The sequence below is a fragment of the Manacus candei genome, unplaced genomic scaffold (genome assembly GCF_025592945.1).
Source record: "Manacus candei isolate 608988 ecotype Guabito, Panama unplaced genomic scaffold, ASM2559294v1 h1tg000018l, whole genome shotgun sequence".
Classification (NCBI taxonomy): Eukaryota; Metazoa; Chordata; class Aves; order Passeriformes; family Pipridae; genus Manacus; species Manacus candei.
The window spans coordinates 5,835,853-5,977,144 of record NW_026138066.1 but is presented as its reverse complement, the minus strand read 5'-3'; the positions used below and the strand labels follow the sequence as shown (position 1 = coordinate 5,977,144).

The following is a 141,292-nucleotide window of genomic DNA, read 5'->3' as shown; positions in this document are numbered from 1 at the left end:
GAGCCTACAGCCACAGCCCCAACTGCTTTTTTATTCCTGTGTGGGGAAAGGCTCTGCAGGAGATTGGGCACAGTCAGTATGTAACGTGATTTTTCCAAGCACCTACTTACCTGCAGACCACGATGGCTGCATGTTATTTTATCTGCAAGCTATCAAACAGCTTAAGGTTCATGAGAAAGGAAGAGCAACAATTAGTCACCATCCCATTAAATGCTACAACCTGCTCCTCTCTCAGAACCTCATCTGTTCCTTTTAGCCTGTTTGGAGGCTCCAGTAGTCTCCTGAGGTTTTAGTAATGGATTACAAAGCCAGAGGTACTATATGGGGTATAATGTGACCATCATCTGGAAAACATACACAGAGGCAGGAGGTTTGGGTTTCTGCAGAAACCAAGCACACTGTGGTCCAAAAATCTATGGGATATATTGCTTCATCTACCCCTCTGACTCTGTTATTTGAATTTGGCCTTCCTATGCCAAGCACACTGAATCAGCTGGAGATGCTACAGAGCCTTGTAGAGAGCCTTGGTGGGAGGTTGTTTGCCTACTTTGTGAACTTTGAGAGAAAGTTTTGTGGCAACACGGAATAACCGTAGATTCGGCTTTGCCCCAACAGTAATTTGTGAATGCTGTCTGTGGATTTGTGCATCCAAGAGCAAAGAGTGCTAGAAATCCTAACTTAGCCAATTCAAATGGTTTTACTAGCATCAGCAATTGGAGGGCAGCCAGCCAGCCCTACAGTTCTTTAAAAAGTAATAAAATACAGCTGATTTTTGCTCCTTGGATGGCAACCACTGGCTGGCAACTCGTCTTATATACCAGGTAATTCCTGCTTGATGCTGCTTAGGGCACTATTGAAACCATGCCTTAAGCAGGCAGCATTGAGAGGGTAAAGCACAGAAAGGCAACAGAAAACTCAAGGTTTATAAGCATTAGAAAGGGGCCACGTCCCTTTTTTTCTCCTCTTTTCTCCTGGAAGTCTTGGAAGGCCCATTCTTACTCTCATGACTGTACAGTAAAGGAAAGTTGTTGCTCTGAAGCATGTTTGAAAGTGCTGCAGTTCTCTCTTTCAGAGCAGTTTCTCTCCTAAGTGACACAAGTGCCCCAGAGAGATCCTGTAGTATTGAAGGATGAGTCGTGGTGGCTGGGAAGTAGAATGCAAACAGCTCAGGCAGAGCGGACAGGAAAGCAAATCCACCTTTTCTCTCTGCATTTTCCTTCTGACACAGTTCTAGAGGATCCTCCTGCCACCATGTGGATCTCTCTCTTCTGGAGGGACAAGTTTTGCCAGTATGACCACCACCACGCCTTGCTGCAGAGAGCCAGGGCTGCAAGCACCTGTTCCATGGCAGTCCAGTCAGGCACATGCATTCAAAGGGTGCACACATGGAGGAGGGAAGCATTTGAGGGATAAATCCCACATGGGAAAATGTTGGCTGCAGAAAAATAAACAACAAACCACCAACAGAATGAATGTGAAGGAGAAGGGCAATGAGCAAAATGCAAGACAGTTTTTGAAAGGTGGCTGCACTGAGACACCAGGTTCTTGGTACCTTGTCTTTTGCAACAGTCTTTGACAAGTGGGAGAGAGTTTGTCTCATTTTAATTGGGACTAACCATATTCACAGGGGTTGTCACATGTCATCTAGTCTGTCTGTCTCCCTGCCTTTTCAGCTTGGCAGTCTCCTCTTTTTCCCCTGCATGTCCCAGAGATTTGAAAAATGATCCATTCTTCAAAGCATCGCTGGTAATTTGGACAACAGTGTTATATTTCTTTCGAGACTGATGCTTTTCAAAGCTTCAGCCTTTCTTCCTGCAGCAGCTGCTGACACCCCTCTATAATATATAGCCTTAAGAGGGGGAAAACAGGTCTGAGGGTCTGACTTTTCCTAGGAGGAGAGAGATTAGAGGTGGCACTAAAATCAAGAGAAAACAGATTTCATGTACAGCAGAAAAGGTAACTTAGACCTTTTTATGAAGTGGAGGACTATACCATCACTAATTTGCCTTTGCAAGGCACACTTGAGATGTCTTTGTGCACTCCCCATTGTTGGTATTATGTATCTGCATACATGAATCAGCAAATATTAAATAAACATGTAGGTATATGTTCTGCTCTGCACCATGTTTGTTACCTTTTTTTTTTTTCCCTGAAAACACCACCACCGTTTTAGGAAGACTTAACTCGAGGTCTGAGTTGCTACATTGTTTTTGCTGCCAGATACAGAAAAATAAATCCAGGCCATATGATTGTTGACTGCATGGCTGTTATCCACCAGCAACCACCTCCCCGTGGCGACATCAGCTGAGGTGGGGAGACTATAATTTTATATTGCAGCAGTCACTTAAAGTGAAAATGAATGTTAGCATTTCTCTGGTATACATATGCCCCAGTCTACATGTTTGTTCAATGTCCTGGATTCCTACTGAGAAATGTCCTACTGGGGACATTACCATACACATTTAGGGGTAGAACTGATATTTCTATTAATAAGAAATCTTGCAAATTTTGCTTTGAAAAGAGCTATTTTTTTGAAGGTAGAAAATAATTTTTCTCAAGCACCCACTTCCTATTTTCAAAATATTCCTTTGCAATAGTCCTGAACACAGAGCAACAGGACAGAAACCTGAATTCTGTGCAGCTTCATGTTATTGTGAGCAACACGAGCCACCCCGTAACCGAGCAGCATCCAGGGAAAGGGGGGGTTCAGTGAAATGGAAGCTTCCTGTGTAGATAACTAGAGGTGTTAAAGGGTGTGTAAATGAGGGAGGGCATTTTTCTTCTTCAAACTTACCTTTATTGTGTAGGTAACTTTCACGCTCAGCCTGACCCTGCAAATATTTAGGTATGGACTTAAGGCACAAGTGTTACATGTCTTTCAAATATGAGCCCCGATCCAAATATGAAAATTATTCCAACGCATCCAATGGCAGCATCATCTCGTTCTAACCCCAGGTCCTTCTTTAGGTTAAGGTTTATTTGGAGACTGCAAGACACCCATCCCAGCAAGCACTGGATCTCAGGTAAAAGCTGTATGCATACAGCAAGACAGATAGGATGGAGCCAGACCAGGATGGTGCTGTTTGGCCCAAGTGCTTACGACAGGTACAGTACAGATATGGCTTGTCTGTATATGTGCAAGAGAATGCTCTTTTTGTGCTTCTACAACCTCCTGCTTCCCGCATTCATGGAGTGACACAGTGTACAAATGGATTTGAAGGCGTTGACTCTCCAGAGACATCGCACATCCACAGGGACCTGCAAAGCTGGGTGACACTTCAGGACCTGCATTGTCCTTCTGGGGAGTGTATTCCCCTCAGTTTCTGTATGTTGTGGACTACTACCCCTGACCTTCTCAGGAACGTACTTGGAGCTGTACTGACGGAGGAAGCTCCCAGTACCAGCTCCCGGGCCCGTGTTCTCCATCTTTGCAACAGAACAGGCAGGGCTTGGGCAGCTCTGGCAGCACCAGTGAACCTGTGTTAATTGTAACTATTGTTAGCCCAAAATCGCACGCCGTAAGTGCAGCCTGGACGCTGCGCGTTCTGTCTCCGGTAATTCCATGTTCCGTTTAAAAAAACCTCTGGAGTGCAGGAGAACAAAAGGACCACAGCAGGAACCCCGCCGGACCCACCTCGTCCCGCACTCGCCAGGGGTCGATTAGGGCGGGCGAAGACAAGCCATAAGTTTACTAAGGGCCGAAGGAGGAGGGCAGGGAAGCAAATCCCAAGGGATTTCACAGAGCTGCCGTACGAATCCTCAGACACCCACAGGCACTGCAATGATGACGTAACTGCGCGCGGCCCCGCCCTGACCGCCGCTTGACGAGGCGCTCACGTGACTGCACCCACGTGACCGCGCTCCCGGCCCCGCACCTGCCGGCGAGGGGGCGTGACGGGCGGGGGCGGGGCCTCCGGGGCCGCCCCTCCCACCCCACCCGTTCTTCCGCACCCCCAGCCCCGCCCTGCTGCGCACGCGTGAGCCGACTCACGCACCCAAAATGGCGGCCGCGATGGATGTGGACACCCCCAGCGGCACCAACAGCGGCGCCGGCAAGAAGCGCTTCGAAGTGAAGAAAGTGAGGCCCCGCCGGCGCGCTGCTCCGGCTGCTCCCGGAGGGACGGGGAGGGGCCGGGGTCGGCCTCGTGGCGGCGAGCGGGACGGAGGAGGGGGCGGCTACCCGCTCCCATCACGGAGCCGGGCGCCCGGTTCCGCACCGGCGCGGCGGGAGGGGGGGCGGGGCCCGCGGGGAGCCCTGGCGTGCGTCCGGGCCAATGGCTGAGGCGGGCCGGCGCACGTGCAGCGGGCGCTGGCCAATCAGCGGGCGCGGCCGGCGGGAGCGGGGGGCGCTGAGGGGGCCGCGCCGGTCGGGGGCTGCCCCCGTCGGGGGCTCCGCCGCTCGCTCCTTTCGGGCGCAGCCGCCCCGACGGGCCTCGGCTGCTCCATGCCCGGACCCTCTGGGCATTTCGGGACGGGCAGCAGGGGTGGAGTACTGCCGCCTCCCCGTCAGCCCCGGCCGCTGTGGCCCAGCCACCTGAGTTGTCCCATGTGCTGTGTAAAATGTAAATGGCTGTTGCTAACTTTTTTCTCCTCCATCGTCTCTAAATCGAGCCGTAACAACGCGTGTGTAGTCAGAAAATGCTCTCCTGTCACCCTGGCTTTGCCTGCTCGCTGAGAGCAACCATAATACTGCTCTTTGTCCAGTGCCACCAGTTTGTCAGCTGGATCGTGGTAATAGTCCGAGCCTGCTCACGAAGGCATAGAGAAGTAGGGGGAGGCTGTGTGGGCTTGTGTTAAGGTATGATTTGAGGAAAAGTGACCCCTGAATTGGATATCAGTAAACGTTTCCAGGGGTTCCCACTTGTAGATGAGTTTGTTTGCAATGCAGCTGCCATCAGTGATGATGGAAGCCCCAGATCTGTGCATGGCTGCAGATCTGTGCAGGAAGAGGTGTTTGCCCTTTGGAAATAAGGACAGATATAATAGCACATGTGAGGAGCAGGAAGTGGCACCGTGTATGTGTCAGTGGCATTCCTCCTCCCCAGCAAGGTACCAAGGCCTTTGTTACATATGTGGCTCAGTACAGGTCTGTGGGTCATCAGAGCAGATCACAATGGGACAAGAGATTAAATACCTGAGTGTGTGCGAGAAATAAGGGTGCAGAGAACTTTTATCTCAGCTGCCTTTAGGTGTGGATGAAGTCCAATAGACGTGAATACCTCAGCCAGAAGGCCAGCTAGACTTGAAGTTGGAAGATGGGGTGAAAAAATGAGATGACTAGTGATGCATGCCCTAAACGATCTAGTACTAGTGTGAATACTTTTTACATTGGCACTAATGAAAATTTGAAGTGCTTATCGAAGTCGGTATTGCTTATCAGTACTTGGCAATCTGCATTCCTCCTTCAGAGTCCCAAACTGAGGGAAAGCAATGAAAACATTGAGATGGAAATGGAACACAGTAGAGAAGATTTACTATAGTACATATACTAAAAAAAATTATAGAGGAAAAAAATCTAGACTATTTAAGTAGTAAATGACGATTATCCTGATTACCAGTACGATTATCTTGGATTGCTTTGAATATTGAAGGCAAGTCCATTTATTTAAAGAATTTACAAAAGGCCTGATTATGGATTTTGTGGGGAGGAATAAAAAGGCACTATGTTTTTCTACATAGTGTGTCTTAAAGTCCTCAAACTCTTCCCGTGAAGTAGCATGGGACAGTGATACTACTTTTCATATATATATATATATATATAAACAAAGTCTTTGAAAGGTTAATTTGGTAGTACTTTTAAATTTTTATATCCAGCCTTGCTGATAGATCATTGCTTATTAACCTTTTGTAGGGAAGATTGTTCAGCAGTCTGCAAAGAGTAGTGTTAGAGATTTAGTTCGTGACCCCAACTGCTCTGGGGAATGATTACTAGAAGAACTGCTGCAAATAGTGGGAATTCCTCTTAATAAAATGGCATCTGAATTGGCCTTTCTCCAAGGGACTGTCCCTTCCATCAGAATCGTGGATTTGGCACGAGCTACATCCTTGCCTTTGGATCTTGAGTAGAAATCCAGACATTTGCATTTGTTTCAAAAAAAAATAAAAAAAATAAAAAAGGAGAAACTGTGAGAGTTATCTCATTTCTGAAGTGGGAAGGAGACATTGGGTCTGGGAGGTTTGTCAGAGGAATGTAACCTGAACTCATGATGAAGAGTTACTCTGGACTTCTGCATTTATTTTTTTCTTAATATCCTACTTTTCTATTTAAAAACATACATGGGCTCTTGAAGAATAACAAGGATTTCTGTGTACTGTAAATTGAATCAAAACTGTTTTTCTTTTTTTCCCCCTCTCTCTAGTGGAACGCCGTAGCTCTGTGGGCATGGGACATTGTGGTTGATAACTGTGCCATTTGCAGAAACCACATTATGGATCTATGTAAGTAAATGGTTGGGAACACAGCTGACAGTTTGAACTTGTGTTCAACAGCTGAAATTTCCCCAGTCGAGGATATAATTCCGCAAATAGAGCTTTCAGTTAGGAACTAAGTCTTCTACTAAGCTCTATTTTATGTAACACTGAAGTCCTATAATCTACATTTGTGACTTCTGTCTCCATACTGCTTTTCCCCTCACGTTTTTTTTGTAAAGAGTAGAATCACTTGATGCCACATCAACAGACAAGATGATGTTGCTGAGTGTATTTTGGATGCAAAAAAGAGAAAAAGAAGTACTAGTAAAGAGCCATGAGGAATTGAAATTATTCAGGGTCAACAGACATTGCTCACAAAGAGAGGTATTATATTTTGGAGTTGGGGATGTTGCTATGAGTATCAACTTTTTGATGCTACTCATGAAGCCTTGTAACACTCTCTGTGTCTGGCCAGGAAAGGCATGGACCAGCAAATCAATCTGACTCATCATTCTACAAAACTTACCTTGTCTAAGTCAGTGTGTGTTATAGTAGGGGGAATTTTGTAGCCACCTAAAGAATTAATTGTTCATTTACAAAGGAGAGTAATCAAATCCCAAAATAAAAAACAATGCATTGCTACTATTGGTTTGATTTTATTTTTTTTTCTTCCCCCCCAATAATCTGGATGGTTCATTTCTATCACGAAATAGGTGTGAATGCACGAAGTCACTGATTTCAGTACTTTTAAGTATTGGTTATGAGAATAAACCCTTTTTTTCCGTCAAAACTGACAAGATACTGTTGGCACCATCTTGTTTCAGTCATGAGGGACAGAAGACCTTTTAATAAACCCCAGACAGAAATTTTCTTATATTACTAAGATATGGGGATAGTGGAACCCCCCAAAACAAGCCCAGGTACAACTGCAGTGCCTGGGGATGGCCTGTCACGATCCCATCGCAGTATTTTGTTGCACTTTGTTTTTATGTTGTTGGCCTTGGAACTACATCCAATGGTAACTTACTGTCAATAAACCTGTGTGAAAATGAAATATATCACAAAAATGAGACTTCAAGTTTATAGTAACAGCTGGTGGGAGATGCACAATGTATTTAAATACATCGTATTTAAATAATAATTACAAAACTACTTTCTGAAATTTTGTTGGGTTTTTTTGGGGTTTGGGGGTTTTTTTATAAAGAGAAAACACTGGTCTGAAAATGGGTTAAGCAAGTTCAGTTCTCTTCTTTGGGACAGATATGTTTATATTTTGAGCCAGCTACTGCCTATCCATGCCTCAGTTTATTCTTAGTTAAAGGGAATGATAACATTAAAAGGAACAGGGATTATGAAATATACTGAGATCCTTTGATATAAAGATTTCCTCTTCAAGTGCCTTTAACCAGTATCATCTTGGAAATTAGTTTCAAAAGGAGGTGGACACTGGGCTACTACTTAATCTCTCAGGTTTATAATATATTAGAGAGGAAAGCATGTTGCTGGCAGGCAAATGGAATTTCAAAGATTTGTTAGAATGTAAGTTACATTTATAGAAGTTACAAATATATAGAATAAGTATATAGAATCCTTTAAATCAAGGTAATTACTCACCATAAATGGGATGCATTGTAAGGTAGTAGATGCTGCTGTTTCATTCTATAAATCTACCTCAAAATTGATAGTGCTTTCCATGACAGACCAAATACAGTCTCATGTGTTTGCTAATTTTTTTATAAATAGCAAATAGGACATATGGGGATGAAGGAGAGGTGTGGAGGAGCTGAAAGAAGAATGGACAGATGCTATTTACCAGTGATGAATTTTGTTTGTTGGTTCTTAAAAACAAAACAATTCAAAAAGTCCTACCAAAATGTGGGTGGGGATTGAGAGTATATAGGTAGGTTAGGAAAAACAGTAAAGGAAAAGGGCATAGGTATTTTTTTTTCTTTTCTGAGTTGCTCAAGCATTACTTGTTATTAATTTGTGTATGAGCAGAGTTATGAAAAGCCTGGACTGCAAATGACAGACCAAAATTGACAGTATACAGAGTAGAAGGGATATCTAAATTGGTATTCCGAGATCAGTGTTGGCTCTGGATTTACTTACTTCCTTGTTACAGATCATTAATGTTGTTAAACAACCCTTTAATTAGATTTTCAAACATAAGATGTGAAGTGATGGCAAATTGAGGAAAAATTAATAGAATGTGAAGGGAAGAACAACACAAGATTTGATTTGAGAAAATGCAGGATACAAATGTCTCCCACTCCTAGCGACGAAGGGGAACCTTGAGTGGGAAAACATTAAAAGAGTGATAAGTAATGCCAGCCATGGTAATGGAAGTTTGTTAACATTATTAAGTCAGGCATCAGTGTTAAGGTATCCTGCAGTTCTCCTTGTGCATGTGCCTTATGACTGGGTAATAGTGTGGCTGAAGAATTCCCTCTACCCTCTGTTTTGTATTCAATGTACAGAAGGAATGAGTAGATTTTCAGTGTTTTGGTTTCATTCTTCTCTGGAAAGACCCAGGTCCTGTTTAGACCTTACTTTAGCCTTTGTTCAAAGGCTTGCTCTCTGGTGCTGTTATTGCAGCATGGTAAATTGAGGAGTGTTGCCTAAACATTGCATTTAGTATATTGGATTATCTTCAGGTCTTAAAATATGGAATGTAATATTGTAAGGTGATTGGCATAGTTTTGAACTGCAGAAAATGTGCCATCAAAATACTGTGCCCTTGCTTTGACAGTGAGATGCAAAGTACCATGTTTGATATTCCAGCCTCACAAAATAGTTACTTTGCATAGAATCCAAAGAATCTCGGAATGCTTAATAGATTGAATATTTTTGGATTTATGAGAAGAGTAAAAGAATGGAACTAAGTATTTGTAGTTGCTATGTCATAAGTAGGAGTGGAAGATGATAGCTGTGTACATGTATTTTGGGAGTGTGATACTAATAGCAAATACTGAGAGTCATATTGTAAGTAGAAGGAATCAGATGATGATGTGATATAGGGGAGCTTACAATAAGTATTTAGTAAAATCTGCAGATCATTTCTAAGTAACTGCAGGGAACTGCAAGGGGGAAATTCTTAAGTTTGAAAAAGTAAATTGAAGAGCTCATTCAGCATTCTGGGGTACTAGACTAGGCCAGAATAGGCTATGTCAGTTGGAAGGACCTACAGCAATCATCTCTTCCAACTTCCTGGCTGCTTCAGGGCTGACCAAAAGTTAAAGTGTGTTAATAAGGGCCTCTTAAAGACTGACAGGCTTGGGGCATTGACCACCTGTCTAGGAAGCCTCTTCCAGTGTTGGCCTGCCTTCTATTGCTTTGTAATATCCAGACTAAACCTCCCCCAGTACAGCTTTGCACCATTCCCATGCGTCTTATCGCTGGATACCAGGACAGCTGCTCCTCGTAGGACGAGTAATAAGTGTAGTTAAGTTTATTAGCCTGGTTATTTGGTTTTTCTGTCTATTTTCTGAGTGTTGTGTTAGCCAAACTGTGTGTATTTATTTATTTCTCTTCTTCCCAATAACTTGATCCCTTCTTGACAGTTTTAGGAGGCAACATGAATAAAAAAAGGGAAAGCATACAGTGGTTACCCTTGCTTAAGCAGAAACAGATTTGAAGAGCTCTTATCAAATTTACCAGTGCAGTGGGCTGGTTTTGTAGCTGCAAACAAAAGCAATGTACTTTACTTCTGTTACCTCCTGTTATGGCTACTTAAATCCTGAGATACAGAAGATTTCTGCAATAGAAAATGTATAGAAAGTGGGACAGTTATGATGCCAGGATTCAGAAGCTGCCGTTATATAAGATGTATTTCCGTAACTCCCTGAGTTGAAATGCCTCCCTTGCATCTTTCACAATTATTTACAGGTATTTCAGGTTTTGGCTGTATCTTTCTACCCTCACCTCCAGACACTCTGTCAAAAGCAAGGCAACAGAAGAGTTGTTCAGTATTCCTCCATTACCTGTTACTGTCTGACTCTTACTGCTTCTCTTGGATCAGCAGATGGTAAATAGCTTCTCTTTCAGAATCATCAGCTTTCATTCTCTGACAGATACTGTTCATGTGTTTTATTTCTTTGTTGATATATTGTCCTTTTCTGAAATGAAGCAGGTAGGAGACCAAAAAGTGGTTCAGCTTTCAGAAAGCCCTTTTTTGGCAGCCAAAGGTAGCAGTGCCAGCAGTGGTCTCCAGCCTGTTTGATGAGGGAGTTAAATCTGGGTGTCTTGTTGGAAAGGACCTTACATCAGCACTGGAGGACTTCTCCTCAGCTATTTCCATGGAAGCTCATCTGTCCTCTTAAGCTTTTAGTACTGTAATGCTTTAGACTGTACTTGCTTGTCAGAGAATGTTTGAGTAAGACTAAAATGAATTTCAGTGATGCTTTTCTTCCTTTCCTAAATCACCTTTCTTCCCTCTCACTCCCAGTCAAAATGCAGAGTCCTTTAAAACCAGAAACAAAAATTTATAATTGTATTCCAAAGCATCCAGCTCCCAGGTTAGGGCCACATAGAGAGGGGAAAAAAAAAAGACAAAATGGCATAAAAATGGACTTCATATCTAATATGCCCAATGTTTTGTTTTCAGCAGGAAAAGAAAAGAAACAAAATAAGTGTTTCTTGTGTGCTGGAGCATTTTCCTTGCTTTCAGCAGAGACTTCCTGAGCTAAACTTTGCTTATCCGTTGACTTTTCTCCTTCAGATGAATGCTCTCACTTTTTTCTACTACTCCTCACCATTTTCTACTATTCCTCACTATTCAGTTACTTTACAGACTCATGCCAGGTGTTCAAAACTTAATATAATACACCCCATGATCATGAGTCTATACTGCAGTAACAGTAAAATTGTTGCATCAATCTCAGGTGTAAAATCTTGTGCAAATATCCAAGGTAATTGAAGTTCTTCAAGGGTCTTGAGCATCTTCCATTTTCTTAATCAGTTTTAGTTTTATTGCTCTTTGTATTGAGAGCTTCAGGAATTAAGACATCAAACATTTCAGATGTACTGGATTTTGTTCTCCTCTATAGGCAAGTAAGGGATTGAGCTTTGGATTTCTGCTGTGGTATATCACATTGATGTAAACCACAATAAATACACTTTCTTTCAAATCTTGCAGAATAGCTGCTGTTACTGAGTTTCCTTAGATGTCAGTTTTTGTTTTGAGTAGTTCCTCACGACTAAGGTTAACTGACCTCTCTCATATCTCAGAAAAAATGGGTCTTTCTTTTATTTTGTTCCTCCCCACACCTGAAAAAGCATGAAAAAACAAATAAAGGGATGAATAGGACAGAGCAAATAGAGATCACATTTTCTGAGCCAAACCTGTGGGGTTTGAAAGTTTTTGAATCTGAGCATATTCAAGCTCACAGTGAACATAGAATTAGAGCTCATTCAGACATTGTCTTTGCCAGGGGAAAAAAATGATCTGCAAAACAAGAAAGCAGCAAGCCTGTGTGTTGAGTTCTAAGCTGATTGTTTATCAGCATGTCTTTTTAAATCATTAGGGCTTGACTCTTAAAGAAAGCGTCCTTTAGCAGGAAGTAAAATGTTGGTCTCATAAGTTTGTGCTGCTGACGGTGGAGGAGTTGGAAATATCCTTTTTTCTTCCGAAGTTTCTTCTTGAGGTGGAGCAAAGTGAATTGTTCAGGCTCTAGAATGGAGAACCACATTGCAGGATTTATTTTCTCACTGCTGTTCTTCCTTCTTGCCTTACTCTCTCTTGTCTCCTTCATCCACACCACCTGACACAGAAGCCCAAAACATAACCCAAACCCATAAATAGTTGGGGGTTTTTGTGAGGGTGATCCTGGGTACTTAGCTCCAAGGTATAAAAAGTATAAACCATAAATTTTTAAACTATTGTGTGCTTTTGGGGTGTACTTACCTATCACAAGACTGCAGAATAAAGACAGGCAAGCTCCAGATTACACGAGCAAAGTAAATTATAAATAGAGTACATAATGTCTGACAAGACAGTGAATTTATATAGAGAGAAACCTGGGTAAGAAATTTATGTAGCTTCAACTGATCATGAAAAGATATCTCTTAAAATACAGGAGGAAAAAATTAAAAATATTTATCCCTGAAATTTGGGAAGGAGCCATGTTGCCAGCAGATGAACTATGTACTCTTGCCCTCTGGAACTTCGGAATACTAAAAAAGTAGAGGAAGAAGGAAATCACAACTAAATATATTTTGGTCTGGTACTTTTGGAAAAACAGTACACATTAAACCACAGCTCTTGGCCCTTTCTGATGTAATAAATCTCCCCCTGCCCTTACTTGCTAATAGGAAGAAATCTATCAGTTGGTGTTGCATGCACATCTTCTACTCCCGTGTACATCTGTTTAATCTTTGTTTTCACAGGCATAGAATGTCAAGCAAACCAAGCATCGGCTACCTCTGAAGAGTGCACAGTTGCATGGGGCGTCTGCAATGTAAGGAAAACTGTTTTATTACTGAGCTCATGTGTGGTGATGCTATCCCCCTTTTCTGAAGACTCAGGACAGAATGAGTTCTATGAAAGGTCTCACATAATCCACCACAAATAAGAACTTCAAACTCCATATGTTTAGTAGAATTTAGAAAGGAGAGAGAGAAGAAAATAAAATGAAAGTTGGAGAGATGTAATAAGGAAGACACAGAAATGAAGGGAGGAAGATAGACCTTTACTTTTTTTTTTTTTTAAGAATAATAGATCTTTCATTCTGAGCATAATTTTTCTGATCAAGGTTTGCCAAGGAGCTATGCCTTTTTTTTTTTTTTCCCCCTGGTAAAAGGATTAATTGGATGTCAGCATGCTTGATTGGTCTTCATGCAGGCTGATTCAAGGAGTCAGTGTGAGGTAACTACATGATTTGCTTCCAGTTTTGGAGGAAAATCTAGTTGATACTAATGGTTTGTCTCCAGCTCTTCCAGTGTGTTGCCATATATGCTCCTTTGTACATGGTCCCACCAGCACGTGAACTCCAAACTTGAATATCTCTTAGCTAGCCTTGGCCTGAGTTGGAAGATAACATTTTCCATAATGAAATAACTTCCTCTGTTCAATCCTCACTAAGCTGTGGGATCGAGTTACAGCGTGATAATGCTGGAACAAGATTATAAATGTTGCAATTCTGGTTGCGGAGGACAAGAGCAAAATTTTTAACCATGTCAGAATATTCTAGTGTCCAAATTATATTGTTGTGTGCAAGAGTTACCACAAGTGGAACCTTGGTTTTAAGTAACTGTATGGAGTATTGAAAAGGGTGTCCTTATTAAACACAGAGTTGGTTTTCTTCTTTCTAATTTTTCAAATTCCTTTTTATTCAGGCTCTGGTTTCTCCTGAAAACTGACAGAAAGCTTCCTTCAGCATGTATACATTCATATCATCCCTGCTACTCACTCTGAAATCCTCTCTTTTCTTTCTGATTATGCTTCTTACCAGCATCTGCTCTCCCAATTTTAGCAGCTGCTAAACTCTGTGCTCTCTCCTTCATCAGAAGTCAGTCAGTTGCCACTGCGTGCACTGTGGAACAGGCTCCCTGCTGCCATTTTACGAATATTTCTCCCCTCTCTGAAAATGTGGATCAGTTCCTTGGTGTTTACCAGCGAATTGGCTGATCAGTCCTTCCCACTTTTGCCTGCAAACACTTGCTACTCTCTATTTACCGTGGTAACTTTCACACTGAGATATCTTCGTGTGTTCTGAAATGATGTGATCTGAACTTTGTCTTCCAGCACGCTTTCCACTTCCACTGCATCTCTCGCTGGCTCAAAACTCGCCAAGTATGTCCGCTGGACAACAGGGAATGGGAGTTCCAAAAGTAGGTATCCTGCACAGATGTCAAGATGAAAAATCCAATTGTCCTTCTGTTAATATAAATGATCAGTGTAAGATTTGTGGGGCTGAGGGCATAGTTGCTGTCAGGAGAGGCTTTTTCCTCTATCTTGCTGTATAGGGACCTTTCCTTAGCCTCCTGGTGCTAAATGAGCTCTGAAGGAAGTCCAAACAGCTGTGGGGTAAGTGGGAGCTGTTAAAAAATAGTGATTTCTATTGACATTCCCTCTAAAGGATGGAGAGCAGAAGAGAAATGGAATTCACTAAAAGTGGAGCCTCAGGGGAATGCTATACTGCCGTTTGAGCAATTTAGGTTTAGAGAATTACCTGAATTCAGCTGCTTGGGTTCCAAAGTGTTTCTGCTGAGGTGCCAGACATCTTACTGGGCCCCTCTGTTATCTTGGTGATTTCGTTTATAACTCAGAGCCTCAGAGATTGATATAGCTGATTTCCTAGCATCTGGAAATCAAGTGTCCATGTAACCATTGCTGCAGCTCAGGCCCATTTAGTCATAATTTCTGTATTGTTTTTGTTTTGTATTTTTCAAAGGTCTGTTGTTAGAATAGTAACAGGAGATCAATTGATAGATTTTTGAGGGGTAACTGTATTTTGAGAGGTATTGAGGATAGTTAGGAAGTTTGCCTGACACTCGCTTTGTTCTGCACAATTTATCCATTAATCTTTTCTTGACTGTGAATTGTCCCTCTCCCCACCTCCTTTATTAAAAAATTACATTAATTCTAATCAGAGTCCAGATGGAAACAAAGCAAAAAAGATAAAAGTATTGAGGATTGTCTTTGGGATCTGGTTCACAGTCAGTTGCTCAAATCATCATTAACATGACAACTCAAGTACCATAGTTCTGATACTAAGATGTTTTAGTGAACACACAATGAAAATTAAGTCCACGGTGCCTGGCTAGTGACTTAATATTGCATGGGCAGCGTGATGAGAAATGGAGACATGAATTAATATCTTCTGATGCCTGCTCAGTGTTACTTCCAGGGCTATGACAAGCTTTGACCTTGTTTTCATGCAGGACATATTTGAACTGGGATTCAGGGCAAAAGATGATGATACTGAGGATCTCTTGCACATGGTATTGTGGATTGCTCAGGCTCTCTTCTAAGTGATGTCTGGATAGACTTTTAGGGGAAGTGAAATGTAGAGAACTTCCTAAGATTTCCCAACATAGCATTTCACCTTCATCCCATTTACATGTTAATTACATTGTGGCAGAATGAAAATAAATCCACCCAAATCAGCACTACCATGAATTGTAATTTTTAAAAAGTCATTAATATATTATCTATTTGCAGGTATGGGCACTAGAGAGATGGTCACCACGCTTCTCATTATGTCATCAGACTCAGTTGTTCTTGTCACTGTGGGTTTGTTTTAGCAACGTGGAAAGTCAGTAATGTATACGATTCTTCTTTCAATCCTAATTTCTTTGTTGTACACCACTGAATAAAATCTTGCTGGAGCTTCCTGTCAAAGTTTTTTGTCTTGTGTTCAGGAGTGGGCAGTTGGAGCATGAGGGAGGGGAATTATCTGCAGACCAGGGACTTAAGCTAGGCTTAATTCTTTATTTAGCTGGGCAGTGCTTCTTGTTGCTACGCCAGGCTTTTGACTGAGTTTGATCCTACTCCCACACAACCGAGAAGCACACCTGTGGCTCACCGAGGTCAGCGTTGAACTCCACCGTGTAGTGCGATGGGTGCAGGACTTGGCCTGGCTAAGAGTAATTTGTGCAACAGCATTTCATGTGGACATGCTTTCTTACAGCTGAGTTGAAATGATGATCTATACAATTAGGGGTTGTGTCATCATTAGAAAGTACTCTCTTGCTTCTGCCCTTGCAGAAGCTCCCCTGCAGAGGAAATTTTCTCCAACTTCCCAGTTCCAGCGGTTTAACCTTGGGGAACACTGACTGTTACTTTCTGTCAGTGTTCATAAAGCACTTTCATGTGTCAGGTGAAAATAAATAGAAACTTCATGTGCTAGATGGGCTGGAAAGCTAAAAGTATGCAGTGTATGTACAAACTAATTTGTGGTTGGCTTTCTACTGGTATTTTTCCTAGTTCAAGACAAACTGGCCCAAAATTGTTCCTCTGAAAACTATATGATGTTCTGTTTGGTGTGTCTTCTACCAAATGGCCTGGTATCCTGCTCACAGCATCAAATTTTGGCCTTTATGTCAGAAGCCTCAGCAGAGCTGGGATCTCAAACAAGGTCCAAGAAATTCTTCCAGCTACAACAGGCTGTGTCCCTTTGTGCCAGCAGTAGTAGACATGGTAGATTTCTTTCCTTGGCTGTTCATGATGCCACCTTTGGATCAACACTTTTGCTAGTTATTGAGGATGGAAAATTTGATAGCTGACACTAAACATTAGTGTACTGTAGTGATAGGGGATAGAGATGGTCATTGACAGAGCCAAAACTCACAGGTTTTTCAGTAATTTCTGGGGCTTGCTTTAATCTGCAACAAGTAAATGCCAGGATTATTTTGTCAGCTGGTGTCAGTGCTCTGAAATGAGATGGTTCACTGTTTGCCACCCTGAAGAAGAAAAGAGGAGCAAGTTTATAGACAGTTTATTTACAAGAATTCTTGGTAGAAAGTCCATTCCAAGTTTACCAGTTAGTTTTGGTGATGGAGGCAGGAATGGAACAGAAGAGAAGGAATGGAACAGATGATCTCAACAGTAGTCAAAGTATTCATCCAGGCAGCAGGGTATCCAGGTTAAATGCCATTCCCTGAAATTTGAACTCCTATTTAATGTCCTGTCCAGATGAGTGAAATGACAGATGTGTCTGGTTTTGATTGTCCATTTTGTTTGCAGTGTTTGGTTTTTCAGGACCTGGAACCCAGATGCTCACTGATTGGGGAATTTATATCCTTGAGAACTTTGTTTTGGGTCCAGCTATGTCATTCTGATTTGTCCCTCTTAAGTCTCTGCATAGTGCCCTGAGCATATTTTTTTGGCTGGGGACAGACACATCAGGCATTTCAGACACATCAGGCATTTCCCTCTTCTTAGTGGCTTCATGTGCATTTGCTTGAGGCTGTGCCTGCAAAAAGACAGGGGGGTTGGTATTTTTTATTGCCTTTTTTTTTTTTAATGGATCCCTCCAAGTGGCTGGCTACAGGCACTCTCCCCACACACCCTTCGAACCTCTGCTCTGCTGCAGTGTGTAAAGCCCTGACTGGTAAACTTGATTTCAGATTGCTTTTGTAGTGTCTTTCCCAAACCTGATTTTCCCAAATAGAAAAATATGGAGTGTAAAGCACCAATTGCTTACAGACCCAGGAAAGAAAATCCTTTTTCAGCTGCTGCCCATTGCAGTGGCCCTGCTGCCACTTCCCCTGTCACCATCCACAGCTGCTCCAACATTGGGCTGCCGGCAGCCCCGTCTTCCGTAGCGCATTAAGGGTTGTGTTTGGAGGGAGGAGGAAAAGCTTCAGTAACCTTAGAGAGCAGCACTACAGCACAGGCAGTGCCAGGTGAAGGTATGAGGGATCTCTTGTATCCGAGGGATCTGTTTTATCCAAAGGCACAAAGTGCCCCATTTCCCCAGGGCATGATTGCTCACCCAGGCTGGCATTGCTCTGTCCTGACTTTTACTGTTTGGCCTCCATCTCTGCTAGGCATGGTGGTGGTGGAAGGAAGAAAGGCCATGCATTCCCACTGCCTTTTTTCCTAAAGCAACGGTAATTTTTAACTGCAGCTGCCCCTTTTTGCAATATATGGAGAGCTTTTTGGGGAGGAAGGAGGAAGAAGGCACATTTCTAAGTATCCTGGGGGGGAAGTAGGTGTGCAGGAGAGAAAAGACTGTGTCGGTGCTGTTTGCCCATCCTAAAAATGGAGAATGCATCTGAACTATGGACCCAAAAATAAAATCAGGAGAAAATGACAGTTGAAACTGCAGAGAGCAGCATATCCTGCAGCTGCCCGGCTTAGAGAAAAACAAATCACTGGTAGACCCACTGTGGAGCAGAACGCAATTTTGACATTTCTGATTCTTTCTGCAAGTTTGTCAACCGAGGTGAGCTGCATCCTGAGCAGGCCCTGGCAGAGAGCAGCCAGAACAGAGCAGACCAGGCAGTGCCTTCTTTCTCTGCCTTTTGCAAAGAAAACAATGAGCTCCAGGTGCTGTGTGGCATCGGCTGTGCCTCATGCACCAAATCCCTCCATGGTCTTGCATTAAAATGCCAGAATGGGGATGATGTGACACCGAGATGGCGCAGCACGTTGGGCTGCATGGAAGTAGGAAGGGACAAACGGGACTTTCCCTGTCAAAATTGCATCACAGACCATGCATTAAAAAATGTCAGGCTGTCGGGAGTCTGCTGGTTGAAAAGTGTCTGATGGCTGAGAGAAATGGCTGAAGCCTCAACCAGTTTTCCAGGCTTGTAGCGACACACCACGGAGTGAACTTCATGATCACGTCTCCTGCTTCAGACAGATAGGGAGGGAGTTTCAGATGTGGAGATGCAGATGTTTAGGCTTGAATGAGGAAGCTTTGCAATTGTTTTGGGTGGCCCTGTGCAAATACCCCTTGCAGGGGAGCCCCAGGAGCTGCTCCCACTACTGTGTGGTCAGGTGTGATGGTGAAACCCAACCCACACATAAGAAAACACACTTTCAAGGGAGGAGCTGTCTGTGTGCAGGCAAGCAAAGGGGCCAGCAGCCATCAGCCTAATGAAGAAGTTAATGGCATCCCCAAGTAGTCTGGGGCCACAAAATGCTCGGCAGAGCTGATGTGAAAATGAGCCAAGCAGCACTGGCAGTGTGAGGTGCAGAAAAGCTCTCTCAGGCAGAGGGCTGAGCATCCAGGAGGGGAGTAAGCACCTGAGAAGATCTACCCTGTTACTGGAAAACTACCTTCTCCAAAGGCATCAGGGCAGAGGATGGCAACAACACCACTTCCCTGACTGACTCTGCCTTGAGTTTCATTCCTCAAGCTAAAAAGGAACAGCCAAGAATGAGTAGGAAGATAAAGAAGAGATGGGCAGAGGCAGAGACCAAGACAAAGAAGAGATGGGCAGAGGCAGAGACCAAGACTAAGTCACTGATCGTGCTTGCTCCCATCATCAGACAGGCAAGGAGATGTTCTGGAATGTGGGGACCACTCTTTGTGAAGAGCACAAGCTCTTCCCCTTATCAGCATGGGAGTGATCCCACATTGTACTTGCACAGCAGGAACATGGTGCCATCATGGGACATCAGAGAGGCACTTGCAAGGTGCAGAGCTGATGCCTGTGAGGTGTTGCTTGGCCAGCACGCTGATGATCCTTTCCCTGGCCCACCATGAACTCCCATGCTTCTGCCCTATGGCAGCTGCTTTGCCACCCAGTGATGGGATGAACCCCTCAGGAGGCTTCGGGTGGGCTCAGTGGGCATTGGCACCCCAGATGGCTCAGCCCAGTCTGGGCGAAAGCCATCACTGCCTGGAGATCCCCAGGCCACAGCTGCAGAGAAAGAGGTGACACTGCTGAGGGTATTTTCCTAATGAAGATTCCCCTGAGGGCCGGAGGGGAGGAGGAGGATGGGTGTGGAGAAGCATCCTTTGTCTCCCTGCTTTGCTTACCCTGTTCTCCCCACAAAACCTGTGGGAAGAGTGAGCTCTTCTTGCCTGCTTTTACTTTTCCTCACAAGCTCACTCTGCCAATATCACTGCCAGCTCTAATCTGCTGTGAGGAAACGCGCCGTTCCCCCCACCAGACACTCCATACATTGCTCTGTTCCCTTCCCCAGCGCAGCAGGCTTTGCAGTAAGCCTGTTATTGCTCACTGTGGGGCACCTCGGTGCACGCCACTCACCACACCACCACCCTCTCCCCATTCCCTGCGGCTCACTCTGGCCTGTTCTCTGCTCTCCTCTTTCTTTTCCGCTCTCTCTGATATGGTTCCCATGGAGATCCTGAGGTACCAATGGTACCTGTCCTCCACAGCCTGAGGGAGGGGGTTGGTGGGATGATTTTGGGCTCACCTGGGTTGATGTTGCATCCCATCCCACAAGTCAAGCTACAAGTTGCTGAAATTTCTGTTTTGTCTCTCTGCACTTGACTTCTTCACAACAACAGGACACTGGCCTGTCCTTTCCCTTTTTTAGCTGCTTTCCAGCCTCTCCCCATTGGACACAGAAGAGTCAGCTCACCAGGTTTTCGCATCCTGCCATAAACAGCAATGCTCCTGGCTGCAATAAGGAGGGAGGGGGGAACCATTTGAGGTTGTGATTTAAAGATCTGTGAGAAATTAGCACCAGCTGATTCTAGAGAGACCAAGGCCAAGTATGGGGATATGCCACTGCCTACTGCCTTGCTGAATTTACCTGCTTCACTACAGCAGCCTGGAGTTTGCCTGTTTGCTGCCTTTTCTTTCCATATTGCTGTGAATATGGCTCAGTCACTCGATTTCTTGGTCCTTGCATGAAAGGTGAGTCCTGGCCTCACTGCTCCAACACACAAACCAGGAAGAGGGCAGAGCAGTTTCCTCTGGAAGGGTACCAGACGTAGTAGCACGATAGGTATCAAAACTCAAGATAGGACTGCAAAGCAGTATGACCCTGGGGCATCAGGATTTTCCATCCATGGGGCATCAGGTAGGTGTTTTGAGTTGATCTGCTGTCACAGGCAGATGATTCTGGATGCCAGCATGCTGGCAGTGCCTTTGAGAACATCCTCTTCTTCTGGTTGTGTTGTTCTTCCTCTCATCTCCTCTTTATCTTCCTGTACTGGATCTCAAGTGGATGCTTATGAGCTGGGGAAGGGTATTAAAGGAGGTTTTCTTCTCTTGAGATGTAGCCTGCTTAGTATCCTTTTTATTCCCCTTCCTCTCCCATGTCCTAGAAGACATCATTTTCAACGCAGATCAAAAAGGGCATTCATCTCCTGCCCGCTCGCTGAGAGAAGTGGTGTGCTGTTGGAGCAGTGTTTTCATTGCAGTTGTATTGGATGCATTGAAAGGATTCATTTTGATTTTTAGACATGAAACGTTATGATTTTTTAATGAAAAACATGGGCTTGAATGTTTTGTATACTCCCCCCTCGCACCTCTTGCCAAATGTCAGTATTGCGGATTTTTTGAAGGGTTTGTGTGTGCCAAAATTCATCCCAGAGCTGCAGCCTTTTCTGTAAAACATGAGTTTGGTTTTGCATGGTTTCAGAGTGTAAGTCATTATGCTTGTCAAAAAACCCTTTCACTCACGTTCAGTTTTGGGAGTGAGAGATTGCTGCAGGTGCCAAGGCTCTCGCATGGCCACGCAGAGTGAGTGGCTATCCATCTCCCCGCTTAGCTAAGCAGAGACCAAAAATTTAAACTCATAAATCACTGATCTGCATAACGTTCAGAGATGAAAGTCTACAAAGAAAGACAATAGTTGTGTGAGGATCACCCCTGAGCCTCTGGTTTCCCCAGAAACCTTCCAACAAGATAAACTGTTCCCTAAAGGGACCTGTGTGAGGAGCAACACAAACTTGTGCTCCCCAGCAGATATTTGGGGGTCTCTTTTTGCCACTGTGTACCTTTCCAGGGGGGTAGTAAGATGGCAAAAAGGTGTTGCTCCCAGGTAGGAGGCAGAATGGGATACTCCACCCTTTTTTAGTAATTTTAGAACAGATTTCATTTTATTCATGTGGGTTCTTCTTGAAAGGGTTGAGGTAAGCGCGAATCCCAATGGGTCTATTGGACACAACTTCCAGGTGGATAAAATTCAGAAAGACCCATGCTAGATTTGCTTCAGAAGATTTTTACCTATGTCTCAGACCTTGTTCCTGTGCCTCTTGGTGTCACCCATGAGCATCGGCCTCTTTTCACAGTCACCAGCTGTTTATAAAACCAAACAACAGCCTCCTTTTTTTGGTTCAGCTGAGACCTACCTTTAAAACCTGAGACTGGCACCCAGGGATACTGCTGCTGATGGAGAAACAGAGCCCATCCTTATTCTGTTCCCATATTACATATGACATCTGTCTCAAAAGTTGATTTTATTGTTTCTGCAACCACTGTGCTCATGCAACATTTCTGTCCCGGGTTGTGACCACCTCCACCACCTCACCAATATGGCTCATCCTGCTTACAGCTGGAGACCTCTGACAGGCAGGGTGGCATTCATGGGAAAGGGACACATCAAATCCTCAAAATCACAAGCAGCTGCAGCATTTGGGCCAAAAAACACTGTTATAGCCCCAGCCATTGCTTGCTTTGTGGCTGTTTCCTCACTTGATGCTGTAGGTTGCTTCGGCAGAATGGAGCTATGGAGCTATGGGTGAAGACAGAGGCCCTGGAGTTGAGGCCACCGTTGATCAACCATCTCCTGAAGCACCGAAAGCGGCTTCTGTAAGATGAGGTAGCCTCATTTACTTTCTCCTTTCCCACTTGTCTCTTCTGGGATCAGTATATGGTTTTAGGCTTTTTCCCAAACAAAGAGTTTGTCAAGCTCTTTGAGTTGTCTACAAAGGTAGTATCTTCATTAGTGTTCAGTAATCTCTGGTCATCTCCGAGCAGCAGCCCATGAAGATGTTGTGCTTCTGACAGGAGGCACCTGTGGACAGTTGCATCTATCGGGGTAGCACACCCTCATCAGAGCTTTGCACAGAGAGCGGATGTTCCTGGAGTGAGGATGATGAGCTCAACCCAGCTCCTTTGTGCTGCCCATAAATCACACTAGGGTATATCAAAGCCTTGAACTGTCAGTGCTACCTAGATGTAAATAACATAATTATCCTAACTAAAATTAAGAGTTTATCAGACTTCCTGTGTTGAATCTTTTTATTACAGCCTTTTTTTTTCATCACAGATTTGATTTGCCATAGAGTTTATGTGACTTTGGATTATAAATCTCTGGCTTTCAAACACTACCTGACATCATAAGCTGTTGCAGCAGCTAATTGGCAGCTGTTCAGAGGCTTATTTTGCTGAGGAGAAGGCTTTTTTCCTGACTGCCCTGAAACGTGCTGGTCCCTTTCAAAACAGGTTTTTCCATGCAATGAGTGATGCCGGATCCATACCAAGGTCCTATGGGATCACAGCATGAATGCAACCCTGCTCAGCTAAAGCAATGAGCTTGTGCCAAGGAGCACATGGGGTGGCGGGTGTGGGGAGAGGAAAGGGCTTGAACCTTCCTTATCCCTGCAAAGTAGAAGGTGGCAGCATCATGCAGAGAATGCAAGGATGGTCTCTTCAGCCCACCATCCCCGCCAGTGACTGCCATCATGGATGCCTCCACGATAGGCAAGGCTGCTTACAGCAGCTGCCAAGGTAGGAGCTTCAGAGGGGCACCTGCACAAAGCTGTGCTAGCATCACAAGTTATTTATAACATGGTCAAATATTTCTAATGATTGTATCAGGCTGCGGAGTTCAAGTTGTATGAAATAACCTTTTTTTCCCCCTGTCAGAACAGCCACTGAGCAAAATTACTCCCGCAACAGCAAAGCACTTGACAAAGCCCAGTGATGTGTTTTTCACTGCCCACCTCCCTGCAGCAGAAGCCAGAGGACAGTCTGCACAGACATTTCAGCCTGAGTTACAAGTGGTAAAAAAAAAAGGGGGCTGTACTTCAAACACACAAAAAAATGAGCCTTTCCTCACACACACCTTTGCGCAGCATTAGGAGACATGGAACGTTATTGCTTTTGTCCCAGCGGAGCCTGGCATGACAGGTTTGTCTCAGATGTTTTTCCTGCCTGTTCAGTGCCTTTCCACCAGGTCCACGCCTCCTGAAGGTGATTCAGAAAATGAAACATGACAAAACAAAACTCATTTTAATAGCTTGTCTTGGCCAAGGCCAACTAGGAATATAGCTGTGTTATTATCATGAGCTGGAACGCAGAGCTATTTACTTCATTAGCAGGAACAACAACAAAATAGCAGCCCATGGTGTTGGCAAGGGTAGAGCCATAGCTAAAATATTGCATACAAAATAGAAAAAGACCTGGAATAAACTCCTTATTATGGATCTAAAATATTTTTTCTTGGGCAAAATAGGCTTAGAAAGCTCCAACATCTTGTGAGAAGTTCCTTGAAAAGTGGGGTTTTATCCAACATCTGACTGTGCAAACCACTGACACCCTGAGGAGATGCCTCCAGACGAAAGCCAGGGGCTGAACACTGGCACTTCACTGATGAGTGAATGCTTAAAGGCTGGAGACTGAAGAAGAAGAGAGCTAAAGCAATTTATAAAGTGATTTTATATTTTGGACAGAATACAGTTCTGGAACCAGGGCAAGCATTGAATGTGTGTTTCCATTCCCAGACATTGAAAAAAGAGAGCTGCAGGTAGATTAAAGTAAGAGTAGGCTGAATTCCTCGTCACAAGACTAACATAACCAGATTGGGGTTTGGTTTGGTTTGCTTTTTTTTTTTTTTTTTTTTTTTAGTTAAAAGACTCTCCATATGATTTTGACAAGTCTTTTCACTGACTGTGGACAACTTCTTTCAAGAAGGAGATTTCATTCCCCAGCTGGACCTGGAGCAGCTCCCCACAGCAATGTGGACATGGAGGGGTTGCATTCTCTGGAGAGAACACTTCATCTGAAGTACAAAACACGAGGATAAAACATAGAAAGATCTGCAGTAAAATCTGCTTATCTTTGAAAGAGGAACAGACTGTTTATCTGGTTGTAACAACAAAATGTCCTTCTGTTTTGTTCCAAATTTTCAGTCTATCTTAGATTATCTTTTGCATTTTAAGTAGATCAAGCTGTCCCTAAATGCCCCATGAACATACCTGAAAACAACATGTGCTGTACCTCAAGCATGTACAATATTGTCTTCTTCCTCCTCAGTCCACTGGAGAAATCTTTTAAAACAGCCCTTCAATCAGCCTTCCAAGCGAAGGAAGGGTTCCCTCTGTGGGATTCCAGTTTTCTCTCTCTTCTGGACACTCGGTCCATCCACCCTGCTCTGCACCTCCCCATCTCTCCAGCCGTGCCTGTTTCCAGTACACTTGCAGGCACTGCCAGAGGAGACCTTTCATCACCTGTTCTGGTGAGCCAGAAGGTGGCTGTGGGAGGCACCAAAAGATCTCCAACAGCTCCAGAGACCAGCATGAAGAGGATTCCAGTGGGCATTGGGGTGTGCCAGGCTGCGCCACCAATCCTCTGACACAGCACACCAGGGAAAATGGCTTGTTCCTGGGGTCATAGGTCCTCCTACTCCCAGTCCAAACCGCTGTGAGCAAGAGATATGACTACATGTGCTTCCTCCAAGCCACGTATATTCATGTCAACTTTTGGAGGAGATATAAAAGCTGCCAGAGCCGCTCTGGCTTCTTTCTTTCCTTGAATTTCCACCACTGTTTTCCCCCACACTGGTGCTTTGGGTTCAGCTGCAGCATAAGCTGTATGGAGGCTTGAAGAAGGCAAGGTAATGTATGTGTCCTGGAAAGGATGAGCTTCGAGGTATTTAGTCCATGGGCACGTTTGAGTGCAGAACAGTGTTCAAAGGGACAGCAGGAAGAGAAATGCAGACGAGTCCCGGCTCTGCTTTGTGGAAAGGCTGTGTGCAGCAGGGAGAGATGTAAAGCTCTGCCACACCCACGCGCTCTCGATCTCACTCTGCGGCTTTTCCAGGACGTCAGGCTCACCCTCCACCTTGGCTTTCTTGTCGGCAGGCTTGGGAAAGCAACACAAACATTGTAGCACGGGGTTAGAAGTGATTACTCAGAGTCTACAGCACTCCGGATCAGAAAAGTGCAGGGAAGGCACTTTTATTATTTAGGTGCTAAACATGTATGGTAATTACTCAGTCCTCATGTGTTTGGGTGGCTTTCTAAGTTTGTTTAAAAAAAAAAAAAACCAAACTACCACGAATCAGTCACCAGTAAAGATGTCTCGCAAAGATGAGCTAAGGTAGGGAAGTTTCTCTAGTGAGTCACAGCAAGATCACAAGTAATTTGTCAGTGACTTCCTGTCCTTGGCTGCTCAAGCCATTTCCCATCCCTCTGGGTGGCCTCCAGGCAGCTGCCTGCTGCTGGTGGCAGCATCCAACATCCCTGTGCACAGCCCGGATCCTCACCTGTTTTCTGCGAGTCACAGTGCACGGGTCCCTCTGCAAGCCTCTGTGCATCTATCTTTTTTCCTCCCCTAAATGTACTCTTTCATGGATTATCCAGAATGTAAAAGAGATTTATGTTGAGGCTGAAATGTAACCTCTTCCTTTAACAAGACATACTGTTTCGATACAAGGAAAACCAAAAATCAATGTGCTTACCCTCCTTCTGCATACACACTGTTAGAAACACGGACTAAATTAATTGCAGGAACATCAGGCCCCAGAGGGGTAGAGAAAAAAATCCAAAGCCTTGTAGTACAACTGTAACACCATTTCATACTCTCTGGGGTTTTCACTCACAGTGACTCTGAATCAAGGTTTTAGTCAGACAGAATTTAATGCCAATTTTTATTCCACTCATCCCATGCCAGGGACATGTGCTTGACCTCTGCAAAAATACACTTCAAGGCCTCAATGTATCAGTGCTTTTTGAGTCTCAGGTATGAGCAAGCCCCCAAAATGATTTGTTTCTTTGGTCCACTGTGAAACAATGAGCTTCTCCTTCCTTTCTTCTCTCTGGCACTGGTTTAACAGATAGGCATTATCCATCTGTGCCAAGGTCCCAGCTCTTGGGCGAGGTGATGAAATTGAAATCTCAGCTCCAGGAGCCGAGATTATTTCTTTAAATAAATTGAAATTCCAGTCTTTCATCATACTGAGAGGAAATCTGAAAACAGCACCTAAAAGACTTTGGCTGAAGTCTGTGGAGATGTTGGAGCTGTAGCTCAAAGAAGATCGTGCTGCACTGTGCATCTCAACTGGGAGTTAACTACAAGGGTTATTTCTACAAGACCTCTTCCCTGGTTTATGGTTGGGACAAATCTTATTGGTGACATGGGAGTTTTGGCAGAGGTCTCTCTTACTGTCAGAGGTGTGGGAGCCTCACAGACCAGTGTGGGGTTTGAGATTGTACCGAGGATGGGGACTCCCCACCACTGAACTGCCAATGGGAGTATTTTCAATCACCTTTAGAGATGATGATGATGATTTGGAGGCTACAGCAAATTGCAGTGTGTCTGGCTGCTGGCACGGGGCAGTGAGCCCTGCAGATGTGCAAGGAGGGATCATGCTGCAGCTTCTTTTGGAAGGCTCTATAGGAAGACCTCACCCTCCCACCAGGAGTGCTGCAATCACCGCAACCTCTACGTGTTCCTTTCTGAGGGTGAATTTTTCGGGTTCAGTGACTGAGATGGTGGTGCAGGGAGCAAAGCACTCTGGTAAAGCTCTCCAGGTGCCTGTGAGCAAAATGCCTGGCTTGGAAAACAAATCCACCAACCTTTTGTTGCAACCAAACATCTTAAAACACATGCTGCTCAGTGTTCTCTGTGGACCTTCTCTATAGAATTATCTTCCTCTCAGAGCATGTTGGAGCCTGGACATGTCAGTCCTCCAGCCTGTGGAAGTTTGCTGGGGAGAGCCATCCTCAGGGAAATTATTCTCTGAGTGAGGAGCCTTGTCAGACAAAACCACAGCAAGCAGTTAGCAAAATTCTGATAGCTTGTTTTGCCACCAATGCATGTGCCTTCTTGCACAGAAAGATTTCTCAGCCATCACTGAGGCAATTGCAACCCCCATACCATGCCAGTAGATTGTTCTGGCTTTTCTGTATAAAGGAACTCACTTTGAATCCTGCTTCTTTAAAGTATTCACTTCCTCTATCTTTTTGTTGTTGTTGTTGGTTGTTTTTTTTTTCCCTTGAGCAAGTGAAAGTAATTTGCCTGTTCTTACAAAATCTGTTTTGCTCGCTCCTTCCTCAGGATTGACATATCACTGCTGGGGACCAGGAGGTGACTAAGGGCTTTGCTGCAGCATAAACACCGAGCAGAGCCCTTTGCAAAGTTGCATATTGTGTAGCGGGAAATGTTAAATATGACAAAACAATTTCAGCGCTCAGCACTTCAGCAGGCAATTATCCCAGTCCAGGATGAATCACCCCAGAGCTGCTGCAACCTCGGGCAGGTGCTGCCACCAGAGCCCTCCCACCACCTTCCCCATGGCCTTTTCCATCTCCTGCCAATGCTTTGTCCAGCAGAAGCAGCATGGGTAGTGCAAAGCCACAAGCACTCTGCTCTCCCAAAACAGCTCCAGTGTGATGGCCGAGCCTGTCTGGCATGGTGGGACATCGCCATGGACCTACTAGATGGCATCAGCAAAACAGGAGAGAAAATCTCTAGCTGGAAAGTTTTAGGGGGTGAGGAGTCTCTCAACCAGCACTGGGGTGACCAGAAGATGGTTGGTTTTATAGTTGGAGACAGGCTGTTTAGAAGAAGAAAGAAAAAAATACCCCTTAGTGATGTGATAATTCATGTTTTGTCCTGAATTCAGTTGTTGTTCCTCCAACTTCCTAAGAGGAAAATACAGTAAAATAGGGATTTTTCAGCCTCCTTTTCTTTACAATAAAAGATAAGATCAATACTGGGCCCATATACTGAGCTTTACCATGAAATCCTGAGTAGAAGGGTAATTCCTTTATGGGACCCTGGACTGCAATGAGTTCAACACTTTTCACATTTACAGCCCTTCAGATATCCCAAATCTCTGGGAGCTCAAAAAATGTTTCATCCACTTATAACCTTTCTCATAAGTGTATATATATATATACGTATATATATATGTATGGAAATTATGCTCTGAGCTCACTGATGGGGAGCAAGGGCTGGCTTTGGGGTAACATCTAAGCCTGTGTGCAGGTATTTTTCATGTGAAATGCTGCATTTAAGCTTATGCTTTTTCCTGTTGTTTGTCCCTAAACAGCCTTCAGGCCCTTTGCTTAGGAGCAGGACAACACTGAGAGGAGGCCAGCCATGCAGCCACAGCCCAAGAGGGGTTTTTTCCTCTCTTTTTTTCTTTTCTTTTCTGGATGCTGAATGAAGCAGCTCTTTTGTGAACAGCAGTTGTTTACATCCTTCCTAACAAAAGTTGGGATTTCCTCTGATGCTAATAATCTTGTCATTAATGTGTACAGCCAGCCAGAGTGCTTGGAATACCTTTTCAATAATGTCTGGGCCAAATTGAGAGTGCTGGACGCTGGGAGGAACAGCCTCCCTAAAGTCAACAGAGAGGCAACTTTTCATCACTGCCTTCTTCAGTAAGTGCAAATTCCATGCCTTGCTCCCCATAAACCTCAGGCCAAACACTGGACTGCATTTGGAGGTTTTCAAAGCACCCACCATCACCCTTTGACTTGCTGATACACACTGGGGTCCCTGATGTACAGGAGGTGATCAGCCAAAGCGTGTCAGACAATTCCCAGTTATCCTGGGCATTCAGACAGGTTTTCCACAGTTGTATTTGTGCTGTCTAGTAAGTTAAGGCAGTGTTTTCTCTGTGTTTGAGCATTTCTGTGCCAACTTAGTTTTTAACTTCTTTTCTCTCTGAGGGACAGCGCTTGGCCTTGGTCTCAAATGTGTGGTGAGGTGAGAAGACTGACGGTCTTCTGCATTCCCATTTGCAGGTGGTGATTATCCTAAGGAGGAGCACAGACATCAGGGACAGCTTCTGCTGGGTATTTGCTGCTGTAAATAGGGAAGAGTCTTCCTTTCAGGAGCCGGTCTTGGCAGGCACCAGCCTGCTGTTGAGTATCACCCCATGGGGTCACAATTCACACTGGAGGATGAGGTGGGCTTGGAGCAGGCTGTGATCACCAGCAAGCTCAGCAGCATGGAGCAAAGCAGCTGCAAGGGGTTGGCTGTGACCAAAAATGGGGAACAAAACAGACCCCTTTTTTTTTGTCCCCAGCGTATCCTTCAGAAAAACTGCTTGGTTGCATGAGCTGCTGTGCCCCTGTGCTCCCATCATGCCTTTTCCTCATACCCAGGGAGGACAGGAGCATCCCAGTGAGCTCCCAGCTCCTGGGCTGCTGATGGCCCTCTATCCCTTGTCCCAGACCTCTTCCTATTGCCACACCAAGGCCTAGATGAAAAAGAAAGGTCCTTTCCAGAGGAGCTCAAGCAAACAGATACCCAGTGTTTTGGTTCTGCCCATAAAACTGAAAGGGTTTATCAAAGTCTGCTGTTCAAGTACCCTTTTGCCATTTAAGCAGATTTGTTTAAGAATGCTACTTTTAAGAATGTTCTATGTTTTAGAATACTGAATCCAAGAGCTAAACTAAAAATATTAGGATATCTAAAAAGAAAGTAATTTACTTTGACTATTCAGAATAAATGAACACCAGCAATCAAACTACATGAAAATACAGCTAAAACCATAACCTTTGTTTTCTATATTTGAAAGCATTCTAAGGAGAGCTCAGTTTTTCTCCCCAATAATCTCTTGATTTCATGTCTGTACATTTTTGTTATTAGTCTCCTAGTATCTTTTGTTAGATTACATGTTGAGAAATAAGATTTCTTCAGTAATAATCTCAAACTTACAGAGCAAACCATGAGTTTCCAACCAAACAGCTCTTCCCAAGTCAGTACAAGATGCAAAAGTCTGAAATGCAACAAAGGTAGAGAGAGGTATTTCAATGCCTTTGAAAGCAAATGTCTCCTCGAAATATTACTATCAAATGCAGAAGTACTACCATTTGTCAAAGTTCAACACAACTTCACCTCATACAACTGCTGTGGCAGAGGGGTCAGAGCAGCTGGAGGAATATGCAGAAGGCAAGGAATAAAAACTCTGTCTGAAAAAGAAAGGCAGGAACCCTGGACAGAGATGGGCCAAGAAGGAATGTGGGTTCAAGTTGTGATCTTTCCTTAAAGTAGTCATCAAATCAGAAGTGCTATGATCTGACAGGTAAAAGCTTTAACTCCTGGGCTGGCAGGAGTGACCACCAGGGTTTGAAATGTCCCTTGGTGATGAACAAGCAGGTGAGCAAAGGTGGGTGCAGTTACCATGTGCACACTCTGAGGCTTCACCATCATTGCTTCTCCTTTCCATTCATCCCCTAGTTAGGAGCACCAAGAAGGAGATTGCCCCTGGGCTACCCACAGGTTTGCTCCAGGGCAAAATTTCCTTTAGGCCCTAAAGGGTTCCTGGTCCATCCTCTTGCTGGTCCCCCAAGAATCGGGGCAGGGGAGCACATGGGCAGCCTTGCAGCTCCTCTCACTGCCACAGCCAGCCTGGCTGGGTCATGAGGAGCAATTTGGTGGGGTTTGCATCCAAATCAGAGCAGGGGGTCAAGTAAGGATTTTTCTCTTTCTCTCTGATGTTCTCAGAGCAGTGTCACAATGACACAAAATGGATACAAAATTGACAAAAAGTCTTTTTTAATCATTTAAAAAATAAAAGAGAGAAACAGTGGACCACAAAGGTTTCTGAAAGTTTTTCCTCACAGTGCCTTGTTTCCCTCTTGAATTCAAAACCACCCACTAGTGATTTAAATTAAAATCACTGAAAATATAAAAGCTCCTGAAGTGTTTCTGATTGAAAGAGGTGGACAACAAACAGATCGTAAAACTGCACACAGTCACCATAGCAACGGGGCTTCCAAAAGGCCGCAGGGGAGCCTCAGCCTCCAGGAGCATCTCCAGCATCCACTGCACCAGGAGAAACAGGAGCATCCCAAAAGAGGGATTGAGGGTTGTCCTACACAGGGAGCCATTCAAGGGGACAGGTGGGAGGCTGCACAGACAGGGTCCTCCCTGCCAACCCCCTTGCCGAAAGAATCACTTTGCAGACGTGGGGATTTTGGGATCTTGGGAAGAGACCTTCAGAAGCATGGCCTTAGGACAGCTATTGAGTTGTCTGCGCTTACCATGGGCCATGGGGACGAGAGGTGACCTCAGCGTCTTTGCCAGCCCAAATTTCTACTTGAGACTGAGCTCTGAAGAACTTTTAAAAAAATAAATAAATGAAAAACCAACGCAGGCCAGAAACAAACCAGCTTGACTCCATACAATCTTCCCTGTCATGCACTGATTAAAAAAGAAGCACTGGATGCTCCTGACTCCACCATGAGGCACAGTTCACAGAAGACATCTCACATCATAATCAGAAGATGAGTAAGGAAAAGGGTCGTTCTGCTGCCCAATAAATAGCCACTGCTATTGATAAATACTGTCAATAAAGTCAAAGTTCTTAATACTTTTTTTAGTATTGGTCATCAGTGAATATATTGCTGTCAAACAGGCAGCCAAGAAAGGGAATGAGATACAAGCCTGGAGGAAAGAAGTGGTTAGAGAACACCTGGATGATGTAAATGTTTTCAACCTCATTGTGCAGGAGGAATTTCACCCAGCACTAAATAATGAGAGTAGTTAATTTGGGTAATTTGTGATGGATATGTCAGGGTCTCCCAAGTTTAAAAAAGGGTAAAGGAGTTCCTGTCAACAGAAAGGGGAAGACAAGAGGAGCCAAGAGAATCACAGACCAGTCAGCTTAACTTAACTCTCTGGAACGAATAATTAATTTATTTGTAAACATCCAGGAGATGGCAATGAGATGAGAAGCAGCCAACTTGGATTAGTAAAGAGCAAGCTATACCAAACCAACCCCCTTTCCTCCCAAAGCAGACAAGCAGCAGAATGTCTGGAGGTGCTGCAGCTCAGCTCCAGCCAGGCTTTGGCCCAGACTCATACAATGTTCCCTTGAACCAAGCAGAGATACACACTGGATGAAATCAGCAGAGGGCCAGTGGCAAAGCCCTGTGCTATTCTGATCTTTAGCAATGATTTATTTTCCAAATGAAAACCGTACTGGGCAAGGGTGAACCGGGATCTGGTCCGGGCACAGGCCTGTACATGGTTTTCACATAAATTATTTGCCTGAAAGAAGAAAGATTAGGTTGGTTAAACCTGCAGATGACCCAAAGCTGTGTCAGGCTGCAAGTAACACAGATAACTCTCCCTAAAAATAATACAAAAGAGGCTTTATAAAATAAAATAAGACATTCAGATTTCAGGTATGCTTACTAATAGCATCTCAGAAGACTGAATATACATATAGATGAGATCAGTCAAAATCCTTAGCTACATATCACCTTAAATCAGGAAATTGCTTTCTACCAGAGCACTGTGCAGAGCTCACCTCCTGATTTGTGCTGTCTCTGCAAAAGGGGAACAAGAGCATCTTTTATTTTACATTTTCATTTTTTATTTTTAAGGCCCTCATATTGCTTCAGGCATGCTATAATTCACATTGGTGACAAAGAAATGTGAAAAGGCTTCACCGCATTACAAGCAAGCCTGGAGCCTCCATGAACTGGGAATTCAAATACATTTTGACCCTTGCTTGGACTGGACATTGTGGAATGAGAACAGACCCAAAGTAGAATCAATACTGAGGAAACCTGCCAAATACTGGTTAATGTAACAGTGTTTTGTAGGTTTAGGTCAGAAGCCATGAGAGTAAGGAAAAAATTTACCCCAAGTTAGCAACCCAATTGTTTTCCATTAAAAAGTTCACAATATTTTAACTGTAGGAGGAACTGGCACAAGGAAAATGTACCAAGGAGAAAGTTTGCTGAGCAAGATACCAGGTATTTTTCTGAAAGCTGTCAGATTTCCACTGACAGCATGTTATACTCTCTTCACCTCTGCTACAAAACTGACATCTGCCTTACTGGCAAGGCTTCCTCCCATACATATCTCTATATTATATTACAGATGAAGGTCTGATCTGGAAAAATTAAAGGTCACTTGCCGGTATGACTTCTCACCACAGCTTGTGAGGGACCTGGATGACAGACACCATCCAAAACACTAGGGTTCACAACTGGCCAACAGCCCTACAGTGTGAACCCGAGGCCGATTTAAGTAGAAGTTACACCAGTACAAATGATAACAATGTGGGAAACGTGGTACTTTTGTATCATTCATTCTCCAAAACAAAACCACCAACACTACCTCTCTGCCTTGCGCTGGACAACACATAGAGGAAGATAAACTGGACTCAAGTGAAGGCTCTCACCAGGCTGGGCAGGCTGCAGCCTGCTCTGGGGCCACGTCAGGCTCCAGGCTCTGTGGCCAGGGGAAGCCTTCAGTGCTGTGCTTGGCATAACGAAGAAATATGGACATGAATTAAACTCCTCAAGGAATGATGTAGGTGAAATGACATTGTTTATTTTTACCCTTGTTTCAACGAATCAATTCCATCTCTTCTTGTTTTTCTGTTGGTATGAGCAGGGGAACGGGTGTGTTGCTGGGAAAAATACCCTTGGAGGACTACTAAAATTAAGTTGCAAATTAATTAGGGTGGCAGTCTTTGGAGCTGAAAACAAGATTATGCAGAAATATCTGGGTTTACCTAAGCATCCTTCTGCTTTGGTAGTGGAGGAAAACTGGGCCACTTGTGAAATAGGGCATATACAGACAATAAATGTTAATACATTTAAAAGTAGGCTTAAGGAAGATACGTTAAAAGAAAATTACCATGGAGATGTCTGTTATGTTACTTTCCCAGAGCTAAAACAAGATTACCATATGATCCAGGTCATACAGGTTGGCAAAAAAACCCAAAGAAGACTGGACATCCTTCTTCGAAGTGGAAGAGATATTTTCTTCAAAGGAAGGATATATATCCTTATATCTTTTGAAGACCTATGTTCTTTACCCAGGGGGTCACCGCATGTGCCAGAAAGCTGGCTGGCCTTTTAGCCTGAAAAGACTCTGCCTCCCCCTTGAAATCTCCCTAGACAAATTTAAATCTAAGTAATTCCTTCAGTGGCAACTTCACCAATTACTTTGACAGATATATAATCTGATGACCAATCATTTGAATCTACTGATTTATTGATTTGATCTTAATCATGATCTCAGTGTGATCACTTAACTGGTCTGCCTTTAATTAGCTTAGTAAAAATAATGAATTAGTCTAGCGATATCCTTGCTCAGGTGTGCCTTCATCTGTTCATCCATTTTAATCACTTCTGCAGGGAATATGCAAGGTAGTTTTACCCTATCAAATAGTCACTGAAGTCACAAACCTGAGGGGAGCAGTAAATTTGGGTAGGGCATATGCCAGCAGCTCAGCTCTGCATCTCTCCTGCCAAGACCTCACATACACGGTGAATAAGATTATTTCCAGGCATGTTTGGTCTCCAGCATCTCCCAAAGATCCCGCTGCATTGCTGAAAGAGTGGTGAGGAGGGTTTCATCTCAGATTTTAAAGGATGTCTTTCTCCACGGTGCACAGCCAAAGAGGAGAGGACAGGGCATCCTGGGCCTTACATCGGATGATTTTTCCTGCCTTAGCCCTCACTCGCAAGGACACAGAGCTCTCTCTGACTCTTTTAAAGTCCTTAGGAAAAAAGCTGCAACTGAAGTAAACTGAAAGAGAAAGTGAGATTTTGAACTGTAAGATTTTGAATAACGCATTGCTGGGGTGATAAGCATCCCATCCTGGTTTTTATTTTTTGCATTATCATAGTTCTTGGATACCAGGAGAGATCACACACCTGTGGGACAGGTACCACACAAAGAGCAAGTGGACTTTTATGTGAGATGGATGTGTGGTGGAAGGAAAGGAGTAGCTGAAATCCCACTGAAAGGCTCTTCATTTGGTATTTGCACCTAGATAGTTAGAAATTTTGAGCAGAAGGGGTGACACCACGTTTGCTGCAGTATGTGAGTGAAGAGAAAGAGAAGGAACTGAGCTAGTGCCCATGGAGTAACCCACCATCAGAGCACATGTTCCCACTGCTCCCAATGCCCAGGTGACTCTTCTTTCAGGATTGATGCTTTCAGATTCAGGTCAAATGCATAACCACAATAGAATCAGCAGCAAAAAAAAAAAAAAAAAAAGCAGCACATATTACACAAGCCATCACACTGCAAGTGGGTAAGAGATGCAGCTTTCCTGACCACTCAGTTAACTAAATCTTGTTCTTTATGGATATTGCTATCTGTAAGCTTTGTGAGGACATCAGAAGACATCATCTGAAATGGCCTAAAAATTACAAACAAGCTCTTATTTTATTATTTTTTTTTAACTGGAGAAGCTGTTAGAGGCCTGGTTTGAAGCCAGTTTAAGTGAATGGAAGGATTTATTCGGGCTTTGTTTCCAGGCATGGTGGCTGTGTCTTTTAAAGTCATTCTTCTGCTTATAACAGGACTTGTCCCTGTCAGATTTTAATCACTTCTTCCTAGGTTAGACACTGGGATGGGTGGATGATGGTCCCTGCTGCAGTCACATACCACTTGTGTGTTCCTGGCGCTCAAGGCCAGGCTGCTTCACTGTTTCCACTGCCGACTGTTTGCAAACGCAGGAGAGGAGCTGGGAATGAGCAGAGCAATGCAGAGTCGGGGAGGGAGGGGTTTGGTGGCTGGGCTGGAGTTAGTCACCGCAGACTTCCATTTCCAGATTGTGAGGAAGGACTCAAGCCATTTTAGGCATTTTCTTGGACTTCCTTCTCAGCTTTTAATTGAAATACCCAGAAGGGATGGAGGAATCCACAAGCCCATTTTGCACTGGTGTGGGATACTTCTGTGCAAGTACAGACGCGCTTGCCCTCCGTATCATAATGTCAGACCACTGTAGTTAATTCTTGGCTTGGTTCCTTTGTATGGGAACAGGGAATCTTCCACGTGTCTCACCTTCTGGAAGCTGATGCACTCCTCTGTGAAAGGTGCTAACCGTGGTGAAAATAATTTTTAAAGATTTTTCTTGCAGGGGCTAAATATGCTCAGATGGCTCAAAAACTCAAAACAAAACACATTTAATTTCTATTCCCCTGAGGTATACAAATATACATACATATTTGCATATATATGTCTATGAGTGCCACAGATAGGAAGACATATGAACTGGCAAACTGCAAAATCACAAGAGGCCTGAGACACCCTTGTTTCTTTTCAGCAGGAACTCAGATGCCTACATCTAGCAGAGCAAACAAGAAAAAATTCTGCGTAGCTGCCAAGACAACCGGTACATCCAGCTGCCAGACTTTTTGCTATGCTTCTCACTCCGGTGCTCTAAGTTTTGCATTTCCCCTTGCCCAGCAGCACTGTACTTTTTGCTGGAGCAGCTGTTTGGGACATCACTACCAGCATGTCCTGGGACAGACAGGTGGCAGGCACACAATAGCACATCCAGCGTGGCCAAGGCAGAGTCCCTTCTGTCCATTCCCAAACATGGGGGCCAACACTCACCGTGCAGGGCAGCAGCAGCAGAAGCCAGGATTTTTTGCAGGGTCGATGTTACAATCCATTTTTCTCCTGCTGAGACAAATGATTTTTTTTCTGTCCAGGGGATCCCAGTGCCCTGGTCACACAGAGAAACCTCTCCTGTGCTTGGTGCTTGGCGTTTCAGCACCATGCAGGATGCCTGCGGCCAAGCCCCTTCACATGGGGCCCACACACCTGCACAAAATATTTATTCATCACATATATGATGGTGAAAGAACCGAAGTTTCTGTCATTTTGTGATGCTGATCCTGCGTCTCACTCTTTTGTGTTTTGCTTTCTGGAAGCTTGTTCTTAATTAGCAACAAAGTTGCAGTCACATAAACACCGAGGAAAGAGGAGTAACATCAACCTTGAAATAGTTACTTTTCTGATCACTAGAAAAGCTCTCTACCTTCCCCCAAAAGTTAACTAGATGTTTCTTCAGTTCTAACAGAGGATAAACAAGTCCTTTCTGAGAAAATATCGTGCCAACCATGCTTTTTGCTTCCCATTGGGGCCTGCTGGTGTATGAAAGTTTTTTAATGACCAGTCCTGGCATCTCAAAAGGCTTTAGTTTTACTTCTAGATGGCTGAACCTTTATCGGGGTGCCTGAGCTGGACCGGGTGACTGGCCTTTCCCTGACATCCCACTGACATCCCTGACATCCCAGGCCGTTTGTGACCATCTCCATGTACTTCATCTGGGATGCACCATGGCACCCCTCTCCCATGTCTGTCCTGAGATCAAAGGGAAGGCATCTGAGATGGCAAAAGAGGTTGGAATAAATATCACAAGTCAGCTCATAAATCAGCCCTACTCTGCAGAAATGATCTTTCCGGGGCTTCAGGCAATGTAGGAGCATGAGGAGGAAAAGCATGCTGCCTGGGGCTGCCACAGCTTCTGCCTTCTTACTGCTCTCTTGGTGCCTTTATAAGCTCAGCACCATCAGGGCTGATTCTCCCTTCTCTGAGGTTCCCAGGCCACATGCACAGGGTGGACATAGCATGAGAACAGAACGTCGAGGGTTTCCTGATGTCAGCATCCCTTGCTAGAGGAGACCAAAAGGAAAAAAACCTCACAGGCGCTGAAACGTGAGGGTTTGCAAGGGAACTTCTGGGAAAAGAAGTGATAAGCCCATATAAATTAGGATGGTAGGGAACTGAGGATTAACCCTATTGTTTCACACAGAGTAGTCGAATTAGAATCAATTGTCTTTTGGTGCTTGTAGTTACTTATTGACTTGTATCTGCGCGTGGAAGGAAAGCGCTCAGGCCAAAAAGCCAAGAAAGTACAAGGAGAAAAGCAGAAAAAGAAAAAAGAAAAAAAAAAAACAACCAGACCTATATTTCCTGTGGAAATTTTTTCTTCCATGGCAACTGTAAAACCAGCTCAGATTGTGTTGAATAACTAAGTGTATTATCCCATGAACAACAGGGTCCCATTAGCTCCGTCAGAAGGCCAATACCCTCTGTACTGAGAACCTCTTGATTCAGTATATTTCTCTGCCACAGAGTGAATTCCTGCTTGACCCCATTGGAGGAATCACTTTATATCTTGAAGCGTGAAAACAATTAAAGCAGAAAAAATGTTACTTTCCCCCTCTTTGCATTTTGATTGCAGACATCAAACAACACATTGCAGTCCAGCCCATAGAAGAACGTTGCAGCAAGTAAAATAAATAAATTAAGAAATACTGAGTGAAAAAAAAAAAAAGGCAAAGGAAGTGATTGTATGAAGCAATAAATGTATTCTGTTCTTTATAAGCACATGTGTGGACAGTGGGTTTGTATCTATGGGACAATTCAGGAAACAAATTAATAGATAAGTTTGGGGTTTAAGCTCAGCAGATTTCAGAGCTCATTGTTTATACCTTCTGGAGTGCAATAAAGCTTATCAAGAACTTTTCCACTGGATACAAGAGTCAAAAGAAATAAGAGGAATGTGAACAGCATGCTTCCTCTGGGTTGTTACAATATCTGTAATTCTTTCAGCACAGATTTCTCATGTTAGTTCAAGCTCAGTCTCACAAAGATCATTTTTAGCAGATAATTGTAAATATTTTGCTGAGCTGACAGAGTTGCTCAGAAATTTACCATAATTTCACTCTCCACAAGCTCAAAGCACATGGCAAGTTCAAGGGCCCTTAATTAAAAATATTACACTTTCACTATAGAAGCTCTTGCTTGCATGCTGGTAATACTCTGGGATAAAACAACTGCTGATGTAAATGCATTAATTTCAGTGTAACTTCAATGAGAAGCTACAAGAGTCCTACATTTTCATTTAATGATTCGGATATGGTTTCTGTAAGGAGGAAGTAGGATCACCTCCCTGTTACAGAGGGGAAAGCTGAGCCTGAGAAGTGAGAGGCAGCAATTTGGCCAGCCCTCGGTTAAGCCGGGAGAGCACGCAAGCCTCTCACTCCTATTCCACATTTGTGCTTCCAACACGAACCAGATTATGGAAATGATGTATGAAAATATACACATTTCAGAGCATGAGATTCGGCTCTAGATCGCCAGACCTCAAAGCTGCAATATTTCCTAGGCAGAGTGCACTTCTGCACCTCTCTTATACTGAGAGGTCAATTTTTGTCTTCTTTTTCTATTTTGTTCATGTAAGGGGGGGACTGCATGGCATGTTTCTTAGGACTATAATGTTGCATTTGCTAATGAAATAAAGTGGGTTTTTTGGGAGAACTTCTTTTAAGCAAAACCATGTGTTCCAGGGAGGAAACATTCTTCTGGTAAACAGCTGAGCCCTTAACATTTAGCAACATAACTCTGTGTTTGCAGCTATTGAAAACTGTGTGACCGAGGAAGCCTGTGTTTCTGGGGCTGAGGACTGAAAGCATTTTGCTTGCTGTCAGAACGCCAGCCCTTTCTTTTATGTATACACTAGATGCAAGAAAGAACCAGTTATTGGATGGTTGCTTCTTATGGTTTTAATAAAATTTGTCTCATATCAAAACGCTGCTGGGTTTTAATGTTGACGCCGCGCTGAGCGATGTTCTCTGCTCCGGCACAGCTGGCTCTTGCTTTCCAGAAATATAGCTGCACCCTGGCATTACTTGCAAAAATTGCACCCGTAAATCATTTCCTCATCCCTCTGACCTGTGCCAGGAAGGACTCTCCACACGCAGATCTCCTTGCTGTTAAGGAGAAGGGGATCATTCCTCCTTTGCGCCCCAGGTGTTGTGTGAGCAGGGAGCTGTAGTGGCAGGAGGCAGCTGGGGAACAGGAGAAGTTACCTGCCAGACATGAGCAGCAGCCCTGGAAAGCTCAGGAAAAAAAGATGATACAGCTGGAAACTGCAGGCAGAAACAGGACTGAGAGGATGGGAGTGCCCCATCCCCAGCTCCTGCTTCCTATTCCATGAGCCCACCTCTTTCAGAGACATCTGAAGGGCTGTAGGGCTGCAGGGTAAATCCTGCTGATGGGAAGCGGGGAAGTTTTATTTAGTATAAGTGATTTCCCGAGCAGCATTAGGGACGGGAGGAGGGTGGTTGGATGACTTAGATCTTACACCGCTTCTCCGTCCAGAAGCTGGAAGGGCAAGGCCACAGCCCCGGCTCCCTCTGGACAGAGGGAGATGATTATTCCTGTGCCCGCTCATCTTGCTGGAGCTGGGCTGCTGAGCTCTGGGCATCATGTTGACCTTTGCAGTACAAAGGGATCTTATCTTGTTCTTTGTAGCCCTCAAAGCAGCTTGGCATGGTTACAAATTTCAGTAACTACCAGCTAAGGCCAAACAAGATCCCATGATAAAAGTTCAAGGCTCCACATTCCTCTTCTTATTACTTTCCTGAGCAGATTCTCATTTTAATCAGACTTATGGTACTTTCATCCAGTTATCTCAAAGTACATAATGGCTACTTTAATTACTGGCAATAATGAGCTAATCAATTCTTCTAGGTATTATTTTCGAGGGATAAATATTACTATCCTTACTGTAAGAATGGGGAAATTGAGGCAAAGAGGAGCAGTTGTTGCTAAATAGGTTTGTTTTACTTTTAATAGTATAATAATGTCCTGGTTTTATTTGTATAGGTTTATGTATTTTCTCCTTAGTATGCTTTGTGTTCTATTATTGCTTTCCAGTAATGCTATCTGTCATTGTATTGGTAGATAGCACTTAGCAACAGTTGGTTGTGTGCATGTACTGAGGTTCACTTAGGAAAACTGCAGTGATTTCAGGAAATTAACAGATGCTGAAGGGTTTTTTATCATTTTACATATATACATATATTTGATTTGTCATAACCCTATTTTCCTGGCTTTTCCTTTTTCTTCCTCCTTCTCTTGTTTTTGCTGCCCTCTTTTGCAGAAAAAAACACAAGTAACATTCTTTTTTATTTATTTTCTGTATACTTCAGCTTGCATGTAAATCTCTAATATGGAAAGCTAACTGAATATGACTTTTTAATGTCTAAAGAACTAAGATAATCTACTGGTTATAAAGCTTGCAAGGAAGAACTATGGCTTCATTAATATATCAGTTAATAACTTCTATCTATAATTAATATTAAGAAGATATATCTTGGTTTGGTAGCATTTACCTAAGAGTTTAAAAGTACCACAGTTCAGGTATGCTTCCCTGAACTCCTTTGAACAGTAAGCAGACAAACAGACAAGTAGCCAGATCAGAAGGGGCTGCTGTACCAAAAAAAAAAAAAAAAAAAGAAAAGAAAAAGAGGAGTTTATTTTGTTTGGCAGCTCGATTTTGGTGGAAATACGTGCTATATAAAACTAAGCACATATGTAGCTATTCACAGGATCGAGACTTTAGATAGGAACAAGTGTCATGAAACTCTTATTTGAAACATCCGCTTTGCTCCAAACTTGTTGTTTAGTAAGGGCCTGACTTCTAAAAGCATTTAGGTGTTTATATGCATCTGGGTGTCTTTATAAAGCCAGCACTAATTCCTTATTGAACTGTGGACTGAGGGCCTCCAGAGAGTCTGAGAACCTTATATAGACTTACTTCAGTCAACTTTTAATTCTAAGGAGACTAAAAAAAAAAGTTATAATTAGTCTCAGATGTGTTAAAAAAGTGCTTCACAAACAAGGGAAACAGTCAATCTGAAAAAAAATTTTTTTTGAGGTAACATAAGACTTCTGTAATTGGAATATTTGGGAAATTTAGTTACAATAAGAGGCAAAAAACCTGTGAGAACCACAACATTGTTTCCAAGGTGTCACTGTTAAATTTAGCACTGTTAGTTCTGACAGCTTTAGTTCTGAGACTTTCTGCTCTACAGATTATTTTCCTGTGGCTTATTTGTTTTTGCAAGGGTCCCTCTACCTCTCGTGTAAAAGACACGGATTTGTTTGTTCACTGCCTATGGCTCCAAGACTTTTCTGGAAGGGTAGTGCAGTCTTTAAGCACTTTTGGAGTGGTTTGTGTTTTCCCTCTTGTGCCGGGGGAGACAACAACAATCTTTCTTGAAATAAAGCCCAAACAAGGGAAGCTGAAGAGTGGGAGTATGTGAGGGAGCTGGAAGATAACTGTTACAGGGCTGTGAATCTCCACTCGTGCCTGGTAGGCTCCTCTTGTAGCCTGTAGTATTTATTCTGTCTATTTAGTCTAGGCTCTTCCCAAATACCTGCTTCGGTTCTTATGCAGATTGCGGAGGGTTCTGCTCTGAGGCCGAGCGGCAAGGGAAGTGCTCCCCGCAAATGTCCGGTTTGGACCAAAACCCCCTGCTTTTTCCATTAAAAACACACGCGTGCCTGCATTTCCCTTCCACTCCTATCCTGTAATGGTGTGCGGCCCGACGGCGTCTGAACGCAAGAGAGGGAAATGCCGGGACGGGGCATTTCCTCACGGATGAGCCCTCTGAGATTTGAGGAGAACTCTTGGCGGGTCCGTAGCCCCTGGGGCGGCTGAGGAGGGACCGCGCCGGTGTCACCTGTCCCTGCCCACAGCCCCTGGCAGGGGCGGGAGCGCTGCCAGGGCGCTGCGGCGCCTGGTACCGCGCCCTGCGCCCTCGTCGGCACTCCCGGGGGTCTGTCAGAGCGCGGGGCTTGTGGGTTTAATTACCCTCTGGCGTGAAGCGTGGGGTTTGGGGGTTTTTTGTTTATTTTTCGTTACGCCGATCTGAGCCTGCGGGAGCTCCGGGCTCCCCCGGGCCGGGCAGTACAGAGCGCCCCCAGATTAAGAGGAATTTCTTCACAGAAAGGGTAGTTAGACATTGGAACGGGCTGCCCAGGGAGGTGGCGGAGTCACCGTCCCTGGAGGTGTTTAAGGAAAGACTGGACGTGGCACTCAGTGTCTAGATGACATGGTGGTGTTCGGTCGCGGGTTGTACTGGATGATCTCAGAGGTCTTTTCCAACCCGACCGGAATCGATTCTGTGATTCCGTGGTCTCGCACGGAATCTCGGGGGCCCTCGGGGTGCGGGCGCCCCTCCCCAGCCGCGCTCCTCCCAGGCCGGGGGGTGCCGGCCCGGGCTGCCATGTCTGTGGCGCAGCACGGCCCGGGACCGGCGGGAGGAGCGCCCCGCCCGCCGGCGCCGCGGGGAACCGGCCGGGCGCCGACAGCCGCGAGGGAGGGAGGGAGGGAAGAAGGGAGGGCGGCGGGAGAGCCCCACTCCGCCTGCCCGGCGCCACAGCCCACCGGGCCGGGCACGAGCACTGCCGGGAACCTCCCCGCCGCCCCAGGCCGCAGGGTACGGCCGCGCTCCCCCCAGCCGCCGCCGCGCAGTTTTGGGCCGACAGAAAAGGGCGTGCGGGGCGGGGCAGGAAGAGGGAGCCTTTTTCTTTTTTTTTTTTAAGGAAACCCCCCCTTCGCCTTTAAGGGGCGGGGCCAGCGGAGTTTGCGGAAGAGCCCGGCGAGAGGCGGGCGCTGATTGGCTGAGCGCGGTCTCGTGGCGGCGGCCGGGGCCGTCCCACCCCCCGCCCCGCCGGCCCCCCGCCTTCCATTGTGTGCGCGAGCGCGGCAGGGCCCCGCCCCCCACCGATCACGCCCCTCCAGCCGCCGGCCCCGCCCCCGTGGCGGCCCCGCCCCCGCGGTCTCTTGGCTCATTTCCGGCCGCCGCCGCCGCCGCTTCCCTCCGAGGGCTCGGGAGAGCGAAGGAACAACAGCCGCCATTTTGTTTGTGTGTGAGCGACGGAGGGAGGAGGAGGGAGCGAGAGGCCGAGCCGGACGGGGCGGCCAGGGGGAGGGCAGCGCACAGAGACCCAGGGGCTCGGATAGGGGACGGGGAGAGAAGCGAGGAGTCCAGACGCCCCCCCCCCATCCCCACCCCAGCCTGCCCGTCCCCTCGCTATTCCCCTCTCTCTCTGTTTCCTTTTCTCTCTTCTCCTTTTCCCGGAATTCTCTCTCGCCGCGCTGCCCCGCGCCCCCGCTTTGCCCGCTCCGCACACACGCCCCCAGAGCGCCAGGCAGGGGCAGTAGGGAGCCTGCGCTCGGCCCCCGCGCTGCCGCCGTCCCGCCCCGGCCCCCCCCGCGGGCAGCGCTGGGACCCCCCTCCCCCGCCTGGCCATTCCGGGGCGAGTCCTCCGGCCTCCCCTGACGTGATTTTCCTCCTGTTTTATTATTTTAATTTTACCCCCCGCTCCTCTTCTCGGAGGGGTTGCTGATCGGCCTCCCCTCCCACCCCGACTACCAACCTCTTCGCTCCTTTCCCCACCCTCGCAGAGGCGAAGGGGGAGTCCCCGCCGCGCCCGAGCAGCGGCCGAGGGTTTCCTCCCTCGCTCATCGCGCCCCGCACCGCCCGTGGGTCTGCGGGAGCGGAGACGGGCAGCCCCCTCCCTGCCACCATCCTCGGCCGCCCGAGAGGGGGGAAGGTAGGCAGAGAGGGCGGGAGGGGCCGGCTTCCTCCTCCTCCTCCTGCCGCTGCTGTAGGATCGGCCCCTCTGCCTGCGCCGGAGGGGGGGGCAACCTGCTACTGCGAGCGAGAGAAAGAGGAAGGGGAAAGAAGAGAAGAAGAGGGGGGGCAGAGAGGGTGTTGAAACCCGCCCCCCACCTTCCCATCCCGCGATCGGTGCTGCCTCCATAGCACAACAACCCCTCCTCCTTCCCTGCACAACAAGATGTGAAGCGGAGACTCCTGGGACTTATCCTCACCCTCCTCATCCTTACAGCTCCCCTTTCTGCAGCCATTAGCGACGGGCAAGGAAGAAGCGAGTGGAACTGGGGACCCCGCGCACGCCGTGCCACTTCCCCCGCCGCCTCCCCCCCAGCCCTGTCGCTGGCGGTGGGTATTTTTTCGCAGGGTGGTGTTGGAGGGGGAAGGAGCCGCTGCTAGAGGACGGTGATCTTTTTTTCTTTTTTCCTCCTCCTCTCCCCTCCTTCGCTCGCCTCCTTGTGGCGATGAGGAGGAGGAGGACGGCTCCGAGGAGGAAGAGGCTGATGGCGGCGGTGAGGAGAGAGCAGGAGGAGGAGACCCCCCGAAGGATGAAGATGATGATGGTGGCGGCGGCGAGGAAGCACCAGCAGCACAACAGCCGGGATTAATTTTACTAAAAAAAACCGAAACCAACCATCAGCCGTCTTTTTTTTTTTTCTTTTTTAATTTTTTTTTTTGCGGGGGCTTTACCTGCTCTTCCCATCTTCACTCAGCCCTTTCGCCTGGGGGAAGAGGCCTCAACCCCCGCCCCGGCTCCCACCTCTCCCTGCTTCTCCGCTGCCGCCCTCCCAGAGCCCGAGGAGCAGAAAAAAGGGGAACTTGGCCCCCCTCCTCCGCCAGATCCTCCTTGATCGCTCTCGGCGTTATTGTTGTTCTTCAGCTGACTCGGGGCCCCAGAAGAACGTGAAGGTTTCGGGGTTCACCCCCCACAGTCTCTCTGCTCTGAGTGATTGTCTAAAAAATTAAAAATGGCCGAGAATGTGGTGGAGCCGGGCCCGCCTTCAGCCAAGCGGCCTAAACTCTCCTCACCGGCGCTCTCCGTGTCCGCCAGCGACGGCACAGGTCAGTCTCGGGGGCCCGGGCCCTCCCCAGCTCTCGGTGCCGCAATTACTGTCCTTTTCTCCCCTCTTCTGCCTAAATCTCCTCCTCCCTTTTGCTACTGTTCACTCGAGCCTGCCTTCCTCCTTCCCGTCTGTCTCCTGTTTTCACTCCGTTTGAACCTATTGGCGTTAATGGCATAGGGAGGGTGTTCGGATGTTTCTGCCCTTCTGGTTTTTTGGAAGTGATTGAAAGCAAAGCTGTTCAGTTTATTGTGCTTTTGATCAGCTGCAGATAAGACTTACCAGTTCGTCATTTTCGTGTCTTTCACAATAGTAGTTATTACCGAGCTCCTTGCTAAGCATAATGCCAGTTTATTTAATGTCAGTTGCAGAAATACGAAATGGTGCTAAAGACGATGCTTCTGTACACTTTTTTGTTGAACTACATGTGTACAGGCAAATGTGTCTTGTTTCTTATTTTATTTTGTATTTACAGGGGATTTTTTACATCTTGTTTAGAAATGAGATTTATTTGTCTGCTGTTTTTCTTTTTTCTTCTTATGTGCAGTCTGCTTATTTGATTTACTTTTTGCAATTCTTCATTATTCTTCCTTGCAAAAGGGTATCTAAATACTGCTTTTCTGATTCAAATAGACCATCCACTTTAGGAAAAAAAACAGTTAAAACCAAAATCCAGATGCCATACTTGTGGCATAAGGTTTATTGAGATTCTTATCTTCTTAGAGATGAAATGTTATTTCACCTTATTTGCATTAAGAATCAATATGGAGTGTAGTTCGTCTTGCATCTCCCGTTTCTTTGCTGCGAGACCAAAATGTCTGAAATTCCCCTGTAGACTTAAGAGCTGCGAAGATAAAGGGGCATCTCTGCAGTCCTACACAGGTCTTTGGTGATGCTGTGAAGGCAAACTAGAGGCTGGAAATTTTAGGTGTCCTAATCCCTTGCAAATATAAACTGGTTGTACTGGGAGGGGGGGGAGTAACAAAGGGCTGTTCAGCTTTTTAATTCTTCCTGTGAAGCAAGTGAGTATTTGGTGACATTTTGCTATGAGAATACTCTGTTACCTGTCCCACAGGAGTTTCTTTGAACTCACATTAGATCTTCTTAGCCTATGGGATATGGAGGAGGCCTCCTCCTGCCAGACTGGTGAGTGGTGGCATTTCTGAAGCCCCCAGTGCTCTTGTTCTATGCAGTTAAAAACTGGCAAGAAAAAGGAAGAGTTGGGTTTTTTTTTTTGTTTGGTTGGGTTTGTGGGGTTTTTTTGTAAAAAGCTCCTCTTTTGACAGTAAACAGCAGGTTTTAGTAGCCGGTTTCTGGTTGAACGGTGGACCTGATTCTACTTGGAATCATGTCCAAAACTTTGATTTTGCCTTTCCTATTCTTGGTGAATGACATATTAGTTTTGAAAAGTTTGTAACTTGTAGTGCCTATTAGATACAGACAATATTATGTTGTAATTGGAGGACATGACTATTCCTAATATCAACAGGTCTCTAGTAAGAGAGTAGAAGAGCATTGGAGAAGCTACTCTTTAGCCAGAGCTACTTATTGGTTTTTTTCATGCTAGACTTGGAAACCAGTAATTAAGTCAGTAGTAACCATTTTTAATTTGTCTTGACAGTGGTTATTTTGCTCCTTTTAGAGAGGTGAAATATAAATGTTTTGTGAGAGAAATTCTGATACTTGAAATATATGAAAGTTAAAGACCTCTTTTGATTCAGATGAACATCCATATCTAAGTTATTTGTGATCAAGTAGGGACTGGATAATTTGTGTATGTATTTCAGTTTAACAGGTGCAGACTTTCACAGAATACTTAGTCTTTTAATTGTTAACTTCTTGGGCAGCTTAATAAATGAACTAGGGATTGGACAGTTTCACTAGTGCACAAATGTGATATTTTTTTCCCCAAAGTGACTGGGACTGTCATCACTTGATAGCTATGCAGAGGTTTATAGTGGTGCAAACACTTTATGTATGCTACATAAAAACTATTAAAGTATTCTGACTATTCTGGCTTTTTTTTCATTGTTGTTGCCAACTAATTAGCTGGATATGTGACAGTTCCACTTTCTGTTTTTTTTTTTTTTTAACATGACATCATATCTGTTTCTCTAAATTAAATCCAACCTATGAGCTAATGAATGTGTTTTGAGGGTTATATTTTTTCATTTGCTGCTTGAGAGACTGCAGTTTGTTTTGTCATACTTCTGCTGTTGTAGGAAACTGCTTTGAAGATTACTTTTTTTTTAACCTATCTGTTGGTTAAATTTGCTTTGAAATAGTGCAAGCAGCTGTCATTAAGTAAATTCCACTTATAGAATCTGTTTTATTGTCCCCACTCCTCAGTTAATTATAGAAAATAAATAACATGGTGCTTATGTACTTACTCAAGCACTCTTTTTAAAACTGTTAGATTCTCAGCATCATTAGAGGGAAGGAGAAAGGCAGGAAACTTGCACTGTTAATGGAACTTTTTCCAGCACATGTGCGTGGTGGACCTTTGAGTGTGTTTTTTGCTGTTAGCTTTTTGACTCGTTTCTTACTCTGAAATGCTGTTTTAGCTTGTTAGATACCTAAAAAGGATGTCTGACTCCTGTTAATTTATTCCCAAACTCGCAGATGTTAAGTGTATTTATATTGAAGACTAAGAGGAGTCTCTAATTCACTCATGTTTTCACTGTAGACCTGGATGATACTCTAATTCTGGGCCTGGAATGTACAACTTCATTGTTTGGTGGCATTTTTTCTAAAAAGAAGTCAGCAAAGATTGTCCTAATGTGCTTGATTTATTGGCAGCAGTCAAATATTTCTGTATTTCCCACTGTCGTTACTGTGCTGCACCTTCTTCTGTCTTGGAAGCCTTAAATGGTTCATGTGTTCCCTGCACAGAATTTTCTTTGCTGTAGAACATACTGTATTAGTGTAGTTTTGAGTTGCTTTGTTAATGCCAATTCCTTCTTTAGGAGGTAAGAGTAACATAAACTTACAGGGAAAGTGAAGTGTTTGTAGCAAATCTTGTAATAAACATTTCGAAGTAATTTAGAAAGTCTTGGTATAGGCAGTGTCCTGTAGTATATTAGAATTTTTGAATGGTCTCTTTTTTGCTTTCATGTTGTGTAGCTCTAGAATAATTTCAGGGGCAGGACTGTGCAGGATTTCATTAAACTGCCAGAGGTTTTTCAACATCTTTTTTTTTTTCTATTTAAGTGTTACATTTGTTGCAAAGAAGAATGGTAATTATCCATATATCTTGTCCAACCTTTAAGTTTTCCCAGGGCCATTACAACTGCATGGTAGTACCATCTTTTGGTGGCAACAGTATCCTAGTTTGGGATGTGACTTTGTGGGTGCTAGCACAGCTCTTCAGCATGGTTACATTGATGTAAGTCCTTGGCCGGTGTAGCTCATTTTGCCTTTCCTTACCGGTAGCAACACGGTTTTGATATGTTGCACCTATGCTGGCAGACTTCCCTAAATATTGTATTAGCAAACTGGTGTATACTAGTCCCCCCCACTATCATAGAATAATTTGATTGGGTCCTGAGGAGTTATCTCCTGGAGTAAAATGAGTGAAAGTCATTCATAAAGATACATTTTTGATTGCATGTGTTAAACCACTGTTGTTGGTTTCTCATGGCGGGGGGAGGTAGAGTGGGACTTTTTATTTGTGAACCCCTCAACTTTTCCTGCAGTAGTGTGGGAGTGCTGAAATTGCTATGTACAGATTTCTATGTGGTATATTCAGGATGGTGGAGTTTAATCATCTTTTACAGCATGCACCCCCACACACACTGCCCCTCCCACTTAGAAATAACCTGTTTTCTGTGAACTGGGAAAGTGTTTTGGGCTCTGGGTTCAGAACCGCTGTGTTTCCTCACAGAGTAAAGATGGAGTATCCCCCCTGCTGCAGCGTGTTTGTATGGTATCATGTGTTTAGGTTGGTAGATCAGAAAACAGGATTTTAAGTGCTTAGTGTTTTGGGCTTGCTGTGACATTGGAAGTCAGTTTTCTTCAATTACTTGGCACGTGTGTTATATCAGAGATCAGAGAATGGATTTGTGGTATGTGCCTTAGCATCCTTCGGTTTACTACATCCAGAAGTCATGTTTTTCTGCGTAATAGCACATCTTCAATCTCCTCTGCAGTACCCATCTTTTGTCAAGTCTGTATGTTCCTTTTTTTCAGGAACTGTTTCTGACCTTTAAAGTTTTACTTTCCTTCACATCAAAGATCTAAGATTTGTAACGAAACCTCTTCTGGACTACTGCAATTTTGACTGATAGTCAGCTTTCATTTGTTCCAAATGGATCAGGATGTTTCATTTCTCAAAATGAGTTGTATTAATCTTGTCTCGCTGCCCTTTTCAATTATGTTTCCAGACAGCTATGTGTTTTTTCCTAGTGTTTGTATATACTACAATTAAAATTAATTACTTTTCACAAATCAATTTTCTGGCTATCATTTAGGACCAAGTCATTAGCTGCATTTAACTTAACAGCCATCAATTAAATGTTTTCATCCCTTGTTGTTAAAAACTACATCTTTTTGGTATTTTTGCCCTAAAATATGGTTTGATGGATGGCGTATACTGTAAATCAAGTATTGCAGTGCTGGATGCTTGCGTGGCAAAAATGGGTGTCTTTGCTAAGCAGGCTCTTGAAGTAACTGCATTAGGAATAAATGTAAGAGTTTAAGCCTGTGAAATTTTCTTTAAAAAGTAAACCAATCATTTATATGATGCTTAGTGAGTTTTTAAAAAAACCTTTCAGACTTTTGAACCCTGTAGATTTCCAAACTGCTTTATCTATTCTTCTGTGTCTTTCCCCAAGTGGATTGTGTGTGTGTCTCTGACATAGGTAGGTACTTTTTCTGAGCAGTGTTAAAGGTGCTTAATTTTTTTTTTAAAGAAATATTCACTACAACAAGAGGACCGTCCATACTGCGATGTAAAAGTGAATCTTGAGCACTTACAAGTAAAAGACCTAAGGGACTAGAAAACCAGTTTACAATTGCAATTTAAAAATATATTCACGAGTTTCATATTGCAGGAAAAACCTTGTATTGTTAAACTCGTGAATTTAAATCCTAGATTAAAAAAAAAAAATCTAATTTTTGCATCTTGTTCCTCTCAGTCCTAGAGCAGGTCTTGGACTGAGTGTAAAGGGCCCCTAGTTCAGGTTATTGGTCAGCTGTACATTTGCAGAAAACTAAATTTTATCTGGGAAGGGTCTGTCAGACTCTACGGTTTAGTATATGTTTTTAGGGGATGTGGGTTTCAGAAGGTACTGAGGGTAAATGCTGAACTTGTACTGTAGGAATTCTGGTTCCTTCTATGTTTACAACTTGGAGAAAATTACTTCATCATTAAATTTCAGTTTTGTATGATTTAGTGCGTGTTTCCTCTGTAGGCTACTTGATCATCTCCACTGTGCCATCTTAGTGTCTTGCTTAGCTGCCTTAGCAGGAGCAGCCTTTCAGTACTTGTTCCAACAATGCAATGATCCTGCTTCAGTCTTTCTTATCACCTGAACTAGTGTTCCTTCTGAGAGGGTTTGCCCCTAAATCGTTTGGATTTATTATTTGACGAGTGGAGTAATTTTGCTGTGTAGATTTCATTGACAAATAAACAATGCACACCTGTCTCCCAGGATTTGGCTTTTCTGTCTTTACTTAAACTGTAGCAGCAGGCTGAAGTAAAATACATCTGTCTCTGCATATGGTGGCATGCCTGACAAAAAACTTCAGTGGGTGCACTGAATTTGTAGAACTTCAAGCAGAAGTTGAACTTGGGCAGATATCCTCTCCCTGAAGAGTAAGTGACATCTGGCAACAGTGTCCTCCTCCTAAGTAGCAACAAGTTTTCTTAAAATGGATTGGTGTATAAATATATTTAAAGTTGGGTTAAAAACTTTGTGCTCATTCAAGCACTTTTTGAAGAAGATGAGTAGGAGCGTTGAATTCTGGTGAACTCAAATCATAGTAACTTGTGGTTCAGTTGATGATGTCAGGTGTGTTTACAGGAACAGCAAGGACATAAAATCATGGTTCAATCTAGGATTTTCATTAGAAAGTGCAAGTTGGGTACAGGACCTTCAAAACCAGTGCAGGTTATTTTCAGTTATTTGTCGTTGCGAGATGGGGCAGATAAAGATTTTGCTTTTTTCCATTTGATGGTGTGAAACACCTCTGTACTGCACCTTTTGTTGCATTTCACTGGAGTTTTCAACCCTATCTTTTTGTTTGCAGAATCATGATTTACTATTTCTTGCTTTGTAGAACTCCCAAATACCAGTAAGTCGGTAGTTTCTCTCTTTTTAAGTGAGATTGTAACAAACTCTCACTGTTAATGAACTAAAATTTAATTTTCAGAGTTTCTTTCCTTTTTTTTCAGAATTATAATAAGAAGTAAAATTCTGGCAAAATGGTGGTGTATGGCTTGCTCGGTAGAAATTTTGCTGAAGCTAAACTGCCTTTTATGTATTCCTGGATATAATTTCAGGAAATCTCAGGAATTACTGGTTTAAGATAATGAAATCTGATCTGCTGACTTAATTTTTTTTTGTTTATTGTATATTTTTTTGTACGTAAATTCAGCATTGTGCTTTGCTTTTACTCCGGAGTAATGTTGAATGAACTCAAGTCAGTAGTACTCAGAAAACTGACTTTTTGGTAATTGTACGTGCATGTTGGGTCATTTCAAAGTCGTTGTTAGTTTGACAATGGAATGAACTTTACTCTTTTCTTGAAACTGGTATGTAATGGCTTCAGAAATGGAACTGATTCATTGTGTTCATGCCCGTAAGGGTGTTCCCTTCCTATCTGCATGTACCCATTTTTTTGTCCACGAGCACAGCAGACCAGCAGGGTTTCTCTAGCCTTTCAGACTTGTGGGCATGGTCACCCACAATTTATCAGCCCCACAGCTGAAATGCTATTCTTACTATTAAACAGTGCCACAGACCAGTGATAGGTAACTTAGGGTGGTCTCATGGGAATTTCAGTGACATACACAGGATAGTGTTTGGAATAAGAATACTTAGAGACTTTTGACTAAAGGTAACCCAATGAAATTTATGCAAATAGCAACATGTTCACAAGGAAAGTAACTGTGTGACTTCAGCACTTTGGAATTCAAATGTCAAAATTTCATCTTATTTCATAGAATCATAGAATATGCTGAGCTGGAAGGGACCCACCAGGATCATCGAGTCACGCTCCTGGCCCTGTGCAGGTCATCCCAAGAGTCACACCATGTGCCTGAGACTCTTGTCCAAAAGCTTCTTGAACTCTGTCAGGCTCGGTGCTGTGACCACTTCACTGAGGAGCCTGTTCCAGTGCTCTGCCACCCTCTGGGTGAAAAAGCTTTTCCTGATATCTAACCTAAGCTTCCCCTGACTCAGCTTCATGCTGTTTCCTTGAGTCCTTACACTGGTCATGAGAGTGAAGAGATTGATACCTGCCCCTCTGTTTCCCCTCATGAAGATATTGATGCCCCTTCATTTTTAATCAATTTAATAGATTAATTTAAATTAATTCTACATTTTAAGTTAGGGAAAGCATTTTGGCAGAGCTTGTGTTGCCATTGGATAATTGTGGTTTCATAGGGGATCTACATGAAAAGCCACCTCTTTAATGGTAAGAATAAATCTGACCTCCAAAACATTGTATAGCAAAGTTCCTACCCAGATTGGTGTGAGAGACTTAGAGTTTTAACCTCTTTCTTAGACATAAGGGTTTTTGTTTGGTTGGGGGTTCTTTTGGTTTTTGTTTTAACTTCCCTTATAAAACTGCCTGAACATATCAAGCTTAATTTTCTACCATTGCAGAGGCCTTGGGAATTGATGACTTTATTAGCACTTTGTTTCAAGTCTGTGCTTCACCTTTGCGTCTGCATTTTCATGGGTACCTGAGGATTATCCTTTGAGATTGTGTCTCTTATCTTGTTCTGCCTTTTTTTGTTTTATGTTTTGAGTTCTGGATTTTTTTTGTGGGCATGTCAGACAGTACATTTTAGGGCTGTAATGCTGGTGCTTGACTGCAAGGTTGAGTGGTTGATTTCTCTGGAATACTGGTTGTATCCTCTGGGTGCTTTCTCTGTTACATCTAGGCCCTGTTGAGTTCTTGATAGCGTTTGTATCACCCTGCAGAGAAGATACTGACCTCAGCACCTTATTGTTATTCTTTGTCTGAAAGCACAGCAAAGGTATCATGTTTTCTGTGTGGTCCAACATGTTTGTGGCTCCTGTCAGTCCTATCACATGCATGCTTTGTATTCAGTGTCCTGTATTAAGCCTTGTTCACTTTTTTCATTGTGAACACAATGACTGTGATATAGTTTGATCCACTGATGACAGGTTTCTGGGCTCCAGAAAAAAAGGTGCAAAAAGGTGACTGTTCAACAGCTTTCTAATTTGACCTGTCTCTGTTCAGAATATAATATAATAAGTGGGATACAGGGACAGGAACTGTAAAATTTTCTACTTCTGTAAGGTCAGAAACTAGGTAAGCTCTGGAGTCAGTAGTTGTCTGACATATCTGCCATGCAGGGTTCTGGAGGTGTCACTGTTCACACGTGATACTGTTTCTTCAGATTATACCAACTCTTCTCCAGACTGAATGCTCGAATGTGGAGTCATAAGAGTAAAGTGTTGCTATTTTGTTGCATGTGGGCAAGTTCTTAGGAAACTAGTTTTGTTCACTACAACCTATTTGCTAGAACCAGATAGTCTCCATTTTAATAGAAATTCCCATTTTATTCTGAAAGGTGAATAAAGGTCTCTCTTAATCCAGACATGAGAAAATTACTGAATCCCGACTGTAGGCTAGAAATCATGCAAAAGAAACTAGTATGTGCCACCTGAACCTTTGTGTTTATTTCTTTGCTAAGTAGTTAGTATTGATATATTTTCCTTGCTTTATAAGCCTTGTCAGAAATCTCTACTTTACCTTGCATGCTTGGAGAGCAGTTACATCACTGGTGCTGCCATGTGCTCTTGCAGTAAAATTAACCTGAAATAACTAATTTGAAAATTGATCACTTGATAAGGCACTGAAGCCTTATTGACTTAAAGACTTTGGTTGCACACTCTGCATATGTACTAGTTTAAAGTCCATTTTGGTACCAGGTGGGTTTTTAACCCAGGCTGGCAGTTTCCTTGCATGTTGCACCTTAGACATTGTCCAAGGCAGACTTCTTAGATGTAGGACCCAAAATGAAGAAAACAATCCGTAGTATACAATGGAAGTCAATACACTGATTTTTGAAGTTGCTTTCTCACAGTTCATATTACTTAATCCAGTCTAACTGGACCACCATTGAAAGAAGTGGACCTGCTCCTTCTACTGTCGTTTCTGACCCACTTTCTCACTAGAGATCTAATGTAGTCAGGGCAAGTCAGGCCAGTTTCTTGACATTACAAAAAATAGAAAGACCTGCTTAAGTGTTCGGTAGTGGTACAGTTCCTAAAAGGAATTATGATATGCCCTTGCTTGTTGAGACTACCTCAGGTTAAGACTTTTTGATCTACTACTTAGATGTTGGTTTTTGGAGGTGCTTTTGTTTTCTTTCCTTTGACTCTTAGGTGGCAGTAGCAATCTGTTCTATATGTTCTTGTTACTTGTGGGAAGAAATACACTAATAAAACCATAAATAGCATAATGGGGAATCACTATGTTACTCTACTGAGATCAAGATCTAGCTCTACCACTTACTGCCAGTGTGTGACTGGATGTTTTTGAGCTCTTAGGCCAGATACTGTCTGTTTTGTTACATCCCAATTTTTTGGTGTCTGATTATACCCCAAGATCTCTAGAGGCTGAGTCAGGTAGACAAACCTTTGCAGGACTAACTGATCTTCCTCCTTTGCCTTCCCACAGGCTTTATTTTGTTAGTGAGAAATCTTTATGTGTATCCTTAATGAAACATTGCAAGGCTAGCAGTGGGCTCAGTGTACTGGAAAGTCAATCAGTTCTCTGGATATTTATCACCACTGGGTTAAGCTATGCCTTTGGCTCTTGTGTGTGTGTGTGTGTGTGTGTGTGTATGTGCTGTTATTTTCACATAGGCTGTGACCTGTCTGGTCCAGCCTTGTTGGTTTTGGATTGGTCGTAGGTAGAACTCTTACAATGGCCTTTAGGGTACCCCTTCAACCTCAAAGACTGAAATAGGTCACAACTGTTGTTAGATGTACACAAGGTCTTATTGATCTTTATGGTCTTTTGAGACTGTTTGTGTTTCAGTCCTGTATCTGAAAATTTCTGCCTCTCAGCAGTTGACTAAAAAATGTAATTTTCATAGCTGACCAGACAACTGAAAGTTTATTCTAGTTTTGTTGTTTATCTACTGGCTAAAGAAGACTTTGAAGTTTTGTTTTTGGAAAAGACTTCTAAAAAGGGCAAACTCACACCAGAATGTTGCATTCTTGGTACTTAACTACTTATAGTTTTGGCTTGTAGCTGATACTGTTCTTTTATGATGAATCTTCTGTCATATATTCTCTAAGATTAAAAGTCCTAACAAGTTAGTCTTACAGGGAAAGAACATATTAATTTTTTTGATGTAAAGAACTAACCCAATTTGGATTATTTCACAACCATTCAGGTTGAGGGGTTTTTTTTAGTGTAACTGGTGATATGTTGTGTTGAGACATTAATAAAAAGAAAACCATTTTGTGTTTTTGACATTTTTCTTCCTGTTCACTGACTGTCACAGGCTTACCAGGAGCTTACCAAGGAGCTCAGGTAGCTTGTACCTGGATGCTCCAGTTGGTAATGGCTAGTAAGCCTTAAAGCTGGAATTATCTTCTCATTTATGAAGAGGGAGAATTTCAAGAAGAGTGAGGTCTTCAGAAAAGCAGATTATTATTTTTTGTGAATAAAGATGAGCGAATCTTTGTCTCAGAACAAGAATTGCCCTGTCCCTTTGCAGTGTTATATCTGAAATCATCTAAATGGATCTTTCTGAGAAAATACTATGCAGTGGTTTGAAAAATGAATTAGTTCTTCATATTTAGACACTTACTGATTACTATCCAGGTGGTTTTGTGAAGGATTTAATATACAATGGTCTGATCTCAGGAAAGGTGAAGTGAAGATTTTTGGTTTGGTGACTCATCCTGTCCTGGAAGTTGTGTCTTTTCAAGAGCAGAAGTTCTTTCCCCTGCTACAAGCAGTGACAAACCTGGCCTTTGAGCTGTGTGGGTGCTGATGGGAGGTGGCTGTCTGCTGCCATGATGGTTGTATTGTAGGTACAGGGTTTGTGCTGGCTCTTGTTCTTTCCAGACACTCAACTTTTGTTTTCAGCTTTGTTTGTTCATCATTAAGGACAACAGACTAACTTGTGGACTCGTGATTGTATCTTCTGCTCTTTCCTCACTCGTGGGCTATTTGTCAGGTTATTAGCCAGAGTGTTTTCTGGATATAGTGCTTCAACATTTGCCTGTTCATGGTGTCCTAACAGACTTCCTAAGATGCCTGTTTAAGCTGTGTTAAGATATCACCATTTTTTCTGATTGGTTTCTCTATTTCCTTGATCTCTAATTTGAGGGTCTTTTCCACTGTAACTCTTCCCATACTCATCAATATTTACTTTTTAACCTAACACTGAACATTGTATGTTGTCTTTGATTTTGTTTGGTTTTTTTTTGGGGGGGGGAAGCAGGGTGGTGTGTGTGTATAGTGTGTTTTGAGATAAGTCTACTGACACACAACTCTAAATTAGTAATTTTAAATGGAAGAACTTGAACAAATATTTATTCTCCTCATTGTTCTTTCACTTCTGAATCTTCAAAAATACCAGTCATGCAAATGAAAGATCAGTCCTTAGTGTGCCTTGCAAAGCATAACTTCTAGCACAAGATTTATGTTAATAAAGAATGGGCTAACTGATTTTAATAGTTTAAAACAGTTCTTTAGTAGAAACTTTCATTCTGTCTCTGGTGCTTTGTAGCAATGTAGTATATAAATGGAGTTATAAAATCTCAGTTGTGGTATGCCTGCATTCTTGCCAACCTTATATGATATTTTCAGAATTCTGAACGTCATGATCTTATCTGTGATAACAGTTGGAAAGTTGTAGAGACTCTTACTACAGGAGTTTGGCAGTTTGGGTATGGTATTGTGTGAAACATTTTAAACAAATTTGTAACGCTCGTGAGCTTTTCTGACTTACTACTGTTCAGCTGTAGTCTTTTTCTGCTAATATTTGGACCAAACCATCTTGCCAGCCCCTCAGAAATTCACTGCAATTGACATGGCCTTTTAAATGCAGTTGCTGAGATAAGTAGTATTTTAGGTTATTGCTTAGATTGAAGTTTTTGAAAATGCAGTGCTACACCTCCGACAGAGCATCCATGAAATGACCTTTCTGGCAAAGTGGTGCTGAAATATTTCAATAGTTAAGATCAAAAAAATTACTCTTTTTAGGTGTTCTCAAATTCCAAACATTGTTTTACAGCCTAGTCGTGCCTCAGCTTTTCACAGAATGACAGAATGGTTTGGGTTGGAAGCAGCCTTAAAGATCATCTTGTTCCAACCCTCCTGCCGTGGGCAGGGACACCTTCCACTAGACCATATTGCTCAAAACCCCATCCAACCTGGCCTTGAACAGTTCCAGGGGTGTGGGGCATCCACAGCTTTTCTGAGCAACCTGTTCCTGTGCCTCCCCACCCTCTCAGTGAAGAACTTCTTGCTATATCTAACCTCCATCTAATCTCTCTCAGTTTGAAGCCATTCCCCCTTGTCCTATCACTACATGCCCTTGTAAAAAGTCCCTCTCCAGCTCTTGTGTAGCCCCTTTAGGTAGTGAAAGGTGCTGTAAGGTCTTTCTGGAGCCTTCTTTTCTCCAGACTGAACAACTCCAACTCTGTCTTCATAGGAGAGGTGCTCCAGCTCTCTGATCATCTTCGTGGTCCTCCTCTGGATCCACGTCCTCCTTATATCGGGAGCCTCAGACCTGGATGTAGTACTCCAGATGGACTTGCATGAGAGCAAAGTAGACCAACACCCCAAGTCTTTCTCCTCAGGGCTGCTCTCAAGGCATTCTCCACACAGGCTGTATTTGTGCTTTGGATTGCCGTGACCCATGTCCAGCACTTGCTCATGGCCTTGTTGAACTTCATGAGGCTCCCATGGACCTACTTCTCAGATTTCTCAAGGTCCCTCTGGATGGCATCCCTTCCCTCCAGCGTGTCAACTGCACCACACAGCTTGGTATTGTCAGCCAGTTTGCTGAGGGTGCACCTGATCCCACTGTTTGTGTTGCCATCAAAGACTTTAAATAGTGCCAGCCCTGATACTGATCCCTGAGGAACACCACTTGTCACTAGTCTCCACTTAGGCATGGAGATTTTAATGTAATTTTTTCACTCCTCTCTTCACAAATTTCCCAAGGTGAGAGAGCATAGTCTGATATCCAGTGATCTTTGGCACAAATTGTAGGAGAGTGACGTGGAATGGTCTTCTCTAGTTTAGACTCTGTAAAGTTTAGAAATTACTTTTATCCAGACAAACTGGATAGTTTTCGATAACGACTGATAGGGGAATTTTACTCAAACATAAAAAGTTGAGTTTTGCTAGTTACTTGAAATTAAAAAATAGAAACCAATGAACAGATATTCCTTCAAGACACTATTACTTGCTCTGACCTCATATACAATTGGTTTTGTTTTTCAGATTTTGGATCGCTCTTTGATCTGGAACATGACTTGCCAGATGAACTGATCAGCTCCACAGAACTGGGACTCACCAATGGTGGTGACATTAATCAGCTGCAGACCAGCCTTGGCTTGGCACAAGATGCTGCCTCTAAACACAAGCAGCTGTCTGAACTTCTACGGGCTGGTAGCTCCCCAAATCTGAACATGGGGGTTGGTGGCCCTGGCCAGGGCATGGCCAGTCAAACCCAACAAAATAGTCCTGGAATGGGAATGTTAAACAGCATGGTGAAAAGCCCCATGGCACAGGCTGGGTTGACTTCTCCCAATATGGCGATGAGTGCAAGCGGACCAAACCAGGGTCCTTCTGCCCAATCCACAGCAGGAATGATGCCAACAGTAAACAGTCCAGTTAACCAGCCTGGCATGGGAATGAACACAGGGATGAATGCTGGCATGAATCCTGGGATGTTGGCAGCAGGCAACGGACAGGGGATGATGCAGGGGCAAGTCATGAACGGTTCAATTGGAGCAGGCAGAGGGCGGCCCAATATGCCGTACCCAAACCCGGGAATGGGGACTGCCGGTAACTTGCTGGCTGAGACACTGCAACAAGGCTCTCCACAGATGGGAGGGCAGGCTGGACTGAGAGGGCCACAGCCTGGGGCCATGAACAAGGTAAGATGAGCTAAATTTTATTACCTTCCTTATCACTGTTGACTTTATTTTGTAAAATTTATTCCTCTGCAGTATGGGTTCTATAGGTTGTTTTTTTTCTTTAAGAATCCTGTATCATGGGGTAAATAGTTTATATGCTGCTAAAGTGGAATTTGTGACAGTCATACGAAGTGAGAATTGAATCTTGCACAACAAGCAAGACTATGGCTAGATTAAAAAGCCTATTGTGGCAGTATAGATTATCAACAACATTGAAAAGTAACTTGATTGTATTTTATTCTGTTCTATGCTTTGTCCACAACTGTATTTTCCCATCTGATGTGATGCTGGTATTGTGAGTGTCGTGGGAATCTATCAGGATGTTGTGGTGCTTTTTTTTCTGTGTGACAGTCAATGGAAGTATCTGTTGTCCAAGATCAGCTGAGTGTTTATGCTGTGGCATATGCTGAGAGGCACATACAGGTTTGAATAGACTGATGCACTCACTGTATGTGCCAAGACTTACATTGGCCTTGTTAAGGAATAGGTATTTGAGTTAATGGTGGAGAATGAATGCTTGTGTAAACACCTGAAGACAAATGTTAGGTTCTTAAGACTGTTGATCCAACTCAGTTCTAGTTTTAATATTCACAATGGCTTTGTCTATAGGAGAGCAAACCAGAAAGCTGAAAAAAAAATCTTTTTATACTGGAGAGGGAAATAAATGTGCTTTTGTAATTCAGGAGATCGGAAGAAAGTTGTCATGAGTCACTGAAAAGACAAGAGAAGACCCTAGTGGTTTAAATGACAAAAAGGTGCCTAAATTTAATTTTTGTCATGCACAATTAGCTGTCTTAGAGTAGTAGCCACTTGAGTATTGATTCTCCAGTTTTTAGTGTTTTGATCAAAAGCCTAGAAAATATTAAATGTTTCAGTTCACTTTAGATGGGTGTTTTATGTTTCTTGGCTAAAGAGGGGAGAGTTTTTTTTTAAGGTGCTCTGCAATACCTAAATCTGTCTTAGAATGCCTAAAATCAGTCCAGTTGGAGGGCTAGGCATGATAATAACATAGTCTGTAAATGTATTTGAGACCTAAATTACGCTGTGTATTAATAACTTTGGTGTCTTGTTAATTATGAAGTTCTTTGATCTTAACTGTTTGCTTAAGCTCAATGTGCTGCTAACTACAGTTCTGGTGTGCATCTCTACATATATGTTCAGTAAGGAGTTGATTTTGTGGTCTCGTTGTTTCAGATATTTTTGCCTGATAGGAAAGTTGTTGCAAAGCTTGATTACTATAGTAGAAAATTTATATGCAGCTTACGGTGGTAAGAAATGTGTAGCTACTTAGAAGTATTCTTGTATTGGAATTATATAATATTCATTATTCCTTGGCTGTAAAAAAAATAAATAAATTTGATCTTCAGAAAGCTGTATTCAGAAGTCAAAAATTGATATAGTGGGTGTTTGGATGAAATGCAACTTCTTAATTCTTAGTTATCAGAGTAGGGTTATGCAGTATAATAAACTTATTTATCTAGAAGTAAGGAAAGGACATAAAACCAAGCTTTTGGCTGATGTAGTCTAAAATTGTCTTCCTCCCTTACTTAAATTCCAAAATGTGCTGTACATCTAAAGTAAGAACACTTTATGCTTTGGGGAATATTCAAACCAAATACGTGATAACTTCTGGTTTTTAGTTCATAGTCCCAGACTGATTAAAAATACTGAAGAATTCTTTAATTGCTGATAAAAAAGTCCTGAGACTTTTTGTGTAAGTATGGTGGGTACAGCCTTCGTAAAGGAGTTGAAACTGCCAGATGAGAAAGAACAGTCTGAAATGGAGGCTGAAATTCCAGAATGTCTTCAATCAGTTTGGTTGTTGGCAGGGAGCCTGTGTTTCACTTCATACAGTGGAGTTAGCAAAGTCTGACAACAGCAATGTCTGACCATTTATTTTATTTCTCCACCCATCTGCTTTTTGGTTTTTCCCACCTACAAATCTTCAAAAAGTAGATGAAAACAGAGGACCTTAAGTTGTTTTTAAAAGCCAGTTTTTCTAATTGGTAAATTTAGTACTGTGTTGCTGTTAATGTGGGGGTTTGTGTGATAACTTCTGTAGGTTTGCTTCATTGCTGCAAAAAATGTGCATTATCCAGAAGCTCTCCTTCAGTAGGAGGGAAAAAACCAGACCAGATGCTTTGGTAATGATTGTCAACTTCACCATGTTAGCTTGCCAAAGTCAGCCCTTTCAGGTGATGGGAGAGTTGCCTCTGACTTCTCTCTCAGCGAAACAGTGGTGGGTTTTGTGCAATGGTTTGGATGGAGGAATAGCTTAGGTTTCTGTCATGTTAACTGATTGTAAGGGAGAATGTTATGCTCTTCTAACAGTAAAGATGAGCTGCAAGTGGCAAGTTAATTTGGAAAGCAAAATTGCTTACATTTCAACTTTGTTCTGTTATCCTGGGGAGTTACTGAACAGTTTTCTTCCTCTCTTCCCAAAACATTGACTAGCAATGGAGTGGAACACTTGCTTTGCGTTTTAGTCATGCGCTTCCCAGCTTCCCAACTAGTTGTGCACGTTACTTTTTAGGACTTGAAATCCCAAATGTCAATGTAAACGATTGATTTGTACATATAAACTTGTCCTGTCATGATCTGATGCCTTACATCCTGTGGTTTAATGCTGTAGTTTTATGTCTGATGTAAGCAGTCCCTTTGGATGCCATTGCTGTGCCAGTTGGATGACAGGCTGTGTTGAAGAACTAATCCAGACTTGAATTGAAACTCATGTGGTCATTTTAAAAGAAGTTGTTTTAATTTGAATTGGTTTTTGTGTCCAGTTTACATTTATCCATTGAAAAACTAGTATCTCTGAATTAGGGAGAGGATTTTTTAAAGGAGTTGATCTTGCCAGTCAGAGGAGGGTGTGAATCCTGCTCTGGTGACAGTACCAGTTTAAAAATGCCTGTGAAAGTCTACCCTGAAAGGAAGTGTTACAAGTTTGGAGAGGAAAGGAATTGTAACAAGTTTTGCTTGAATAGTTTTTTGTTTTCTGTGTGGTTTTATATGTTTTCTCTGGTTTTGAGCAAGTTAAGAGGACAACAGACATGCCTATTACTCTTAAAATAGTGTTTTGGAATTTGTTTGTAAGGCTTGGATTCTTTCAGTGTCTATTCATTTTTCAGGCTTTTTGTTTCACTAGATAGATTTACAGATTTGATTGACTCAAATATAAGCAGATAACTTATTATAGAGCTTGAATTTGCTAAAAAAAAAAATCATGTTTCCTGTTTTGAACCATTCTTCATTTGGAATCATATCTAGTCAAAACCTTCATTTTATTGTTCCACTGGGTTCTATTGAGAGTGCCAAGTTAGGATCTTACTGTCCAGCTTCTTATTAGGGGAGGAGGTTATTTTGTGTATAAGTTGATGTATGCATTTATGTCATAGCACAAAGTGACAAAGTTCACCTGACCCTCAGGTCACTTAGATCTCACTTCCCACTGATTCAAGAAATGTTTCCTTTACTCCAGTAATGAAGTGGAAGTTCAGATTAGTGAGGGCATTACTGCTACCTCTGCTATGTGAGTATTTCACTTGAAATGTTTGACCATCTTCTGAACTGAAGATACATGTGTTCCATGGCATTAGAACAAAACCTTGGGGAATTTCCTCCACTTTTGTAGTTATTCTTCTTAAGGCTGCTCAGATACTCCCCCAATCTATCCGATACTGCATGAGCTTGGGAACGTTTCCTGAACTCACGTTATCCATGGTGAGAGACCTCCTTCCATGAGAGGCAGGAAAGTCAGGTTGTTTCCATTGTGTATGTAGGAGGTAAAACCATCTGAGATTACCTTTGCCTTCTATTAGCCACATATTATCATATTTTATGATCTTTCTTGTTTTCTTCCTCTTTACTGTGAATTGGATTTCTGTCTGTTCTTCCTTTTGTGAAAGTTCTTGCATATGTGATGAAAGTAAGTTGAAGCTGTGAGGAGAGGAAGAAAAACTTCAGATGGATATGAAGAGTAATAGGAAAAGCAGTGAAAGGAAATGGTGGCCAGGAAGAGTGAGTAGAGGTTGGACTCTCTGACTTGTAACTGTATTTCAACCATCTCTGTTTTTGCATGGTATTGCAGATGAAGCCTTGTACTTGTCTGATACAGTGGCGCTAACACCACCTTTCTTTGGCTGGTTCTTCTGCACTGGATTATTTATTTACCCTTCCCAACAGATCATTAATGTGATGAGAAACTGTCTTTCTGGTTGTTTCCTACTGATCTTCCTTCTGTAGTCACGAGGCCATGCATTTCTTCCCGTTAGTTTTCTTTTATTCATGTTTCTCAACATGTCACAGCAAATGACATGAGCATGCTCCTGCTTCTTCTGCAGGGTCACAAGGTCACCTTGTGCCAGGTGAAGAATCTCCCAAATGACCCTTCTCTTGACTCAGTCTAGAGTTGCGTGCAGTTGGTTGGTTTCAGGTTAGTGGGTCTGTGATGGCAGGACTGGGGGCCATTGCTTTGAGGTTCCTCTCTGGATATGACAGGTGTCAGTCTCACCTGGACCAAATAATGGCAGCTGATTTGTTCCAGGAGACGTTGAGGCATTTGTTTTTTAGCATCCTTCTTAGGTGTTGCTTGAATGTATGGCTTTTGGAGTCAGCTTGGCATGCTTGGCTTCCAACCTGGCCTAGACTTCTCTGGTGTTTGCCTCTCCTGTAAGCTGAAATTACTGCTGTCAGAAGCAGCTGGGCTGAGCTGGGCATGTAGTGTTCTACTGCCAGGTGCCTTGGTATACAGCAAGGTGGAGGGAGAGTGGAACCCTGTGCTTCTGCCATGGAGGCAGCCCTGTTTGAGGGGGCTGGTCTTGCACCCCAGACAGTACCAGTGGCTTATGCTTGAGAAAACATCAGAGATCTTTGTGCTGCAGCAACTTGATTAGTACACTTGAAAAAGTCAGGTGCTTCACATAAAATTTGTATCCAGCTTTGTTGCAAATACAAGTGTTGATTGGCATGGTGCAGCCTCATCCCTGAGTTTCATTAGGAAACTGTTTTAGGTGAGATAGCAAAAGTGACGTAGCTTTTTCTAAGCTGAGGTTTGGTTCCTTCCCCTGCAGTCAGGACAGAGTTGGCTCATCAGGCCACAGTTATTCTGAATCCTTTGGCATCAATGTGTGATATCTAAAGTTGTCTGAGTTAGGCATCTTGATTTCTCTCTGTGACATCAAGGTGTGAAAATGTACCTTCAGCCTTCAATTCTGAGTTGTTTGGTTTGGGTTTTGGTTTTTTGGGGGGGGTTTTGTTTGTTTTGGTTTGGGTTTTTTTTAAAGACAAATAGCAGCATAAGTTACAGAAGTCAAATTGGGGTTGGTGATAGTGATGGCCAGTGTAGTCTATGCTTTAGTATACTCTCAGCTGTCAGGTGACTTTGGTAGTTATCATTGTTAATGAACTTGAAAACTTTGCTTAGAAATTTATGGGTTTGGAGATGTACCTGTTTTCAAAACCCTTTCTGGAACCAAAGGGATCAGGCTATCTTACAGGAAAACGTGACTTGTTTTCTTAAGGAAATAATTCTCACTAAGCCTTGAACATGTTGCTCAATTTGAGACAACAGTGATGATGGGAAGTATTTCTGAAAGTGTGTTTGCTGACTCCTTATACTTTTCTTTTTTCCCTTCTGCTCAGTTTGCACATAAGATCTTATCTTCTGAGGGAGAGGAAGGGAGGGTTTGAGTCTTACCTGTTCTGTTTTTGGCAGCAGCTGCTTCATTGGTCATCATATGTGTGTTCATTGCAGTTGAGACACAGCAGAGGAAAAAGACAGAGTAAAGGAAGGCTTTTTAATTCTGCCTGATCATTGCATAGTTTGTTTTTCTGCCATGTGTAGAGATTCTTTTCATTGCTCTCTAATGAATTACTGCTGTGTGATTATGGTTATTGCTTATGTGTGGAGGAGGGGGGCTGTCCTCAAGTGAATTCACTTGTGCATATCAGATGTCTAAGTGGCAGGTTCTATAGTGAATTTTGTATTCCTTCTCCTGTAGCTTGAGTTTGATCCTGCTTTATTTTGTAACTGCAACCTGAAGGCTATTATGATAGATTGGAGGTTGTTACAGCCTGAAAAAGGAAAGTGTAACTAATCACAGGTAATCTCAGGGCATATTGGTTACTTCTCTATGTGGGTTGGAGAAGCGTGGTAAGGAGCAGAAGCAAGGGAGGATGCTTTGAGAATAAGTGTAGCAGTAATTGGAAACAAACCTACCATAGGAGCTACTATGCACTTTTTTGGATGCAGGAAAATGCTTTGAACCAAAAGATATTAAGGAGACTGGACATTGTGTAGTCAAATGCTAATGTGAGTTGAAACAGTACAGCTCTTTAAAGTACTTTTGTGCCTCTGTTATTAGAAGTTGTGTCTCCTTGAAGATCCTGCCTGAGTAATGGTAAGATCTTGGTAATCTGAGCAAAAATCTCCAGTTTTTCTGGTCCTCTATGGCTAGTTGTTTTGGTCCTAGAAAGCCAGATTTCCCATGAAAAATACATAAGAATGCAAGGAATGGAAAAAAATGTCAGAGGACAAACAACTTAATTGGTAAGATTGCTCATTTTCCTTCAGGTTCTATGGCATTCCAAGGCAACAAATAGTATATTCTAGTTTGCTAAAACTGTTGAATATGCATATGGCTTGTATGAAACATGAATCTGTTTCCCCTGTGAATGAATGGTTCAGTAGATTTGTTTTGTTTGCGGAGTTCCTGCCTATCATCTCCTTTGACCTCTAGTACTACTCACTGCAAACTAGCTACTGTGGCTGTGTGAGGTGCTAACCTGTGACTATGGTGTATTCTTAAATTGAAAATGTTTGTGTACCGATAATGCAGGCATGCATTGTTATGGCTATCTGGAGAGGAGCTGTGGGAGTGCTAGCAGCTGGGTAGGATGTTTTTGGGATAAACTCTGCTGATATGAACGAATATGGTATTTGTCTCCATTTGGAGTCTGCACAAGTGTAGAGAGGAGAAAGCTTCCAGACTTGGGTCATGTAGTCCATGGTACAAATTTGTGTTTCAGAAAGCTGAAATAAGAAATCTGTTGAACCAAATATTTTCTAAAGAAATAATCAGGCCAATTTTGTCCAGTCTGACCTCAAAGGTTGGTAAGTTGGCTTTGTCGTATTTATAGGAACTTTCTGTTAATGTTATGTGATGAGTAAATACATGAACATGAAGAAGCAAGGGAAGCATGTGGATCTATATTGCTTTGCAGCTCGTTCCTGGTTATGATCACTCTTGCTCTGAAGTATTAATTTGCCTTTTACATTGTGAACTTAAGCTGTCTTACCATTTTAATTTCTAGATGGGAATGATGAGCAATCCCAGTCCATATGGCCAGCCATATAGTCAAAATACTGGGCAGCAGATTGGAGCCAGTGGACTTGGGCCTCAGATGCAGAATAAAGCTGGACTGCAGAATAGCTTACCACAGTTTCCAATGGACAAGAAGCAAGTTCCTGGGGCAGGAATGCCTAACTTGGTAAGTAGAATGAAAAGTGTCTCCAGAAAACATTGCAGTAGATCAAAGGGGAGCAACACGCTCTGGCCTTGCCATGTTGTGTTTTTTGCAGCTGCCATACCCAGTGTGAGTATGTGCTCTGAATCCCCACAGGGTGCACTTGCTTCAACTCATAAGAAGACTGATATGAAGGAGAGGACTGAGTTATGCTTTCTGTGTTGATAAGCTACATCTCCACTCTTGGCCCTTCAAACCCTGCTAACAGGGAAAATGGAATGGAGCTCCTTAACTGAAGTGAACTTTGTTTGGACACCTCTGCTCTCCTCTCCCATCCCTTTTATGGTTGCTCTATTGTAACCCTTCTCCTCAGAGTAGCTCTGTCTGCAGGATTTTTTCCTGGTTGTACTCACTGATACTTTCGGGAGAGAGGAGTGTCTCTTCTCAGACAGGTATTCCCTATGATAGGGCTTGGAGACCCCACTCGTGTTTTTTCTTGTTGTGAATTACATGAACACACACAACAGTCCTGGAGGTTTCCTGGCAACTGTAGTAGCCCTGATGCCTTCCCCTTTTCCCTCCACACTCTTATTGCATCAGGACTTAAAGAAAGGGGGAAGTAAGAGTGGTGGGAAAAGTGGATGGCCCAAGCTTATAAATGCCAGTGCCTCACCACATGTCTTAACACTGGATTCCCTAGCTTGAGCTTAACACTGATGCCTCATTATTTTCAGAGCTTAAATTGGTTAGGGGTATGACATGCAACATGTCCTGTGGGTTTTCCCACCCCTATGTATTTTTTTTTTTAATTTAGGAAAAAATTCATATTTCTGAATATAGCTTGTGTTTCTCCTTGCTTCAGATTTCATTCCCACACACCCCCTGGGAGGGTCAGTCTCTTTATCTTAGTAACTGTTGCTGAAAAACCATTTCCAGTTAACTTTAGTACCTTTAAACTAAAAAGAGCTCAATCCTATGAGGTTTATTTAGTGTTTCTTTAAGTTGAGCATGAAACATTGGAAGCCTAGCAAACCACTTGGCTGTATGAACCAATAAAAAAGCAGCCAAAACCTGTTCAGAACCCCAGCTGTCAGGTTTGTGTTCAGTGCAGAGCATATAACTTGAAGCTGAACTGGTACCCAGCTGAATCTAGGAATGAAAAGTTGCTGCTATCTCAGCTGTTGTCTAGAACAACAGGCTGCAAACAAGACAGTCATGGTCATATTGGAACATACACAAACCCTGAGGACCTGACTACTTGGTGAAGTCTCCCTGTAGAATGAAAGGTTAATACTAGTACTTAAGAGCTACAGGAGAACTGGGGTTTAGGAGTACAGGTTGATGACATCTAAAAATCTGGACATCTCCCGAAACATCCTCTAAAACCTCTAGGAAGAATGTTGGAAGTTGAAGTCTGTTGAACTGAAATGGTACAAGCAACATAGAGTCCCTGAGCTGTTCTTCTTTGCTGAATACTCCTCAAATGTCACCTGGAAGAAATACAAAGAGTACTAAAGAAATAAACAGAAGCAGAGAAGGCATACCAGATGTTACCATAGCTGACGTTAGTTCTGTGGTGTGTATTATCATGAGGTTGTGCTTCACCTCTAGCAGAGACTAGGAGATGCTGGTTTTGAATGCCTGTGTGTGAGTTTGACAATGGAAAAAGGTTAAAAGGTTCCCAGGACTTCCCTTTCATTCTCCTTTTCTAGGAAGAGTCAAATCAAGACACCTTGTACTGCAATAGAGAAAACAATTCACTCTAAAATGTGCTTTCTTCCATTAATGCAATAATTGTGGGTGCAACTTTTTAGCCTCCAAAACGAGGAGGAGATTTGAGATCATAGTGCTGTTAATATTTTCTGGTTGTTCTAGCACTGCAAATTAACCTGTGAGCACATGCAAAGTTCTGCTGGCCGTTGATAAGGCCAGGGCTAGGACTAATAGAAGCGATATGGGAAGGAAATTGTGGCTGGCAAGAGAATTGCCAGCACTGTTGCTAAGGCATATATTTAATGAGTCTTCCAGAACTACAGATAGGTGGGCTATTTCCTTAATCATAGAATGTAGTTGTTGCTTCTCGGACTCTTTCTTGCTTTGCTGTTTGCTTACTAAATTATTTTCAAAAATAAATTTACTTCTGGGAATTTCTTCTTCACCTTCTCCAGGGCCAGCAGCAGGCTCCCCAGGTTCAGCAAGCTGGGATGGGGCCAGCAGCTTCTCAAGGAATGGGGTCTGGAGCGCCAACAGCAGATCCAGAAAAACGCAAGCTCATTCAGCAGCAACTAGTTCTCCTCTTACACGCTCACAAGTGTCAGCGTCGAGAACAGGCCAACGGGGAGGTGCGACAGTGCAACCTCCCTCACTGCCGAACCATGAAGAATGTCTTGAACCACATGACACACTGTCAGGCTGGCAAATCTTGCCAGGGTAAGTGGAGGAGTGGTTATATGGATGGGTTCAACATTTGAAGAAGGAAAAGGGCTCCTAGAAAGAGATGAACTAATGGGTGGCTTGGGAAGTAGAATTTTGTTGACTTACCTGTCCCCTTTTGAAGGCAGGATCTGCAAGTAGGAATCTACCTGCCTCCCTTCAGCTGAAGAGATGAATCTTGAACAATAACTAGCCATGAATTTGGCTGTTTCTGGCACTGGCAACCTCTCTGTTCTAGTAGCTAACTAAAATGTAGGCTACCTTTTTGGTAGCCTAGGCTCATCCGGATTGTGCCAACTGCTGACATTTCAGTTGTGTGGTACAGTCTGTCTGATGCCTGAGCTATATGGCATTACCCTTTAAGCCAAGGGGGCATAATCTTGGGTGTATCACACTGGGCTTTTAAGTAAGCTTTAGTTGAGCCAATAGTACTTGAAAAAATCTAACTACATTTTCAGAGCTAGTAGTGCTGAACTATTTCAAGTAATACTTTACTGACTTGTGTTGATACAGATGTGTGCTCTGAGAGAAAATGTTGCTCCCTACCCAGTTTGTGTTGACCGTGAGGAGATACTGGCAGTAGTTTCTAAAAGTTTTTCATTCCCTCTCTTTCTCAGTGGCACATTGCGCGTCTTCCCGACAAATCATCTCGCACTGGAAGAATTGTACAAGACATGACTGTCCTGTATGTTTGCCTCTCAAAAATGCTGGGGACAAAAGAAATCAGCAATGTAAGTCTACTGAGGAATTCTGTGTATTGAATAAACCATAAAATACATGTTGGGAGTTAAACTTCCTTGCACCCATGTGGTAGTGGTGATACTCTCAAACCTGGGAACAGGTAATATGAAATTTTCCTCTTGTTTTAGTCCCAGAGTATTTTTCTGGCTCTGATAGCTAGTGTTTGTGAAAGTTTTCCAACTTTATTGGATTATTCTAGCAGGAGAGTGGTAAGGGGAACAAGTCATAACTCTCTCAACCAAATGATTGGCTCTTCACTAGCACTTCTTCCAGCTGGACGGTTTCTGGACACAGACGTGCATGCACATGCACGTTTTGTGTCATTTCAGCCCTGATATTTGGTTCTGTCTTCATTCTTTTTTTGTATCAGATGTAACTTACCCCTTCTCTTTATGTCCCCTTGGGTTCCCTGCCAAAAAGTTTGGCAAGATTTTTGCCGTAGTGTTACCTGTGTGGTTTTTCTTTCTCATTTCTTTAATGTTCCTATGGGGTCTTCTCATGACTATATGTGAACCAAGATATTTCTTGGTTAAAGAAAATTTAAAAAAAAAAAAAAAAGAGGCATTGCAGTGACTGCTGGGGAGCTGTATGTACCCTTCTGCCATGTCTGTCTGACATGGTGTGCCTCCATTTTCAGTTTGAAGCAAAGAGATGTGTCCTAAATACTTAAGAGATGGATTTTCTCTGAGCAGCACAAAGGGAAAACAGCATGTTGTTGGATTGGCTGGTTGTGTTAAAACTTGTCTCTCTGTTTCATGGGCCAGGTTTTCCAGACCTAGACCATTCACTGCATGCTTCTAGAAGCAGATGTTTTGGTTTTGAACAGCCAGTGTGCTCTGTGTTTCCCTGTACTCGTAGACCTCTTTGACTGACTTCTGCTGTCCTTATTGACTTGGTGTGTCTCTTCCAGCGCTGCTGGGCGGAGCTGCAGTCGGACTTGCAAATACAGGCTCTGTGGGCGTGGGGCAGCAGACAACGCCCAGCATAAACACTACCAGTCAGATAGACCCCAGCTCCATCGAGAGAGCCTACGCAGCCCTTGGACTGACCTATCAAGGGAACCAGATGCAGACACAGCCCCAGGCTCAAGTGAAGAATCAGCAACAGGGACAGTCACCCCAGGGTCTGCGCCCTATGAATCCTATGAGTAAGTTTATCTGTTAGTGTTAAAATGCAAACTACCGGCAACTTTCCCATGCTACGTCTAATGCAAATTTCCTTAACCTACTAGCTTAGTACTGCTAGCTCATTTGCCAAAGGTATGGCTTTTGCGATGTTGTACACTTGGGATAGTAAGCTACTCAGTGGAACAGGAACATTCAGAGGGCCAGGTGCCTTCACCTGGAAAACAAACTCTCTGGGAAAAGTAGTTTCTTTGGAAAAATTCTATTTTTTTTCAGAACCAATTTTCCAAGGCACTTTTTTTTGTATTTTTTGTAGCTTTATAATTGCGCAGTAATGCAAGTTTCGGGCTATTGGGGAGTTTTTAATTGGATATGCATGCATTGGAATGCCAGTATTCAAGTGTACTTCCTTGTCACTCAGAATGCAGCTTTTACATTTGTATCTCAGACATGTAATATTTGGTTTAAAAATGAAAAATAGGAGATAACTGGCACTCTCCCTGAATCCTGTCATGTGGTTTCATGTAACTGTAAATTGTCTGGATAGCTTATTGCAGCATCATAAAAATTTGGATAAGAATTTTAATTCGAAGTGCATTTAATTGGAACCTGGCTATCACTAGTGTCAAATAAAGTCATCTTTAACTGTCAAATCTAAGTTTGATAGTTTGAGGTTACATCACAGGATTTTTTCCTCACTGCTCGCTATTTGCTTGAATTGCATAAGTAGATGTGACTTTTTTAACAGAAAAGATGAAAGATGAGCTCACAGTGATTTATCACAAACTTTTATAGCTTTGCAGTGATCCTGCCTATGTGTCCCATGACAAGCTTGTGTATGGAATGAGAGATTACAGAGGAAAGAAGCAGTTGGTTGCAGGCTGCATTTTGATGTGTGTTTCTGCACCAAAGGGAATGCTACTCCTGAGTTACTCAGGAAAAGGCTGTCGGGTAGAGTAGACTTGTTAATGAGATGACTGGCCCTCATAGGTTGTGTGTGACTTGTGTACTGCTAAAACTTTGGCTTCCAATGTGTAAAAACCTTTTTTAAAAAAGAAGGGGAGGGAAATGGTCCTGAGACCTTAGTCTGAAAAGAGTTGGATTAAAATAATACAGTTTTCTACTGTGCATTAAGAATGTTTTACAAATAGATGAATTTCTAGAAGCTCCAAAATGTTATGGTGAGGGTCTTCAAAGGTTGCAAGGAATGTCATTCATTTTTCTGAAGCAAAATGGTTCAAATTTTTTTATGCATGTAATTATTTATAGACAGTTCTGTACAATCTTAAACAAGTACTCCCTGTAGAACTGTTTAGAAAATCCAATGAAATGGGATTGAAAAAAGCTCTCGGAAAGGGAAGAACTACAGCTTAATGTAGAAAGGACAAGCATGGAGAGTGTAGGACTTTGACTGTTATTTCCTTATAAGGAGCAGGAAAGGGAATTACAACAGGTGAGACAGGAATTACCAGGTCATGGCCTACAGAACAACAGGGCTAGTTCAGGAGAAACAACAGGATTTGGTGAGGACTGCAATATGAAAAATGCAGTTCTAAGTGGCTCAAACAAATGGTGGGTGCTGGCAGTTGAAAAGGGAGATTTAAGGTAAGGGTTGACAGTTGTCTTACATACCAGCATGCTCTCAGATGGCAAAGTGAGTTTGGGAAGGAGAAGAAAGGGACTAAGGGAAGGGAGACTTGGAGGCAGCCATATGAAAAATCTGTTAAGTACTTGGTTGTGATGTTAGAGGTATGTATTAGGCTTGATATGCTTAATTTCAGTGGATTTCTCACATATGCAGTGTGTAATTTGGCTTGAAATAAAGATTCTGTAGGATTCAGATGTCCTAAATACATGTGAAGCCTGGTAATGGCTTTCATGCTACTTGCAGCTTCAAAAAGTGATCTGTTTGGAAGTTCCAGAGAGAAGTATGCTGTGTTTTTCTGTACTGTTTGAGACTTAACTGTAGTGTGTGAAGAAAACAGGCATTTTTTTTATGGCGATTAAGATCTAGTGTGATTCAGAAAATCAGATTTTGTTACATAACAAATTTGTAGAGGTTTTTCCTGCAAAGGATTGTCAGATTTTCATTCTTACAAACCTTGGAGTTAGTTGTAGGATCATTAAGTATGGAGTGGGTGAGAGGGGGACCTTGTCACATGTAGGTGGTAACTGATGTTTTAAATTCTTGAAGCCTTAGTGAATATATATATCCTAAACCCCTGAATGACAAAAAACCCCAGCTGCTTCTAAACAAAAATGCAGAAGTGGTTGATAATGCTAGATCTTTAGTTAGAGACTCACAGAAAGGACTCCGGGATATAATGTTTGCAGCAAGAGGTTAAAGAGAGCAACAGGTAAATTCCTTCACAAAAGTCCAAGTACTTGAAAGTCTAGACCCTTGTTATTGCTGAGCAATTACTGATTTTGCACAGTAAATGGGTGCTTCATTTATTCTGTATTTTTTTTGTTTTCTAGGTGCTAATCCAATGGGAGTGAATGGAGGAGTAGGGGTTCAACCCCCTAATTTGCTGCCTGACTCAATGTTGCATTCAACCATGAATTCTCAAAAGTGAGTTGAATTCTTTATACCCCAGTGATTTTATTTTGATCTCATGGCACTTCTTGCATAAACAATGGGGTAAATGCCATTGATGGCTATCTCTCCCTTTGGATTTTGTAGCTTTTGTTGCAGTTTTCCAAATCCTTGGGTAGAACAGCATGTACCCTTTCGTGGCGTTGTTTTGGTGTCTGTGCAGCTATTTCTGCAGAGTTTGTCCATTGATTAGGGAATGGCTGAACTAGCACTTTGTCCTAACATTATTCTAAAAGAGGCTGTGACTGTAAGATGACTAAGCTTGGGCTAGACTTTTGCCCTCAATTCTTGCTCTGTTTTTGAAGCCCCATGATGACTGAAAGCGCCAATGTTGCCAGTTTGGGAGCTATGCCAACAGCTCAACCATCCAATACTGGAATTCGAAAGCAGTGGCATGAAGACATTACTCAGGATCTCCGAAACCACCTTGTTCATAAATTGTGAGTAGCTAATGTGAAAACAATCTCCTGTTACGTGAGTTGCTGCCCCTGAGGTGTATTTGGGGGGCAGAAGGAAGCCTGAATTGCAAAACTAGAGGACTAGGGAGTGAATTTTGTCAGGATGCATGAGAACAGAATGTGGAAGCCCAAAAGATAGAGTTTACATCTGCTGATTTGGAATTGTTGTATTGGAAGTTTCCCACTCTGTACTCAAGCCATCTACATGGGGGCAGTGTGCCCTGGGAGCAGTAGCAGTGCTGCAGTCTGTCAGAAGATTTACTACTTTGTATTCAAACCACTGGAGTTAGTGCTGATGTGGGGATGTCCTAATCACTTCCTTGCATTTTTTTAATATTTTTTTCCTCCCCCAGAGTCCAAGCCATATTTCCTACTCCTGACCCTGCAGCACTGAAGGATCGGCGTATGGAGAATCTGGTGGCATATGCACGGAAAGTGGAAGGAGATATGTATGAATCAGCAAACAGCAGGGTGAGGTGCCATCCCGTCATCTAGTCGTGTGGATCTCTGCCTTGATCCCATAGTGATTGAGGAGGAAGAGGAGTGAAAGCACAGATGACACTCCCAGGCTGAGGAAGCATGTGTTTAGGTGTTGCTGGATGGGGGGGTCTAGGAACCAACCAACGGCAGGCTGCTACCTGGGTGTGCCAGGAGTTAGGGTGTGCTGTGACTGAGACTTCTTAGGGTCCCCTGAAGGCAGTGTTGAAGCTCTTCACTGTGATTATCCCAGAGAAGTGTTGGACACAAGAAGAGAAATGTCTGGTGTTGGCCTAAATAGTTGAGAGCAGTGCTCCGAGCAGTGCCTCTTTTGCCCTCCTATCTGTCTGACAGCCCCTGCAAGGGGAGAGACCTCCCCCAGGCAAAAATGTGTGCACGTGTAAGGCTGCTTTGCAATTTAGAATCACTGGGACCTGTTTGTTGCCTTTTCCTAATGTATGTGTCATCTCCTTTCCTGACTTGTATTTCCCCCCAACAGGCAGAGTACTATCATTTGCTAGCAGAGAAGATCTATAAGATTCAGAAGGAATTGGAGGAGAAACGAAGAACCAGGTTGCAGAAGCAAAACATGATCCCAAATGCTCCAGGCATGCCACAGGCTCCCATGAATCAAGGGCCCAATATGGGACAGCCACAGCCAGGAATGTCTGCAAGTAAGAAGAGTTGGTTTACTGACTACCTGGTGCAGGGAAATCCTTTATTGTCATTTTGGTGGGCTGGTGACCATTTAGCCATTAATGGGTACTTGCTCAAAGTTAAACAACTTCCTCCTCTTTATTCAGAAGTATTTGCAAAGTCTTTGCTTTGCTTATGTGTTAATTAATGGCCACAAATTATCTAAAAACATTTAGTGTTTCAAACAGATTGAAATACTGTAAACTCTTACACTTACTTTGAGGATGGAGAGAGTGGAGATTAAATTGCATCCTTAATGTTGTAGAACTTCAGTCTCATTAGATTCACCTCTAGAATTAATTGATTTAAAGGTAACTTCAGTTGCTATAAGAGAAATATGTTCATAAATTTAGCTGTATGATGTTCAGAATGATCATCACTATTGTTATTGCTAAACAGAGTATGAGGATTGGAGTACTTGCGTATTTATGCCTTTGAAAGTTTGGTTAGTGCTTGTACTGTGGTCTGTAGAAGTTCTTGCAGTCTGGAATGTTTGTGGACTACTGTTCATTGTTGTACCTTGAAAACATACTTCAAATTTGTCCTCAGTTTCTGAAAACTGACTAAGTCAGAGGATATTTCTATCAATGGGACATAATTACATTTCCAAGGAAGTTTTGGAGTTTGCCTCACATTTGGAGAACACTTTGAGTGTTTAGTAGCTGGACTGCATACATTTATTTTTTTATATTTGTATATTTTTTTACACGTGGTTTTTAATGTGTAATTCTCACTAAAATGTTTGGTGGATAAATCCTGGTGTTCTTTTGAATGACATTAACTTATTTTGGTATCTTTTTTTCCAGATGGTCCTCTTCCTGACCCGACTCTGATACGTGCCAATGTGCCAAACCAAATGATGAATCGCATGCAGGCACAGCCAGGTAAATATTTGAAGGAAGTTGGCAACTGTGATTTTTTAAGTAATCTTGGAATTGGGCAGCTCTTGCTGAAGTGTCATAGACCTTGTTTCATGTGCAGTTTTTCCATTTGGTTAAGAAAATAGCTATATTTTATAATGTTTACATAACTGTATAATATATATAAAACACTAATAGCATTTCATGATTTTGTGAATTTGAGCTGCACATTAGCTGCTTGCTTTGTTAAATAAAGAGCTTTTGGAACTTCTGATCATGTGTACATGGGGTGGTGGGGTCAATCAAACACAGTGAACCCAGCCACCTCAGGTGAGGACATGTTGGTGGCAAAGAGAATGTGGTGAGAATTGTTGCTCATAAGAATGGGGCAGAACCTTTGTTACGCATTCAAGATGTGTTATAGCCAACATGCAAAGTACGTGAGGAAGTGAAGATACAGTTTGAGATTCAATAAGTGAATTTCTAATATCTACTTAAGATAATGCAGCTTTCTGTAGAAAGTTGACCTTCAACAGCAGGTGTGACATTTTTCATTATTTGTTGTGTATTCCAGTAGTTCTCTAACTTACAAGTTTTGGAAACAAGTTTTTCAAGGGGAAAAAACTGTTCTGGTAGCTTGGACACTATATTTAAAATTATTCCATGTAATTAGTTGATAGAAGGCAATATATGCCTGAAAACTGCTTGCTAGAAAGCAGAATTAGGAAGAAATGAAGAGCATTTCTTCTCAAAATGTTGAATGGTGGCCAAAGGAGAATTCAGGCCTTTGTTTATAAGTGGTTTTTTTGCATAAACTTGCAGGAATGAATCAGTTTGGCCAGATGAACATGCAGCTGTCACCGATGGGACCCCGGCAAACCCCTCCTCTTCAGCACCCTGGACAGCTAAGTCAGGCTGGGGCCATGAACCAGGTCAGTGTGCCTTCCCTCCAGGGTGTTGAGCTTGCAGGTTTGCTTCTCTAGGCTGTGGCTTCCTTAAAAAAACAAAAGAAATTTAAAAATAAATCAAGGATCACTTCATTCTCTTGGCCCTTTGATTTCTGCCTTTTGCATCTCCTCTCAAAGATCTGTCTGATCTATGGCAAACCTTTAGATCCTTGTAGTAAAAACTGCCTAAAAATTAAGTTGAAGTGGCTTTTTGCTGCCTCCTTAGAACAAGGAATAAAAATCTTAAGTCACAGTCCCAATTTGAAATCAATAACCTTTTGCTTAGCTTATAAGATAAATTATCATAATTCCTGTCTTTTGAGAGGAGCTGTAAGCAGCCTTTGCATATTGTATCCTAAAGATAAGTGGCAAGCATCAGCTTCTGCAACAGGATAAATGTTTGTTTTGGGCTCTTTCTGTAAAATGTTACGGCAGTATATGCACATTGTGCAAAATGAGTTCTTTTCTTTTTCAACAGATGGGATTTTCTTCACGTATGCAGCAACCAGGAGTTGGCCAGCCTTCTGGTCAGAATCAGTTCCTACAACAGACGCAGTTCCCTTCTTCTTCCCCGGGAATGAACACAGCAAGCATGCCTATGACTCAGCCTGGCAATCAGACACCAGTCTCTCAAGTAAGTTTCTGATTTCTGGAAGTGGTGTCAGTGGGCTTTGTCATATACAGGTTACATTTGTTCAGTTTGTAGTAATGGAGAACAACTTGTTTTCTCAAGAGCCATTTGGAATTATAGTCAACTGAATTCATTTATTGAGACTACCTTTTCCTGATGTAGCACTGGGAATGGCAAGGGTGAAACATTAACTTGTTCTCAGGCTTAACTTTAAGTGTTACAGAGGAATTGTTCTAGGTTTGTTTTTATGGAGTAAAGAAGAAATTGTGACTCAGCATGCAGTAGCTAAGAATCTCTTGCTGAACAGCGAAGCAGCAGAGCCTGAGAAATTAAGAGGTGGCAGAATAAGTCATAAAAAGGCACATCTATCCAGGACCAATATGTGTTGCTGGCTTTGGGGGATTAGGAGGGTTGTCACTAGTAAAGATCTGAACTTACAGTCTAGCAGTTTCCTTTCTGTCCTTTCCCTCTCCCTTTTCAGCAAGAACCTTTCAGGCCAGGAAGAAGTAGGGAACGTCAGTTTGCTTCTCACTGATGCTTCTTCCTAGTTTGCAGGCAAGATTATTGTGGAGTTACAGTTTTATTTCCTTGACCAATACAATTTTTTTTTGGTAATTTTGTAATGGTAGAGTTACAGCTGTACTTATTTGTGATGATAAATTCAGTTTCTAGTCTTGGGGGTGGAGGCATGGGCACACTAAGTGTACTTGAATGCAGTTTTTTCACTGTGGTGCATTGTCCCATATTCAGGATGTAAAAATCTGCAGTTTTAGAAAGAAATGCTTTGCGAACTGAGAATGTTGGTGTGCCATTCTTTAAATATATCAATAACTATAAGTTATTCTATTGAAACTTCTCTAAAAGAGATGACTAAATTATAAAACAGCCTTATGTTTGTGTAGACAAAATAAATCAAATAGACCATTTCTGCTTTTGAAAGAGTTTTTAAAAATGGAGCTGATAGTCACATTTTTTAAAGTATGCTGTGAGAAAGCAGCCATTTGACAGTAATTTCTCTTGCTTTTCTGTAGCAAATGTGCATTTGTCATAGCAAATATTTACCTGTTTTTCCATAGGCACAAATGACCAGCGCTTCCTGTCCTGTGAATTCTCCTGCAATGGCTCCAGGTTCTCAAGGGAGCCATATTCACTGCCCACCTCTTCCACAGCCTCCCATGCACCGAAATTCTCCTTCTCCAGTACCTAGCCGAACCCCAACACCTCACCACACCCCCCCAGGCTTGGGATCACAGCAACAGCAGGCAGCAGTGGCTGCCACTACTGCCCCGACACCTGTTTCTCAGGCAATGCCACCTGGACCACAGTCCCAAACTATGCACCCCCCTCAAAGACAGACTCCAACTCCTCCACAGGCACAGCTGCCTCCACAAGTCCAGCCTCCGGTTCCAGTTACCCCTTCTGCAGAGCAACAGCAGCAGCCCTTGTCACAGCAGAGCACGACTGCATCTGTTCCCACACCAACAGCACCACTGCAGCCTCAGCACCCCACAACACCTGTAAGGAAATACTTTAGTTTTGCTTTCCCTGCAAATGTTTAAGTGGAATGTTTAATCTTCAATTGTGGGGTGGTTTGTTTTTTTTTTTTTTTTTCATTTTTGTGCTCCTGTCATGTTTAATCTCAAAATAGGGTATGTTTTTGTATTTTTCCATCAAGACAAGTCTGTAGATCATCTGGTGTTTCCAGAGAGGGAGTATTTTTCAGAATTCTAGTGCATGTTTTGAATTTCACTGTAAACATGGATGAGGCTTTTTGTTATGTCTACATGTGCATAGTGCTTGTATGCAACAGGGACACAATGTCACTTTCTGTGTACTAGGCCTTCCAGTGCATGTTTCTGATGCACGTTTTTCTATAGTTGAACTTGAGGGGAAGCAAATATAAGGACTAGAGTGCATTTAAACTCGGTGGAAGTGTAATATGGGTAAAATGTAGATTAGAGGAAGAAAAATAAGTTCATTAGAAGCCTATTTGTAATGTGTGTTTTGTTCCCTCAGCTTTCACAACCCGCTGTAAGCATTGATGGACAGGTATCCAACCCCCCTTCTACCAGCAGCACAGAGGTGAACTCTCAGCAGACTGTTCCAGAGCAGCAGCAGCCACCCTTGCAGGAAGTGAAAATGGAGATTAAAACAGATGAAGGGGAACCAGAGCAAACAGAGCTGCAAATGGAAGAGAAATCTGAGGTGAGATTGACCAGATGTTGGATCGAATATCTTCCTAGTGCTGCTAGATGCTTTGTCTCCGTGCAAGTCATTCTTTCCAGAGTTCAGTGAGAGCTGCAGTTTTGATTGTCTTCATCTTATTCCTAAAGAAGGGTCTGTGTTTTCTGGTGAAATTGTGGTAGAAGCCAGTGGCCACAGGAAAGGACCAGTGGTAATGTGATTGCAGCTGTGAGGCTTTGCTTTGGTAAATGCCGATGTGAAAATGCACTCATGTCAGTCCTACAGCTGTTAAAATAGCAGATAGTAGGATGAGAGGAAATTGGCTTCAAGTTGTGCCAAAGGAGGTTTAGATTTGATATTAAGAAAAATTTCTTCACTGAAAGGGTTATCAAGCGTTGGAACAGGCTGCTGGAGATGTTAAGATGTGTAGATGTGGCACTTAGGGATATGGCATAGTGGTGGATGTGCAGTGCCAGGTTAATATTGGACTCAACCTTAAAGGTCTTTTCCAACGTAAATGATTCCATATGTACGTGATGGGCTGCTTTACTGGGCTTTCACAGCTTGTCACGAAGGACAGCTGGGATTGTGGCTACCAGTAGTGTCATCCTGGCAGCCCTGGTACGAAACACTGCTAGAACTGCCTGAAGAGCTGGAAGGTTACCCATGTGTCTACTTGGAGCTCAAACTTGCTACTACTACAGTGTTTAAAGATGCTTTCTAACACATTTGCTCAAGTTTTAGGCAAGTTTTGAGTACAGAGAAGATACCTTTAATCTTAGGAAAAAGTGATGAGCAGAATGACAGATAGATTTAAGGGACAGACACATGGATGAGTGGCCTCCCAGGAGACTTAAGTGACAGGTTCCAAACTACTTTCCAGGTTAAAGTAGAACCAGTTGTAGAGGAATGTAAACCAGACCCAATGGAGCAAGAAGAGAAGAAACCTGAAATGAAGACTGAAGTACCAGAGGGGGAAGAAAGACCTACTACTCCAGCTACTCAGTCTTCTCCAGCAGCTGGGCAGTCTAAGAAAAAAAGTAAGCAGGAACACTGTTTTGACTGAAATTCACTGCATCTCCCTAGAGAAATCTTGTGGGGTGGGGGAAAACCTGGGCTTTCTTTTTTGGTACTTAGTAGGCTTATATGGATTGTCCTTTGTGGCTTTTGGACAAAAATATCTAATAATACATGTGCTTATAATTGCCTTTGGGCAAGTTCTTTAAGGCTTTAGAATTAGACGCTAAGCCTTAGTAAAATTGTCAATACAGTAGAGATTTGAAATACTCAGTTACAGATTTTCTAGACATGTTTTTTCTTGGGGCCTCAGAGAGGTGCTGTATCTGGAATGTAAATCATCTCTACTCATTTTAGCAATGGCTTCCTCTTATCTCTGTGTCTTCAGGTGATTGTTTTAATATCCTCCTCAGAACTCAGTGTTACAGAGGATAAACAAGCCTTGCTAAGTACCTTAAACCCCTTGTCTGTAGTCTTTTTCCCACAGACCTCACATTTTCTAGTAGATTTCTTCCTTACAGCTGTTTCTGCTGTCTTTCTAATGTTGATTGTTTTTCACAGTTTTCAAGCCAGAAGAGTTGCGGCAGGCACTTATGCCAACACTGGAGGCACTTTACCGGCAGGATCCAGAGTCTCTTCCATTTCGACAACCTGTGGATCCCCAACTACTAGGAATTCCTGTGAGTGCCTTAGCAAGATACTTTCCTGGCTTTAATTCAAAGCTACTGTATTTTGACACACCTGTTTGAGAAGAGCTTAAGTCTGTCTTGTTAACTTATACTGATGTCTTTGGAGAGTTTTGGCTTAGGCAGTGGAACACAAAATGTTTGACTTAGGAAAGTTTGTTTGGTCTTGTGTTCCTTTTGATAAATAAGCAGATATGCCATACATTGAAGTGATGACCAAGAGATCTCCAGTGCTGTGTGGGCTTTTTATGATTGTTGCTTCATGTTGCACTGCTTTTATTGCTGAATTTCATAGGTGCCTCTCATGTATAAAACTTGTCTGAAGACATGGGAAATTAAGCTGATCAAGACCACTTAAAAAACCCATCAAGGATACCTGTTATAGGAAAGGAAAAGAATCTTCAAGTTATAGGCTGAATTTTCTGCTTACTTTACAACTGTCTTGAGAAGACAGTTATTGTTCAGGGATCTGTGTTTTAAAGTCTCCAAATTGACCACACAACTTCAGTATATATAAACAAACGTATATGTAGAAGTTCTGCTTAGGTGCTTCAGGCAGCATTTTTTGCCTGAAAGATATTTTGTTTGGGTTGGTTGGTTGGTTGGTTTGTTTCTTTTGTTTGGGGGGTTGTTTGTTTGGTTTGTGGGGTTTGTTTGGTGGTGGGGTTTTTTTATATATTTTATATTTTAGTGGTTTTTTATTTTTGTTTGAATTTTCACAAACACTGCAAAAATTCAAGATCTACTGTATTGCAGGCATTTATATATTTGCTAAAGTTTTAACAAGCTATCTGTCATATTCTGCAGACTTTTGTAGGAGAAATTGCCTTATAATTGATGGTGGATTGGACAAAGACATGGAGAAGTCATAATATCTTTTATCACAGAATAAAGTTATTTGGTTTTGTTAGGTTATCTGGTCCATTAAAACCAATTGCTTTCTATTAATGCTTTTGTGTATATCTTCAGATCACAATGGCTGCAAAAACATTGCCATTTTCTACTTTTTGTAATACTTGTTTTGCTGATCAAAATTAGAGTGGCTTTATTGCATCGGGAGTGAATGAGAAACAGCAGCTGAGAAATAAAGGAATAATGAAAAGAAAGCACTGGGGAATGATATGTATTACTTAGAGATTGCATTGTGTGTGTCACAAGCAGTTTGACAATCAAGTCATGGAAGAACCTGTTTTTCGTGATGAGAAGGATTTATATGCTGAGAATGCACATGCTGTCATGTCACAATGGAGTTCTGTAGTAGTGTTTTGATATGCTGCGTATTCTTGCAGGATTATTTTGACATAGTGAAGAACCCCATGGACCTTTCTACTATCAAGAGAAAGCTGGACACAGGACAGTATCAGGAGCCATGGCAATATGTAGATGACATCTGGCTCATGTTCAATAATGCCTGGTTGTATAACCGCAAAACATCCCGGGTGTACAAGTACTGTTCCAAACTGGCAGAGGTGTTTGAGCAAGAAATTGACCCAGTTATGCAGAGCCTGGGCTATTGCTGTGGAAGAAAGGTAAGAAAATAAATATCTTTAGTCAGCTGCTTGCTTCCTTGTATTGAAGGGGAAAAATATGGCAGTTGCACTTGTTAGCAGTTATAGTGTGTCAAAAATTCTGAAAGTTTACCAGGATTTAGCAATCCTGAGTAATCTGACTTTTGGGAGGTTTATGGATCTTCTGTCTAGTGCTTAAATCATCTATTTGTATATAAACCCTTGGGAGGGAAAAGTCAGTAACTGAAGCCTTATTTTGATTAGAGTGAACCCTTTTGCTATTGCAAATTAAGCAGATGTGTTTTTATTACTGCAGAAGTGCTGTATTTCACTGTATATTGAGACTATGTATTTCCATTGTCTTGTTTTGATACTCTCTTTGTAGAAGAGCTAACTTGAGAGTAACAGCCCACTGACTGGTTTTTATGGCTAGCATTTCATAGACGTAGCTGTACAGAGAGATCTGTGCACAGAGTAAGGTGGAAGTGTGCATTGTCTGGGTCACACTTGCTTCCCACGGAGAGCAAGTGACAACACGTATGAGTGCTAAGACAAGACATTCCTCTTTGCAGTTGGAGTTCTCGCCACAGACTTTGTGTTGCTATGGCAAACAGCTGTGCACGATCCCTCGAGATGCCACTTACTACAGCTACCAGAACAGGTAAGGAGAGCTCACTTGGTGCTGTGTTGTGCATGCTGTGATCAATCTGTTACAGGTGTGCATGTATTTACATAGACACCCTCTTTATATGTGTATGCCTTTGTGTTTTAAGATACAAACTTCTGCTGGAAGTGCTCTTGAATAGTTTGCCTTGTGTGTTAATAATGATTTCTTTCTGTGAAGTTCACTGCAGCCTTTGCTCTTCTTCTTTTGTTTACAGAAATGTGATGTTTTACTACATTTTTATCCTGCAGTTAATTAAATCTTCAGTTACCTACAAATCATACATACAAGTCTGTTGCCTTTACTTCCTACTATGCAGCAGTATTTTTCATGCAGAACACTGAGTAAACTATGCAGCAAGTATATTAAAGCTCATAATACATATTATTCTTGACAAGTCTGTTTTTCTCATGGTGTTAACACTGAAGAGCAAACTTACTTTTGAATTGCACATCTTAATTGGAAGATCCGTGTATTCAGATCTTCAGCAGATTGATGCTTGTTTTTTCTCACGAAGTTTCCTAACGGGAATTGTCTCAGCAGTAGCTGTCAGTAACTCTGTAAAATGCTGTCACTTCTACCGCTCTTTTGAGTATCTTTTTTACTTTGAGTTTATTAAAGGATTTAAACCTATTTGACTTCTGAAAGAAAGTTTCTTGCTAGGCATCTCTACCAGTTGGGGAAGTGAGGCAAGAAGAAGCAGGGAAAGTCATGCTTTAGCACTGCCGCATCTCCTGGCCTGTCATGAGAGTGCATCTGGTAGAGCAGAGGACTGGTTTACTCCAAACTATGTCACCTCCATCAATTTATTTAATTCCTGCTCTCTATTCATTCCAACATATTAAACAAACAAGAACCCCAAAGCAAACCAGAACAACAAAAACACTAAGGATTTTACCTGAAAGCCAAGAACATTTTGCAAGAATTGTAGGTTTTTTCAAGCAACCAGTCAGATGAAAGCAACCAAAGAGCTACACAAGTTATATCTTAACCTTTAAAGGCTTTACAAAGGTTTATAGCAGTGACTGGGGGTTTTTAAGCTTATTTCCTACTTTTTCACTCCTATCGTATCCCATAATAATTATTGTAGTTTTAGACTTATATGTTGTGTAGAGCTTTTCATATCATGTCAGTATCTTCTGCTTGTGTTTGTCTGTGGGCAAGTTCTAGATGGACCAAATTACTCAGAAATCTGAGATGTTTTATGTGTTTTCAGACATCAGAAGGGAATGTTTGCACTGTAACAGGTGCATACATGTGTCTTGCAGATTACATTGTAAATACACATACATATACATCTATTGACTGAAATGTATAATTCCAGAAGTACTGTTCTCTGTGTTATCTCAGATGAAAACCGAGAGAGAGGGTTGGGACCTGTTGTTCTAGCCTAATAGCTGCTGTATTATTGGTTTGTGTGGCTTTATAATGAACTTGTTTGAATTTTCTTTTATTTCTTTTTATTTTTAGCTGTCTTATGCACTCAATTAACATGCCTTAGTGATAGAGAGGCTACAGTTTTAGAACATTTTTGAGGTCTAGGATAGAATCTTGAATTAATCTCTATTCAAGTACAAATGAAATAGTTCTCTCTAATGCTTGCTGTAGTGATGGCTAGACTGTTCTAGCAAACTGGGCTATGGCTGAATCATATCCACGTAGAGCATTATGTGTGTAGTTAATGTTAACATAGAGTTTAGCAGTTCTATTAATTGGTCTGTAAGAATTCTGAGGACAGACTTTATTGTTCTTGAAGTTTCTGATGTTTAGCTTTCCCTTTCAACTGGGAGAGAATCATGTGACCTTTCAGCATTTATACATTTAAGATGGAAGACTGTCCCTCTTCCATTGATCTCCTGCAGATCCTCCTGCCAACAGAACTGCTGTGCTGATGTACAAGTCAGAGTAGCAGTTCCTCCTTCCTTCTGCTCTTTCCCCCTGTCTCATTTTAATTCTTTGCTGTACGTGGCATGGATTATTAAAATGAAGAGGGTATGGGTATGCTAAAATGGAATACTCTTGTTTAATTTGTTTTAATTGTTTGCTGCTTGTGAACCCATTTGAGATTTAATGCTAATCTGTGCTTTGCCTTGGCTTTCTGCTTTGTGTTGTCTTGTCCTGCTTCTATGTTTTTGTTTTTGTCCTGCAAACCCCCATTTCTTTGTTTGTGTGTGTGTGTTATTTTTTTAATTTCTCCTTCATGCTTGTCATTGTCTGCACTTGGCTTGATTGCGCAAAAAACCAAAAAAAAAATCCAAACCAAAAAACCAAACCAACCAAACTCAATGTGGGGCCCATAAATCTGCATCATTGAATATCCTTGTCGCCGTTGATGACCTGCTCTCTGCTCCTGTCCCTTCCTTGGCCTGCTGTGATTGGTGGCTCCGTTGCTTGACTTGGGCTGTGTTGTGTGGACGGAGCAGTTCACCCAAATATGGCCTTCTTGCTGACAGGTATCATTTCTGTGAGAAGTGCTTCAACGAAATCCAAGGGGAGAGCGTTTCTCTGGGAGATGACCCATCACAACCTCAAACGTGAGTTATTTGTGTTTGCTTGGGCTGTGCATTCATAAGCTGTGTCATGGCCTACAGGGCTTTCTCAAAGGGAAGGAGTTTAGCTTTAGGTTTTTAGGCTACTAGAAGGAGGACAATATATTCTTCCTAAAAGCCTCGGCTCGTGCTTGTCTTTAAAATCTGGACTGACCAAACTAGTGAAAAATAAGCACTTAGTGCTTAAAATTGCAACTCTGCCAATAGAGAGGATAGAAGAAAATGGCTTTTTCCCTGAGAAAAAGTGAAAGTATTGTGCTGCAGAAAAATAACCGTGCCTGCAGGCGAGTAGGTGATAGACATAGCTTGAAATGTCAAACGTACCATTTTCTTTATACACTGGCTATGCTATTAAACTTGTATTCAACATCAGGTTGTTTTTCATCCAAATCAGAAGCAGGCAACCTACTTCTGCCCTACAGATCTTTCACTGCTGCAGTACCATCTGCTTATGAGAAATGTTGTGCAGTTGTTGAGAACACAGTAAAAGTCTGTGCATAGATTTAGTTTCCTTTTACCATGTTGGTGGCAAACTGTTGGGAGAGTCTTTGATTTTGCTGTACACTCCTCACACTTACCCCCCAGAAAAAGCTTGAAACAAAATTTTGGGAAAATGCTGTAGGGAAGTTAAAGATAGTGTATATAGTAATGGCTGGGCTGGGGTTGCAGGGTTTGGAAGCTGAAATACATCCTTTGAAGTTAATGTTGGAGGAGAGCTAGGGGAATCTGAAATAAGGTAACTTACCTCAGTAATTAAAGATAATTGGAATTCTCTGCCTGCAGAGTATGAGAGTGTATCAAGTAGTCTTTTTCACTATTAAATACCAATCAGACCCATCCAAAACTTGAATGTCATCAAGCTTTAACATTCATCCTGTAGCAAAACTGAATAAGGGAGCAATATTTTTCTATACAAGCTGTTATCCCATAAAAAATGTTTTCCACAGAGAGAGTTGAGTATCATATACTTTAGTTGTCTGTCACTGTGTAAAATACAACTCCTTTCCTTGTAGTGCCAGTGAGTGTTTAAAAAAATCTCCTTGCAAGTTTTGTCTTGGTTTGTGGATAGGTGTGGTATGGCATGAATGTTTGTTGTCTTGCATTAAAACTGAGTTTTATTGCCTGTTTCTCCATAGCACGATAAACAAAGAACAGTTTTCAAAAAGGAAAAATGATACACTGGATCCTGAACTGTAAGTATTGCTGTTGCACTTTGAATGATGCTTATTTCATTATAATTATTTTGTAAGAGATATGTTATTCATTCGCAGTCAGCTTTGTCTTTCAATGTTTTCCAATTTCATGTAGCTCTGTTAGCTGGCAGGGGCTGCTCAGTAAGCAGCATATCTGGCACTGTGTGCTGAGAACCCAAACCACAGCTGTACTTTGGAAATCCATAGCACTGGATGTATGTGCTGAAATTACGCCATTTTGTTGTCTTGCATGTAGATTCAACAGAAGGATGAATGCAGATAGCTCTGCTTTGAAACCTTGTGGTAAATGCTGAAGTCTCAGAACTGATTTGAGTCATTGGCAGTAGCTGTTGGTGCTGTTTTTTTCTAGCAGTTGTATGTTACAGGCCTGTACTAGAAGGAAAAGTTGTTAAGTTTTGAATCAGCCAGCTCTCGTCTGTACTGTTCTGGAATCAGAACTGTAGTCATTCAGTAATGTTAAGATGATGGTGACTCAGCAGCTTTTCTTTATATTCCTGAGAGAGTTTTTTGAAGCTACTTTATGTGGTTCCTCCATTATACACCTATGTGACTACTCTGTGAACATTATCTTCATTCTCAAATGAATCAGCAAAAAGGATATTTATTATTCCCACACCATCCTTCTAAGGGCATAAGAGTCAGCCAATTCTTCTGTTTTACAAAGACCGTGGGAAGGAGAAAATAGTAACTTGATTCATAACTTTTCTTTCCCTTTGTTAAAGTGAAGATAGAGTCTAACACTAGAATATAAACCTAATTTACAGTATGATACTACATGCTCTATGCAGATTACAACTATTCAATCAAAGTCTCAAACTCATAGACAGGCATGTTCAAAAGGAGTCAGATTGTCCCGATACCTGAATTAACCTTAGGTATTTTGGGGAATTATATTCACCAACATCTGGGAAGTAGACCATATCACTTACCTCAGTTGTCCTTAAATCTCTGCTAGTCTTCTGAAAGTGACTTGGATATTGCTTCTGTTTTCTTCCTTCCCACCTTTCTGCAGTATATCTGCAATGTACCCCAGGGTTTGCAGTTTACAGATTTTATCCTTAGAGGGTCTTCACTTCTAAAGAAATGAGTGGATGGCAGTAAGACAAGCCAATGGTAATAATAATGTGTCCTTGCTTGGTCTACCTGATTTGAGCTGACAGGTTCTTAATTCATTCTGGAGGCTGTTCTCAGCATAGATGTACCTTCTATGTTGTATAGGCTCTAAAACCTAAATGCTAGAAGTCCTCTAATTAAATATTACAAAATATACAAGCAAGTCATTATACTACTAACCTTTGCTCCCCTTTGTGCTTTTTTTTGCCTTCTGCAGATTTGTTGAATGTATAGAGTGTGGAAGAAAAATGCACCAGATCTGCGTTCTTCATAATGAGATAATCTGGCCTTCTGGGTGAGAAATTTCTCCTTACTAAGTAGAGAACATATTTAGTATTTACTATAGCTAGTGCATAAACTTCCTTATATAGGTTATGTTTAAAAGAGTGTCTGATGGAAGAAGTTGCATTCCCTGAAAATTTTACACAATCTGTAGGATAACATCAAATTTAGACATCATATCTGACTGTGTTGTGTGTTAAGTTGTTTTTTATCTTTAATGTTTCTAACGTTTCTTTGTGTGGAAGAGGGCGTTTCAGCCTTTTATGTTTAAAGACGCTAGCCCTTCATGAAAAGATGTTTTTAGTTCTGGTAACAGTTTGAGTGATCAGTTTTCTGTACAAACTATACGACTTTGTCATTTTCAAAAAAATTTTGTAACAACTGAAGAATTTAACAGGTGAATTAACATTTTTGACCTCGGTGATCATATTTAATTTAAAAAACAATATAGTCTTGTTTAGATGCTTCATGGTTCTTGATCAACATACTGGGTTTTCTTCTGATTGATTTAAAAACTTTTCATAAAAAATTTTAAATTATATGTAGGTAAAGTTCTAGAAGAGCTTAAATATGTCATTTCTTGACAAGAAATCTATGAGAAAGCATTCTGTTGTCCCATCCACATTGCTGTGGAAGAGCGTGGACACCCTGTAACTGAGGAATAATCAGAATCATTTCAGTCTATGGTGTATTTGGGCATTTAAAAAAAATCAACCTTTTGCTTAGTGTTGTGGTATCTCATCTTCATCATAGGCAGCAGTTTGAGCTGCTATTGTTAGACCTGCCGGTGGAGACTGTTTCCTGGGCTTGCAGGTGGTGACATGGGTGACTGACAGGAGATGCAGTCCCTGGAGCTTAGATCCTCCTCTCCAGCTCTGAAACAGTTGAGCTGTTTCTGCTGGCACTGTTCTTCATGCTGTCTTTTATTTAAAATTTCAGTTAGTGTATTTTCCAGATCAGATAAGTTCTGGTGAAGGATTTTGCTTCTATGGTAAGGTGCTAGAGGACTTGATGATCTGACTTGGGGTGACTTCACTGTCTCCTGTTTTTTGCTTCAGCTTCGTCTGTGATGGATGCCTAAAGAAAACAGGAAGAACCAGGAAAGAGAACAAATTCTCTGCTAAAAGTAAGATTCTGACACTTGCACCAACAAATTTAAGTAATATGTTAATGGGGAAGAGGTGACTTCTATGCTTGTTTTGCATTTATTTCAGTTTTTTGGAGTTATAGGATACTTTTGGTCAATTTTGACCATCAGATCTGTGATGTTCAGAATGATACTCTGTCATAGAAAAGATTAATACACTGTTTTAGAGCACTTCTACTGCAAGATACACATTTTTTTATCTCAGTTACAGTATTGATAGTGTTGTGAAATAGTTGCTGTATGACTGCAGTCTAACTTAAGTTTATGATAACGTATTTAAGTCACTGTGACTACCACTGCTCTTAAGAGCTTTGATGGAGATCAAGATTGCATCACCTGGTGACAAAACTCTCTATAGACATTTCCTCTTGATCAAGGCAACTGGTTTGATGGCTGTGTAGGAGGAAATGTGTGCAGTCATTGTCCATTTGTTCTGTAGACAAAATAAGTCTTTCAGAAACTTCTTAGGTTTGTGTACTTCTTATAAATAGTGAGGATTTATGTTTCTCCTGAAATAAAAAAAATCCCTAGCCAACCAATAGCATCAAAATTCAACAGACCATTCAGTGAATGGTTTTAACATCTGAGTCTTTTCAAAATCTCCAAAATCAAACTCCCTAGATTCAGGAGGAATACAAGGGTTCTTTTACCATTTCTATCAGTTTTGGTGTCTAGCAACCTGAAAGTATTGCATACTTAATGTAGTAGAGTGATCTACTTTTTAACAAAAGATGTCAAATGGGGAAAATGAAAAGCTGATTGGCAGATGTGTAACTCTGCCAGAAGTAATGGCTAGTCATGAGGCAGGCCCTGTTACACCAGAAGTCTTATGTTCCCTTTCAGCTTTAGGTTTTTGTTAACTGATTTTGTGCTTCTTTAGTTTTCCTTCCATTGTTGAAATATATTCTTTTGGTAATTGGAGAGACTAACTTGGCTAGTATGGCTTTATAGACAGAATATACTTGCAAATGCAGTGTCTACCTTTGAAGATATGTCTGAGAGCAGTGTTTTGTAATCCAGTTTAAGTAACTAATAACTTCTATTCAGGAGGAACCTTAATTGTGATTGACTTTTAAGACGGATAGAAATTGGTTTGTAATACAGATTCTTCATTCATTTAAATAATGTATAAGCCATAAATGTGCCTGCAGGGGAAAAGCAGCTCACCCCATCTAGAAGTGTTAGGGTTTAAAGGTAAAGCTTTAATTTACATTAAGATACTGCACGTGTTAACAGTCACTCTTCATTTAACATCTGAGTAGAGAATTCACATATGAACAGTTCAGAGCTGTATTTTTCTCCTGCAGGGTTACCAGCTACAAGACTTGGTACCTTCCTGGAGAACAGAGTCAATGATTTCCTAAGACGACAGAATCACCCTGAGGCAGGAGAGGTTACAGTTAGAGTGGTACACGCATCTGACAAAACTGTTGAAGTAAAACCAGGAATGAAAGCAAGGTATGTTCTTTCCATTTCTAATTTTGCTTTCTTTTGGGGGATGTGGAAGTTATTTGTACTTACATGATACTCTTTTGATTAAATAAAATTGTTTAGGTTGGAAAATACCTCTAAGATCGAGTCTGACTGTTACCCTAGCACTGCCAAGGCCACTGCTAAACCATGTCCCTAAGTGCCACATCTACATGTCTTCTAAATATCTCCAGGGATGGTGACTCAACCACGTCTCTGGGCAGCCTGTTCCAATGCTTGATAGCCCATTTTGTGAAGAAATTTTTTCTAAAATCCAATTAAAAAAGACTCTTGTATTCAAAACCTCATCACCAGCCAGTTCTTGACAAACAGATGTTCCAGCAGCATATTAATTTGTTACGATGTGGGTCATCTTTTTCATGGTAAAAAGTGGATGCCCTGTATTTGAGTAGTCTGTAAGTGTTTAACTTTAAATTTGCACTAAAATTAGTAGCGTGGTCCTTATCTGTTGCCTTCACTAGTAAGATGCGTTCTCTAACACGCGAACATATGTGGTATTCCTCTTTCCCCTCTAAACTGCAGGTTTGTGGACAGTGGAGAGATGGCTGAGTCTTTCCCTTACCGAACAAAAGCTCTTTTTGCCTTTGAGGAGATTGATGGTGTAGACTTGTGCTTCTTTGGGATGCATGTGCAGGAGTATGGCTCAGACTGCCCTCCACCCAATCAAAGGTGAGGAACTGCATGAAGGTCGATTTAATTTGGTACTCTCTCAGTTGGGTGAACTTTGTGAAGTTCTGTATAGAGCTTCCTGTGGCTCCTGTGAGACTCTTAGTGTTGTTAAGTTCTAGAAACAAAGTAGCTTCTGCAGGGAGTAGGTGAGAGTTGCTTCTTACTGGGAATGCTGGCTGGCAGTGTCACCTTAAGGATCATTTATCAATATTCTCAAGGAAGGGATTGTATAATTTTAGGGAGATGAGGCTAGGGTATCAAAAGGAGGCCAAGTTTCTAGAGGTAAATTAGGATCAGAGACTTTGGAGGCTGCTGTTTTAATGGATGCTTCAGATGTATAAAATAACATGAATAAACTTGTAGAACCACTTTGAAATCTCTCTTCCTCCTCATACCTTCTTCGGTTTGTTTTTTCTTTTTTTAGGCGAGTGTATATATCTTACCTTGACAGTGTTCATTTCTTCCGCCCTAAATGCTTGAGGACTGCTGTCTATCATGAAATACTAATTGGATATCTAGAATACGTTAAGAAACTAGGGTAAGTATGTTTTTAACGTTTTCTTCTGTACAGCATTTGTGATAGGTAGTTTTTAGTGCAAATTAAATTACTACATTGAATAGTTCAGAATATGGTGCCTAGGTATCATATCATAGCAACAACTGTACATAGTTGAAAAAGGGAAGAGACAAAAAGGGGTTGCAGGCTTTTCAGGAAAGGCTTGTGCTTCAGATATTTTTAGGTTTCCAAACTCACATAAACTTTCTTAAATCTAAGTAGAAAAAGTGGGCTATTATCTAGTCCATAAAATTTTGCTGCCCATGTTGTTTGTAGTGTAGTCCTTGTGTAATGCTACTGCTTTAATTAGGTCATTCCTTTGGGCTGGCAAGTAAGTTCTTACCCATGTTTATAAGGAGAAAGTTAAGTGTATTCTGTCTGTACTGATTAACTCTGTGATAGTTGTATAAGGTCCCTGAGGAATCTCTTGCAGAAGGAGTAGTTGAAATTCTAAGAAACTGAAGAGTTAGGAGAGAAAGAGAATATACTTGGGACAGCACAAAAGAACAAAAAACAACTGAAGTAACGAGAAAGGTGGAAATCAAATGACTGTGATTACTGAAGTAGAAAGGGCACTGAAGTAAACATCAACCTATTGTCAAAGGTATCTGTGTAGCTTGGCAGAAAGTTATTTGTGAAGAAATTGTTAGGGACTGTGTTTAAAGCGGGTCCTTGAGAAAAGTTAGGGGAGTTGAAATGGAGGTGAGTGGTACTGTCTTCAGTGAGAATTCTTTAGTACTTCAAAAGCATACATTAGGATCTTTCTGCTTCTTTTGTTGTGTATTTTCTAACCTGCAAGTCTGTACAACTGCTGTACAGAGCTCAGGCCTCAAGTTTTACTTAATGTTGTTTTCTGTGCTAATGGGTAACATCAGGATCTCATTTTGGGAAAACAATATTGGTCACCCAGTATCATCTCTCCGTTCTCAGGCAGAAGGAATGACAACTGGCTGCAGTTCCCAGGGTTTGGGTAGGGTTCTGCAGAGCTGTTTCTCAACATGGCAAGGATGGTTATTTTTCTCTAACTTGAGAGCTGATTATTCCTCCTACTGGAGTTCTTTTCTAAAACTAATAGAGAAGAACTGAAGATGAAGAAGTGATCTTTGGAGTTATATTCTCTGCAGCTGCTACTATTTGGTTGTCATCTATCTTGATAGTATTCTAGACTGTGCACCCAATAGCATGGGTTGACAGGGACTGTTTATTCCCAGATAAAAGGGTGAAACTAATTGGTAAAACTGATTCTCAAAGTTAAAAACCAGAGGATTTCCAATAGAAAAGTGGAAATTCTGTGTTTAAGTAAATCTGTTCTTAAAATGTTGCTACATAATGAATTACTGCAGTGTCTCAAGCTTTTATAGTGAAATACCTCATCTCTGTCTTTCTCCCATTAGTTAACTGGGAGATGGCAATTGCAGGTCCATATCAGGCTTCAATTTTTATCTAGGCTGGAAAATGAACACACCTTAGATATAGACTACTATATATATAACTCTGAATTTAAAAAAATGAGTGAAAAGACGAAAAGATTACTGCCTAAACACTGGAATTAAAACGAACCAAGACTGGAATTAGAATACAGAGCCCTGTAATTATTGTCCATCTGGGAACTGCGGCCAACTAGGTGGTGATGCCACCTGGTGGCAGAGAGGAGAGCGCGCGAGTGTCGTCAGAGCCCACATGTCCCGTTTTTGTCTAACCATGCCAGGTATACTACTGGACACATCTGGGCATGCCCACCCAGCGAAGGAGATGACTACATCTTCCACTGCCATCCTCCTGACCAAAAGATACCCAAACCCAAACGACTGCAAGAGTGGTACAAAAAGATGCTGGACAAGTCTGTGTCGGAGCGCATTGTCCACGATTACAAGGTGTGTTAAGTGTATGCTGGGGGACATTGACCGATCTTGTCTTGCCTTTCTTCCTTGCCTTATTGTGCCTGATTCTTGGCATTTACTACATTAGTTTTAAGTGCATTGAGCACTAAAAGTTTGGAGTTAAAACATATCCTCTTCAAAGCATTTAGCTTCTGAAATTGTTCTAGCAAGACTTTTGAAATGATTCCTTAGAACAAACTAAATTCTTGAGGAATACTGTAAAAGAGAGCAAAAGAAAATACATGAGATCTTAAATCTTCTTGTGTTAGATAAAAATGGAGGGTTAGGATGCTCATGCAGTTAAAAGTATGTAAAATCTTTGGAATTATCAGTACTTCAGCTATTGTCAAGATTATAGTGATTATATTGTCCCATTTGGTAAGTATGCATATTGAAATCTAGCACATGGCAATGATTTTTTTCCTTCCAAGTGGGAATATTTGAAATGTATTTGACAAACTATAACTGATGCAGTGTTAAATCTGCACTTAGAATGTGCTCTCATGAAATGTATTGAAATATTAAGCTCTCCTCTGTTTGGTCTGCTTATGCCATTTTTGTCATTTATTGGGAACTTTGCCTATGGTTATGTGACTTGTAATAGTGGTAACCAATAGTGGGTTTGCTCCCTTTTAGGATATATTTAAGCAAGCAACAGAAGATCGTCTAACAAGTGCAAAGGAGTTACCTTACTTCGAAGGGGACTTCTGGCCTAATGTTCTAGAGGAGAGCATTAAGGAACTAGAGCAAGAGGAAGAAGAGCGGAAGAGAGAAGAAAACACTAGTAATGAAAGCACAGATGTAAGAATGCTTCTGCTATTTCATGATCTAATGTAAAGTTGTGATTATATGTGGCTAATTATAAAAAAAGGAGGGGGCCAAGGCACTTTGGTTAACTGGCCTTTTCACCTTTCACTGTAAGATAAATTTCAAATTTACAGTTTATAAATTAGAGCTGTTAAAATACCACTAAACTACATTTCGATGAACAGCAGCTGTTCATATGGCTACAAACCTATTTAATTACCAAAGGCAATAAGGTTGAAACAGATGCTAGTTGAATATTTTTCTGCTGAAATCCAATTGTTATCCATGTTCATGTTGCCACTTCAGCCTGACTTGGAAGTGTTTTTCCTTAAGCTTTAGCTTTTGAATAGTGGCTAACTCTTTTCTTCTAACTTAGATGTTCTAACACCAATCTTAGCAGATGGTCTGAGAAGGTAGCGGAGTGCTGTCAGTTAGTACTTGACTCTCAATAGGTTTGTTTACTAGCTTTGAGGTATTGAGGATCTGAAGCACAAATTACTGCTAAACTGTTGTTGGGCTACTTTAAACTAGAGAAACTTCTTGCTGGTGTCTTGTGTAGGGGTTTTTTTGAGAATGTGCAACTGTGTTTTCACATTCCACAAAAATAAGGCATGCCTCTTAATTCAGCAATAAATTTGAAAGTGAACAGATGCAGATTTTATGCATCTGCCTATCCTTGGATCTTCTAAGCTTTTATGGAAGAGGTGGTGAATCTAGGATAAGGTTAGTACTTTTGCTCACACAGTAGTACTTGTTAGTTAATTCTGTTTAAATGCTACTGCTTCGTCACCTTATCAGATACTAGATTTTTGTTGGGGTTTAGAATTTTTTTTGCTAAAAGACCTCTGGATCAAAAAAGTTAGGTTTAACATTACAATTAGAAATTGTACTTCTCCCGTGCTGCTCTTTGCAATGCCTTCTTTCAAGGACTTAGTTCAATCTAAGTGCAAGAGTAACATGGGAATTAGGCAACTGGATATCAAATTTGCATTAATTAACATCTTTCTTAGCAAGGTATTGTTTGTTTTCCACGTGGTATAGCTGCAAGTTCCCATCTCTCTAATACACGAGAAACCTCTCGCGAGGAATTGCTCAGCACTCTGTGTGAGATTGGTCAACATTTAGTTGAGCCTTCACAGCAGTTTGGCCCCAAAATCCTGAGGTGGAGCAAGCTTGCAGAACATTACTATTTATCCTTTATTATTAAAAATATTTTTAACTCTTCATTGACCCTATTTTTTACCTCTTGAAAATGAGGCAATAATAAATTGTACTGTCAAATGAAGTGATAATCATTCATGGTCACTGGAAATTTCCGTTCTGGCAGTTATTTTAAGCGTAGGAAAAATGCTTATTTGGATAAGAATTGCTTTGATCCTTGGTCATCATATGCTGTCATGTTTTGGGGGGCCCTTTGACCAGCCCAGTGAGGAATAAATGCTCATTGCTAACTGAATATAGTTAAAATTAAGCTGACCTGTTTTGTTGACTGTTGCAAGATGTGACAGGAGGAAGGTGAACGCTAGAAATAGCACTGCTAATGTCTTTTGGACGCAGAACAACAGCTTCATATCAAAATCAGTTTAGTGCAGTCTATTAAAAATAAATCTCTTGGAAAGCTGTAGGAAACTAAATTTAGGTGGTTTAAGTCTTTCTTACTTCTGGTTAGTGTGGTATCAGTTGTACTTTTCATTTATTTTTATTTTTGAATTGCACTGAGAATTCATCTGCTGAACCCCTTTGTGATTGTCCAAGAGTTTCTTCAGTGTGCAGCTGTATCAGACAAACAAGTTTCATTAAATAATGTTTCCCTTGCACCTCTTGAGCATTTATGCTTTCAGTATTTTTAGATGTGTGTCTTGCTGATCTTGATATCTTTTGGAGTGATTCTAATGGAATTAATTTAATGTTTCTGGGGACCCTGATAAGTGTCTTCAGAGTAAATTATTGTGAAGTGTTTTGTCCTGCAGTTACAGAATATTTGAAAGTAATAAAATGCTAAATGTTACTTGGATACCTGACATGAAATGTCTTTAAAATTACTAGGTGAGCAAGGGAGACAGCAAAAATGCCAAAAAGAAGAACAATAAGAAGACAAGTAAGAACAAGAGCAGCTTGAGTCGTGGCAATAAGAAAAAGCCTGGCATGCCCAACGTGTCCAATGACCTCTCCCAAAAGCTGTATGCCACTATGGAGAAGCACAAGGAGGTAAGAGTTGATTGAATGAGAAATATGTATTTTACTTCAGTAAAGAGGTGTACAAAGCTTTGATACTTCAAACAGTCATGCCCTGTAAATTATACAGGTTTGGCTGGAGAGTTGAGAGGCACACCAGACAGATAAGTGCCAGTAAGTCTGGGTGCTCTTTGCTGCGAGGGCAGTGGGGATAAATGCAATTGCGCTCGGGCAGAACTTCTGAACAGTCTAGATTGTCACAACAGTATTATGGTTCAGTCCAGTCCCCCTTACCTAATGCTTCAGAGGAAGGTGAACCTGCAGGGCTCCCAGAGGTCTGAGATTTCCAGGTCCTTACCAAGCACACCACCTGGTGATGTGTCATTCAAGTGTTAGTTGGTCTTGGAATTGGACTCTGTGTAATGAGGGGTTTTTTTATTTTTTAGGTCTTCTTTGTCATCCGTCTCATTGCTGGCCCTGCAGCCAACTCCCTGCCCCCCATCATTGAACCTGACCCACTCATCCCATGTGACCTGATGGATGGGCGTGATGCTTTCCTAACCCTTGCTAGAGACAAGCACCTGGAGTTCTCCTCACTACGAAGGGCCCAGTGGTCAACCATGTGCATGCTGGTGGAACTGCATACACAAAGCCAAGACCGCTTTGTTTACACCTGCAATGAGTGCAAGCATCATGTGGAGACCAGATGGCACTGCACTGTCTGTGAGGTATGTTTGGTGAAGTCTTCCCTGCTTCTGTCTCTGTATCTTTGTGCCCAAAGTGCTTTTTACCTGAACTGATTTCTCATTGTTAACTGATGGAAAAAGATCTGTACAGTTCATCCACTGGCAGTAGAGAAAGAAAGGAGAGAAAACATTTTCCAGAACAGGCAGTTCTATTAATCTGCTGCTGGGAGTGATTCCTGTCTTCTACTTTCAATCTGTGGAGAGCTGAAGTAGAATTGTGTTTCCTGTAGTTCATTTGAGGTGCTGCTGCTTAAGCAGTTGGGAACTGTAGCAGTTGCTTGAGCTGTAATGGTAGGATGAGCTGATTTTTCTGAAGAGCAGTGCATACTTCCTTCATGAAGAGTCAGAAGTGTTGGGCTGCACTATTTCTGTAAATAGGGCGCTCTGCTGGTTTTCTGGGTTTTGCTATGCTACAAGTCAGATCCCAGTACTTGGGCAACTCCTCCACTACTCCAGACCACTGCACTCAATCTTTAATGCTGTGCCTTCCAGGAGCTGGACTGTCATTGACTCTGGCTTGAAACTTAGTTTTTTTGCCTGCTGGAAGGGAATAGCTGTCTCAGATTTGGTTCTGAAAAGCTCTGATTAAAAGCTGATGATTCCATTTGCTCTTGTTAAAATAATATATGGTTTTATTTTCTGTTACATACCAAAAAATAAATTCTAAATTAATGACTCCTGAGAACTTGGGTCTTTTCCTTAAAGATCAATTCCTGAGCCCAAACTCATGTGCTGTCACTTTCACAGAAGGTAAATGCTGTTCCGTTCCTCTCTCAGCACACACTGTTGTTTAACTCATATCTGCAAACTAAAAATGCAGCTTTCATTCTCCTCCTTTGAAAACTGGTACCTCTTCTGCCACTCTTGCCCTCTTCTTTTAAAGCAGGAGCAGATGAGCAGCTATTTGTTCCTTGCTTCCTTCTTCTCCTTTCTTATTGGGAAAGAAAGGGGTTTTTGTGGCCCAGCTGAATAATGTGTGGCTTATTATCTCAGAGCAGACTTGTTTTTCAAGGTATATGTATTTGTGTAACTTTCAGATGCCTGTACACCCACACACTTTCCCTGGCTATAATTTGGATTTATTCCTTCTCTAGTACCTCAGTGTGGCATAAAAGATTGAATTTTTCCCTAGAGCAACAATTTGCCTGGAACAGACTGGGAGTAATTTGTTGAGGCGGCATGACATCATTTATTCCTTTATTGTATGGAGTCTCAGGAACACTGATAACTCTTCCTTTGTTGTCTTTCCAGGATTATGACCTGTGCATCACCTGCTATAACACTAAAAACCATGACCACAAGATGGAGAAATTAGGCCTTGGTCTAGATGATGAGAGCAACAACCAGCAGACTGCCACCACCCAGAGCCCTGGTGATTCCCGCCGCCTGAGCATTCAGCGCTGTATCCAGTCTCTGGTCCATGCCTGCCAGTGTCGGAATGCCAACTGCTCACTGCCATCCTGTCAGAAGATGAAACGGGTCGTCCAACACACCAAAGGCTGCAAACGCAAGACCAACGGAGGGTGCCCCATCTGCAAGCAACTCATTGCTCTCTGCTGCTACCACGCAAAGCACTGCCAGGAGAACAAGTGCCCCGTGCCCTTCTGCCTCAACATCAAACACAAGCTCCGTCAGCAACAGCTTCAGCACCGCCTGCAACAGGCGCAGATGCTCCGAAGGAGGATGGCGAGTATGCAGCGCACCGGTGTGGCAGGCCAGCAGCAGGGATTGCCCTCGCCCACACCAGCCACCCCAACGACTCCAACGGGCCAGCAGCCCCCAACACCACAAACCCCACAGCCCCAGCCTCCGCCTCAGCCTGTGTCGCAGCCTCAGCCTGCTCCTCCCAACAGCATGCCACCCTACACCATGCCAAGAACTCAGCCCCCCAGCGCTGTGTCCCAGGGCAAGGCAGGTGGCCAGGTGACGCCTCCAACTCCACCCCAGCCACCGCAACCACCAGTTCAGGGTCCTCCTCCGGCAGCAGTGGAAATGGCCATGCAGATCCAGCGGGCAGCAGAGACCCAGCGCCAGATGGCACAGGTTCAGATCTTCCAAAGGCCAATTCAGCACCAGATGCCCCAGATGCCACCTATGGGAATGAACCCTCCACAGATAGGCAGAGGTCCTAGTGGTCATATAGATCAAGGAATGGGGCCAGCGGGAATTCAGCAGCAGCCGCCATGGGTGCAGGGGGCCTTGCCCCAAGCTCAGCTGCAGCCAGGAATGCAGAGGCCATCCATGATGTCAGTAGCCCAGCCGGGTCAGCCAATGAATATGGCCCCTCAGCCAGGGATGGGTCAAGTACCTGGCACTGCTCAGCCCAAACAACCACCTCTGCCCCAGGCGGCCTTACAAAACCTACTGCGGACTCTCAGGTCTCCCAGTTCACCCATGCAGCAGCAGCAGGTGCTTAACATCCTTCACTCCAACCCTCAGCTGCTGGCTGCTTTCATCAAGCAGCGGGCTGCCAAGTATGCGGGGTCCCAGAACCCGCAGGGCATGGCAGGCCAGCCTGGCATCCCACAGGGGCAGCCAGGCCTGCAGCCACAGCAGGCCATGCAGGGGCAGCAGGGAGGGGTGCACCCCAACCCAGCCATGCAGAACATGAACCCCATGCAAGCAGGAGTGCAGAGGCCCAGCATGCCCCAGCAGCAGCCACAGCAGCAGCCACAGCAGGCCATGGCTGGGATGAATCCTCAGGCGCAGCAGATGAATATGAATCACTCGGGAATGGCTCCCCAGTTCCGAGACCTCCTGATGAGACGGCACCAGATGATGGAGCAGCAGCGCCACCAGCAGCAGCAGCAGCAGCAACAGGGAGCAGGACCAGGGCTGGGGCCAGGGATGGCCAACCACAGCCAGTTTCAGCAGCCCCAGGGCGTCGGGTATCCCCAACAGCAGCAGCAGCGAATGCAGCATCACATGCAGCAGATGCAGCAAGGAAACATGGGACAAATAAGCCAACTTCCACAGTCCATGAGTGCAGAGACAGGAGCCAGTTTGCAGCAGGCTTTCCAGCAGAGGCTACTTCAGCAGCAGATGGGGTCCCCAGCTCAGCCCAATCCGATGAGCCCCCAACAGCACATGCTCCCCAACCAGGCCCAGTCCCCGCACCTCCAGGGCCAGCAGCTCCCTTCATCGCTCACCAATCAAGTGCGTTCTCCGCAGCCTGTTCCCTCACCACGGCCCCAGTCCCAGCCCCCCCATTCCAGTCCATCCCCTCGGATGCAGCCTCAGCCTTCTCCACACCACGTCTCCCCGCAGACCAGCTCCCCACATCCAGGACTGGTAGCTGCCCAGGCTAACCCCATGGATCAAGGGCACTTTGCCAGCCCGGACCAGAGTGCAATGCTTTCCCAGCTTGCTAGCAATCCTGGCATGGCAGGCCTCCATGGTACAAGCGCCACGGAACTGGGGCTCAGCTCCGAGAACTCAGACTTGAATTCAAACCTTTCACAGAGTACACTAGACATACACTAGACACATTGTAGCATTTTGGGAGCAAAAAAAAAAAATTTAAAAAAAAAGAAAATAAAAAACTTATTTTCTCAAGACTTTTTGTACTGAAGACAAATTTTTTTGAATCTTTCTTAGCTAAAACAACATTTTTCCCTGGAACACATCTGAACTCTGCAGCAGTAGTTTGTGGTTTTAAAAGCAAACCTACAACGAACCTGAGGGACAGTAGAGTACAAAGAATATATTTTTGTTATGGCTGGAATCATAACCAGTCCTTTTTCTTGGTTTTTTTTTTTCCTCGTGTGCGTTGGGGAGGTTGGGGGAGGAGGATGATCTTTTGGTTGTTCACCAAAGGATGCCCTGCTCATACCTCCAATAGGTTTTATTTTTTTTTAAATTAATGAAAATATGTAATATTGATAGTTATTATTTACTGAGGCAGATGGTAAACATTTTCCCAATTCTGGTTTTTCTTCATGTCACTGCAAAAAAACCACCACAAAAACAGAACAACAGAAAAAACACAGGAGAACCTTTTCCTAAAACCGGAGGACAAAAGGGGTTAATGTTGCTTTAAAAAAACATTACATATATAAATATATATATATAAAAATAAATACCAGTCTTTTCCTCTTTGGTTGGAAATATGTCAATTCTTTGAAAAAATGTAAAAATATTAAATAACTCAGTCCCCTCCTGAAGTCTACTTTTGTCCTCCAAGAATTTTCTATACAAGAGTCTGAGCTTAAAAAAAACTTCAAGTATTAAAGTAATTTGTACATGTAGAGAGAAGACAACATTTTTGCAAATACACAGGGGCAGCTGCCAAATGGATGTAGTATATATATTGTGGTTTCTGTTTTCTTGAAAGAATTTTTTTCGTTATTTTTACATCTAACAAAGGAAAAAAAAACATAAAAAAGAGGGTAAGAAACAATTCCAATGGGATTATTTCAACCTGAGAAAAAGTCCCTGGGGTTTCTTCTTTATGCTTGCTTTCTCTCTCCCATGCCCCTTTCCCACCCTCTTCCACTTTCTGTAAAACTTGAAAATAGAAAGCAAAAAAACCCTCAAATGTTGTAAATCATGCAATTAAAGTTGGTTACTTATAAATAAGAACTTTCGATCACTGTATAGACTGTTAAAAATTGATTTCTTATTACCTATTGTTAAATAAACTGTGTGAGACAGACAGTCTGTTTTTAATGTTTCCCTTCTCTCCCACATGTGTTACTTGTTCTTAAAATGGTGGGGGTAGCGGAATATGTGCTACTTCAAATGCTGGCTATTTAGAAGTCGGAGAGCTATTTAATGTATATGACTGTTTTAAAATGCAAATCTCTAATAAGGGATGTGGAGTAATAATTAGTCTTCTAAGCGGACTCTTTTGGTACAGCTCTGCATTCGCGTTGTTCCCGGCATGTATCTTACCAAAGAAACGAGGTCTGACCTCGACAGTTGTGCCAGGCAGCTGTACCCCACCCTGCTCACACAGCTTGGGAGCAGCTGATCTTCAAAGGACCTATTTTGCAGTTTGAAATGAGAACTATTGTTTGGATATGTGATATTAAAAGATCCTATTTCACTTGTAACACATTGTGCGCCTTTTGGCACTGAAGTTGTGAGCACGAGGTAACCCTGTGTGCATGTCCTGCACACCGAGACGGCATGTGGGTGCCCTGTCACCCCGTGTCGGATCTGGTGACCTGCCAGGTGTAGGGGATTTCCTCAACAGGAATGCTGTAGCAGTGGAGCATGCACGTAGTAAACCCAGCTGTGTGCTGCCCGTAGCTGTGTGCACGTGGAGTTAAACCTGTCGTGCCGCATGTTGTGCGCTGGTCATCTTGTATGTGGCTGGTTCATTGAGGGCTTCCCAAACTCCAGCCTTACGCTGTGCAGGTGCATACAGTGCTGACTGCCTAAGGAATAACTTTCACCAGGGCCTTATGCATCTGGAAGACCCAGATGTGACCAGAGCACAACATCTGTGTAACGCTGGTTGTGTTGTGAGCATCAGTGTATGCGAGATCCCAGACAAACAACAGGAACAAGCTGACCTTGGGAAACTGCTGATGGAAGAAGGTGGAGGGGGGGAAGATGGATGGATGGGAATCTCAGCCAAGTGCCAAACAAAAATAATGGTGTGTTACAATGTGAATGGATATTAGAGGCGCTTCAAAAACAGGGGAGTAAAATGCTTCATTTGTGGATATAAAGTGCTTGATTTGTTAATATAAGCAGAAGTAGGGCAATGAATTCTTGTATTTAAAAAAAGGGGTTTGGTAGCAAGCTTATGGAAAGTTCCTGGGAGGCTAAGAGAAGCAGCCTTTCTGTTTTGGTGTTCTCCTTTGGATAATCCTCATACCACTCACTCCTGCATGGCACAGACCAGCTCTGCACCAAAGCCACCATTACCCTGACCTGCTCTAAGGAGAGCAGAAAACAAACCCCCCACATGTTGAATGCCAAGGCAGCAGTCTGGGATGGTTTATATGTGTGTGCTCCCCAGTAAGCTTTTGTCTTCTTCCCTGCCACCCAAGCAAAGCTTAGATTTACTTTCAGCCTGGGGAGGCTTCCCAGGATGGGACATTAATAAAATTCCTTCTGAGACCACATACTGGCTAGCAAAGTGAAAGTGTGCCCAGCTTTCTGACTTGCAAAAGGCTTGACTTGAAAGCTTTTAGTGCAAACAGCTTTCATTTGTGCTGCTGAGTTAGCACACAAAACGTGGTTCGAATTTGTCCCAACTGGCATCAAAGCATCTGAATGGGGAAGCCTCAAGACCTTGCAGAACAAGCTATAGATCTTCCAACTTCCAAAGATGCCATGAGGCATTTTATGTGACAGCACAGCTGCTCTGTCCCTCTTTGTACGTGCTGACTCTGAGCCGAGTTCAGTTTGTTGAAGTGATGTGGATGATCAATGGTCTTGAATTTGCAGGGCGTGTCTTTCCTTTACATCCCTCCGCTTCTGCTTTCCATGATTCTGCTGGAGAACCGGAATCCCTCATTTGGGGAAATACTATGGCTGACTCAAGTAGTGGTAGGATTTCAGGAAGACAACAAAATTAGGGTATCATCTGTACCTCTCTTGCCGTTCAGTTGCATCCAAGTTAGAGTAGGTTGTTCCACTCCCACCTATTTGTTAGACTCTTGGACCGACAAAAAGAACTCACACTCAAAGTTCTAGCAATCCAATCAGATGCTTACTGTCCAGGTACAACAATGCTAATGCTTCTAGTCAAATAATATGCAGTTCAGTGACATAAACTTTCTAGTGCTTGCCCTTTCCAATGCCCTTTTGAGTCCTGGAGTCAATGACTGAAGTCAAAGTTGGGGAGGGCTTGCAGCGAGTTAATTGAGGGGAAGAGTGTAATATTTGTGGTTTATCCCTCAGTCTTGGGGACATCCTTAGGTAAAAAAATACACCTTGCTCTTTCCTAGTCCCTGGTTCTTCAATTATGTCCAAATTTATTGTTTATGGAGTGTTTTAAATACATTGTTGCATCCTTGTTCTTTGTTGCTCCTAAAACTCCAGTGACTTGGCCACTGGTGAAATTGCTCATAGCCTGGGTCTGCATTATCCTCCTGTGACTGTGTCTACGCTGATGCATTTATTTATATATTTATTTTTAATTCTGTCATCATGGATACTCTGTTCTACACAGAGCCTCTTGTTACAGAAGGACAGAATGGCTGAGGTGGACAGGCACCTCTAGAGATCATCTAGTCCACCTCCCTGCTCAAAGCAGGGTCACCTAAAGCAGGTTGCATGTCCAGATGAGTATCTCCAGGAGGGAGATGCCGTGGCCTCTCTGTCTTTGGACACACACCCGATAACCCCTCCCAAGGTGTCTATACACATTGGTAAGACCCCTCTGCACCTTCTCTTCTCCAGACCAAACAGTCCCAGCTCTCTCAGCCTCTCCCCATCTGACAGATGCTCCAGTCCTCTCATCATCTTCCTGGACCTTTGCTGGGCTCGCTTTACTGTGTACGTGTCTCTTTTGAACTCGGGAGCCCAAATGTGAATGCAGCATTTCACATGTGGCTCATGGGTGCTGAGGGGAAGGATCACCTTCCTCCACCTGCTGGCAATACTCATCCTAACACAGCTGAGGAGGCTGTTGGCTGCCTCTGCCACAAGGGCACCTTGTTGGATACTGTTCAACTTGCCATCCAGACCCTCCAGTCCTTTTCTGCCAGACTTGTGCTGATGCATATGGCATTGTTCATCCCAGGTGAAAGACTAAAAGACTACATTTCCCTTTGTTGAACTTCCTGTCAAGCCATTCTTTTAGCCTGTTGAGGCCCCTCTGGATGGCAGCACTACCCTTTGGCATATCAACCACTCCTCCCAGTTTTATACAGCTGTAAGCTTCATGAGAATGTATTTGGCCCCATCATTGTGGCCACCAATGAAGATGATGTGAAAAGGGATTGTCCCCAGTACCAACCCTTGGAGTACATCACTAGTGACTTGCTTCCACTGAACTTTGTGCCAGTGATCCCAATCTTTCAATTCATTTTATCCATGTTTATCTAGCCCATACTTCCTCACTTTGTGAGGCAGTAGTCAGAGATGGTGTCAAAAGCCTTAAGTAAGTTCAAGATAAAAAAACATTTGCTGCTGTCCTCTCATTCACCAAGCCATCCCATAAGGCTGTCAGGTTGCTTAAGCTTGATTTCCCCTTCATAAATCTGTGACACCTGCTGTACAACTGGTTGTTGATCTGCAGGCTGCATCTCTTCCCCCTCAGGTACTTCCCCCACGCAGCTCCCAAACTCACGGCCATTGTATCCAGAGCCATGAAGTATGCTTGGTATGCCCGGGGTCTCCCCTGACAGTATCATTGGTGCCCACATGGAAGAGCAGCAGCTGCAGAAATGAGTGTGAGGGCTGGACAAGCCTTGGCAAACTCTCCATACCATCCCAGATGGGAGAACCCAGCAAGCAACACATCTGCTTTGCCAGGTTGGCAGATGGTGGCCTTCATCCCCTGCAGCAGGGAGTCTCTCACTACCAGCACCCAGCACTTCCACTGGTGCTGCTGCGTGGCTAAGGCAGGTCAGATGTTTCTCTGGAAAACTCCTTGCTGTTTGTTCAGTTTTTTCACTGGAAACTCCAAGCTCTCAGCCTCACATCTGCTCAGGGGTAGTGAACTGATGCTGTTCTTGTCCTGTGTGTGTGCAGGTGGAACAGGAAACATCCTCCTGATGCCACAAGTCACGAGCTTCCAGCCTTCATCATTGATTCCCAATCCAGTGCGCACAGACTCTGCCTTCAGTACACACGGGACATTCGGGCTCTTGAAAATGCAGGGTCTCCAAGAAGATCCTGTTCTGCCCCAGCCTTGGCCAAAGCAAGAAGCCTCCAACACTCCCTGCAGCACGAGACTTGCAAAGCCATATCCTCCCACACAAGAGCTCAGCCTGGGTAGAGGCTCTGACATTACAAGGGAAGCTGTTCTGGAGTCTGTGGGAGCCCATGCCCTGTGGCACACCACCATCCCCTGGCTCCTCTGTGCACACCCACTGTGCAACCTCCTGTGTCAGTTCCTGCTCTCCAGGAGCTGTGCTCCAGGCCCAGCAGTTACACAGGCTTCTCCCTAGCACTTGCTGTCTGTCATTTACAATGACACATACACGGCAAGTGTCACTCCAGATAATTGCACAAAACCCCAGACAGTGCCGGTAACAGTCACCTGGTCATCAGAGAACTGTTGTAAGAGTGAAACAATCTACAACAAAGCTCCTGGAAGGCTGAGACAAGTCCAGGCAAAGCTCGTGTAACGCAGAGCTTGTGGCCTTTTACAAGCAGTGGCAGCACCACAAGGCTGAGTTACATGATGTGGCACTGACAGCCATTCCAGCTTCTGTTTCATTTTCCAGAGCCTTCTCCAATGATTGATACGCAGTTTCTCTGCAAGAAACTCCACCTCCTGTTTCCAAGATGGTCTTTTTACACACACCGTGTCCTTGATCACGCTGCTCCCAGTTCCAGCTAAACTCAAGGACTCCAGCCCAGCCTCTCTGCACAGTCTGGAGCAGGTCCTGTATTGAAAGACAGCAGCAGTCAGAAGAGTCTCCTCCTAATGACCAGTTCTGCCTAAGTGTGTGACGAGGCTTCCTACCCGAAAAATGAGCTTTTCTTTGAAGAGCAGCCATGGGGTGCCCTGGCTGGGGAATGTTTGGTTTTATAATGCCTTTCAGCTGCCTTCGTACACCACCGCCCTGTCAGCTTGCACAAGGAGTCATTTCCTACCTTAGCTTGTCAAAGCAGATCACGTGCCATAGATCCCGGCCTGAGACAGAGCCTAGCCCAGCCCGTAAAAGTGAGAGAGCACAACAGGCTCCATGCACAGGCGCTGCAGCAGCCTCTGTGCTTGCATCATGGCTGGAAGGGCGCCGAGCTGCTCCGTCAGCCTTGCAGGCGTGGTGTGTGCATTGGCATTTGCCTGCCCGACTGCGATCTGGCATTTTGTTTAGAAATGTTGTAAGGAGGTGCCTCGCTTGCATTCCCGTAGAACGGGGTTGTTTACAACTCCCCAGCAGGGATCCTGCGCACTGGATGTTTGGAAGGGAAGCCTGTTCTGTGACTGGTGCTGTGGGATAGCCTATGAGCAAACAGCCAGGGCTCCAGTCTACTCTGCCTGTTGTAAGGAGTGTGGTGGATTTAGGGAGGGTGGAGAAATTACTGTTGGCACCATCTCCCACAGCCATCTTTGAAGCCCTTCCTAGCTCCTGGTGAAGTTGGCGTGGCTCGGGTTGTGCCAGGTGGTGCTGGGTGGTGACAGGCTCTGGTGTATCTTGGGAGCACAGAGCTGTGTGGGTGTTTTGCTTCTCTCTATGCCCCAGCAGTCCCCAGGGCAATGGCAGGAATTGGTAGGCAGTGACAGTGGCATTGCCAGAAGAGAGCTCTTTGCCAACCCCGCTCCTCTGACTGAAAGTGCAGAGCTTCTGCTGCCCGGAAAAGGGAGGAGTCTTTCCCTCCCATTGCATCTTGGACTCTTTCTGTGGTTTCACCTGACAGCAGCCTTTTCATACTGATCTTTCTAAAATTTGTGTTGCAGATGGCATCAAAACAGGGACTGAGCCCAGAGCAATAATGGGGAAGGAGATAGGAAAAGTGAAGTCTAATCGAAGTTTTGGGATTTAGTTTCTTGAGATTGTCGGTGCTCTTCTCTCCCTAAAGAAAGGAACTCTCTTTGCAAAGATATTATGATTCATGTTACATAACAGAGTTTTTATTATCTAAGAGAATAAGTATTCCTGAATCTAACTGAATTCGATTCACATTAAAATGAATTTATTTAAATACTATTATTTATTGAAAAGGCTTATTTAGAACTTAATGACAAATGAACAGCCCGAAGATGGGGACTGCCTTTAAATCTGTTCTGTGTCAACACAGAACTCATTTTTTCCCCAGCCTTCAAGAAGTCTTGAACCAGCCTGTCTGTGACCTAAGGGAGCAGCACTGCTTGTTCTGCTCTGGGAAAGGAGCAGGGGGTGCACAGCAGCTATACCTCATAATGTGTTCCATGAAAGATTATTGCAGTAGGAAGACTTAATGAACTTTTAATTTTATATCTGTGTCTTTTCTGGAAACAGCTTTCTGGTCTGCCCATGCAGTGCAGTGTCTAGCAGTATCTGTAAAGGAATATCAGCCTTTATAATTGATTTCATTATTAACTCATTATTTAAATACTTTAAAAGCCATTTTCTGTGTAACAGTGCTGGAAAGATGGTTTGGAAAACCTGAACCTGGAGGACATGGGACTCTATGGAAATTTGCTGGTCAAGTTGCATGCTGGCTTTGCCAGCTCCCTGCCACTGTCCCTCTGTGACCAGGCTGTGACCCCAGTCACTGCCCCGGATGCTCAACATGTTTCACACTGACAATGATGCTCCTTCGCACTCAGACTGATGGGCTGTAGCCTCGTGTTAGAGCCTTTGGACTGTCTGGAAGAGCAATCCATGTGTATCTGTAAGGTAAGCTTTGGGAATGAACATTTGCCATGCTGCTTTACCTTCACCTGCAGCTAAGGCTGTACAGTAGGCACAAGAGAGGAACATGTGCTTCACATGTTATTTGCTCAGCTACTCACTACAAAGTCTGTACAGAATAGGAATGTTCAGTACAGCTGTGCTGGTTTAAAAGTTAACCAGCAGGGGGAATGAACCCAACTCAAAGGAGAGATTATAAGTCAGAATAACAATTTATTAAAATAATACAGTAAGTACAATAATACAAACAAACAATTGGTCTCAACCCACAAAAACCCAAATGTGTAACCCAGTACCCTGGGGCCTGAACAAAGTGGTGTTCCTTGGGCCCTGTTTGAGTCCAAAGTAAAGGGAGAGGGGAAGAACCTGCTGGTGGGAGAGCTGCTGCAGTCTGGTCAGAACTGGTGATCGCAGTCCAGTGGTGGTCTAAGTCTGGTTGAGAGCGATGAGATGCAGCCGTCCTCTGGATCCCACGAGTGGGTTGAAAAATGTTCCAAAACTCCAAGATTATATATCCTCCAGTTCAGGCAGGAATGCTTGGTACTCTCCTCAGGGCGGGGAGTTCACAAAGGGTGTGAGGACAGAAACATCCTCCTATCTCACAGGCCTCTTAACACCTAGTTTATAGCCTGAGGAGTCAGGCTCTATGGGCAGAAGGTGCGAATAGTCTATTGACAACAATAGTCTAGTTTCTGGGAAATGACATGGAAGGCTATAGAATACAGTTTTGGGTTACACCCACCATGCTCTATGGGCAGAGGGTGCGAATAGTCTATTGACAACAATAGTCTAGTTTCTGGGAAATGACATGGAAGGCTATAGAATACAGTTTTGGGTTACACCCACCATGATGAACTGATCTCAGCTGTCCTAACTAGGACAACAGCCTTTATTTTTTCTTTATTCTTTTTACAATGTCAGCAAAATAACAGTGATAGCAAAATAAAAGGGAAATAGAACTAACTCCAGGGGACTTACCTTTTGAGTAAAAGAGAATCAATGCCAGAGACATACACTGAGACGCTTCTTGGCTATGCTTTTGTATTTTCATTTTTCATGGTTTCATTTTTCATATTTCATATTTTCCTAGTTCATCTGTTTTCACTTTCAGGAACACTGTGTTCAGACCCCCACACTGATGGTGATTGGTCATCACATCTGTCTGTGGGGCTGACGTTTGGGGTGTTGTTGGGGTGTTTTATCATTTATAATGTTGTTACATGAGTTCTTGAAAAGCTGAGAGAGCTGGGGTTGATCAGCCTGGGGAAGTGAAGGTGTCAGGGAGATCTCACTTCAGCCTTCCAGTACCTGAAAAGGGCTTATAAAAAGTGGGGAGAGGGACTTTTTATATGGGCAGATAGTGACAGGACAAGGGGCAATGGTTTTAAACTGAAAGAGGGCAGGTTTAGATTAGATATCAGGAAGAAATTCTTTGCTGTGAGGTTGGTGAGGCACTGGCACAGCTTGCCCAGAGAAGCTGTGGACTCTCCACCCCTGGAAGTGCTCAAGGCGGAGCTGGAAACAGGGCTCTGAGCAACCTGATCTAGTGGAAGGTGTCCCTGCCCACAGCAGGAGGTCGGCACTAGGTGACTTTTAAGGTCCCTTTCAACTCAAACCATGCCATGATTCTGGGGCCGAGAGCACCGACCCAGACTTACAGGAAGCACCAGAGACGGGGAGACAGAAGATAACACAAAAACAGCCCCACCAGCTGCTGACAGAAGGTAAATATACAAGAACAGTTGAGGACTATTTGAGGGAAAACAAGAAAGCATAGTGAGAGAGATGAATTCTTGCCAAGAATGTCAGTCAAATCATATAATAGTTAAAATTTCGTGTCAAGTGCTTAAATGAGGTCTCTGGTTTGTTTCTTAAAACAGTGAGTCCATAGAACAATAGGGAATGGCCTATCCCTGAATTCGTGGCAACAGATCCTAATATTCCAGATTTCCCCAAGTACTGGAGATGGAGGTGGCTAAAAAGAGTAGCAGAGGAAGTGAGGACCCTTTGTTACCCAGTCGGGGGGGGCCATGGACGCGGGAGAGGAACTACAGCTCCCGTCGTGCCCCGCGGGCAGCGTGGCGGGAATAAGGAATAAGCTCTCTGGTGATTTGCTGTCCTTTCCGCGGCTGCCGCCAATCAGACGCGCCGCCGGGGGGCACCCGCTCGGCGCGCATGAGGCGGATTAACGCGTACCGGGAGCCATGGAGCGGGACCGGGGCGAGGTGAGCGGCGGGACGGGACGGGACGGGCTGGGCTGGGCTCGGCTCGGCTCGGCTCGGCTCGGCTCGGCTCGGCTCGGCTCGGCTCGGCCTCGGCCGGTGCTGGTGCTGGAGGCGGCGGCGGGTCGGTCTGACTCCGGCGGGACGGGCCCCTGCGTCCCCCTGGCCTCCCTGAGGAGGCTCCGGGTAGTGCTGCCCTTGCTTGGAAGCCCTGAGGGCTGGTAAAGTGTCCAGAAGATTCATTCGCGTGTGGTGGAAGAGTAACGATACAAAGATGCTCTCGTCCTACGAGCTTTTGGAAGGTGCACGCCCACACAGGGACCGTAAGACGATAAAAATGGGGGGGTTTGAGGAGTTCGTGCCTTTCAGATGTCAGGAATGCTGTCTGAGTGCGTGGATCCTCAGGAGAGCAATTCTGTTCATGGAACAGCCGGGGAACCTTGGATCTGTTTTGTGTGAAAGCCAGGGAGGATGTGGGGAGTCAGCAGTGAGTGAAGTCTGGTCTTCCCGTCCGTGTGTCTCTAATGATAACCCGGAGCCAGGGATCAGAGAGAATTTAGCACTTGAAGGTGGTGGGCTTGCTGCTGATCTCTTCTTGTTGCTCACTTGGATGAACAATTGTATCCTGGTGCCTCATGTAGCTGTGGGAGTCTGCCTTTCTGTTCCATCACTCCCTGTGCTGGTGCTGACTTCTTGCTGCTCCTCCCCGAGTTGCTAACACCTTTTCCCAGCTGCTTTTTTGCTTGTTTGGAGCCTGGTTCCAGATTCTCCTGTTCTGAGATACAGTCACTGGTTTTCTGTGCTCTTTCTTCAGTCTCTGCCTCGCAGCTCTGCTGCTGTAACAGTAAGTACGAAGAGCTAGTGAAGGTATTTAGCTGTGGAAGCGTCTGGTTGTAGGCAAAAACTTACAACAGATGTTCTGCCATCCTGGTGATGCCGTTTCTGAACCAAGGCCTGCTGTGGACCGTGCAGTTTCCAAAGGACATGAACTGTCTCCAGAGCCGAGTTTACCCTGCTGACTTCCAGGCTGTGCTGGTCTTGTGAGCTGTTGTGGCCAGAGCAGCTTTGTGCTCTGTTCTGGAAATCTGTAGGACTTTATTGTTGATGGTGCCTGCACTGCTGTGCTGTGCGACTGTGTTGAGAGAAATGTTTTCTGGAGGGACACGGTCTGATTTGTCCTTCATCAGCATGGCAGTGTAGTTCCCTGTACTTTTTTCATGTTCCTCAAGCTGTTTTCAATCTAGCTGCAGCTCTGTGGCACTTTCCTCTTGGCAAACAGAATGCAGCCTGTGGAATACCAGTATATGGACCTGTTTTGGGGGTAATAGCTTTCCTACTAGGGATTCAGACTCCTGCCTTTTGGGGTTGTTACATGGACTCATTGCTCTCCCTGAGGCCTCTCCCTGGTCCAGAAGGCCCCCCTCCCTCAGCAGCAAAGGCAGGTTTATTGTGTGGTGGGGTGTCCAATGTAATTTCTGACTGGCTCTTTTTGCAGTTGGTGTCTGCCTTCCGCCACAAAACTTCGTCTTTGGAGCGGGTGGAGGAGGAGGGCGATGACGATGAGGAGGAGGATGAATTAGACATCTTTGGGGGTTATGACAGCCTCACGTGCTACAACAGCAGCATGGGCAGTGACAGCAGCTCCTGTCTGGAGGAGTCTAGTGATGATGAGGTGGCAGACCGGGAAGCTGGAGAGCTTTCGACCTCTCCTGTGCACCAACCGTCCACAGGCCGGCTCATGGAAGACAGTGGCTCTGAGCCAGGTACTGCTTCTTCTACCTAAAACATGTGCAGGATGGAAGGAGCAAGGACTGGGGACACTGAAGGGTGTATGACTGCACCTTGGGGATGCTTTGGGAGCAGCTTTGGATTCAGACTGCATTTTCTGGGCTATATGGGGGAGCTGCTGTGTGTAATGAGGGTTACCCTGTCTCAGCTCTGTCCTTGTAGTGCACTGACCCTGCCAAATGCTCATGTTTTTGTACCTTCTTTCTCTCAGCTGTGTGTGAGATGTGTGGGATTGTGGGCACCAGGGAAGCTTTCTTCTCCAAAACCAAACGTTTCTGCAGCGTCTCCTGCTCCAGAAGCTACTCCTCAAATTCCAAGAAGGCCAGCATCCTGGCCAGACTGCAGGTGAGTTAAAACCCTTCCATCCTGCTCACAGGCTCCATCTTGCTCGCAGGCTCTTGTCCTGCTGGGGGACTTCAACCAACTCAACATCTGCTGGAAAAGTAGCACAGCAAGGTGTAGGCAACCCAAGAGACTCCTGGAATGCATGGAGGATAACTTCTTAAGCCAGGTGATAGACAGCCCTACCAGAGGGAACGCAATACTAGATTTGATGGTCATTAACGTAAGTGAGCAAACTGGGGATGTCAAGATCGGAAGCAGCCTGGATTGCAGTGATCATACACTGGTGGAGTTTGCAGTCTTGAGGAATATAGGTCAGGTAAGGAGTAAAGTCAGGCTCCTTAACTTTAGGGAGGCAGACTTCCAGCTCTTCAGGAAGGTGGAAATGGGATCTCCTGGGAGACTGCCCTTGGGGACAAGGGAGTGGAACAGAGTTGACAAGTCTGGAGGAGGGCCACCAAGTTGATCAGAGGGATGGAGCACCTCTCCTATGAGAAAAATTGGGAGAGAGTTGGGATTATTCAGCCTGGAAAAGAGGTGACCTAATTGTGACCTTCCACTACCTGAAAGGAACTTAAAGGAAAGATGGGGCAAGACTGTTTACAAGAGCATGTAGTGACAGGACAAGAGGGAATGGGTTCAAATTGAAAGAGAGTAGGTTTAGATTACATCTTAGGAAAAAAATTCTTTACTGTGAGGGTGATGAGGCACCGGAACAGGTTCCCAGGGGCACTGTAGATGCCCCATCCCTGGGGGTGTTCACAGCCAGATTGGATGGGGCCCTGAGCACCCTGGTCTAGTTGAAGGTGTCCCTGCCCATGGAAAAGGGGTTGGAACTAGATGATCTTCCAGCTGGAACCATTCCATGATTGTCTGATCATTCCTGGGGATGGAACAGGATGTGCCTGTGTGCAGGGATGGGTGGTTGCTCTCTAATTAAAGATCGGTCTGACATACCCTTGTTCTTCCTGCCTGAAGTCCCCAGAGAACACGTGCCAGCTGAACGGTGGTGCTCCCTAAAAGCTGAGGAAGGACACATTGGTCTTTTACATGCTGTTTCTTCTTGTTCCTGTGAGCATTAGTAAATATTGTAGTAACTTGAAAATTGGCCCAGGGAAGAGATGCATGCCCAGCTGGCCAGTTGCTTCCAAGGGATGACTTCCTCTCCTGTGTAACTAATGTTCCTAATGTTCCTTCTTTTGTAGGGGAAACCACCAACGAAGAAAGCTAAAGTTCTGCACAAGGCATCCTGGTCGGCCAAGATTGGGGCCTTCCTCCATTCGCAGGGCACGGGACAGCTGGCAGATGGGACACTGACAGGTCAGGATGGTGAGTGTAGGTGAGGTGTGAGGAGGTGCAGCTGCTGGGACCACAGAAATAGGGACACCGTGAGGGCTGTAAGCTCTGCAGTCCTCCTCCTCCTCCCCTCTGGTGTGCTGCCTTGTACAGTGTGGCTTACTCTGCCACAGGCTGCCAGGACACAGGGCATGCCTCTTTTCCTCTTCCTACCAGTGCTAATGGAGCCCTGGTGGGTTCCTGCCCATCCATTATTGTAGCCTCATCCTCACTCCTCGTATGACTTGACCTGAAGTGTAAGCTCTGTAGTCCCAGTCCCATGAGGTGCTGACTTCTACTGGCAAAGGTGACTTAAAGGTGTCCCGCTGCTCTCAGCCATTTGCTGCCCCACTGCTTGTGGGAGTTACATTTCCCGAGTCACTCACTGATCAGCTTGAGCAATGAACAGTCACTGCAGCTGAAGGAGCAGCAGGTTACTGTGTGAGGGAAAAGGTGAGCCCCAGGGCATGGCAGAAGCAGGGACTGATGGAGCAGAGCTGTAGCCTTGGATCAGGAGTGACTGTAGGATTAATATCTCAGTGCTTTACTCTGATTTTCCCAGCACCCTCCAGGGAAGCAAGTGCTGCTGATATGACCCTGCAGTGTTGCTGCTGAGAGGCAAAGCTGCAAAGTGGTTTAGCACTGAAAGGATGCACTGTCCCTGGAGTGCTTGAGCCCTGGGCTGGACTTGGACTCTTTTATGGCCCCTCCTGCTCCCCCTTCCCCAAAAGCAAGTGACAGTAAAGATTGATTAATAATATATTTTACCTCTTTCAGGGGCTGGTCACCTTGCATTCATAGGGTCTAGTTTCCCACCAGGGAAAATGCACTGGAATGCAGAGTGCTGGGGCAGAGTGTCCTACTGCCTGGAGGCTGCAAGCTGTATTCCAGAAGTAACTGAGCACTCTGTGCCTTTTCTGTGATCTCTTCTGATTTTCTGCTCTCATGTCTGCTTGTAGCACTCGTCCTGGGCTTTGACTGGGGAAAGTACCTTCAGGAGCATGGCTACAAGGCAGCTCCTGTCAGTTGCTTCAAACATGTGAGTTCTACTTTGCTGTGCATCACAGTGCATGTGGGGCATGTTGTGTGCATGGACCTCCCCTGTGCTCCTGGGACAGGTGGTGAGGAGAGGTCCAGTGGGTGGTTATTGAGCCCCAGGTGATGCAAGGAAAGAAGCTTAGGCTTCTCACAGCTAAGAATGAGAGTCTCACAAAGGGACCAGGAGTTTTGGGGGAGGAAACAGGAAACTGATAGAAACAGTGCTGGTAGCGATGGCCCAGTGCTGACTGGGGATGGAATTAATTTTGACTGGGGGAGATAGTGGGAAGCTCCCAGTTACCTTTCCAGTCTGTATGGGTCAGCAGAGCCCATGGTGATGTGCAGGCAGGAATACAGCTTATGTGAGCCTGGCCGTAGCTGCCCCTCCAGCACGTCTGATTCTAGTAACACTCACTTGTTATGTTCCTTTTGAGTTGTGGTCTGTGATAATACTGACGTTTTCTTTTTTTTCGAGGATAGGTCAGGCAGGCACAGCAGTTTTATTGATTGTTAGGTATTTATATCACAGAATCAACTAGGTTGGAAAAGACCTCTGAGATCATCGAGTCCAGTGACTTTGGAGACATGAGTCCTTTGACCCAACAGCACCTTGTCTACTAGACCATGGCACTCAGTGCCACATTCAGTCTTTTCTTAAGCACCTCTGGGAGTGGTGACTCCACCACCTCCCTGGGCAGCCCATTCCAATATCCAATCACTCTCTGTAAAGAACTTCTTTCTAATGTCTAACCTAAACCTCCCCTGGTGGAGCTTAAGGCTGTGCCCTCTTGTCCTACTGCTAGTCGCCTCGGAGAAGAGACTGGTACCCACCTGGCTGCAGACTCCAATATGTATGTGCCATATGTATATATATGTTGTCATGGGAGTTAGGTGCTGAAAAAAATCTCCGGAGCAGTTAATTAGGGGTGAGATAAGAAAGGGTTTATTATGCCAAGGCAAAGATGTTACAAGACGCGTGCACCAGCCGTGCCTGAGATGTTACATTTTATAATACCATCCATCCAATCCCAGATGTGTCCACCCTGTGGCCTTTACTCTGGACCGCCCTGGGTCCACCCCCTGAAAATGGGTCTGGGGGCTTTTACTTCATCATCTTCACCATCTTCAGAGCACAAAGGGTACACAGTTACCTAATTCTTGACCGTATTCTGTGGTTTAGGCCCTGATATGCTGTTCTGCCAAATAATGTGGGCCTTGCCTTGACAAAAGACTAAGCATTTCTGCTGTATTCGGGGTTGGAGTGATATAGGGAGCATAGAATGGGGTAAGAGGGTTAAGGAATGTGTAAACAAGAGTGCTACAGGGAAAGGGACAAGGGAGTGAGGGATGCTGCTTTTAGAGTCTACTTCCACTACTTATAAAACTTACAAGTATTAGAAAAATAAAAACTATTAGGGGCTTAAGGCATCAATATATATATGTGCCAATATATATATGCCATAGAGAAATGGCAGCAGCTTCTTTGGGATAATAGGACAGCTGGCAGTGAAATAGTTAAGCATTGCTAGATGATGTTCTGCCTTTTGGGATCCTCAGTGAACATCCCTGTGAGATATTTGGGACAATTCAATTGCATTTCAAGGTGTTGGTAGATGTAAGCCTGTACCTAGGGTGAAAGTGTAGCTGCCTAAGACATGTCTCTGAAAGCTAGAAGGATGGCCTGAGCCCTGCTCTCATTGTCCACATCTCTCCCATTGTGGTTGCCTCAATCTTTCAGGTACCGCTCTTCGATCAGTGGGATGATGTGGTGAAAGGTATGAAAGTGGAAGTGCTGAACAGTGATGCCGTGCTCCCCAGCCGTGTGTACTGGATTGCATCTGTCATCCAGATTGTAGGTACGTCTCTGATGTAATTCCTGACAGCTGGGGATGGCTAACCTCTGAGGGAAGCTTTAGAGAGCTGAGTGTAGCTGGTCAAGCAAAACAGCGCCTCTTTGGAGATATGCAACTGCTGAGAGATTTTGGGACAGGAAATACCAGGGTGCAGGAGTGAGAGGAAACCAATATGTGGTTCCTCTTTTGGTTGCTGGGCAATTTGCAGGAGTGGTTCTGCCTTCAGAATGTCTGGAGAAGCTCTGATAATCTATGCAGAGCTCTGAAGGCCATACTGTAGGTACTAAGCCTGCGGTGCCAAATTCTTGACCTCTAATGCCTTTGTCTGGTTGTCTGCTCTGTCCTGGCAGGATACCGGGCCCTTCTGCGATATGAGGGCTTTGAAAATGATGCTGGCCATGACTTCTGGTGCAATTTGGGCACAGTGGATATTCACCCTATTGGCTGGTGTGCCATTAACAGCAAAATCCTGGTACCACCACAAAGTGAGTGTGGGGCAAGAGGGATCAGGATGTTCCTGGGCATGGAGGAGCCTTGGTGTACGCCTAGCACAGGAGGACAGGTGCTCCCACTGTATGTAGGACCACAGCTGCATTTGTGCTTTGAGTTACAAGCAACAATGTGTTCTTTGGGAAGCTGGAGATTGCTTGGACTGCTCCCTCTGCACCTCCCTGTGGTCGACCCTGGGGATGCTGAATGCAGAGCTGATGTCAGACTGTGGAGACTAATGCAGGTGGCTGTTCCTCCTTCTACTCCACATGGTGGCTGGACTTAACCTTGGGGGAACGTTTTGGTCTTACATCCTGGACAGTGTCTCTGAGAAGCGCAGTGGCTCCAGTCCTTGCTCAGCTAGCAGTTTAGAGAGGGGTGCCAGTTTAGCAGAATTCAGGCAAGCTGAATTTGCTTTGTATGGCTCACGTGTTTTTGTTCTTCTACCACTTCCTCATCTGGATCAGTGGTGTTGAGTGTCTGGCCCAGTCCATTCTGTAACGGTGATCCCTTGCAGCCTGTTGTGGGGGCAAACTGGCAGAATGAGAGTACAGAATCTGAATGTGAATAAGGCCTTTTAATGCAAATAGGTTCTTGGAGAGATGGAAAAGTGTAGGGTGGTGCTGTAATTATTTCAGTCGTAAAAATGTGCTTTTTCCCTGTGTGTATGTAGCTATCCATGCCAAGTACACTGACTGGAGAAGTTACCTCATGAAAAAACTGGTGGGAGCTAGGACCATCCCAGTGGATTTTCACATGAAGGTAAACATGGGAGACTGTCATTTTGCATGGGGAAATGAAGCTGAAGCCAAGAAATGTGTGCTCAACACGTCTCTTCCGTTCTGATCTGTGCAACTTTTGTATGCCTTGGCACTTGGGCAGGGCGGGGGCAGTGAGTGGTTCCCCATGCTCCTAAGGTATCTGTCGTGATGCTGTGGGTAATGGCACAGCCTTCGTACCCTGTCAACACAACAGTTTTTCCTTTGGGTCATAGGTGGGCTTTAAAAGCTGTTGTCACAGTCTGATGGGAAATACTGGGGGTGAGGTTTGGCATTTTGCTGAAAGGAGAGGCTGGTGCAGATGCAACCTGGCCTTTCCCCATCCTGTTTCAGTGCCAGAGAATAGCTCTGAGAGTCAAAAACCTTTGCCTTCAGTGTTGGTAAACACAGAAGCCTGGAGGGAGTGAGAGAGGCACAGACTCCTTCAAAGTGTTGTAGCCTTAGCAGCTTTTTTAGCTCTTATGGTTGTTTTCATGTAGCCTGCACTGAGATTAGACCTTGTCAGAGAGAAGAGGCTCTTTTGTGGCTGACAGCTTTGGAAATGACAGATAAGGAAGATGGTCACAGAGACAGCAGGCAGGAAGGCAGGTGATGGGTTTTTCTGTGTGCAGGGTAAGTGATGACACTGAGTTGGAGACCTTGATGTAGTTGGTGTTTCCCATGCGAGTTAAGAGGGTGTTTGTAGCCGCTTGTTCCTGGGCCACAGCTTGTAGCTGGAGTGGAAGTGGTAGAGGGAAACAAACATGGACAGTATCTTTCTCCCCTCGACATCTCCACTCCCACTTAATGAACAGGAGGTGGAAGGGGAAGTCCTTAGCTTAAAAGTTCTGGGTTTGGGTGTCTGAGTCTGTTTTGTGGTTCCTAGTTGCTGCACAGCATTCGGGATCACAGTTCCAAAATGTCAGATGTTCTCTAAACACCTTTGGGTGTTTGAGGATGAGTAGGACCAGGCTGTATCAGCAAACTGAAGGTCTCAAAAAAATCAGTTAGAAGGCAGCCAGTGACTCTTTCCCTACGCCTGTGCCTTTGGGTCAGTCTGCAGAGTAACTCTAGCTTTGGATGTGGAGTTGGCAGGTAGATCATCATATAGCTCAACCTCTGATCAGAGTAAAAAGGGAAAAATAAGAACCTGACCTCTCTAAAAGTGAGCTGAAAATTCTGTTGCCCTTTGGGAAACTACACCTCTAGCTGCTTCCAGCTCTGAAAGCCTTGTGGTCTCTTTCGTGACTGAAAAAGGCACACAATTCCTCACGCAGTTCCTGTTGAACAGCAGTTCACACTAGGAACGTTCACACAAGGTGCTGGCTGGGCGTAGCTGCTGGGCTGGGGCAGGGGTAGCTCTTATGAGGCCACATGACAAGGGAGACTTAGGGAATATGTGCCCAGCCATGCTGTCAGGTCTGGGGCTGGCAGCTCCCTGTCCCCCCAATCAACCCTCTCCCATGCATCCCTTCCCAGTCAGCTTTGGGCAGTGCCAGGGTTTGGCCAGCGTGTCTGTGGGGAAAGCTGTTCTCTGAAGTGTTTGGAGAAGGAAAACACCAAGTGTGATTGACCTCTCCTCCTCACGGTTGTTGCCAGATGGCAGAGAGCATGAAGTACCCGTTCCGGCAGGGCATGCGAGTCGAGGTGGTGGATAAGAACCATGTGTCCCAGACACGCATGGCAGTGGTGGACACAGTGATTGGGGGCAGACTGAGACTCCTCTATGAGGACGGTGATAGTGACGATGACTTCTGGTGCCACATGTGGAGTCCCCTCATCCATCCCGTGGGCTGGTCACGGAGAGTGGGCCATGACATAAAGAAGACAGGTAAGGATTGGGCCGCTGCAAAGCATCTTCTGATCTGCTGTGAACTGTCCAAACCCTGTTGTTGACACCAGGCTGGGCATTCTGGGAGTCAGATAGTTGCCTCAGGACCTGACAGATAAAGTCTGCTTAGTTTTGGGTCTGCTGCTTTTCCCCTGGATAGATAAAAGCCCTGTGATCTGCTACCACAGGTCAAGACAGGGGAATGTAGGGTTTCTCACCTGAAGCAGGTAGTCTATCCCCTCAGTATGAGAATGCAGACTTTGCAACATCACAGATGTTTATAGTCTTTTTGAGGAAATTCATGCTGGCTTCTGTAGCACTGGATGCCATCAGGTTGTGTTTTTCTGGACTTTGCCAAGAGGAATTGTTGATCAGCTTAGACTGGCAGAAAAAAGTAAGGCTTGGGCTCTGCTGATCCTTTTTGGTTGTGTCTCTTCCTTGCTACCTCTCCCTGGTGATTACAGTTGCATATGTTATCAGTGGTGCTCAGGAAGCTGAGCCATTTGCTTTTGAGCAAGTCCTGCATCACAGCCTGTTTTATGAGAAGGTGTAGAGGAACTGAATTGTTCTTTCTATTACATGGTCTCCTGCTGAGGGTGTTAATAAGAACTAAGCTCTCTCCAGGAAATTAATAACCAGTAGGTTTTCTTCCTGCAGTTGCTGCAGGTTTTTTACCTTCGTTTCTTCCATTCCTCACAGAAGAAAAGCGCAATGATATGGCAAACCATCCTACCTTCCGGAAGATTTACTGTGATGCCGTCCCCTATCTGTTTAAGAAGGTAGGACAAGTCTGCCTTTCCCTGTGGGTTTACAGCACTTCCTTCCTTCGGTGTACATGCTGCCGTGTGGGTTGTTGAGGGTGGTTCATTTGTCACTTACAGCTAAGGGCAGTAAGGTGTTTGGGGTATCAAGGCTGTGGTTGGGCAGGGGCAGGCCAAAATAGAAAGTTGGAAGAACTAAAAGACAACAACAGATTGAGGGACTCGACTGAAGGGCAAGTAGTTGCTTGAAGTTCTGAGTTGGAGAGGGAAGATGAGTGCATGAGAGAGACCAGTTTTGACAAAGAGCTGGATCATGCTGGTAGGGCCTGAGATGAGGAGAGGGCTTGCTTTGCTGTGGAGCAGCAGCTGAGTGCTGGGCCTGGCTCTCTGACTGACCAGAGCCTTGGCAGGAGGTTGCTGACACAAACACAATGGTTTGTGTTGCTTTGTATTTCTTGTAATATTTCTTCTTTCCCTTCCCAACCTGAGTTGAGCCAAGTGAAGAGGTTCTAATTCTATTTGCACTTGCTGCACTTGATGTCAGGATGGGACTGTCCCATGCCTGGCAGCACATGGTACACCAGAGTCTTCCTTAGGTACGAGCTGTCTATTCTGAAGGTGGATGGTTTGAGGAAGGCATGAAACTGGAAGCTATTGACCCCTTGAATCTGGGCAACATTTGTGTGGCCACTGTTTGCAAGGTAAGTTCAGTGCGTGTTAAGCAGGGGGTCCGCTGTGTTTACCTGAGGTGGTCGAGCTTTTCAGGTCTTTTCAAATGAATAAGACTGGACAGGATTTTGCATGAGGGAGAGGAGAGAACTGTTGAGAGAGATAGACAGCTGGTGTGTGGAGGGAACTGGGGTATTACCTCAGAGGTCTGAGAAACTGATTAAGACCAGCAGTTGTCCACATGTGCCTTAGTGGACAGCATGAAGATGAGCGTGCTTTGTCTGCAAGCCAGCTGTCCAGTGTGTGTGACTGGCAGCCACCTGTTTTCCACCCTTGGGCATGCAGTAAGGAAGATTTGTTCTCTGATTCTGAGAGTGCGTAACGAGAGGCCTCTGTGGAAAGGAGAAGGCAAGAGTTGTGAGGTGACCTATGTGTGAGGAATGATGAGTTTCTGTATGGGCAGCATTCACTGGTGTAGGAAGCTGAGGATGGATGGACATGTGTCCTTCAGTCTCCCTTGATGAGGTGGTAGTAAGCTCTACTGTTGTGCTAGTGTGGGGGAAGTAAATTGCTTGCCCAGGTTTCCTCAGTGAGGTGCGTCGTATGTCCTAAGGTGTAGCATCAAGTTGGGCTTTTCCTGCTTTCTAAAGCTGTTTGCCCTCATAGAATCCAAGCAGAGGACTTTGAGACTTGGAGTTTGGCTGGAGGACGGTAGAAGAGTTCTTTGTCTGTAAAATGTTCCCTTCAGCCATTGCTTGGAAATGGAAGAGGATGGGGCAGGCATGCCTGTTACATTTGGTAGGCACCAATTACCAATGATTTACAGGGTGGGACAAGTCTTGTTGCTGTAGGAAGTGGCAAATCCAAGGGTGGTGCCCTTCCCTTCTGCCCAGTAACAAATTCATGATCTGGCTGATATAGAGGGTTTCTGGGCTGCCAGTGAAGTGTTTCTGAGGGAGAACAGAGCTCCTGACCATTTATGGCTTTTCATATAGTTCTTTCACTATACTGTTGCTATTACTGTTGGTCCCAGTCCTGCAGAAATTGCTGCTTTGGGGATTAGCTTGTGTTGACTAACCTATCAGGAGAGGCTACTGCATGCCCTGGAGCACATAATATTGCATTTTACTATCTGGTGACAATTGTGATTGATCTGTGGGGATTCTTGGGGGAATCCTTTGAGAGGAGAGGCTTTAGAGCAAGCAAAGCTCTATACTCGTGCCCTTCCCTCCCATCTCAGGTCCTCCTGGATGGGTATCTCATGATCGGCATTGATGGAGCCACGTCTGCCGATGGCTCCGACTGGTTCTGCTATCACGCCTCCTCACACGCCATCTTCCCCGTCAACTTCTGTAAGAGGAACAACATCGACCTGACCCCTCCAAAAGGTGAGATTTGGACTCTGCCCTGGGGTACAAGTCTGCATGCAGAACCTGCTGGGCAGTGCTTTTCTGAGAGGGTCAGGTTCAGATGAATCAAAACCACAAGGTCCCAATCTGCTTCTTTTTCAGAGAGATAAGGCTAGGTCAGAGAGCCAGGCCACTTGAGCTCTGCCCATATGCTAAGTCTTGGTTAGCTCCTGGCCATTCAGTAGGAGAGGTGTACAATCCCCAAACGGAACAGAGTGGAAGGTATAAAGTACAAGGGGGATGGAAAGGGATAAGTAGAGCCATTGCTGCATGAGTCAGTCCTTCAGTGTCAGGAGTCATCTCTATTCTTTCTATGAATAAATCTGAGACCAGTGTTTCTGCAAACTCATAAGAGGCAGTCACCCTAGGAATGGTTTTGCTGCCTCACCTAGCCATACACAAAAAGGCCTGCTCTGAATTTCTGTATTGCAGCACTTCTGTGCAGTGTTGTTCTGTCTTCCTTTGTTCCTGCCGGTGGTAGAAAGATTGGTCTTAGTGGTGTGTTTTGAACGTATTTCTTCCTACCTGCTGCTGCTCCTCAGCTTTCTCTGTGGTCTGGATCTATGGCTGACAGATGTTCAGAGCTGCAGCTTGCACTTTTCTGTATTTGCCCACGGGGGAGGGGTGCTGGACTCCATGGAATCTGGGCTCTAGGTTTATGTCCAAGATCAGGCTGTACATACTGGTTCATGAAACTGCTTTGCAAAAACAGGTGCTGTGCTTCCTTCCTGCCTATTCTGCCTTTTCCCCCAACTGGTCGACCCAGCGACTGCCTTTTTACCTCTTAGCATTTCTTCCTGCTGCAGGGCAAGATGCAAAGACCTTCAACTGGGAAATTTACCTGGAAGAGACTAAATCAAGACCTGCTCCATCTCGGCTCTTCAACACAGTGAGTGCTGCCAAGAAGAAGAGATGTGTAGGGATGCTTGGATTCAGCAAGGAGGAGCACAAGAGCTCCAGCTGTCACAGAATCACTTAGATGGAAGGTTCTTGTTGTCCAACACCCCTTCTATAGCAGAGTTACCTGTAGTAGGTTGGCCGAGACCATGTCTAGATGACTTTTGAATATCTCCATGGATGGAGACTCCACAACCTCTCTGCCAGTGCTCAGCTGCCCTCATAGTAAAAGATGTCTCCTGATGTTCAGAGGGAACCTCCTGTGTTTCAGTTTGTGCCCATTGACTCTAGTCCTGGCACTGGGCACCACTGAGAGGAGTCTGGTTCCATCTTTGCACCCTCACTTCAGGCATTTATACACATTAATAAGATCCCCCTGAGCCTTCTCTTTGACAGGCTGAATACTCACAACTCTCAGCTTTTCCTCATACAAAAAGTGTTCCAGTTCCCTCATCACCTTTCTGGCCCTTTGCTGGACTCCAGTATGTCCATGTCTCTCTTGTTCTGGGGAACCCAGAGCTAGAGCCAGCATTCCAGGTGTGGCCTTGTCAGTGCTGAGCAGAGGGGAAGGATCACCTCCACTGATCTGCTGGGAACATTCCTCATAATACAGCCCAGGTTACCATTAGCCTTCTTTGTCCCAAAGACACATTGCTGGCTCATATTAAATTTGGTGTCCACTGGGTTTCCCAGGCCCTTTTCTGCTGAACTGCTCTCCAGTCAGTCTGCCCCGAGTATGTGCTGGTGCCTAGGGTTCTTTCTCCAGCTGTCAAGGTGCCTCTGGATGGCAGCACAACTCTCTAGTATATTTGGTCTCCCAGTTTTCTATCAAAAGTAAGCTTGCTTGGTTTGACATGATACTGTCATGTCATCTAGATAATTAATGAAGACATTGAATAGGAGTGGATCCAGTATTGATGCCTGGGGTACACTGCTAATTACTGGCCTCCAAGTAGACTTTGTGCTGCTAATAACCATCCTCTGGGCCCAGCCACTCAGCCAGTTTTCAATCTATCTTTCAATCTATCTGTCTCCTCACCCAGCCTGTATACTTCAATCATGTTCTGTATGAGGATCATATGCAGACAGTGTCAAAAGCCATCCTGAAGTCAGGATAGACAATACCCGATGTCTCTACTGGGCTGCAGTTTGCTGCCAGTCAGCACTTCTAAGGAGAGCTCAAGGCCTGGGAGTATGTGCACTCCAAGTAAAGGCCTTGTTTTGCTGCCGGGGACATCAGTGTCCTGCCTCTGTGGGTGGAATGATATCTTGGTCCCTCTGAGTGTGACTTGTGATTTTTCTAGTGTTTCTGTGAGCTCCAGGCTCTTGGTGGGTTCTGCATGGCTTATTGCCTGTGGATGTGTGGCTGGCACATCGGGTGGAGGATGGGGGCTGCTTTACACCAGCAAAACTGCTGAAGCACCTGGGCCTGTGCTGGTCTCTCTGATTTCCCAAGGGTATGTCAGGTAATGGGTTTGATCATAAGGTGTCCTTTAACTGCTACCTGCTGCTCCCTGCAGGTCAGGATCTTGCTTCTAAAGGCTACGCTGAGATCGACTAAGGACATAGCTGGCCTTGGATCTGGTTTTGGATCTGTGGGCTTGTTCTCTGTCTGCTTGCTTTAGGCTGGAGGCTAGCCTTTTCTATGGTGTTGGTGGACAGATACAGGTTTGAACTGGGTAAAATGGCCTTGGGTTTTCTTTTTTCACTTTTTATGCACCAGGACTGTCCAAACCATGGCTTCAAGGCAGGCATGAAGGTAGAGGCAGTGGACCTGATGGAGCCCCGGCTGATCTGCGTGGCCACAGTGAAGCGTGTGGTCCAGCGTCTCCTTAGCATCCATTTCGATGGCTGGGACAATGAGTATGACCAGTGGGTGGACTGCGAGTCTCCAGACATTTATCCTGTGGGGTGGTGTGAGCTGACAGGCTACCAGCTTCAACCACCTGTTGTTCCAGGTGAGTGAAGATTTTACTGTGGTTTTCAACGCTAGAGACAAAGGTTTACTTCCTCATGTTCTGTGAGTGGCTCTTCTGTTTTTTGAGCCTAGTAGGGAGGAGCATATGGCCTCCTTGATCTGCACTGGCTACCATAAATCTTCCTCTGCTGCCACATTCTAGCTGCTGGCAGAGAGAGGAGTCTGGTGGGGAGAAAACAGCCTGAGATTTGAGGTTGGCTCTGTTTTCCCTCTGTTCCCCCACCTGCACACCAACAGAGAATTAATTGCTCCTGATGAAGTTGGATAGAGTTCCAGGTGGTCCTATCCCTGCACAGCTCCCTTTTACTAAGTGTATCTATATGAACCCTTAGCCAGGTAGTGGGGGGAGCTTGGCCCATGCTCCCTTTTCTCATCAACTCTCTGACTCTGTCCGTAAAAGGTAAGAGCATCATCTGGAGAGTTTATTCCTTCCCTTGTCACAAGGAGGCCACTGCCTCACCTTTGCAGATGTTTTCCTTCTTGTCCCAAACTACGAATCTTGTTTCTTTACTGCCCCTACCAAGTCTGTACTGGGCCTCTCTCCCCTGTGCTGCCCCAGCCTGCCGCCCTGGGCCCTTGCCTGGAAGCACAGACAGCACCTGTGCTAGAGCCTTGCTTTCTCCTCAGCTGGTTGTCTTGGGAAGAGGGCTTTGGCTTGGGGGGACGGGTATATCTTGTTTCTCGCTTTTGTCACTTCATCCCAGTTACCTACTGGTTATGGGACTTGGCTTTCGTTTCCCTCTCGTCTCCATGACAGAGCCCACAACTCCAGTGAAGGCCAAGGAGGTGCCCAAGAAGAAGAAGAAACCCTATGGAAAGAAGAGTGAGTGATGTTTGATTAGTGCCCTCCCGCTCGCTCGCAGGCTGGGCCCAGTTAGAGGAACCCTGTCCATGTCCCATCAGAGCAGGAGAGAGAGGCCTTGTCTTGCTGTGGATGCCCTCAGTCAGCTGTGGGTTTGCCAGCACAGCTTCATCCTTCTTACCTGCCCTGTTACCTAAAGAGCAGAGAGCTGTGTGTGGGAAGGATCTGTTTTGCAGTCTGTTTTCTGTTGACTGGCACTTGCTTCCAGGTGTGAGGTTGTGCTGCTTTCCCTACCGTGTCCATGGTCAGAGGGAGATGTTTGCTGCAGCTGCAGGGTAACTGAAGAGCAACCCTGCCTGCTTTGTGCTGAGGGAAAGAAGGCCTTAAGATGGCCGAAGAGGCCAGTAACGGGGCTGAACCATTTTATTGTTTCATCTTGTCGTTGTTGTTGTCATTGTTGCAGTAGGTGTGGCAAATCATGTAGACAGACAAGAAATTCCTTCCGGGGGGGTGGAGAGGAAAGGAAGTCTAAAGAATATAAAGACATGCAACCTAAATAAAAAGGTCAGCCAAAAATGAGAACATTACGGTTACAGTGTCCGTGCCTTGCAGCCAACAAGCTCATTGCCTAGGACTAGAGCCAGACAGGTAAGCAAAGCTGACTCCACACTGATTCCAACAAGACTTGCTCCTTGGAATTTAAGCACACGCTGAAGTGCCTTGCCTTTAATGAAGGAGAACACGAAGGAGCACATTTTGAGATGATGACGATAGAATTTTTCTCCAGTAGGCTATTTCTGTCGCGTAACCAGTTGGCAGCTAATGACCGTGTAGCTTTCTGTTCAGTTGTGCTGGTCCCTGGCCTGTGGTTTCTCAGTGGAGCAGGGTTGCTGATTTTACAGGGGAAACACACTTTTCCCCATACTCTGTTATCTCTTTATTAAGGAAAAAAGTTGCCTGCCAAAGCCCGCAGTGTCAAGCAGACTGTCAAGAAGCCTTCCACCTCGAATGCAAAACGAGAAGCAAAAGCTGCCAGCCAGGCTTTGCCAGAGCCAGCACCTGATGAGAGTAAGGGAGTGAGTGACTCTACCCAGCAGCCACATCCAGTTCTCCTATGTACACCCTGCATGCCACCAACCCTCCTGAGGCCTGTGCCACCTCTTGGCCATTAAGTCATGGGTGCCCCCAGACAGGGAAAGCCAGCAGTGTGTGAAATGTCCTTCCTTACTCCTCCAGAGACAGAGTGGAAGGAAGGGTTTGCTGGCTTTCCCTGGGAAAAGAAAAACTTCTTGCTTCCAGAGAAGGTTTGGTGGCACCAGTACAGCTCGATATCCTGATACTGCTGATGCCTGCTGAGGGCCTGGGTGCCTTACCAAGCAGTCTGGTTGTGTGAGGTCAGTTAGGGAGGAGAGACAAGGTGAATATGGCATATCCCAGTCCCCCTCAGGGCTGTTGCAGCATGTGGACACAGCCCATTGTGCTGTGGTGACCAGAAGAGTGGATGGGTCACCTGCCAACCCTAGTGGGGAGGAGGGTGGGTGAGGTGCCTTGTGCACATGGGAATGGAACCTCATGAAGGTCCCTCTGGTTCACTGAAGTTAAATTTCCCCTGGGTGAACCCAGGCGGGTAGAAAAGGGACCACACCAGCTTTTTGTCCCTTATGAAAACGTTCTTGGGAGCCAGCAGCTGAATGCTGCCAGGGTTTAATCCCATCCTGATTGGTGCTGTGACCATGGATCAATTTTCACTGGCATGACAGGGCTGCCTGTGGTGAGGGACCCTCAAAAAGTGAGCTGGAAATCTGGGGCATGAATAGAGCTGGTTTGGAGGTTGATTTTATTTACTTATTTTTGCCTCTCTCTTTCTGTCTCTTGCTAGTCATTGCCGTGCAGGTGAAAGAAGAAACCATCGACCCCTCAGATGCAGAGTTTGGAGACACAGGACTTCCTGTTCCCATCAGCAGCATAAAGCAGGAGGACGCAGACTGATCCTGGAGTATCCCCCAGCTGCCCACAGCAGTTTCACCTTGTGGTCCTCTGGGGAAGGTCCTGGCAGAGGGAAGCAGAAGACTAAAAGGGCCTTCCCTTTTTAAAGCAGACCACCCTGCAGCATCACAACTCTGCTTTCCTGGTGTGCAAGAAAATTTCCCCCAGAATTGTAATACTAAACCCTGGGAAACAGCAGAAAGGCCACAGGCACACTGCAGAGAATGACCAGGGTGGCTGCTGGGGCTGCGTGTACCTGACTTTGAAGGCACATTTTGAAGCGGGAGCTCACAACGGGCAAAGAAGCTGCCAGAACAGAAAGGGGCAGTTTGAGTTCTTGGCTGTGGCTGGAGGTGACAAGCTATAGACTGAGGTGATGTGTGCAGGCCCCATGTGTCAGGAAAGGGGCTGTCCTCGTAGGATGTTGGTGCTGTGTTCCCTGGTCTAGGCTCTGCAAGCCCTGGAGAAAGTCAGGACAGGAAGGGGGGAAAGAGTTGAAAAAAAAAAGAGATGATGATGCCTCTTGAAAGAGCAAGGGACCTTTTTTCATAGAATGGTTTTGGTTGGAAGGGGACCTGGAAGATCACCTGGTTCCACGCCCTGTGCTGTGGGCAGGGACACCTCCCACTAGAGCAGGTTGCTCAAAGCCCCATCCAACCTGGCTTTGAACACCTCCAGGGATGGGGCATCCACAATGTCCCTGGGCAACCTGTACCAGTGCCTCACCACCCTCACAGTAAAGAATTTTTTCCTAATATGTAATCTAAACCTACTCTCTTTCAATGTAAACCTGTTCCCTCTTGTCCTGTCACTACATGCTCTTGCCCCATCTGTCCTTTCAGGTACTGGAAGGCCACAGCTAGGTCACCCAGAAGCCTTCTCATTTCCAGGCTGAACAATCCCAACTCTCCCAATTTTCCTCATAGGAGAGGTGTGCCATCCCTCTGATCAACTTGGTGACCCTCCTCTGCACTCACTGCTGTCAACTTGCCAGTTCTATGTAAGGGTTAAATATTACAAGAGCACATAATAACTTCAGATAACTGAAGACAGGGAATGCTTTTTCCAGTTTTAGGGTGAAACTGTAATATTCCTCTCTTTCCCTAGACTGGCCATTGAAGTTCAGGACAGAATTCAGGAAAGAATATGACAACAGTGATGAGAAATAGTTTTAAATCTCCTGTAGCAGGTTCCTGAGAACTTTCTGCAGGTAAGGAAGGGCCACTGCAGGGCCAGGTGGCTGCAGGACAAGTGCCTTGGCAAACTGTGGCACAAAACAGGGAAATGGTGGCTGCAGAGGATGCTGCTTTGGCCACAAAATGGCTGCCTGGGCCACGTGCCCCTCAAGCTTCCAGGCGAGAGCTTGAGATGCCACAGTAGCTCTTGCTTTGCAGTATGATTCATGACCGAAAAAATAAGGTTGGCAAGCTAACTGTCTAGAAAGCACAGGGTAGATACTGGGAATAATTAACACAGTATTCCTCTTTTCCCTTTTAAAGAAGCAAATGGAGCCTTTAAAGGGAGAGGGAAGAAGGGGCTTGGCCGGAGCAATGAAACATAAGTGGAAAAACTGTGGAAGGTTTGCATCAAACCAGGCACAAGAGCTGTGCCATCCCTAGGTGATCCTCGTGAGGGCCCTGGGCTCCTGGGGGAACTGTGCTAGAGTCAGCATGGTTGGAAGAAGTGGAAGTTTTTATGGAAAGCATGTAGCAGGGCTTCCCTTTGGCTAGTTGCCTTTCCTGGTAGCTCTGTAGTAGGTTTCAGTGTGGGAGGATCTCATTTCAGGGCAAAGCCATTGCCTTTCTTTCTTCCCCTCTCTCTTGGGCTGACCTTTTTCCAGCCTTGTCAAACAACTGGGCTTGTAGGGCCACCTCTCTTTAGAGGATGATAATTTCCAAACACCTTTGGCTTTCTTTCACCTGTTTTTTTTCTGTAATAATTCTATGCCCCACATGGTAGTTTAATGCTTATCTTTTAAAGCCTTTTCAATTTGAAAAAACTTCATCCCAACCTAGGCTTCCATGGGAAAGGATTTGGGCACTTTGCTTATGATGGGATCACTTACAGGATCACTGATCCCATTTCATCAGTCAGACCACTGATTGAATTTTGCAGGAAATAAAAAGGCTTCAATCTGCTTATGTTTTAATTCTTAGGAGCTTCTGGGAATTCAGGCAATGCTTTCACTGATATTTTTAAGTTTTCTAGCGTAAGATTTGCACCAGTGCTGGATCTTAGTGGTTGGTGCCCATTGCAGTCCCACTTGGGGCTCTTTGATGACTTCAGAAGCTGCGAAAGCGCGGCATGCTTAAAAACAAAAACAAACTTGTGGATATTGGCCTTTCCACATGGCTGAAGGAAGCCTTGGGAAGAAAAAAGCAAGTATTTGACTTTGTTGTTTGAGTCATCAAAGCATGCTGCAGACCCTATGGAACGTGCCGCTGTATCCTGCAACACCAAGCGCTGCATCTTTGGCAAATCAGCATTGTTTTGGTGGCACCAGGCTCTCTCCTTTGAGCCTTGGGCAATATCCATATCTCCATGGTGGGGACAAGTCTAGAAAAAACTGCTCTCACCAGAGTGTGAGTGTGGCTCTGTTACATCCTGCACGCCTTAGGAAACCTTAGGCTCTGCTCTTGTTGAAGCCTCTGGCTGGAGATTTTCCTGATCTCTTTTTCTTGCTGGGCTTGCTTGCAGCCGTAGTCTTCTCAGGATTGGCTTCCCCAGCCTCACCTCGGCCCCAGCCAGGGCAGGTTTGGAAAGTGGTGGAAAGCTTTACCTTCAGCCCCTGGGCTTCTGCAGGGGACCCGCAGGTGGCCCCTACACGGAGGTTGAGTTTGTTGATCCACCTGGAAATGTGGCAGAAGATCAGGGAAAGAAATGGGACAGGGCGAAGGGAGAGGTGGAACTCTGCCCATGAGTGGACAATCACTTCAAAGTCTCTCCAGGTTGCTTAGAGTCTCACCTGGATGACCTTTGAATATCTTGAATATCTGCCAAACCCAACTTGTGGGTGCTTTCCCTATACCAGGAAAGCCCAGGCTACGTGCATCCTCGCACATAGGTGCATGCTCCATATCACCACCATGGGAGAGGGCCCAAAGTGGCCAGTGTGCCGTGAGCTTGTGCCTCTGGCATGGTAAGGTCCAACTGCCCCCCAGGTTGCTCCCTGAGGCTGTTCCGCCCTCGCAGCACTCACCTGCGCAGGGGAAGGAGCTGGCAGTCGCAGTGGAAAGGTACATCCTGCAGGTTGAGGATCTCCAGGCTCGTGAAGTTGCTCATATCGGGGATGTTGCTCATTTTGTTTCTCTCCAGGTAGAGGCTTCTGATCTTGGGACCAAGGCCAGCAAAGGCATGAGGGGAAATCTGCAACAGAGGGAGGGTGAGTCAGGGGGTCCTGATGGGGGCGGGGGAGCAAATCTCTGCCCCTGCACTGCTAATCAGCTTGGGAGCCTGTCCTGAACCTGGAGGCCCCACAAAAGAGCTGCTTTAAACAGGGGGGACTGTTAATTAGTTCAAGCAGTTTCAGTCACATTTTGGGGCTCAATAGACCCCCCTTCAGTCTTCATAGAAAGAATGAGACATGCAGGAGGTCTCGGAGTGAGCCCTGGATGCTGTTAAGATACACAGTCCTTATGAGGGTGCTGCTAACACTTCTTTCTTGAGAGGATGGAGACATTTGGGGTAATAGCAGTGAAAAGTCCTGCAGGACAGCCTGTAATAAGAGAAAGAGAAATCTGGCTGGGGTTGGGGAAAGGAGATGATCTGGGCCCCACTGAAATGATGGGTAAATGTCCTTAAAGACTGGAGGGAGTAAGCCTGTCCCAGGGGAGCTGTGGACAAGGCTGCAGTAAGGCAATTCTACAGCTGAGTCTCTGCCCAGCCAGGCTATGGAGCATCTCCTGAAGCCTTGGGAATTTGGGGACGTCTGTTTGGATGCTCCTATAGGGGCCACCAGCCCTGGGCAGTGTGGAAGAAGATGGGACCTGTGGCTGTGCCCTCTGGTGCCACTGCCCCTCAGGAGTCCTGTACTGCACTCACCTGCTCCAGGCCCATGTTGTCCAGATACAAGTGCTGCAGACTGGAGGCCACTGGCAGGAAGACACCATCCCCCATGCGCTTGATGGGGTTTCGGGACAGCTTTAGCTCACTCAGGGCAGACAGGCCCCGCAGGGCTGCTGTGGGCACCTCCACCAGGTGGTTTCCCTCCAGCTGCAGTTTCTCCAGCATCTTGGCAGGAGCCAGGGCAGCAGGGGCGATGTGCCTGATGGCATTCCCAGTGAGGTAGAGCCAGCGCAGCCCCCTGGCTCCGGCCAGGTCACCCTCTGCCAGCTCCCCGATGGCGTTGTGCTGCAGGTGGAGGGAGATGAGGTTGGGCAGGAGCTGGAAGGCGCCCGCGGGCATACGGGTGAAGGCATTGCGATCCAGGTCGAGGTAGGCCAGCTGTGGGGCCCCCTCAAAGGCAGCAGCTGCCAAGGTGGAGAGGCGGTTGTCAGTGAGGTACAGGTAGACCAGGCTCTCCAGCCCCCGCAGTGCCCCGGGCTGCAGTGCCCTGATGCTGCAGCTCTGCAGGTGGAGGGACACCAGCTCCTCTAGGCCAGGGAAGGCATCTGCTGGCACTGTCCTGAAGGTGTTTCTGCGCAGGTCGAGAAGGCGGGTGTCCCTAGGGAAGTCCCGGGGGATCTCCTGTAGGTTCCTGTTCTCACAGGACCCATGATGGAAATCAGGGGAGCAGACGCACCCCTGGGGGCACCGCCTGCTGCCAGCTGCCCTTGGCTGCTCTGATGGTCTGCTGGGGCTGGGGGGTGGCCAGAGGCGACTGCAGCTCATCTCAGGGGGCTTCAGGGAGTCAAGGGGCCGGCCTCGGAGGGCAGGGGGTGCAGCACAGGCACCTTCAGCCTGCACCCGTGCCCTCGCCAGCCAGTTGTGGAAGGGGCGCAGGAGGCAGGAGCAGAGCAGAGGGTTCCCATGCAGGCTGACCCTCGCCAGCCCCCCGGCCCCAGCCAGGGGTGGCAGCCCCTGCAGCTGGTTTTCGCGGAGGTCCAGCACACGCAGCTGGGGGCTGCGGGCAAAGGCGTCCGGTGCCACGTCCTGGAGGGAAGCATGGTCCAGGAAGAGGTGCCTCAGCGAGGCCATGGCCAGGGCCTCCTCGGCCACGTAGGTGATGGGGTTGTGGCCCAGGTCCAGCCAGGTAGCCCCATCCAGCCTGGCCAGGGCCTCGCCAGGCAATGACTGCAGCTCATTGTGGTCCAGGCTCAGCCTACGCAGGGCAGGCAGGGCAGCAAAGGCCTCACTTCCCAGCACATGGAGGGCGTTGTGGGACAGCCGGAGCCACCTAAGCACCTGCAGACCCTGGAAGACCATGTCTGGGAGGTAGACCAAGGCATTTGCCCTCAGGTCAAGGACAGTGAGGGACCCCAGATGGCCAAAAGCACCTGGTTGGATCTCCTCAATGCGGTTCCCCTCCAGGATGAGCTGCTGGAGGGAGGACAACCCATCCAGGGACTCCTGGTAGAGAAGGGCTATACTGTTGGAGGCCAGGTTAAGGTAGACCAGCCTTCCCAGCCCTCGGAAAGCCCCTTCCTCCAGCCTCTCCACCTTGCAGTGCTGCAGGTCTAAGTGTGTGAGGTAGGGGGTGGCAAGGAAGGCTCCTGCTGGGATGACCGAGAAGCTGTTGCCCCGAAGGTCTAGCTTTTTGGTGAGCTGTTGGCCACACAAATAAAACACTTGAGTTACCCCAGGGCTACCATACCTACCTTCTTTCCCCATCCCTTGATCTTTCCCTTGCCCACCTCTGGGATGGTGTCAGGGATGGCCACCAGGCTCCCATTGAGGCACAGGACGTGGGCACGGAGGTTGTCACAGACACAGGGTGCAGGGCAGCGGGCAGCACCCGCTCCCCCCAGGGCTGCTGCCAGCAGGAGGAGCCCCCAGGACAGCCTCATATCAGAGGGCACCTGTGGCTGGGGAGAGACAGCAGTGAGGCCAGGAAAGAGGCCAGGCTCCTGTGCATCCCCAAACAGCATCTCTGGCTTGGCACACAGAGTACCCAGGGGGCTGCTGCTGTGACCTGGTGGGGCAGGTCTGTCTCTTGCTCTCACACTGTGATTTCATGGGTCATAAATGAGGAAGAGAGTGGAAGAAAGAAGATAAATACTTGGAATGAAAACTGAAGGTAACAACTAGCAGGTCACTCGGGGGAACTGGCTTGAAGCTGATACACACCCCCCCCTTTTCTTCACACAGCACTAACATAAGATTGCCTTGGTCTGTACAAGCTATCAATATCCCTCCCAAAACTGCTTTTTTTGTAAGGCAAGCAGGTATAGCCACCCAGGGGATGTGATCACAAAGCCTTCCGAGCTGCCACCCTTCTTTAAATGGCAAATGTCCCATATCTCCACCACCATGGCCACTTCCTGCCTCCCCAGCTCTGTGCCTCCCACCCTGCATGCTCTCTGCTTCCCCCTCAAGCTATTCATAGCAGTTTTTGGAATAGAACTCCACTGTTTAGCTGCAGGAAGGACGAGTTGGTTTTGGCTGGGCAGGAGTGAGCCCCTGGGGCGAAGGTACCAGAGAGAGGCCAAGGCTGGGGCAAGCACAGAGGAGGCAGTGGGGCTGCAGATATGGCCAGTGCACACCTCTAGGCTCTAAGACAACAGCAGTGGGGTCTGCAAGGCTCAAACCTGTGGAGCCACTGTGGTGCACAGCCCCTTGCCCACTGTGACTCATCGTCCCCTGTGGGTCCATGCCCCAACTCCGCCCTCCTGCTTGAAGGAGCAGGACACCCAGTCCTGCTGCAGCCCACACACACACCGGGGTCACCCTCCTCCTGTGTGCCCACCAGCAAGTGCCACCACTGCAATGCCCCAGCTCAGTCCCCATGCTGTGCCTGGGGCACTGCCACATGCCAGGCATCGCCCCACCACTGCCTCCCACACACCTGAGGGGTTCACACAACCGGGGCTGGGAGTACCTGGACTTCAAGAAGTGGCGAAGAAAGAGAGGAAAGCGTCTCCTGCCCCTTGTAGCAGCTGCCAGGCTCCTGCACCAGTGTTTGCTCTCCTTGCAGAAGCAAGAACTGAATGGGCCCCGTTGTGTCGCTTTCCCAGCAGCGCTCACTGGACGGGGCCAGAAACGTGGGAGGAGGGAAAGGAGGAGAGGGGGAGGAAGGGTAAGCCACCTCTGGAGAGAGGGCAGCAACCCAGACATTGCCTCCCCCTTAATTCACAGGGGGCTGGGAGCACGAGCCCAGCAAAGCCCATGTGGGATTTGCACTCCCTGTTTCCTGAGCTCTGCCTTTCCTTTCCTGGCTGTTAGTCACAGGAGCTACAGAGGTACAGGGCAGAAAGGTGACATCCAGCCAAAATTGCAATGGCAGCGGTAAGCTCAAGCAAAAGGGAAGAGGCAGCTGACCAGGCTGCAGGGCTGTGCCATGTTTACAGCCTTCCGCTCTCCTCATTTTGCTTCTTTTGAAGAGGCCAGGGGTGGCAGTGCCTGTGTGATACATCATTTGCTTGCAGAAGGGCAGTCCTGCTGGATTAGTGCTTCACTCTCCCAGGGAACGCGAGCAGATCTGCAGCCTGACAAAAATCTGGAAGATTTGATACTAATGTCTCTCTCCCCTTCAAGCCCTTCCCCTGTTCAGCAATCTCAGTTGCCAGAATCAGAATGTCCAATCCTGGTGCCACCTATGGGTGATGGACATGCTGGCCAGGGTCTGCAAGCCTCTCCGAAGCCTCCCTGGTCACTGCAGTGGGCTGCATCCTCTGTCCCTGCAGGGTCCCAGATGTGTTTAGTGCTCCTGGGACACAGGGGGACTTGACGTGGTGAGCAGCTTGGAGGCACCACCTCTCATGCTCAGCTCCACTCTGCTGTGCAGGGAGGACCATTGGGGATGCAGGTCTAGAGGAGATGAATCTACCTCAGGCTGGCAGAAGTCACCCTGAGGAGCTTACTGCCTGTGTTGAATCACCATGACCCATTTTGGGCTCATGGCTGGCCTAAGGTGAAGGCAGTGGTGCCTGTTCAATGTCACAGCCATAGTCTGGCCAGTGCTGGTGCCGTTTGATGGTCTTCACCCTGCACCTGCTGGGTGCTGCCAGCACAGCTGGGCCCTCATGCCTCCTTGAGCTGCTCCCACAGTCTAGCAATGCTGTATCCAGTGTCCCAGCTGCAGCCTGGCCACACTGCCCACTGCCATTCCTCATGCTACCACCCCAATATCCTTGAAGCACCATCCCTTCCTCACACTGGACACAGGTGGAGGGCAGTGATGGCTGGCAGGTCTGGGAAGAAACCAAAGGGACAACAGGCTAGAACAGCCCCAGCCAGGCAGTTTCAAGGGTCTGAGGAACCTCAACCACTTCCACCTGAACTCCAATCTCTCTGCCCCACTGGTGACAGAGCAGTTGGCACTCGGCATCTCAGCAGCAACCCCTTCCACCAGCCAATGTGGAACCAACTGCTGCAGCCACCTCCACCCCAGCTCTGGCCATTGTCCAGCCCACTCTGCTCCCCCCTGCCTGGACCCTCCATCACCTCCCCTGGCCAGGAGCCCCCACCCTGCCTGTCCAACAACCCAGACAGCTACACCTCCCTGGCAGTGGCCTGGGCTCTGCTGGAGAACCATGGGGAGGATGAGATGTGATACCAGGCACTGAGTGCCACCTCTGCCCTTTCCCCAGCTTCGCTCCAGGCTTTTATTTTGTTCATTTACCCAGCAAATATCTTGCCCACTTTAGCAGCTACAAAGCTGCAGAGAGGCAGCCAGTCTTTGTTCTCCCTGATGGGGCACAGGACATGAAGGCAGCACACCTGAACTTCCACTTGTTGGGGTCCAACTCACCTCTGCTAGGCCAGATACTTTTATTTCCTGTTAAATGTTTCACCTCTGCCTGCAAGGAGCCAGATTCCACTGCTACCACTACAGGGTTTCACTGTTCTTGGATGCAGCCAGAACTGTTCCATGCAAAGAGAGCTCTGCACCAACCATTGCTGCCTTGCTGGGCTGAAAAGGTTCAAACTAAAAATATATCTGACAACATCAGTGTGTTTGGGGGGAAATGGTTGCACAAGACAGGCCAAAGCAGCACTGAAATAACCTCAAATTCCTCCAGAGCACTGTTGGGATTCTCTGACCACAGTCATCCTATCAGAGCAACTTCTACTAGAAACCAGAGTCAGCAATTCCCAGCCTCTTTCCCCCCCCCCCCCTTAATCCAGAGGCATAAAGGACTTTTGAGTCCATGTCCTACCTAGGAGTGAATCTGTCTTCTGCAGAGACTATCAATTCTACCCTTGCACACCTCTTTTTCCTACAGACATCTGATCTTGACACTAAATACCAGGCTCAGGAAAATCCTGTTTCTAAATAGTTTGTTTATGAAAAAAAAAAACACCTGTAATTAATCAACCTCCCACGCTTGTCCTGCTGCTATGGCTTGGCTACTCAAAGCTGGTCTCACAGGTTCTCCCCACGACCTGGCCCACAGGTCCTTGTGCAAGCAGCCTTTCCAGGCTCCTTGCTCACAAAACATGCTCCATGGGACCTACTGCAGGTGGCCTCATGTAGAAGGTGACCCCTTGGTTTGGTCTCTGCATTACCTTCCTCTTCTCCATGACCCTCCTCCACAGCAGAGGAACAAAAGGAGCAGCAATACGCCAGGGAGCTTCAAAAATAGCTACAATGGTTCAAGACTTACAGAAACTACAGATTCTTTTATGTCTCAGTTTTGCCCTCGAGCTCACAGCAAAACTTAACAAGGATGGGATGAGGTGAAGGAGGCAGAGCTCAGCTTGCAGTGATTGAAATTCCTGTAGGTGCAGATGCCTTACCTTCAGTTGATTTTTACCAGTTTAGACACAGAGGAGTTCCAGCTTCAGTCAAAGAAAGTGGAAGAAAAT

At 44.6% G+C, this 141,292-nt stretch overlaps 4 protein-coding genes and 1 long non-coding RNA gene across 9 annotated transcripts; 3 read left to right on the top strand and 2 right to left on the bottom strand.

The window, feature by feature from the left end:
- Positions 1 to 3,934: 3,934 nt before the first annotated feature.
- RBX1 (ring-box 1) lies at positions 3,935 to 15,751 on the top strand. The gene is made up of 5 exons (XM_051784265.1): positions 3,935 to 4,078; positions 6,360 to 6,438; positions 12,796 to 12,866; positions 14,153 to 14,238; positions 15,572 to 15,751. The coding sequence occupies exons 1-5, from the start codon at positions 4,001 to 4,003 to the stop codon at positions 15,582 to 15,584; spliced, it is 327 nt and encodes a 108-aa protein (XP_051640225.1). The 5' UTR covers positions 3,935 to 4,000; the 3' UTR covers positions 15,585 to 15,751.
- A 28,646-nt stretch (positions 15,752 to 44,397) lies between these two features.
- On the top strand, positions 44,398 to 104,429 carry EP300 (E1A binding protein p300). The gene is made up of 32 exons (XM_051784180.1): positions 44,398 to 44,456; positions 45,445 to 46,271; positions 59,945 to 60,603; positions 67,954 to 68,130; positions 70,275 to 70,536; positions 71,157 to 71,270; positions 72,191 to 72,427; positions 74,883 to 74,976; positions 75,306 to 75,440; positions 75,812 to 75,929; positions 76,435 to 76,609; positions 77,438 to 77,515; positions 78,314 to 78,423; positions 78,917 to 79,072; positions 80,146 to 80,586; positions 81,086 to 81,274; positions 82,137 to 82,293; positions 82,832 to 82,950; positions 84,246 to 84,485; positions 85,037 to 85,125; positions 87,582 to 87,662; positions 88,814 to 88,870; positions 90,222 to 90,299; positions 91,345 to 91,412; positions 92,741 to 92,891; positions 93,447 to 93,593; positions 94,018 to 94,131; positions 95,858 to 96,023; positions 96,666 to 96,830; positions 98,883 to 99,044; positions 99,458 to 99,739; positions 101,009 to 104,429. The coding sequence occupies exons 2-32, from the start codon at positions 46,178 to 46,180 to the stop codon at positions 103,238 to 103,240; spliced, it is 7,347 nt and encodes a 2,448-aa protein (XP_051640140.1). The 5' UTR covers positions 44,398 to 44,456; positions 45,445 to 46,177; the 3' UTR covers positions 103,241 to 104,429.
- Positions 104,430 to 108,869: 4,440 nt separating this feature from the next.
- On the bottom strand, positions 108,870 to 110,137 carry LOC127469644 (uncharacterized). Its single transcript, XR_007904029.1, has 2 exons — positions 109,484 to 110,137; positions 108,870 to 109,272 (listed from the first exon to the last, which is right to left on the bottom strand). It is a non-coding gene; the product is annotated as an uncharacterized LOC127469644 (long non-coding RNA).
- A 2,707-nt stretch (positions 110,138 to 112,844) lies between these two features.
- On the top strand, positions 112,845 to 133,496 carry L3MBTL2 (L3MBTL histone methyl-lysine binding protein 2). Of its 5 annotated transcripts, none has more exons than XM_051784222.1 (17): positions 112,845 to 112,952; positions 114,946 to 115,213; positions 115,450 to 115,583; positions 116,786 to 116,909; positions 117,875 to 117,954; positions 119,692 to 119,809; positions 120,157 to 120,291; positions 120,969 to 121,057; positions 122,653 to 122,884; positions 123,584 to 123,663; positions 124,242 to 124,346; positions 125,555 to 125,702; positions 126,530 to 126,612; positions 128,344 to 128,578; positions 129,356 to 129,421; positions 130,346 to 130,468; positions 131,280 to 133,494. In XM_051784222.1, the coding sequence occupies exons 2-17, from the start codon at positions 115,075 to 115,077 to the stop codon at positions 131,387 to 131,389; spliced, it is 2,001 nt and encodes a 666-aa protein (XP_051640182.1). In that variant the 5' UTR covers positions 112,845 to 112,952; positions 114,946 to 115,074; the 3' UTR covers positions 131,390 to 133,494. The 5 variants fall into 5 exon arrangements, with proteins under 5 accessions (XP_051640182.1, XP_051640179.1, XP_051640181.1 ...); XM_051784219.1 differs by lacking the exon at positions 112,845 to 112,952 and adding an exon at positions 113,362 to 113,453 and having other exon boundaries at positions 116,786 to 116,900; positions 131,280 to 133,496; XM_051784221.1 differs by lacking the exon at positions 112,845 to 112,952 and adding an exon at positions 113,362 to 113,453 and having other exon boundaries at positions 130,346 to 130,476; positions 131,280 to 133,496.
- Positions 133,497 to 133,679: 183 nt separating this feature from the next.
- On the bottom strand, positions 133,680 to 137,726 carry CHADL (chondroadherin like). The gene is made up of 4 exons (XM_051784267.1): positions 137,179 to 137,726; positions 135,428 to 137,089; positions 134,586 to 134,752; positions 133,680 to 134,235 (listed from the first exon to the last, which is right to left on the bottom strand). The coding sequence occupies exons 1-4, from the start codon at positions 137,410 to 137,412 to the stop codon at positions 134,010 to 134,012; spliced, it is 2,289 nt and encodes a 762-aa protein (XP_051640227.1). The 5' UTR covers positions 137,413 to 137,726; the 3' UTR covers positions 133,680 to 134,009.
- Between the last annotated feature and the right edge of the window lie 3,566 nt (positions 137,727 to 141,292).

Coding starts and splice junctions, on each gene's coding strand:
- L3MBTL2 (XM_051784218.1), top strand. CDS start 113,433: ATGGAGCGGGACCGGGGCGAG. Junction 113,454..114,945: donor TGGAGCGGGACCGGGGCGAG/GTGAGCGGCGGG, acceptor CTCTTTTTGCAG/TTGGTGTCTGCCTTCCGCCA. Junction 117,955..119,691: donor CTGTCAGTTGCTTCAAACAT/GTGAGTTCTACT, acceptor TCAATCTTTCAG/GTACCGCTCTTCGATCAGTG.
- CHADL (XM_051784267.1), bottom strand. CDS start 137,412: ATGCTGTTTGGGGATGCACAGGAGCCTGGCCTCTTTCCTGGCCTCACT. Junction 134,753..135,427: donor ACAACATGGGCCTGGAGCAG/GTGAGTGCAGTA, acceptor CCTCTGTTGCAG/ATTTCCCCTCATGCCTTTGC. Junction 134,236..134,585: donor CAGCTCCTTCCCCTGCGCAG/GTGAGTGCTGCG, acceptor CCACATTTCCAG/GTGGATCAACAAACTCAACC.
- RBX1 (XM_051784265.1), top strand. CDS start 4,001: ATGGCGGCCGCGATGGATGTGGACACCCCCAGCGGCACCAACAGCGGC. Junction 4,079..6,359: donor AGCGCTTCGAAGTGAAGAAA/GTGAGGCCCCGC, acceptor CCCTCTCTCTAG/TGGAACGCCGTAGCTCTGTG. Junction 12,867..14,152: donor TTGCATGGGGCGTCTGCAAT/GTAAGGAAAACT, acceptor TTTGTCTTCCAG/CACGCTTTCCACTTCCACTG.
- EP300 (XM_051784180.1), top strand. CDS start 46,178: ATGGCCGAGAATGTGGTGGAGCCGGGCCCGCCTTCAGCCAAGCGGCCT. Junction 75,441..75,811: donor AACCACCTTGTTCATAAATT/GTGAGTAGCTAA, acceptor TTCCTCCCCCAG/AGTCCAAGCCATATTTCCTA. Junction 77,516..78,313: donor TCGCATGCAGGCACAGCCAG/GTAAATATTTGA, acceptor ATAAACTTGCAG/GAATGAATCAGTTTGGCCAG.